We start from the raw sequence: 144,179 nt of genomic DNA on the forward strand, positions 1-144,179 counted from the left end.
AGTTATGACCTCATAAAGTGACAGTGGTCAGAATTGTAAAAATTGGCTCTGTCACTTAGGTGAAAACAGGCTTCGAGGTGAAGGGGTTAATTTAACCAAAATCAGGGAAAAAAAAAAAATATCAGACTTGATAAAGGCTCACTAGTGACACCTCTAGCACAACATTTTACCATTATGGTCGTCCCGAAACAGGAGGATATAAATTGGTAGTAAAATTCTGATGACAGATTACCTTTAAGAAAACACTTGTCGGTGTTTTGTTTTGGTTTGTTTTTTGGGGGGCGTGGGGTATGGTTGTGCACAAGAAGATCAAAAATGATAAAATTGCTAAAAAAAAGTAAATTCCGGCTGTGATTAAGTCAGCACAGCTGTATGTATGGGGCTACAGACAGGTCATGGTGCCCGAGCTCACCCGTCCTTTGCTGCAAGCATCAGTACTGGGCATGTTATGTCAGCATCAGACCCATACAATGAGGCAATGGAAGAAGGGGCCCTGGTTTGAGGGTTCATGTTTTCTTATATCTTATGTGGACTGCCGGGCTCAAGCGTCACTTACTAGGGATGGTGCAGGATGCACTATGGTAAGAAGACAGGCCGGCAGAGTGATGTGCAACATTCAGCTGGGAAACCTCAGATCCCAGCAATGATATGATGTGGATGTGACAGGTACCATCAAACTAAACATTATACAGCAAAAGTAAGTAGCCCCCTTTGCAGTGATGGAATTTCCTAATAGTAGTGGCCTCTTTCAGCAGGATAATGCCCGTACCACGCTGCAAAAACTTCATGTCACGTTGTGACGTCTTCAGTAAGGAAGGGGGGGCCTAAAACTGTCCCTGTAACTGGGACCCTAACTTTCCCTGTCCCGGAGGTACTCTTGAAGGTAGAAGTCTCCAACCTTACTATGCTCCTGTTAAACTCTGTTCTGTCTCCTCCTCCACTCTGGGACAGAAATGTAAGGTAAACAGGACACAAAGACCAAACAGGGATAACAGTTAGGCTAGGTTCAGATTGCGTTAGTGCAATCCGTTTAGCGCTAGCGGATTGCGCTAACGCAATGTCTTTTTCGGGGCCGCGTTTAGGGGTCGCGTTAACGTCCCCGCTCTCGCAGATCCCCGATCTGCGAGAGCGGGGAACGGACCTCTGGCGCGCCGCGAACGCTGCAAGCAGCGTCCGAGGCGCGCTACAAAAGACCGGCACATCGCTAGCGCGTGCCGAAAATGACACGCGCTAGCAATGCGCTTTAACATTGCCGGCAATGGGAGCGCTAACGGACGCGGTGCACGGCGTTAATTTCGCCGTGCAACGCTGTCCGTTAGCGCTCTCCCATTAACGCAATGGGAACCTAGCCTAAGCAACAGAAATACAAACACTCACCAAAGGTAAAGAGGCATATAGGGAAGAATAGGAATGTACCAACCAAATGGGAATAGGACAATGAGGAAAGCATACACCCAAAAACAGCATGCAACAATCTCCAGCAGCAACAACGATCTACAACTCAGCACAGAGTCTCCAAGGAGCTAGGAAGGAAAGATTTCACTGGCAATGCAGAGAAGGTCTGGCCAGGTTTAACAGGGAGAGGCAATGACCAGATCAGAAGCAGCTGAAAATGGAGCTTGCAAGTTTCTGACCAACATAGAAAAAGTTGTTAACCTCTTCAGCACCAAATTAATTTAACATGGGACACAAATACACAGGCTAAATGGAAGATCTGCGATTCACAATACGTAGTGATCTTCTAACCCTAAATCTCCCAGGAGGACTTGACAGGTACATGACAAAAGTTCAAAGTGATGACTTGGGCTCCCAACTTCCCGGATGTCAATCAGATTGGGTGTTTGGGACGTGCAGGAAAAAACGAGTCTGATCCATGGAGCCCGAACCTCACAACTTTAAGGGTAGGGGTAGTTGACATCAGATTAGCCACCTGCTGGAACACGTGCCCCGATCTCCAGATGTGACGTCACCTGCTCCGCTTGCTTCTCAATTCGACAGTGAACGGAGCAGAACGAACCCAATCTGCTGATAATATCTTGGTGCCAGATGCCAGCCATGTTTTTCTTACGTTATACAGCTATGTTTATTGACCTTTCGCCAAAAATCATGTTGTGCAAGTACTGCTCCTTTGTAAGAGAACACACATATATGAATGAATAAAAAATATACTTTATTTACAGGGTGGCACAAAACATTTCACAGTTCACTAGCAAAAATCTTCTTCCGGAGGTAGTTAATCCACGTTTCCTTTGTTCCAAGGTCCATTGAATTCCATTCAAAACTAGGGATCTGTAATAGAGAACTAACATGTAACTGCGGGAAGTCATCTATGGAAATTGTCTCAGAGAAAATTATATATATATATATATATATATATATATATATATAGTGCCTTGCTAAAGTATTCGGCCCCCTGGAACTTTTCAACCTTTTCCCACATATCATGCTTCAAACATGATTTGAAGCATATGTGGGAAAAGGTTGAAAAGGGGCCTGAATACTTTCGCAAGGCACTATATATATATATATATATATATATATATATATATATATATATATATATATATATATATATATATATATATATAAAAAACACACAGACTGACATAGGAGAAGATACTATTATACAGACATGAGGAACCCATCATGATATAATATCCTAAAACACAACTCGAATTGTAACCAACCTGAACTACATAGTACCCCAGGATCTCCAAATGTCTCTTCTTCATGGCATTTAAGCCTTTAATCTTGGAAGAGTTTCTGCAAAATGCCACTGGATTAAGAAAGTCAATGGCAACTCTATAAAGATGAAAGAAATAATATGTTAGAGTCCAACAAACAAAATCAAGAGGAATTGAATTCTACTCAAATTTTTCCAAAAAAACATCCATTTGCCCAAACCGCTATTTTTCTGAACCGGAAAAAGCCATTCATTTGTAAAAAAAAAAAAATTATACTGATTTTACTGCTCATCTCTCTAGCTCCTCTGTTCCTCAATGGAGAAACCGCCCTTTTCTCCTCCTCGATTAAGATAGGAGATGACAGTTGGTGCTTTTAAAATTCTATGGAGGGGGGGAGAGGAGCTAGCGGAACACAGACATTCTGCTATATCAGTCTCCATAGAACTTTGTGAGCACTAACTGTCATCTCCTATCTCAGTAACGGGAAAATCTGTATTCACGGAAAACAGATTTTACTTGGAAGTTGAGAATTTTGAGAATGAACGATCAGTTCAGGAGGAGAAAGAAGCAGATTTCTATGATGAGACATATTACAAAGTTTCTTATTTGCATGTCTTCTATGGATTTATGTAAGAAAACTTAAAATGAAGGCTATTTTTTAAGAGAATGAGGCTGCGTCGTGATCTAGCACCACATGTCTACACACAGAATCACCGACCTCTGGGCTCCTTGAGGTAGAGACTTGTTATCACACATCTGACTGTCCTGGCCCCACTGGACTTCGGCCACATTGGCGGACAGCTTGTTCTCCTCTATGTAGGCGGTAGGCTTTTTATTTTTGCTCAGGATGCACTCGAAGTCTATAGAAAGCAAGCATCAAATGTTAGGAGAATCACAGTCCAACACCTTCCAAAAACCCTCCCTGGGTCCACTCAGCGAGCTCCTTGTGTGTGCAGTGCTCAGGTCACATCAACAGCCAATTAGTGTCATCAACTTGACCAGAGCCGCTGAGCTCACTTATGGTCAACATAATGGCAACAGCGGCAGAGGCTCAATGCTGGACCTGGGGAGGGTGAGCCAGGCGCACTTTGTTTGTTTTTAAAACAAACTACAATCAATTGGACACTTGTTTTCAAAAGCCGGAAAAACACTTTAAGGGTATGTGCACACATCCGGAAAGTATGCAGAAATTTCCTGAGAAAATCCTGAGGTTTTCCGCAGGAATTCTGCACGCGTTTTTATCGCGTATTTTGCGCGGATTTTTCGCTTTTTTTCCGGAGGTTCCCAATGTAATAATATAGTGGGAAATCCGCTTAAAATCTGCAAAATTAATGAACATGCTGCGTATTTTTCCGCATGCGTTTTTCGCGGAAAAATACGCAACATGTGCACAAAAATTGTGGAAACCATTATAAATGATGGAATGCATATGTATGCGTTTTTTAAGCGTTTTGGTTGCGAAAAAACGTGCAAAAAATCTGCGAATAATCTGGAACGTGTGCACACAGCTTAAAAGGGTTTTTAAAAGTTATCCCCTTTCTATAAAACAGGAGGCAAGTTACTGATCTCTTGGGGGTGTCTGACCGCACTCAGCCATTTCAAGCAGTCCGGTAAAGAATAAAAGGAGTGGGCGACCCCTGCTCAATTACGATTCTGTGCAGAATATTGATTGACTGTATAGACTTTTGTTTTAATTTTTTTTATGGCAACAACCGTATGAAGAACTAAACAAATAAAGGAACTGCGGGCTTTTAGACAACGATCACCAGTGGGTCCTCCGCTAAGAAACGTGATATAATATGAAGTAGATGTGTGTGGAAGTCATCCTGTGATATCATATACTAAAATGCAACTCAAACTGTCCCCACCCTGAATTACATCCCCCCAGGATCTCCCATTGCCTCATATGTCAGTGTTTTGCTTGTGGCTGTGTTGCTTTTATTTGCACAAAAGTTATTAAACAGTCACAATATTTGATGAATTTTGACATATCTTTAAATTATAACATTTCTTTCCAGAGCAGAGCGGCGTTTGTGATTTCTTAGTGCAGCAAAATATATATTTTTTTACATTTCACAATCTTACCTACTGTGTAATAATATGGAGTAGTCACAAACATCTTGGCATAATTAACTCCCCCAAAGAGATCTCCGAGAAATAAGTGGATTTGATGGTATATGGATCTCTTACTGTTACCTTCTGAGCAAAAAAAGAAAACAAACAAAAAACAACTTTTTAATATTCTAAGGATTATTCCTTATTGCATATCCATAAATCGCACAATATACTTTTGCAGTGGAGAATATTAAAGGGATTGTTCACTTTCAGAAAAGTGGACCCCAAACACTCTAAAATAACAAACAGAGCAGGTACATGTCCTCCCCGGTTTCAGTGCCGGTTCCCTCTCGCTGCTCCGGTCTCAGTTTGGGCTGCAGAGATGACGTTATGTCCGACAGCCCAAATCACCGCTGTAGTCAATCACTAAGGCTGGTTTCACACTTGCGTTTTGATCTGTAGCGTTTTAAAAAAAAACGCGTGTGGTGAAAAAACGCATGTAAACGTGGCAAAACACCACGTTTTTTAGACGCATGCGTTTTTGCATGCAGAAAAAAAAACGTGGTGTTTTGCGGCATTTACATGCGTTTTTTCCTGCGTTTGCGTTTTTTAAACGCAGGCTGAGAAGTGTGTGACAGCTGCCAATCATCAAAATCAAATAGAAAACCCACTAAAAACAGAAATAGCTAGGGTTAGGGTTAGGATCCCTAGGGTTAGGGTTAGGATCCCTAGGGTTAGGATCCCTAGGGTTACTAGGGATCCTAACCTAAGGGTTAGGATCCCTAGTAACCCTAGAATTAGGGTTTTCTTGTTTTTTCTTGTGTTTAGGGTTAGGGTTTTCTTGTTTTTTCTTGTGTTTTTCTATAAAAACGCATGCGTTGTTAACGCAAGCAAACGCATGTGCTTAAAAACGCATGCGTAGACAGCAATGCATTTTTTTGCCGCGAATAAACGCATGCGTTTTTTGCGGGAAAAAAACGCAGCTAGAAATTACTGCAGGTTGCATTTCTGCAAATGAACGCACGCGTCAAAAAACGCATGCGTTGCCGAAAACGCGTCAAAACGCACGCTAAAAAACGCATGCATTTTTTTAATGTTAAGTACAGAAAAAAAAACGCATGCGTTTTTTAGCGCTAAAACGCTGCAGATCAAAACGCAAGTGTGAAACCAGCCTAAGCTCAACGAGGTAGGCGGCAGAGCCTCTGTGCTCAGTGATTGGCTGCAGTGGTGCTGAGCACTGTCAACGCAACATCACTGTTAAAACACTGAGACCAGAGCCTCAGCTGGGAGCCGGCACTGGAATTTGAGCGCTGATTTTTTTTTTTTTATCATGTGTCACTCAATTTTTTTTTTTTTTCTTAAGCATACAAAAACAAACTAACAACTAAATGAATAAAACGAGCCCCGCACCTCTATGCTTCATCTGTCGACAGTATTCTTCATGAAACCATGGGACTTGGTATTCCGGGCACTCGAGACAAACCGCCCGATTTAATTGCATCAGGCGCATTCGTATCTTGGCACTTTTGTCAGGCAGAAAAGCTAAAAAATAATATAATTAGTGAAGAAAGAGAAAATCTACAACACACAGAAATCAAAAGCGTTCCCAACATGTGATACTGAGCCTGCGCCGTACATAGCGGGTGCCAGCGGCGTTACACAGCCAGCACCCGCCTGTAACACTATGACTGGCGCTAGCCTCGATTGCCCACTGTACCCCACCCCCCAAGAGACCATGGGGTGGCCATGGGTTATTAGTGCAGTGGGGGTCTATTAAAGGCTATTATTGTCATCAGATTAGTACTCCTGTAAAGTTTTAGGCATCATAGGAGACTGAGATTTTTACTTTGTACTACTATCCAGTTTTAAAATACAAAAAAATCCCAAAATAAAAATTACATTACATTATATATATATATATATATATATATATATATAATTTTTTTTTTTCTTACATATGTGAACCCTTCTATATAAAAGGTTTTAAGTACCCCAAAATGGTGACAATCTTGTTTGACCTCCCAGAACCATGTATGACCTTGTCAACTGATCGTGCATCTTTATTTCAATGGAGTAAAGGATCAGGTTGGTTGATATCAAAGATCCTCATTTCCCAAACATTTGATAAAAAAAACAAGGCCTAATACATTGGTTCCAATAATGGAACAATGGGAAAAACAAAACAAAAAACTTCCAGATCTCAGAAAAAGTCACAAACTTAAAAATGTTCATGCACAAAAAGTTCTGATTTTCTTGTTGCCACTGAAATATAAAGAACCTAACCCCCACCATTGGTGAAAAAAAAGAAAAAGGAACTAAAACAAACAAGACAACTATAAACGTTCCAACTTGAAGAGTCACACTGCTGGGTTATTGTTTAAAAAAAAACAAACAACAACAATGGCAGAATTGCGTCTTTTTTTCACCATTTCACTGCTCTTGGAATTTTGTGTGTGCATTATACGGTTAACTGAATTCATTACAATTTGTCTTGTGCAAAAATAACAAATTAATATTGAAAATTGAAAGTAGAATGATAAAAAAAATAAACAGAAAATAAATAATAATTAAAAACAAAACAAAAAAAATTGCCCAGTTGTGTAAGGGTTAAATAAAAGCTTTATTAAATTTTATAGGGTATTAGGCTTTTTGTGCCGGGTCTCGCACCAGGATGGGTAATGCAGGTAAAGCTGCAAAGAAATATTCGATTTATATTAGCCGACCCTGATGACAGATGTTGGGGAAATGAGGATGGGGCATATTTGCAAAGTGATCCCTTACCCCATTAAAATAAAGATGCACGCTCAGAAGACACGAGCATACATGGTGCTGGGAGATCAGAGAAGACAAAGCCTCCCATATGTACGGCCAGCCTAAGTCCTAGGGGCAACATGAGCAATATAGAACCTAAATGGATAAAGGTGGAGCATTCGCTCACATGACACTTACTGTCCAGTTCGGAATCCAGTTTAGTTAGGAAACGAATATTGAAAATGGCTTTAATCAGATCTTCTGGGAAATACTGTGCAACAGCAAGAGTGAAGCCCACCAGAACCAAGAGATGAGGAGGGAAGGAGTCTGGAAGGTAAAATAACACAACCACTATCTTATACATTTTTTTTTTTTCATTCCTGATCTGATATTAGACGAAGCTGAAGTATTAAAGAGTTTTCATTTTTATTTCATAAATCAATAGCACTCATAAAAATAAGTCTTATCAGACAAATCGGCTTTTTTTTTCCTCTCCTCCTGGACTGATCTTTCACGCTCAGTTCATGAGTAAAATCTTCCATTACTGAGATAGGAGACAGCTGGTGCTCATAAAGTTCCATGGAGAAGTGTAACTGACGATTCAGAAGAACTTACAGCGGAAAGTCTGTGTCCGTCTCCACCTCCTCTCCATAGAATTTTATAAGCACCAACCTATCTCACAGTAATGGGAAAATCTGTCTATATAGAGAATGGAGATTGAAAGGAGGGGAAGTAGCACATTTCTCTCATAGAATATATTACAAAATCGCCAGTCACTCTTTAAGAATAAGGTATGTTAGCAGGAGGAGGAATCAGCCCGACCCCTCTGGGCAAATTCCATTCATTTTTACGGATCTGTTCACATCTGCACCGGCGGCTCGGCTACTGGTTACGGAGTCTTTAATGGAAAAGATACTGCTGTCAGAAACCAATGGGAAATGACAGCCGCCGCTGGGATCAGATGACACAGAGGTGAACGGAGCCTTATGGAATGTGTCTGTTTCCTAGGGCTTAAAATGCGTAAATGCGGCGATGTCACTCAGCTACAATACCTTCATTTTCTTTGTGAAAAAGGAAGAAATAGATTAGAAAATGGTAGAATTCTTGCGCAGAACATGTTTTTTTTTGTTTGTTTTTTTTTAAGGGGAAGCGGTGTAGAGCAATGACTGCTGTACGTGGCGGCCTGTATTCTGATGATAGGTTGGACAGCGGCAGGGAAAAGAAATAATCTGCAGCTCAGGATCATAATATGGGATGACGTAGCAACTTTATTCAAATTATTTTAGACAAGGTCCCAATCCATAAAGATAAGGAAATTATAACATTAGGGCTACATTTTTTAGATGAAAACGGGACAATTCTTTTTTTTTCTCTTTTCTTCACTTGCCCGTGTGACCACAGTCTATAATATGGGAAATTCATCACTGAAATTCTGATGTGATTATCTGCACAATAACCACAATGTACTAAAAATAATAAAAAAAAGTTGTGGGGTTTAGGTTTTCTAATCTGCAGCTTGTTAATGATAATGTGGAATTTTTTGCATATTTTCACTTTTTGCAACGCGGAGGCGGAAATCACAGTTAGAAAAATGTGTCTCTTTAATCTTCCAGGGCTGTGATTACTCCTGGGGTGAAGCGTGGCCAGATCTCCACTTATACTGAGAATACAATGAATACTTACTTAAATTAGCGAGAATATGCTGAATACACATTGTAAAGAATTCTTCTTCTCGCGGGGGATCATAGCCCAGATTGACAAAGGCAAATAAAACTCTGTTCAAGTCTGTGGGATGGATCTTAAAAAAACAAACAAAAAAATACATTATTAATCTGACAAATAGTCTTTACTAACACAGTGTGTACATGACATAGTCCAGTAAATGAGAGGGATTTCTGCAATCACAGCATTGATGATCTTTCCTAAGGATACCCCATCAGTGCAAATCACAGCTCAGGGGAGCACTACACCCATCAATCTGCTACTGCTGGGTCATCACTGATAGCTAATGATAAAGTGATCGCAGAGAAAATGGTCTGTTTGCCATTAATGTGCTGGATCAGATTTTCATCCATTTTTAATCTGTAAGTCCGTTGTTTTTTTGCTTTTTCCTCCATTGTGGCATTTTATTTTCTTGTATTTTTTTTTCACAGACCAATAGACTTGCATCAGAGAATTTGATCCATGATTCAGATCAAAAGTGGCCATATCTCAGTTTGTTTTTTTGCAGGCACTGCAAAAAAACAAAACATACATGTAAACAGCCCCATAGACTATAATAGGTACATGATCTGTGAGAAACACTGAGAACATGTATGAAAAAAACCAGACGTCTGAGACCTAAGGGCGCAGTCAGACGACCATATAAATTGGACTGTGATTGGACCACAATGCAAAGACTGTCCAGCGGTTCTACCGACCTGAGCATGATGGCTGTACAGGAAAACATGAAGCGGTCACGCTCAGGTCGGGAGAGCCGCCGGCCAGTCTGTGCATTGTGGTCCGATCACAGTCCAATTTATTCGGTCATCTGATTGTGTCCTAAGAGTACAAGTATTGACTGGTAGAACAGTAACACCAAATCCTTCATTTAAAGGAATTGTCTCATCTATAGTGGCCAAAAGTGCTTGTAAAAACAATTTACTTCTTACTTTAAAATCCTCTCCGTTTGCAATAATGGAAGGAGTTTTAATTCTATAGTTTACTGCTCATTGTTTAGGTTACCAGCCACTCCTGCAGCTTGTCAGAAGTGTCCAGTTTCCCAGACAAGCAGCATGCACATCTGCCTCTGCAGGCCATCTGGACCTTAGGAGCGCACCACTGTCCCCTTACCCCATTGCAAGCGAAAAATCGGGAGGCAGGGGAGATGGGTGCTACCAAAGATACATGATGAGAGAATCCCTTTAAGGATTTCCTGGAGGAATAACAGAGGAACAACAATGAAAAGATGCCCCAGAATAATTATTACATGGGGGTACTATAGTGTAACACACAGGACTGGTGCTCTTTAAGCCGCCCTTAGACAGCTGTCAGGTGCACGCACTGAATAGACCTTTGGCCACCAGATGTTTAGTTTGGGCCAGTGACTGGCCTTCCAATCTGAACCCACGGGGCTTCTACCTTTGTGACATTCTCCATGGTGACTTCTGCGATCTTGTCCAGAACCGGAGGACACAGAGTATTACAGTAACTAATAACCAGCGCCAGAAACGGTGCGTTCCTCCAGGTGACCTGGTGCAGCAGGCGCTGGCAGGTGAGCAGGATGTCGTCTATCAGCATATTCTGCAGCCACTGCCCGTTCATCACGTACGTCAGCTCATTCAACAGATGATCAATGTCGTCCATATTCTTCACTCTCTCCAGTCCGTATCGGCTCACTTTATGGAGGAGTTTCTCATACATCCCGGATTTATTCTGCCTGGACAGCTGGACGGGCTGTAACCACCGGATGACGCTGTTCGCGATGCTATTCAGGTCGCTGAGGTCACACTGGGGAATGACGTCGTCAATCTTTCTAAGGACGGCTTCATCCACTCTAGTAAGGGTCAGCAGCGACAGTGACCTGGTCATCATAACCACCATAGATGGGACATGAGACGTCTTCATAAAGCTACGGGAAGGGACATTTCAGGCACCAAAAACAAGTCACCATCTCAGAATCAAATCATTTATACATGTGACAAAGGGAACAAAAAGAAGCCACCAAAACCCTCAAAACACATTAATGTGGGCTTTATTTTTGTGGTTTCCCCAGGCAAAAGATAAAATAAAAGGTCCATAGAACAAAAATGTCACGTATTTATTAAAAACAAACAAAAAAAAAAACACTTTGTGATGAGTGTCACTCCAAAATTACTAATTAAAATAAGCCTTATAAAATAGTCCTTATACAACCCATATGTTTGTAGTAATAAACTATTATTGTTGAGCATATTTATGTTAAAATCCGGGTGTCCGTTGTTGGCACGGCCAAGATATTTTTTTGCCTCCTGTGTTGATTGACAGCGCTCGCTTGGGGAAAGCACACAATGTAGCAGCAGGAGCCAGCGCACGCGCTCACAGATCTCTCTCCTCTCTGCTGCGGCCATGCGATTTTCCTCCCTCTTCTTTCTTTAACGCTTCTTGCTCGCCACACTTCTGCATCTTTCCGTGGAGCGAGCAGCCACAGCAGAGGAGAGAGGTCAGTGAGCGCGGTCGGTGAGCGCGCACAGGCCTCTGCAGTTACACTGTGCGCATGCACGCTGGAGGACTCCCCAATGTCACCTTGACCAGTAGCGGACATACCATTGGTGCAACCAGTGCAGCCGCACAGGGGCCCGAGAGGTCCGGGGGCCACTGCTTTCCCCAAACCAGGTGGCATTGTGCATTATAAGGAGCTCTCCGGCTGCAGATGGTCCATATATTGTTCTTGCACAGGGGCCTCTGCTGTCTGTGTCCGCTCCTGGCCCTCACGGTATACCAGTCGTATGTTTGTATTCTTATTAGTGACCTTGTCTTACCCACATGGTAAACCCAGCGCCATTCTAATAGGGCCGTCCACATGTCCCTTTAACCCGATTACTCGCCACACATGCATGGAAATTGCACTTACGCAGTTAGACGTTTTTGTAGATCCGCAAACAGTTGATAGTTTTGGCAGGGCAGGCAAACCACGGCATCTGTGAGCTTACATAGATACAGGCGATGGTAATGATCCAGATTGTCCTGGATGGCGGAGCAGATCCTGAACAGAGAGAAAAACAAAAAGATCACACATCATCAAGCAACATAACGAGACTCCATCCACAGCCGTGCCACGTCCTCATCCAGAAGGGACGCTCCCACACAGTGTGCCGTGTGCAGGGCTGCCACTAGAAATTTCGGGGCCCCATACTGGCAACATTTTCGGGGCCCCATTAAGACTCCGCCCAGGCTCCACCCCAGCCCCGCCTCCAACCCTCGAACTGTCTACAGCACCACCGCTGACTCTTGGAAAAACTACACTTCTCACCAATCACACATTAACAGTTCCCATCACCAGATCACACACATAGCCAGCAGATTTTGTTTTGGCCAAAAGGTTTTTTTAATCTGCCACGATGACAAGGTAGAGTCTTTTGGCCGGGCCCTACTCTACTCTAACTTATTAAACATTTGTTAAAATATGCAATACAATTTAGGTATATTTTTATTTATTTTTCAATTTTTCAAATGACCAATAATTCCACATACAAGGGACAAATAACACAACACCATGACCAGACACCACATTATCACCATAGTGACCTATAATACTATCTACAAGGAATAAATACTGCCACACCATGTGCAGACCACATATTACCACCACAGTGACCGAACAATATCGCATACAAGGGACAAATACCAAAGCAGCATGTACAGACCACATATTACCACCACATGGTGACCAACTACATACAAGGAACAAATACCAACACAACATGACCAGACCACATATTACCACCACACGGTGACCGAATAATAGCACGTACAAGGAACAAATTTTCACCACAGCATGACCAGACCACATATTACCACCAAATAGTGACCAAATAATAGCACATACAAGGAACAAATACCGCCACACCATGGCCGGACAACATATTACCACCACATTGTGACTGAATAGTACAATACTGATCATTAATAAAAAAAAAAATACTATCACCATAAGTGCTATTATACATAGGAGATCTGTACTTAGTATGCAGTGTCTGTGTACAGGTAATACAGTGGTCACCGATGCCATTATACACAGGAGCTCTATATATAGTGTCAGTGTACAGGTAATACAGGGATCACCAGTGACCTTATACACAGGAGCTCTATATATAGTGTCAGTGTACATGTAATACAGGGATCACTAGTGACATTATACACAGGAGCTCTGTATACAGTGTTTAGTGTACAGATAATATAGTGATCACCAGTGACATTATACACAGGAGCTCTGTATACAGTATATGGTGTCAGTGTATAGGTAATACAGGGATCACTAGTGACATGATACACAGGAGCTCTGTATACAGTATATAGCGTATGGTGTCAGTGTACAGGTAACATACTGACTCACCAGTGATGTCTCTAGCTGAAGTCCTTCATCTTTGCGTTTCTTTTTAGTCCAGCGCAGACCGCCATCACTTCTTTCAGCCAGGACTCGTCTCTGCATAAAATAACAGTTATCTAGAGCACCGCTTTCAGAGCACATTCCCCACTTTTTTCCTTTCTTCTACACTACCCATCTGAATACAGACATTCACCCACCATTAATATATACTGTAATTGGTTATTATGCAACCCACCATTCCAAATATAAATTATAATACGCCACTGAGCCCCTTCTAGCTATACATAGCCACTTTCCCCATTTAATATATAAATTAATTAGCACCTGTACTCTTTCTCCCAATTTATTTCCAGTCACTTTATCCTCAACGATCCCACTATGCACCTCCCGCTCTAACCCTAACTCCGATTCATTATAGTTACATGCCCCTTCTGCCTCAATTCATTGTCATGTCTTCTCTCTCTCCCACCCTCTATTCATTATCAACTGCTCTTCCCCACCCTCAAAATTCATTATTTGCTCTCCCTACCTTCAATATACCATTGGCTCTCCCCACCCCCACCTACAAATCAATTGCTGTCCACCGTCCCTCACACTCACTTGATGTGCATGCAGTCCCCATCACCCTTACTTTATCATTTGCAGCCCCCTATCATTTCATCATGTGCAGTACCCCCTCAAACACAATTCATCATCTGCAGCCCCCTATCATTTCATCATGTGCAGTGCCCCGTCAACCACACTTCATCATTTGCAGCCCCCTATCATTTCATCATGCGCAGTGCCCCCTTAAACACACTTCATCATCTGCAGCCCCCTATCATTTCATCATGTGCAGATCCCCCTCAACCACACTTCATCATCTGCAGCCCCCTATCATTTCATCTTGCGCAGTGCCCCCTTAAACACACTTCATCATCTGAAGCCCCCTATCATTTCATCATGCGCAGTGCCCCCTCAAACACACTTCATCATCTGCAGCTCCCTATCATTTCATCATGCGCAGTGCCCCCTCAACCACACTTCATCATCTGCAGGCTCACTCTCACCCACCTCACCCATTTAAAAAAACAAAAATAAAAATGTTTTTTATACTTACCTCAGTCGTTCCCGTCCGTCTAGTGTTTCCAGCAGTGAAGCAGCAGCTAGAATGTATGGGCTGCTGAGAGGACCTGACAGGAGCCCCTACATTCTAGCACATTCACTACTGAGACTGCTAGAATCAGAGGCGTAGCTAGGGTTTCAACTTAGGGGGGCGCGAAACATCTGAGTGGGCCCTTAACCAGCTAACCCTGATTACAGCTACGGTTGAGCACTTATTGTGAATATAGGGGAACCTCAGAATATGACCCTACTGTTATTGAAAATAAATCTCTATACAAAAACGAACATTGATTTTACCGCCATATTGTGATAATATGCAACTTTGATGGTCACAATACTCCGAGTGCCCCTATAACAATGATGCTTAAGTGCCCACTTAACATTTAATAATGTCCCCTAAGTTCCCCCTTGTACTGCTCCATTATACAGTATGGTGAGCTTAAAGCTTCCATATACACTGTATAATGATTCTATAACTCCCCCATACACCGTATGGTGTTCCCACTTCTCCCCTATTTACACAGTATGATGTTCCCACTGCTCCCCTATAGATAATGAGCCCAATGCTCCCCTATACACAGTATAATGCTGACAGAACTCCACTATAGAAAGTAGAATGCCCCCCAGAGCTCCCCTATTATTATTATTATTATTATTATTTATTGTTATAGCGCCATTTATTCCATGGCGCTTTACAAGTGAGGAGGGGTATACGTAATAACAAGTACAATAATCTTGAACAATACAAGTCATAACTGGTACAGTAGGAGAGAGGACCCTGCCCGCGAAGGCTCACAATCTACAAGGGATGGGTGAGAATACAGTAGGTGAGGGTAGAGCTGGTCATGCAGCGGTTTGGTCGATCGGTGGTTACTGCAGGTTGTAGGCTTGTCGTATACAGTGTAATGGGCCAACAGCTCCCATATGCACAATATGCCTTCACAGTTTCCTATACACAGTATGATGGGCCGGCAGCTGCCGTCAAACAGTATGATGTCCCTCACAGTTCTCCTGTACACAGTATGATGGGCCCACAGCTTCCTTATACACAGTATGATGGGCCCACAGCTTCCTTATACACAGTATGATGGGCCCGCAGCTCCCGTATACACAGTATGATGGGCCCACAGCTCCCTTATATGTAGTATGATGGGCCCGCAGCTCCCATATATACAGTATGATGGGCCCGCAGCTCCCTTATACACAGTATGATGGGCCCACAGCTTCCTTATACACAGTATGATGGGCCTGCAGCTCCCGTATACACAGTATGATGGGCCCACAGCTCCCTTATATGTAGTATGATGGGCCCGCAGCTCCCATATATACAGTATGATGGGCCCGCAGCTCCCTTATACACAGTATGATGGGCCCACAGCTTCCTTATACACAGTATGATGGGCCCGCAGCTCCCGTATACACAGTATGATGGGCCCGCAGCTCCCTTATATGTAGTATGATGGGCCCGCAGCTCCCATATATACAGTATGATGGGCCCGCAGCTCCCTTATACACAGTATGATGGGCCCGCAGCTCCCGTATACACAGTATGATGGGCCCGCAGCTCCCGTATACACAGTATGATGGGCCCGCAGCTCCCGTATACACAGTGTGATTGGCCCGCAGCTCCCTTATACACAGTGTGATGGGCCCACAGCTCCCGTATACACATTATGATGGGCCCGCAGCTCCCGTATACATTGTATGATGGGCCCACAGCTCCCTTATACACAGTATGATGGACCCGCAGCTCCCGTATACACAGTATGATGGACCCGCAGCTCCCGTATACACAGTATGATGGGCCCGCAGCTCCCGTATACACAGTATGATGGACCCCAGCTCCCTTATACAGAGTATGATGGGCCCGCAGCTCCCGTATACACAGTATGATTGACCCCCAGCTCCCTTATACACAGTATGATGGGCCCACAGCTCCCTTATACATAGTATGATGGGCCCGCAGCTCCCGTATACATAGTATGATGGATTCACAGCTCCCGTATACACAGTATGATGGACCCCCAGCTCCCTTATACACAGTATGATAGGGCCGCAGCTCCTGTATACACAGTATGATGGGACCACAGCTCCCTTATACACAGTGTGATGGGCCTGCAGCTCCTCTATACACAGTATGATGGGACCACAGCTCCCTTATACACAGTATGATGGGCCCGCAGCTCCCTTAAACACAGTGTGATGGGCCCGCAGCTCTCTTATACACAGTATGATGAGCCCACAGCTCCCTTATACACAGTATGATGAGCCCACAGCTTCCTTATACACAGTATGATGGGCCCGCAGCTCCCTTATACACAGTATGATGAGCCCACAGCTCCCTTATACACAGTATGATGGACTCACAGCTCCCTTATACACAGTATGATGGACCTGCTGCAGCTCCCTTATACACAGTATGATGGACCTGCAGCTCCCGTATACACAGTATGATGGACATTTACTCATCCTCCGGCGTATTCAGTATTTTGTGGCACTGCTGCAGTGCCGCTGCTCAAACTTGTGAGCGCAGCTTCTGACAGGCCAGAAGTTAGAAGCTATGTCACAAGCGCTCAATGTAAGACTATGAGGCTATGTGCACTTTGTTGCGGATTTACTGCGGATTTCCTGTGTTTTTTGTGCAGATTTCACCTGCGTTTTACCACCTGCGGAATCCTATACAGGAGCAGGTGTAAAATGCTGCGGAATCTGCAAATAGAACTGACATGCTATGGAAAATACAATGCAGCGTTTCCGCACCATGTGCACTGTGGATTTGGTTTTCCATAGGTTTAAATGGTACTGTAAACCAGATGGAAAACTGCTGCAGATCCGCAGCGGCCAATCCGCACCGTGTGCACTTAGCCTGAGAGTGAGAAAGAGGCCAGAACGAGGCTCCCACAGACTCACACTCATTAGTGACCTCTGCGCTGCTCCATGAAACACTGGCGCCTCGGACAGGCCACAAACTGCAGGAGACGGAGCCGAGCGGAGACTAAAACAGATGAAGACGCCAGAAGGTGAGTATCAGACAGGGGGCAGGGGACGCGGATTTTCAGCACCTGGAAGTGGTGCTGTAAATGTGATGCAGCTCTTGGTTACTGTATGCGGGCTCCTTATACTAACACTCATAAAATATCCAGGTGGTACGTATCAAAGGCCCCCTACCCCCCATCTCCAGCCTCCCCGTACATATACTATCATAACATTATAATATTCAGCCCCCAGTGACCTGTCCCCCTCCCCCACAATACCCCGATCGTCTCACAACCACCCCTCAGTGCCCTGTCCCACCTCACCCACCTTCAGCCCCCACAACACCCCCATGGTCTCACATTCACCCCCCAGTGCCCTGTCTCCCCTCCCCCACAACACCCCCATGGTCTCACATTCACCCCCCAGTGCCCTGTCTCCCCTCCCCCACAATACCCCCATGGGCTCACATTCACCCCCAAGTACCCTGTCCCCCCTCACTCACTTTCAGCCCCCACAATACCCCAACGGTCTCATAGTGACATACCTGAATTTAATAAACCTAAAATGTCCCATCCCCAGCACTTACTGATAACGTTTGCACTGCAGGACCAGGAAGTGTCAGTGAAATGCAGAGTGTGGGCACTAGGACCCAGCGTGCCTGAGCCAATCCCAGCGTGCACAGAGTGAGGAAAACTGCAGCCAGGAAAAGCTTCATGATCAGGTCAGAGGGGGCGAAACCATTCATTGCAGGGGGAGACTGCAGCCAGCCACTGTGCTAGTAGCCAGCGTGCAGCTTGTCAGACGGGAGCAGACGTTATACTGCTCTGCTCCTATGTGTTCTGCCTCGTCATAGAAGTGGCCCTGCCCTGGCTCCCTGCGGGCCCCTGCATGTGACAGGGCCCGGGGCGATCCCCCCTACGCTACTGGCTAGAATGGATGGGCTGTAGTCAGGACCTGCAGGGAGCCCATACATTCTAGCTACAGCCGAGCAGGAGCTGCGCAGCCGACTAGGTAAGACGGCCTGCACAGCTCCAAGACGGCTCCCGGGCCCCAGCACCGACATGTGCGCCGCAGTGCATAGTATTTTAGTGCATGATGGGGCCCGATCAGTAGAACCACAACAGTGGGGCCCCAGATCTGCGGGCCCCTCTGTGTACTGCTGCTGACCGGGCCCCATACAGCAGTAATGGCTGTCATGCCCTGATGGCGGCCCTGCATATATGTCCCACAATGTGGGCTCCCCTATTACAGGCTCCTCCACTGTCTCTTGCTCCACACCGTCTTTTTCCCCCCATTCTTCCTCCCCTTCTGTCCTCCCATGTATCATGTCATCCTCTGAGCCTTCTCCTTGAACTTTCACTTTCACTCCGGTCTTTTCCTCTCCCTCGTCAGCCATCTTTCTCTGCTCCGTCCACCCAGGCAGGGCCGGACTGGGACTAAAATTCAGCCCTGGCATTTGAAGTCACACAGGCCCACTTGTCGCATGGTGACTGTATAATATCTTTGTACACTTGTAGGCTACAAGAAGTGAGGGGAGTGTAACACGACTATATAACATATAATTACAGCTGTATCCAGCATTACAGCTCAGTCCCCATAGAATGTAATACAGCACAGCCCCCATAGACTATAATACAGCACAGCCCCATAGAATGTAATGCTGCACAGCCCCCATAGAATGTAATACAGCACAGCCCCCATAGAATGTAATACAGCACAGCCCCCATAGAATGTAATACAGCACAGCCCCCATAGAATGTAATACAGCACAGCCCCCATAGAATGTAATGCAGCACAGCCCCCATAGAATGTAATGCAGCACAGCCCCCATAGAATGTAATGCAGCACAGCCCCCATAGAATGTAATACAGCACAGCCCCCATAGAATGTAATGCAGCACAGGCCCATGGAATGGAATGCAGCCAGGCCCATAGAATATAATGCAGCACAGGCCCATAGAATGTAATGCAGCCAGCCCCATAGAATATAATACAGCACAGGCCCATAGAATGGAATGCAGCCAGCCCCATAGAATATAATGCAGCACAGGCCCATAGAATGGAATGCAGCCAGCCCCATAGAATATAATGCAGCACAGGCCCATGGAATGGAATGCAGCCAGCCCCATAGAATGTAATGCAGGCAGCCCCCATAGAATGTAATGCAGGCAGGCAGCCCCCATAGATTGTAATGCAGGCAGGCAGCCCCCATAGAATGTAATGCAGGCAGGCAGCCCCCATAAAATGTAATGCAGGCAGCCCCCCTCCCCCCACAGCTCCACAATCCAGTCATCACTCATTGATAAAAAAAACCAAACACTCTACTCACCTCTCTCCTCTTGCCCCGCGCTGCTCCTGGCTCCGGCCTCAGCAGATGCAATCTGCCCGGCGCCCGGTCACACAGCAGGTGCGCGATGATATGACGTCATCGCGCACCCGCAGTGTCAGCGGCAGGCAGAGCGGGGAATGATGGGAGAGGGGGCGTCAGCAGACAGACGCTCTCTCCTCCATCATTGCATTCAACTGTACCGGTGTCTATGACGCCGGTATAGTTGAATGCGGGGCCGGGAGTGTGCCGCGACAGCGTGGGGAGTGTGCCGACAGCGGCACACTCGAGCGGCCCACTACTGCCACCGGCCCTTCTGGCATTTGCCAGAACTGCCCTATGGCCAGTCCGGCCCTGCACCCAGGCATATTTCTCCAACTTGGCAGCAACTTCCAGCCTCTTCGCATAGGAGGCATTTGCAGCATCTGCCCTTTCAGCCGCCTCCACGCTATCGGCGCCATCTTGGGTCCGGCTCGTTGCTCCTGCCTTGGCGTCGTGCTGCAGCTCCCCGCAGCACCGCACGTAACCGACCTCAGGTGTCCTCCCCCACCAGCACAAAACTTTACCTGCTCTCAGGAGGGACTTATAGCAGGATTAATAATGAAAGGTCACAGCGGAGGAGCTAAAGAAGCCGTCTGCTCACATCAGGTGCTAGGCCACGCACCCTTACCCATATATTTGGATGGGTGCACAAGGTCCGATTATCAGATGCACGCGGTGACTTTTCTCATGTCGAATTGGCACAAGAAAAAAAAAAATCACTGATCTGCACTGCCCCATAGTAGAACATTCGGCTGAGTGCTATCCAATAAAATACTGGCTAGCACTCGGCCATGTTATACGACAATGTGAGCGAGCCCTTAGAAGATGGCTATTTTCCAGACTTTCAGGCAAAGCCACAAAAGTTTTACATACGAATTTCTTCATGGGTTTGCAGCCGATTCTACCCTATGCAGAAATAATTGACACATTGTGGATTTAAAGATTATCTGTCACCAGGTTGGTTTTGTTACCGCATCTGAGAGCAGAATGATAATAGGGGCAGAGTACAGGAATTCAGTGATGTGTCACTTACTTTACTGGTTGCTACAGATCTAGCAGTGCTCTGAATGCTGAGCTCTGTATAACCCTGCCCACACTACTGAGTGGCAGCTTACTGTGCATAGGCAGAAAACTGCCAAACAGCGGTGGGGCGCAAGGATGAACTACATGGCATGTTAAAGAGGTTGTCCACTACTAGGACAACCCCTTCTTGATCTAAATGTTTGACCCTGATAAAATAAAAAAAACCTATACTCACTTTCCGTGCCGGCGTAATTCCAGCGGTGTCGGAACTCGTAGTCCCGGGCCCTCGTGCGGCTGTATGACACATGAAGCTAGTGCCCAGTACGCACTGGCGTCACTGCCTCTGCCTTCGTACAAATTGAACATAAAGAGGAAGTCTAAGATCAGCAGCAGCCCGGACTTCGTCATCATGTTCAATTCGACAGAAAGTGGGGACAGTGACGTCAGCGATGATTGGGCACCAGGCTCATGTGTCACAACAATCGCATGAGTGCAGGCACCGAGGGAATGGCGACAGCACAGAAGGCGAGTATAGGCTTTTTTTATTTTATAGGGGCCTAACACTTAGCTCAAGGAGTTATCCTAGTAGTGGACAACCCCTTTAAGGCCACGTGCACATGTTGCGGAAAGTGTTGCGGATTTTTCAGGACTGATTTTGGTAAATCCGCAGGTAAACCACACTGCGGATTACCGCGATTTTTTTGCTGATTTTGTGCGGATTCCACCTGCGGATTCCTATTATGGAGCAGGTGTAAACCACTGCGGAATCCGTGCAAAGAATTGACATTCTGCGGAATAAAAAACGCTGTGTTTCCGCGTGTTTTTTTCCGCAGCATGTGCACTGCGGATTTTGTTTTCCATAGGTTTACATGGTAATGTAAACCCATGGAAAACTGCTGCAAATCCGCAGCGGCCAATCCGCTGCCGATCCGCAGCAAATTCCGCAACGTGTGCACATAGCCTAAGTATTCCTCTAGTGATAATCTCTTACTGATAAAACTGATTTCCTAAGAGAAAAAAAAAACCAACAGTAAGCAACTCAGTAAGTGATACATGGAATCAGGGTCTCTGCCCCTACATTACACTGCTCTGAAATTAGGTAACAATAACCTGGTAACAGATTCCCTTTAAGAACTACATTGCATGTAAATTTCTAAAAAGCCATTTTTCTGCATCATGTGGATAAGATTTATTAAAACTAATTTGCTTTATCTTCCTTCTCAGAGTTCAACACCCAAAACACATCCATATGTGCCGTGCTATTATAAATGCTCTCAAGGCTCATACACGACATTCTGTATGACCGCACCATAGAAAACACTTCAGGCTACGATTAGTTCTAATTCTGAATTTAAAAAACACAAGCAGAAAATATTAATCTAGCTTTCAGATATTGTAACCTCAATAAGAATTGTACAAATGTAAAATGTATTGTTTATTGATTATTTATTAATCTGGCAGTGTAGGGTTGGGCAGGTATAAGGGCAGGAGAAGAGATGCATCCAGAGGTTCCACCAGTAGCTGCTGCAGTTTTTCAGTGAATCTGTTAATTATAAATTCACATAATTAAAATGATAATAATTATACAAATATTTAAGCAGTAAATTATAACAAATTTGCTGATCGTTGTGACCTCCCCAAAAGCTGAAATGACGAAGCATCGGTATAAGAAGAGCGCCATTACCTTTCATCCTCCTTTTTCTCGGCTAAAAGTGAGCGGTTTAGCTGTGACAGATGAGACTTGAGATCAGACAGCTCAGGATTTATCATGACTTTCTCCATATCATCTTCACTGGATACAAAGGCCGTGTGTAGAGTCCGGGATCTCTGTACGGAAGGCTTCCTGGTACTCTGAGGGCTGCAATGTAAGGAAACACATGGGTTCACTTGGAGCACTGCAATAATGAAACAGAACACAACATTTCTCCTGGGTTCAGTCTATTCTAGATACTGAAAATGCAAATAAAATAAAAAAAAACATTACATGTTAGACGTTTCCAGTCCTTTCTGATGAGTGGACAGACGAGCTTTTTCCCATGTGTCCGGATATGTGAAGTCTCTCAAATCTTCCTCAAAGAAATAGACATAAGAATCTTCTTGGAAAACTGTAAAGAAATAAGCAGCAATGGTGTATTAAATACTGATACGATATGCACATGCCCGGCAGCAGGCTCCCTTTAAACCTCAAATTATCATCATCTCAGTAAAGTCCCTGTCATGTTAATGACATCCATACCTTTGTTTTAGAAGCCCGCCGCACTTACCGTTCTCATGCATCTTTCTCTGCCCACCTGCGTCCTCCTGTCAGTGACTGACAAGTCATTTTTCTATATAACCCGGACCCCCAAATAAGATCTTGTGAAGGCACAATCATTCTCGGGAGGTGGCGCGTGAGTAGTAAGGTCCTGCTCACGTTGCTAGGGCCAGACTATTGATTTTTTGCAGATGCTGCCCCCAGGAATGACAGCGCCTGTACAAGTTCTTGGACGGGAGCGCACATCAGAGAAAAGTGCCGAGCCCCCCGTACTTGTGGCTCATCTGCATACAAATTAGCCAACAGATTTCTAGAACACAGAGGTGCAGACTTATAAAACAAAGGTACGGACATCATCAACATTACAGATACTTCACATTCAGGACACTAGTTTGAGGTCTAAAAAAATCTGCTGACAGCTTCCCTCTAAATGCAGCCTGTCAGGTCTAATATCCTAGTTAAAGGGGTTTTGAAAGATTGTAATATACAGCCCCGATCACGTTATTCAAATTCACCCATCACAGTCATGTATCAGGACACTCTGCAATCTGAAGAAGCGAAGCTCCGAAACTGGGACTCGTGTCTCAACTGACAGACGACCAGTATTATAAAAACACGTATCTACGTGGTCCAATAAGTAAGGCCCCCTTCACTTGTCCTTATATTTCCGGTACTGGAAAAAACAGTAAAGGAGCTATCCATGTGACACAAGTGTGGCATCCGTGTGACACGCACCGGCGCCTGGGAAAAGCAGTACAGTTTGCGCTGTTCCCAGGTGCTGGGTGCTTAAGGCAGCTCTCATCAGTATCACCTGGTTTCCCCGAGATCAGCGCGATCAGGCGACAATGATGAGAGCTGCCTTCAGCACCCAGTGCCTAGGAATGGCACGACCTGTACCGCTTTTTCCCAGGCGCCTCCGGTATGTGTCACACTGATAAGTGTCACACGGATTGCAGTCCAGCATACAAGTGACATGTGATTGGTCACATCCTGCATGATCCTTCTTTGTGGTCAAACATCTGCAGACCAAGGACAGTAAGCTGGTTTTCATATACATCATTAATAAAAGGAAATGGGGCTTAGGTCTCTCTCGGTCCATCTCTTCCTACCATATTAACCTTATATTTGCAAAAATCCATATAAAAAGAATCTAATTTAAAGAGATTATTGAATGTTTTACATAATGCAAAAAAAAAATCTCTTCTTATGTAGAACATAAGTTTACCTTTAGATTCAGGAATTAAAGACGGGTCCCAGGCTCTCAATTTGTGGTTGATGCAAAGAGCAATAATCTCATCCCATGGAATATCTTGCACCAATGGGTCGATGCCGGTACTGCATTCCTGTGCAAAACATTGTTTCTTTATGCGACCCAGGAGGAACTGAACTTCAGAGAACAACACAGGAAGATCTGTTGGTGACCGCGTGATGTGTGACACGTAGTCCTTAATCATGGAGCAAACTGGGACCCAAGGAGCTGCCAGGAAGAGATCACCGTAATATTTCAGATAAATTCAATTACACAAATGATTACAGAAGCAAAGCCAAGCTGCAAACGCTACATTAAATTAAAGCAACATTACATTAAATTAGCAAATGCTAAAAACGCTTGTTTGCTTCAACTCCAGCCACCCCATTTCTACAGATATACTATCTATATATCTACTTGCTCACCTCCATGTGGAGGCCTGTCCATCTGTGGAAGCTGGAAAGAAAGTACAGCCTTCTTTAGCCAGGAAAGATGGCTGGGACTGTTCCAGTCTGTAGGCGGCATTAGAGAGCTGCCACCAGGGGTTGTGAACTCCGTTACTGGCCAGGACAGTTCGGTGAGTTGCTCTGAAGAAACTGCCTCTGCTAGAAAGGCAATGGTACCATTGTACAAGTCAATGAGGGCAGCAGGATCTTGTGAGGGAAGTCCAGATTTCTTCCTTTCCATCTGATCGCGATAGAAGGTATTGCTGAAAGCACTGCATACGCCGTCCTCTATGTATTGTCGGAAAGGGAGGCTGCGGAGTTCCAAGGAGTGTGGCCAGTGGGTCAGCAAGAACTCTACAGCGGAGAAGACCTGAGAGAAGGAAATACAAAGCCAAGAAAATGGTCGATAGTTTAATACAGAATGGTTTTCAAGTTTGTAATTATTTTCTATAGCTTTACATAAAAATATTTTCACTCAAAGGGGTTGCCCAGGCCATTGTTAAGTCCTTCTCAGTCCCTGGCTTACTAGATGTAGGGATCCAAGTAAAAATCACGCAGCACAAAAGTTGTGTGATCATATACAGGGGAAGCCCAGGAGCACGTCTGCCTCACTGGGACTCACCCCTCCTTTATATAGAAAAAGAGTTTAGACATTTTACAGACATGCGTACAAGCGCTCATATTTCACATCCTTTTACAAAAACAGTCTATACTAGAGATAAGGTACAGCTTCTGGTATTTAGGTAAAAGGTTACAATATCAAGAAGGAATGCGTCCATAAAAGGAAATGTCAACTTTACTTAAGTTTCCTGATATAAGCCAGATGTCTCAGGAGAAAGACACAATGAATTCTTTCAGTCTGATCTCCACAATTCCCCCCTTTGACATATTCTTTTTTATTACCACAGGGCCAAAGACAAAGCCTTTATTTTTGGTATTACACATGCACACACTTATATTATTAATAAGAGAATCAAATCTAGTATTAATTCTTCTATCGCAAATTATTTTCTTCTTTAGCAGTATACTAAAATATAAAAACAAAAATTAGTACAGTAATATTAATTAGAATCACTAGAGGATAACATAAGAATAAAGAAAAAAAAAAAAAAAATTTATACTCTTGCATCTATTACACAAAGTTTATCTGTGCATACTGAGATACCCTTGAGCACAATCTGGAATAGTACATATATGACTACAATAATCATAACTATATGTATTATGCTCTGCATAATCCCAGCAACCCACCCACCGATTCCTCTGAACCAGTTGGCTGGGTTAAGAAAAGAAAAGGTATCTGACCACCAGTTATCCTTATTCTGGTCATTATCTTTGTCATACTGATCTCTGAGTCGTTGTACGTCCTTTAATTTAAATGTCATACTCATAGTACTATTCGGGTCTATATAATGACAGCAGGTGGGTCCGATGATTTGACACATACCCCCTTGTGAGGCAGTTAGATAATCCAATACCAGGGTATGTTGGTTGACGACTATTATAAGCTGATTCTGTACAGCTATACTAGTGTTTAGTATATCCAATATATCCCAGATCTGATCATCTAAATAATCCGTAGCTCTAACTAATTTATCCCACATTTGTGTAATCATAGGGTAAATAAAAATAGAACTGACAATTTTATTGGCTATACCCATTTGCACTATGTGTGGTCTCCCTGAAGGGCGGGGTGTGTTATCCGCAGCTCTTTTATATAACGTATGTTTGGGCACGGCTTGCATATTCACTTGTTTATTTGAAATTATGAAAGTAGCCGGGGTTAGGCGTCCTAATGTACAAGTACCCTTTATACCTACGGGAAGCCATTTATATGCTCCTTCTCCGCATATCCAAAATGTACCCTCAGGCAGATCCCACATTGCTGAGTGCTGTAATACCAATCTGTGAGCCAAATCCACAAAACTAGATACATTCTGAAGCATACACCAAGAGGGTTTTTGTCCCAAAGGGCTACAGTACCCGGCTGCGGGATTCCCACATACAGGCATTCCTTTGACATACTCATCGGATTCATTACAAATCAGGTTTCCTGGCTTACTTGTACAACTGTTTGCATCACCTTGGGGGAACAACTCAAAATGTTCCCATTTTCTATTATGTATGTATCTTTCCAATACTACAGGTTTGAAGGCATCAGAGGAAGGGACGGTTGTACTGAAACTGAGCTGTAGGTTTTCTGTGGGGACCTGTCCTAAATCAGTTAATCTAGTCTTATTTCTAGGTACCCATTTTCCTCCCCTGAGTGCTAAATATTGTAGATGTGTATTACTCCCTGAGAGATTACCCTGCCACCAAGGAAATTCTACCCATCCCACAATTGGTATGGCGATTGTAGTATTCCACAGCCTAGTATTACCAGTTTGGTTGTTGGCCAGGTTGTCTGAACAATTAGGCCAAGCGAATATTTCTTCTGCTGACACGGGAACTGCTAGAAAAGGTATACTTGTGGCTGATACTGGTGAATGGGTACAGATCCAACAATCTGCCAGGGGTTGTGTATTATTTAACAAGTCATGTACTAATTTTCTATGATGTTGTACGAATCTATTGTTCAAAGGGGCTAGAGAATTTAGTCTATCCCATGCCTCCGTTGAGATTATCATTATTAACATCGATATCATGAGTTTATACTGCTTTTTTTGCAATGGCTTGCATGTATCCATGATGCCTTTCCTTCAAGCTTGACTGATGTAGGTGTTGTCAACAGGACTTGGAAGGGTCCGTCAAACCTTGGTTCTAGAGCCTTTCTGGTGTGTCTTTTTACATAGACTTGATCACCTGGTTCCAACTTGTGACTTCCTTCAGTGTTGTCAGGATCTGGAAGGGAAGCAAAAACTTGTGCATGCACCTTAGTTAATTGTTTCTGAAGATTTTGCACATAAGAAGTCAATGACTCAATATTTAACACAAGTTGCTGTGGAAAATAACATCCTAAATTGGCAGTCCTGCCAAACAAAATTTCATATGGAGACAGTTTAGTCTTACCCCTTGGGGTATTGCGTATTGAGTAAAGGGCCAGTGGAAGGCATTCTGTCCAAGGCTTTCCTGTTTCAGCCATGGCTTTCTGTATTTTTAATTTTAAAGTTCCATTCATGCGTTCCACCTTACCAGAACTTTGAGGATGATACGGAGTGTGTAACTGACTTTCAACACCCAACATTTTCAGTACATTTTGAAATATTTCTCCAGTGAAATGAGTACCCCTATCTGACTCGATCACTTCAGGGAGACCGTAACGGGGCACCAGTTCGGCAACTAGCTTTACAGCAGTGTTTTTAGCTGAAGCCTTCCGAACTGGATAGGCCTCTGGCCACCCTGAGAACATGTCCACACACACCAACACATACTCATACCCATTACTTTTTGGCAGCTGGATAAAGTCTATTTGTAATCGCTGAAACGGATAGAGAGGTCGGACGTGGTGCTTCATAGGGGTCTTTGTTGTCTGTCCGGGATTATGTGCCAGGCATATAACGCATGCAGCACAATAGTCTCTTGCGTAGTTGCCAAAATCTGGAGCCAACCAGACTTGCTTTGCCAGTAGTGTCATTGCATTTGCAGACACATGAGTAGGGTGGTGTAGTCCACCAACTACAATCGGGTACCAGGCTCTAGGTAGACATATTAGTCCATCTTTCTTCCAAATTCCCGCTTGTTCTTCTGCCCCTTCCTTTTTCCACCTGTCCCTCTCCTCTTCTCCTGCATCTTCCTGTGCTTGTCTCAGTCTATCTTCAGTATTTTCTGTGAGGTTTACAGTATGAACCTGTTGTAAGGGTTTGACTGCTGCTGCTTTGGCTGCTTTGTCAGCCCTATCATTTCCCCTAGATTCCCTAGTGTCGAGTCTCACATGTGCAGCTACCTTAATTACTGCTACTTCTTTTGTTTCTTGTGCAGCCTCTAAGATCTGTTTGATCAAAGAAGCATGTTTTACAGGTTGTCCTGACGCTGTCATGTAACCTCTAGCTCTCCAGATTACTCCAAAGTCAAACACAATACCATGTGCATACCTAGAATCAGTGTATATATTAGCTGTCTGATTCTCAGCTATTTTTAGCGCTTCGATCAATGCTGTTAGTTCTGCTTCTTGTGCAGACTGTTTTGATGGAAGTGGTTCTGCTTTGAGAGTTTCAGATTCTGACATAACTGCATACCCTGTATGGAAGTTACCTGTGTCATCTGCAAACCTACTACCGTCTATAAACAGCTCTAAATCTGGGTTTTGAAGTGGTGTTTCGGATACATTGGGTAAGCCTGCCGCTTCTTGTAAAATGAGCTCTGTACAATCATGTGTGTCTGTAGGGAAAAAATTTGCATGTGGATCAGTGTCCTTATTCCCCCCTTCAGACTCGAGAGGTAGCAGTGTAGCTAAATTGAGAGTCTGAAGCCTAGCAAATGTGATAGTAGAGGGGAGCAGCAAAGAACACTGCAGCCGCAAATGTCTGGCCATGGAAATGTGTTTTGGTTGGACCTGGTTTAATATCCCATAAACATCATGTGTGGTTTGAACTGTGAGTGGATGCTCCAGGACAATTTCTGATGCTTTGTCCAACAATAGCGAGACAGCAACAACCACACGTACACAGGTTGGCGCTGCCCTAGCTACTGGATCTAACCTTGCTGAAAGATATGCAATTGGTCTTTGTTTCCCTGCATGCTTCTGGGTAAGAACTCCTGTAGCATGGGAATCAACTTCTGCAGCCATAAGCTGAAATGATTTGGTGTAGTCTGGTAGCCCTAACGCTGGAGCTGAAACAAGGGCATCTTTTAATTGTTGGAACGAAATCTGACCTTCTTTTGTCAACAAATAAGGTTCACTTTTTACACAGTCATACAGTGGTTGCATTAGTTGACTGGCATGTATAATCCATTGTCTACAATGAGACACTATTCCTAAAAATGCTCGTAGCTGTTTATGATTTCTAGGCTCATTCATCTGTCTTATTGCTTCAGTTCTTTGACGTGTAAGATGCTTTTTACCTTGAGAAATGCAATGACCTAGAAAGACCACTTTGGTCTGACAAACTTGTAGCTTTTGTCTATTCACTTTACACCCTTCTTTTTCTAGAAAACATAGTAAACTCACAGTGGACCTTTCTGCGGTTTCTAGTTCTGGGCAGCAAAGTAGTATGTCATCCACATACTGCAAAATTACTACCTGTGGTTCGGGTTCAAACCTCTGAAGGACTGTTTGTAGGGCATTTGAATAAAGAGTAGGGGAGTGTATCATTCCCTGTGGAAGGCGTGTCCACGCCAACTGTTTGCCCTTAAATGTAAATGCAAACAAATGCCAACTATCTTGGTGTAAAGGAACCGAGAAAAATGCATTTGAAAGATCTATTACAGTAAACACTTGAGAACTGGCTGGTATCTGTGATAGTAACGTATGAGGATTGGGTACAACTGGGGTGATTGGATCTAGAACTTTGTTTATCTCTCTTAGATCGTGCACCATACGATATTTGGGTGTAGAGCCTTTATCTAAAGTTCTCTTTTTGACTGGATACAGAGGGGTATTAGCAGGTGATTGGATTTCCACTAAAACTCCTTTTTCTCTGTAACCCTCTATCTGTTTTGTAATCGCTAGTTCCTGCTGGGCACTCACAGGGTATTGTCTGAGCTGTGGGAGAACAGTTCCTGGTTGCACAGATAGTTTTACAGGAGAGATATGCAATAATCCCACATCAGTGTCACCCTGTGCCCACAGTGTTTCTGGGACCATTGAGAGGTCTAGATCTGTGGTGTACTCTTTTTCTTCAGTATAATCCTCAAAAGCCTGAATTCTGACATATTGTTCTAATGATTCTGCATCATCAGGGATAGTCAGCATAACTGTGCCATCTTCCCTAAAATTGATGTTAGCTTCTAATTTCTTTAGTACATCAGTTCCTAACAGACATGTTGGGGCACCTCTGGCATACAAAAATCTGGATGCAAAACATTTAGGTCCTAATGAGACCTCTAAGGGCACAGTATATGGCAGTGTTCGAATTACCCCATCATAACCCTCAGCAAAAGTTGTTTGTTCTGAAATATCTTCCGGATTCGGAAGAAAATCTTGATTCAAAATTGAGGAAGTTGCACCTGTATCTATCAAAAATGGAATCTCTCTCCCCCCCACATTCACCTGTATCATAGGTCTTCTAGCTGGTAGGGAAGTTTGTAACACATCGAGTCAATCTGAATCTGGTATGGGACCATCTACGATAGTAGATTTCTGCTGGTTGTCCGTTTGGGGAGGGTTATTTCTGGGAACAAATTTGCCTGACTTTATATCTGCCAACTTCTTCCTGCACTCTCTTTGGAAATGACCTGGCTTTTTACAGTAGTGGCAAGGAAAATTGTGTCTCACTCTTCCTCCTGTATTAGCTTGTGCTATTCTAACAGGCTTACGATTCTCTCTCATATCCATGGCTATTCCTAAACATCGTTGTTTCACAATATTTGGTTGTTCAATTGTTCTCCAATCTGGAGTAGAGGATTTAAATTTTTCTCTGATTTTCGGATCTAGCCCCTCTATTAATTGTTTTGTAAAAAGTCTCCTTACTGAAGCATCAGTCAAATCCAATCCTTCATCCCTAAAGCTATTTTCTAGTTCTTGACTATATTCTTCAATACTTTGCCCAAATTTCTGCATAATCACACCTGTAGATCCCCTTTCCCTCTGTTTTCCTCTCATGAAAATTATTAATGCCTCTGTGAACTGGGTGCCTGATGCTTCTGTCTGTAAGGCACCCCCTTCTGCCACTGGTCTATTGGGCTGTAGGTGTGTCAATAATTCCTGAAAAAGTCCGGGGGACATTTTCATTCTACATAATTCTTCCCCGTCCGCCCAGACCCCAGCATGAGTCTGCATGATTTGTTGTATGTATTGTGCAAATCGGATAGGATATTGAGTGGGATCAGGCGCATTATGCAGGAGGGACATACCCTCGGCTGGAGACCATGGAAAATACTGTCGGGTCTGATGATATCTAGTTCCCATTACCCCGTCAGCACCAGGTTCCCTAAAGGGTCTTGGTACTACCCTAACAGGGGCAAGTACAGTGCCATATCTAGGTGTACCACAGGCTAGGCAATCATTTCTCCAATCTGGATTTTGTTGTCCACAGTGTGAACATTCCCATCCTCCTACCCCACCAAGATTGGGATACAAGGCTGGAAATTGTTTTCCTCCTTCTGCTCTTCCAGATGGTACAAATGATTGGGCTTTTGGATCTAGGTAAGGTGGTGGGATTATGTCACAACTTTTTCCCTTCCCCATGATCCATTTGGAAGTGTCTGGATCGTACTTCCAATTCTCCTCTTTAGCTGTTTTTGAGACCTTTATCATACAGTGTATGATTTCTTCCCACCCATTGTCTTTGATAATTCCACCTCGTTCTTTACTCAGTCTTTCCCATTCTGTACTGAACATAAGTGCTTCTGAAATTCCCAATTTTTCTCTTACCCTTCTAATCTGTCTTCTGACTGTCTTTCCACATCTTTCCTGTATGATATCTGCTGCTTCCACTTGTCCTAAGACAGTTTTGGTCTGTTTATTTCCCATTTTTCTTTTCAATATTAGCTATGACTACCCTAGGTGACGTTTGGACAACCACTTCCTCTGTTGGTGGCGTCTCGTTGCCTTCTCTCCTAGGGAGCTAAAATATTGAAGGGCTTGTCTGCTCCATTCTTCCTAACGTGCAGAACGTACTTAAGTGCTATTATGCACGCAAACAGACCCAGCAACACCATACAGATCACAAAACTTTCTGTCTCAGTTAGCATACTTGTCCCAGGCTCATGAAACCGCGTCCTGGGCTCATTCTATCATACCTTATCCAGAAATGAAGGAGGTTAAGCACTTAATGAGAGTCAAGCATGGGCGGAGGTCTCCCAGAAGGACGCTACCACATGACCCAGTTAGGCTGACTTCCGTGTATAAGGCTTATACCCCAACTATTTCGGCTTATTTTTCTACGCACTTTTGCTCTTCTTTCACAACATGTCACAACCTTCACACTGCTCACACACTGCCAGGGACTAGACTCATAAATCTATACAATATGGTAACCCGAGTTCTATAGGTATCTACTCACTACTAGACTAACCCAGCATGACACGGCTCGTAGAGATCTTTCGGATAATAAAGGGCAGATAAAAGAGAACTAATAATGTCTCTTACCTGGCCAGGTTTTTTAGTTCATTTGCCGTCCATTATCCCAGATCTCCGTTGTCCGTATCCGCAGGTGAATCTCGAGCAAATACTCTCGCCTCGGGTCCCCGTTCGGTGCGCCAAAGAAATGTTAAGTCCTTCTCAGTCCCTGGCTTACTAGATGTAGGGATCCAAGTAAAAATCACGCAGCACAAAAGTTGTGTGATCATATACAGGGGAAGCCCAGGAGCACGTCTGCCTCACTGGGACTCACCCCTCCTTTATATAGAAAAAGAGTTTAGACATTTTACAGACATGCGTACAAGCGCTCATATTTCACATCCTTTTACAAAAACAGTCTATACTAGAGATAAGGTACAGCTTCTGGTATTTAGGTAAAAGGTTACAATATCAAGAAGGAATGCGTCCATAAAAGGAAATGTCAACTTTACTTAAGTTTCCTGATATAAGCCAGATGTCTCAGGAGAAAGACACAATGAATTCTTTCAGTCTGATCTCCACACCATGTATGACTCTAGAGATGGAGTGTAACGCTCTTTTTCACACACCCGGCAATCATCACATACTGTAAATATAAAAGAGGGATTTTTGGTTCTTACCGTAAAATCTCTTTCTTGGAGCCTTCATTGGGGGACACAGGTAACCATGGTGTATGCTGCTGTCACTAGGAGGCTGACACTATGCAAATAAAGAAGAAGTAACTCCTCCCCGGCAGTATACACCCTCCGACAGGCACCAGGCAACTCAGTTGGTGCAAAAGCAGTAGTAGGAACAGGTAATATAAAACTCAACCTATGTACCAACCCACAATAACGGCACGTTAGCCAACACGGTACAACTTCAAGGGAGGGTGCTGTGTCCCCCAATGAAGGCTCCAAGAAAGAGATTTTACGGTAAGAACCAAAAATCCCTCTTTCTTTCTCGCTTCATTGGGGGACACAGGTAACCATGGGATGTCCAAAAGCAGTCCCTAGGGCGGGTATTCTGCAGAAAAAGAGGAGTCAGGTTGGCCGGTGAGAAACCGCCGCCTGCAGTATCCTCCTACCCAGGCTCGCGTCTGCGGAAGCCTGAGTATGCACCCCGTAGAATTTGACAAAGGTGTGCATGGAAGACCACGTAGCGGCCTTGCAAACCTGCGAGGCCGAAGCTTGGTGACAAACTGCCCAGGAAGCACCCACTGCCCGGGTAGAGTGAGCCTTCACCCCCGAAGGAGGCTGTTTGTCTTGGACGCGGTATGCCTCCAAAACCGCCGAACGGATCCAACGAGCAATCGTGGACTTGGAGGCAGGAAGACCCTTTCGACGCCCATCCGAGACGACGAACAGAGGATCGGCCTGACGAAAAGAGGCAGTTCTGGCGATGTAAATCCGGATAGCCCTGACCACATCCAGCTTGTGAAGAGATTTCTCCAATGGATGAACTGGGGAAGGGCAAAAGGACGGGAGGACAATGTCCTCGTTGATATGAAAAGATGAGACAACTTTCGGTAAGAAGGAAGGAACCGGACGAAGAACCACCTTGTCTTGATGCAGGACCAGAAAGGGAGAACGACAGGATAAAGCCGCCAGCTCTGAAACCCTTCTAATAGAGGTGATGGCGATCAAAAAGGCTACCTTCCAGGATAGAAGCGAGAAGGAAACATCCTGAAGCGGTTCAAAGGGCGGCCGCTGCAGGGCATCTAAGACGAGGTTGAGATCCCAAGGCTCAACAGGAGACCGGTAAGGGGGAGCTATATGAGCGACCCCCTGGATGAAGGTCCTCACCTGAGGCAGGGAAGCCAGGTCTCTTTGAAAAAGAATTGATAGAGCGGAGATCTGACCCTTCAAGGTGCTAATGGAAAGACCCGAATCTAGGCCTGTTTGAAGAAAACTGAGAAGGGAAGGAAGTGAAAAGGTCATAGGAAACAGATTGTTATCCTGACCCCACCGGAAAAAGGCCTTCCAACATCTGTGGTAGACACGCGATGAGGCCGGTTTTCTCGCTCTTATCATAGTCTGGATGACGCTATGAGAAAAACCCGCGTTCTTCAGGACCGCGGCCTCAACGGCCATACCGTTAAATTCAGAGACCGAGAATTCAGGTGGGAGAGAGGCCCCTGTGAAAGAAGGTCCGGAAGATCCGGAAGTCTCCACGGAACATCCGATAACATGTTTATCAGCTCTGCGTACCAGGCTCTGCGAGGCCAATCTGGAGCTACCAAGGGTACGGGGACCCCTTCCGACTTGATCTTCTTTACGACCCTTGGGATCAGAGGGAGAGGCGGGAACAGATAGGGCATCCGGAACTGGGCCCAAGAGATCACGAGAGCGTCGCATCCGACGGCCATCGGGTCCCGAGACCTGGCGACGTACTGGGGAACTTTGTGGTTTGCCCGGGAGGCCATCAAGTCGACGTCCGGAACGCCCCACCGCTGGCAAATCTGGCTGAAGATTGCTGGAAGAAGAGACCACTCGCCCGCCACGATGCCCTGGCGACTTAGAAAGTCGGCCTCCCAATTGTCCACCCCTGGGATGTGGACGGCTGACAGAGAGGGAACATGACCCTCCGTCCAGCGGAAAATTTTTGCTACTTCCGCCATGACTTGACTGCTGCAAGTCCCCCCTTGGTGATTTATGTATGCCACGGCCGTGGCATTGTCCGACTGAATGCGGACCGGCTTTCCCGAAAGGAGAGACTCCCAGCGGATGAGGGCTAGGAAGATGGCTCTGATTTCCAAGAGGCTCATCGAGAGGCACGCCTCCTGAGCAGTCCAGCGGCCCTGGGCTGTGAGGTAGAGAAAGACCGCTCCCCAACCTTGGAGACTGGCGTCGGTAGTAATCACCTGCCAGTGGGGAGGTAAAAATGACCTCCCGCGCAGAATGGAGGTGGACAGCGTCCACCAAGAGAGAGACTGTCTTGCCCTGGGGGAGAGGTGAAACGGACGGTCCAGGGAAAGCGGGTTCCTGTCCCAGGCAGACAGAAGAGCCAGCTGGAGGGGACGAGAGTGGAACTGAGCATAGGGGACCGCTTCCATAGAAGCGACCATTCTCCCCAGAACTCTCATGGCTAGACGAAGGGACAGAGGACTCGGACCCTTTAGCGCTCTGACACCCCGACTAAGAGAAAGAAACTTCTCCTTGGGAAGGAAGACCTGAGCCCGAAAGGTATCGAATTCCATGCCTAGGAACTCCAGCCGCTGGGTTGGAATCAAGGAAGACTTCTGGTAGTTGATCAACCAGCCTAGGCGAACTAAGGTGTCCAGAGTAAGATGGAGGCTCTGGCTGCAATCCCCCTGGGATGAGCCCTTGATCAATAGGTCGTCGAGGTATGGGATTACCAGAATCCCTTTTGAACGCAGGATGGCCATGACAGCTACCATGACCTTCGTAAAGACCCTGGGAGCAGATGCCAGCCCGAAGGGGAGGGCAGTGAACTGGTAATGATGCTCCCTGATCGCGAATCGGAGGAACCTCTGATGCTGCACGCAAATAGGAATGTGAAGGTACGCATCCCGAATGTCCACTGAGCACAGAAACTCTCCCGGCTCCATGGACGCGATCACCGAGCGCAGAGATTCCATTTTGAAGTGTTGAATCCAAAGGTGGCGGTTCAATCGTTTGAGATCCAGAATCGGACGGAGAGAGCTGTCCTTTTTTGGAACCACGAACAGGTTTGAATAAAACCCGGAAAACCGCTTGCGAAAAGGCACCGGCACTACGACTCCCGAGGCGAGGAGCGAATCGACGGCCTGGAGAAGCCCTAGGAGATGAGAGGGCTGTTTGGGAGGACGAGAGAGCATGAAACGTCTTCCTGGGGGCGAAGAAAACTCTATTTTGTAGCCTGACGTGACGATCTCCCTGACCCAGGCGTCGTCGACTACTGAAAGCCAAACCTCTGAGAATAGAAGGCGGCCTCCCACCCTGGAAGGAGTTCCAGGTGGGGGCGACCCGTCATTTATTAGAAAACCTGCGGCCCCGAGATCCCGATGGTTTTGCGGGGTGGCTCTTGGCTCTCCAGCGTGGCGGAGGCCTGAAAGAAGGTTTTCTTCGGTCCCCTTGTGAGGAGGAACGGTCCTGGACGGGGTTTCTCAAAGAGGCAAAAGACCGAAAGGGACGAAAGGACTGGGGACCCCTCCTGTTGAAGGGACGTTTAGGCTTGGACTGGCGTAAGGAGGTACTCTTACCGCCAGTAGCGTCCGAGATCATTTGATCTAGCTGCGAGCCGAAGAGTCTGGAGCCCTGGAAGGGCAGACCAGTGAGCGATTTCTTAGATGCGGGGTCAGCGTTCCACGCCTTTAACCAAAGAATCCGGCGAATGGCGACAATGTTGCCATTAGCCCTGGTAGAGCAGGCCGCTGCATCAAGGGAGGCATTCATCAGGTATTTTCCTGCCAGTGAAATCTGATCCGCTAATTCAGACAGTTCTTCAGCAGGAGCAGAGGCCGAAATGCCCCTGCGCAGGGTCTTGGCCCAGACTGATACAGCCTTGGCTACCCATGATGAGGCAAAAATAGGGCAAAGGGAGGCTCCGGAGGCCTCAAATGCTGATTTTGCTAGCGCCTCGATTTGTCTGTCCGAGGGGTCCTTAAGGGAAGCCGCGTCCGGAATAGACAGAACTGTCTGTGAGGATAGCCTGGACACAGGCGGGTCGACCTTGGGAGACTCAGACCACTTGGAGACCAGGTCGGAGTGAAAAGGGTATAACACATCAAGCAGTTTCCTGCCTGGGAAACGCTTGCCAGGGTTTTCCCAGTGAGTGGCGGTAGTGTTGTCAAACTCCTTGTGATTAGGGAAAACCCTAGAGGGACGTTTAATCCGTTTAAAAGCAACGGAGACGTCCTGAGAGCTTGCCTCATCCTCCTTAAGATCAAGCGTCTGAACGATAGCTGAAATAAGGCTATCCACCATGTCTTGTGTTCCGGAAGTCTGATCTGCATCCGAGTCAGATTCCGACTGAGAAGTTACATCAGACCCGAGGTCCGCCTGTGAGGAAGGGGAACGGGCAGATAGGGGAATCCCGATGTGGTCCGGTGAACTGGAGAAGGATCTAGATAAGGTCCGTTTTCTGTCTCTTTTGTCCTGTCTGCCTCTGTGAGGGTCTAGGACAGGTGCGGGCGAATCGCCGTGAGAGGCGTTCGTGGCACTGGTGGCATTAGAGAGAAGCGGGATGCGTTCAAGTGCCTGGACCAGGGACTGAGAAACCTTAGTCAGGTCGGACACAGATTGAGACATAGCAACAGCCCACTCCGGGGGAGGGGGGGTGCACTCATCCCGGGACCCTGAAGCTTCCAGGGGGGCTGACATGGTGGGAGGAACGCAGGACGGGCAGAAAGGAGATGGCTGACCTGAAACCCACTTTTTCTTACAGTGAGCGCAGGCGTAATGGATGGCCGTAGGGGCAAAGGCCGGTGTGGGGTCGGACATAGGTGGATATTACCTTGTCCCCAGAGAATACTGCCAGGTGGAGTAGGAGGTAGCGCTGAGCCTGGTGAAAGACAGCGGTAGCCGCAGGTGCCTGTGTTCCCCCGAGAAATCCTGTGTCCCACGCGATGAGCAGACGCTGAAACGCTGACAGGGAGCAGGAAGTAGGAGAAAAGAGCGCGGAGAAAGTGCGACGCTGTGGGCGTGCACAGGACCGAAGGGGGGAAAGAAAGGAACGCCCCCTGTAAAACTGAAAGCAATCCGGCCGCTATACCGTCGACCGCCACAAGAGGGCGCTCAAGCGGCAAGAAAGGGAAAAGCAGAGAGACGCTGCACATCCCGGCCGCACTAATTCCGGCCACCACCAGAGGGCGCTCAAGCGCTAAGAAAGGGAAAAACACCGTGAGGCAGAGAGAAATGGCGGGCGAATGAGCCTGCAAGTTTGAATAAGGAGGGGGAAAAGATGCCAGCCTTCCTGCTCCCATTCCTACGTGGTCTCAACGCCCGAATCTGCAGCCCACTTCCCTGTCAGATGCTCCCCTATGGTAAAAGGAGATCGCCGCTGGGCAGGGTATTGGTGGGGGTGGGGGGGGGATTTTGTTGATTGAAGATTCCCTACCTGCAGATGAGGAATCATCAGGATCCCTGGTAGATAGAGGGTCCTGGAAGTAGTCCTCCTTCCCGCGCCACGACTCTCCGGCGCAGAAGACGGCGTCGACCCCTGAATAGGGGGAGAGGGTCACTGGATGTGACCGCCGTCTTCCTCTCAGCCCGCTCCGAGGAGAGGGATGAGGAGGGGAAACGGGCAGGACTGGCCACCGAAGAAAAGGTCACCCTGAACACCCAAATGGGTGACAGGGGACAAAGTCCTGCCCAGCGGGTCCGAGAGGGTGCGATGTGGGTGATACCACACTGCTCTCTTGGTCGCTCAAAGTGGGGAAGACAGGGTGAGAAAACTGCACCCTGTTACCCTGAAGAAAGTATCTGAAAAAGAAAGGGGAAATGATTAAAAACAAACAACAAATCCCTGTAAAAGAAATGCGGATCTGGTGTTAGATCCAGGTCCGCCTCCTACAGACACTAAGCAAAAACTGAGTTGCCTGGTGCCTGTCGGAGGGTGTATACTGCCGGGGAGGAGTTACTTCTTCTTTATTTGCATAGTGTCAGCCTCCTAGTGACAGCAGCATACACCATGGTTACCTGTGTCCCCCAATGAAGCGAGAAAGAAAATATTGTTTTGTGCAGCTTTCGTTATTTTGAGGCGATCTGTAGTTTTTATTGGTATCATTTTGGGGCATATTTTATTTTTTAATGGAATAAAAACAAAAGTTTCTGGTGGATTTGAACCTGCAATCACAGGTACATTTTAGCAAAGCAACTGCTTAAAGAGGTTAAAAAATTTGGGCAAAGGCAACTAATATTTGAAAATAACAAAAATGAACATTTCTCACCCCCTAAAGAGCCGGTCACTCCAGGGCTGCCTCCACGTTACTGCAGCAATGACATTTTGTCAACAATGCGTGACCACTGCAGCCAATCATTAGCCTCAGTAGTTTTACGTAATCTACCAAGGCATGACCACTGAAGGCAATGATTTGGAGAAGGTCTGTGGCAGATGTAGAGACCTACAGTAGGCCCTGGAAACCAAGATAACCCAGTGGCACCATACTATTCTGTCAATATATGTCCGATAAGCTAAAATGTAAACGTATTGAAGCAGTTCTTTAATATTACAAATCTTACTTTGTTTGTTCCATGTAGGTCAGTCACAACATCATGTATGGAGAAAACTTTATAATCTGATATTAGTCCACATGACACCAAATCTGAAATATGAAGTTCTGAAATAAAACAAAAGACATGAAGATATGACTGTGATAAAAAAAAATGGCCTACAAGTCTCTATTTATGAACAATGAAGTAGCAAACCAGTTCCACATTACTCAGAATAAGCTGTCATGTGGGTACATTACAGTGTTTTAGCTTTATGTTCGGGCTCGCTTTAATTGTCAGTTGACTCTTAGCTAGTGAGGAGAGACTAGCAGCTATGTCTCCCATATACAGCACATAAAGACATGAGAGGTCCCTGTATTCCTTTTCTTTCTGACGCACACAGACATAGTAGCAGCTGTATGGAGGACCTATACTGCCGTATAGAGCAGCGTACAATTCTAGGTCTGGTGCAGTAATCACTTATCAATAAGTAGCAACACTGTCTGTCTGTGCCTCTCTCTTGTCAGTACTATTTTGACCAGGACAGATTTTAGCCATTTTTCAAACTGTATGATGAGTCCAGGAGAAGGAGGAGAAGTGACTCATCAGTGGAGAAAAAAAGGCATGCTTTATTTTATTTTTTTGCAAAGGTATTTAAGAAAAAAAGAAAGTTGCCCAAAAATATTCGCACAATCCTGGTCCAGTGATCATGTCAACAGTCCGTTGCTGCCAGACTAAAGAATCGTGAACTTTCTACTACCTGTTAGACCCCCCGGTGTCCCATCTGATTAGTAAACTGTTGTGGCGTTGTGTGTGGCAATGTAATGACGTTACAAAAGCCTGCTAATCCAAAAATGCGCCAGGAATGTCGCAGGAAGAAGATTTGCAGTGCTCTGGTCTGGCGGCTACAAACTACGCATGTGGCCACTATAACAGGATCCTGCAAATTTATTTGCTCAACTCTAATTACAAAAGTTTCTTAAAATTTGTCTATACTTTTGATATATGCAAAGCTTGCTGAAAGTGAGTATTCAAACTCATCAATATGATTCATACTAGTCTAGACCCACCTTTTTCTATAACTGTGTCTGGATCTGTGTAAGTTGAAGGTACCAGAACTGCAAGAGCCGGGGAAGGCTTAAAAGGTTTAGCTTGAAGTAGCTGCTTCAGCTGCAGTAGGGCTGCGATCCGATATACATCTGCATCTGACTGCACTGGTAACAGGAGGACAATACCACTTGTTCCCAGAAACTGGTTTTGAATTTCAACTTGCTCCAATTCATTCTCAGTCAGAGGGCCATGTACCGCCTTCAGAAGAAAAACATATCAAGATATGCACGTAATAAAATGTAGAGCCATGAAAAATTACTTGGGAAACTATGGTTTAACATTTCTTAAAAAGGTTTTCTGGAAAATAAAAGAAAGCTAGTAATAAAGAATGAGATTATTAATAAATTCCTATATACTGTACACATAATTAGCAAATCACACTTGGATTGTCATTATAGTATGGTACATTAAATTGACTTGCTTAGTTACACTGACAGAAACCTGTCCTACAATATAAATAGGACAGGTGACTGACCACGTGCTACACTGCCTCACTTGTGTAGGAAGATGTGTTCTCAGAGGATATTTGGATGTAATACTGAAGATACCAGGGGTGCTGGGGTAAGAAGAGGCTGCTCACACTGCTGGCCACCCTGTCTATCTGATCTAATACTGGAGATACCTGGAGTATTGAGGTAAGAAGAGGCTGCTCACACTGCTGTACACCCAGTCTATCTGATCTAATACTGGAGATACCAGGAGTACTGAGGTAAGAAGAGGCTGCTCACACTGCTGACCACCCTGTCTATCTGATCTAATACTGGAGATACCAGGAGTACTGAGGTAAGAAGAGGCTGCTCACACTGCTGACCACCCTGTCTATCTGATGTAATACTGAAGATACCAGGGGTGCTGGGGTAAGAAGAGGCTGCTCACACTGCTGTCCACCCTGTCTATCTGATGTAATACTGGAGATATCAAGAGTGCTGAGGTAAGAAGAGGCTGCTCACACTGCTGTCCACCCTGCCTATCAGATGTAATACTGGAGATACCAGGAGTACTGAGGTACGAAGAGGCTGCTCACACTGGTGTCCACTCTGTTTATCTGATCTAATACTGGAGATATCAGGAGTGCTGAGGTAAGAAGAAGCTGCTCACACTGCTGTCCTCCCTATTCATCTGATCTAATACTGGAGATACCAGGAGTGCTGGGGTAAGAAGAGGCTGCTCACACTGCTGTCCACCCTGTCTATCTGATCTAATACTGGAGATCCCAGGAGGGCTGAGGTAAGAAGAGGTTGCTCACACTGTCTATTTGATCTAATACAGGAGATATCAGGGGTGCTGAAGGAAGAAGAGGCTGCTCACACTGCTGTCCACCCTGTCTGTCTGATCTAATACTGGAGATCCCAGGAGGGCTGAGGTAAGAAGAGGTTGCTCACACTGTCTATTTGATCTAATACTGGAGATATCAGGGGTGCTGAAGGAAGAAGAGGCTGCTCACACTGCTGTCCACCCGGTCTGATCTAATACTGGAGATATAAGGGGTGCTGAAGGAAGAGGCTGCTAACACTGCTCTCTACCACCTTTCCATCCTATAATCAGTATTAGGGAAGAATATCCAATAAGAGCACATCTGCCTACATATAAAGGGAGGGGAAGAGCTTGGCAGATATTTTAATGTACTATAATTATTACCTCATGTCCCTAAACAACAAAGGTGGGACTTGCTAATTTAGGCTGATGTTTATGAATTTATTCATATATTTTTCTTAATATTCATGGAGAAACCCTTTAAGTAACAATTTAATTCATTGACCTAATTAATATTTTTTTTCAATTTCCTTGGCAAACGAGTAACTTTCCAATATACATCTGATGACCTCACCTTTACACAAAAATTTAGTCGAACTGGGCATCCTCCTTGAGACTCAAAGGAGCTGCACACTGCAAGTGTCTGAACTTTCTGCTTGTGTTCAACCTCAGGCCTGCCACCTGACCAACTGAACTTGGCCTTTAACCATTCTGACAGAGCACTGAAATACAGAGAATAAACTGTATTAATATGAGTGTTCCATCAGTTGTGTTATACAGCAAATAATAGCTATTTACGGTACTTACTTTGTAGGATCATCATGATCATTAATTTCAGGGAGGGCAAGAACAACTTTCCAAAAGATGCATTGCTTCCATGCAGGAAGGTGCTTAATAATCAGAGATGGAAGTTCCAGGGGTGTCCACGCAGCTTTACTGTATGGCAAGAACAGATGCCTTCGTATATCAAAAAAAAAGTATACAATTTAATAATTTCATAAAGAAGCTGTTTCCGCTGACTACAGAATAAGCTCTCACAGGTGAAGAATATGAAGATTTTGGGTACTCACCGTAAAACTCTCTCAGAGCCTTCATTCGAGGACACAAGAAGCCATGTGTGTATGCTGCTGCCATTAAAAAAAGTTAGTTCCTCCTCAGTAGCATACACCTACCAACCGGAGCCAAACCTATAAATTAGTGTGAAAGCAATAGGAGAACAAAATGGCCAACTTCAAAATGGCCGCCATGGCCACCACCCATCTTGAAAAGTTTTCCCCCTCTCATATACTAATGTGCCACAAACAGGAAGTTGATATCACCAACCATTCCCATTTTATTTAGGTGTATCCGTCCGTATACATGGCCTACCAAGGTGTGTCCATATAAGTGGCCCACCATGTATATATAATTAAAGAAAATTTGGCAGCACTTACAAAAAAAAAAACGGGTGCAATAAACCTGTAAAAGTGATGTTCAAACCTCCAAAGTAGAAAATCAGAAAAAAACAACAAAACAGGCAGCACTCCAAAAATCAAAATGAAAAACTGTGGCTTTACTGATCCATTAGCAGCATTTTTTTTTTTACAAACACCCCCTCCCCACTATCTTCCTGGGACTTAGGGGGGAGGATACCTGTCCTGAAGGCCCCAGCAATCATCTTCATAGCACGATGGGAAGACGATCATAAGGTGTCCCGAACACTGTTGGGCGGCTGGAGGGTACCTGGTACCGGAGGCTGTCTCCTGGGTAGGTGGGAGGTACCGGTACCGTCTTCCAGCCCTGCAGTCTGGCTCTGGGGGGAGCGTGAGCAGGGGGATGGAGGCAAGGACCAGTCCTCCTGTCCCTCTGTGGAGATGCCCTGAACACTCTTGATATGTTACGTGGATAGGGTCCAGCCGGATGGACCAGGGAGACAACCGCAGTGACACAATCCCACACTGTGCTCTCAGACTTTAGGGGGGAGATCAGAGTGACACAATTCCACTCTGTCGCCCGTAGTAGCCTAGAGGGCGGCTTCACAAGCTGTATCCGAAAGAAAAAGGGAAATCATTACCCTAAGGTAGAAACGGGGCTGAGTGCAGCGCCGTGTCTGTCACCTACTGACACTAGGCTGAGACTGATCGGCTCAGGTCGGTGGCTGTATCCTGCTGAGGAGGAGATAACATTTTTCATTGCCTAGTGTCAGCAGACACCCATGGTTTCCTGTGTCCCGCAATGAAGCGAGAGAGAAAATACTATTAATTACCTCACTTGTTCTCTGCATTTTTCACCAACAATGCTTAGAAATGCTGGATAGGGAGGAACACGTTGTGACCTCTCTACAGGAGCCATTACCTACAAGGTAACCGTTTCCAATGGCCAAAATATACCCTTTACACCCATTCTAGACAATTTTTGTAGTCAGCTATTTACAAAAAAAACTTTACTTTTATTAGTGACTTTAAAACAGTTATAAGAAATGTAATTAAAGGCGCAGTGCACACTATCCAGAGTTGTAGCACGGAGACATTTAGCATCTGCTTAACTCAAAACTTTGCTCCCCTGACATCTTTGGCCTGATCTAACAATCTCAAGGCGCTAGGGGCAGAGACACTGATTGCTACAGCTAGGATTGTATTACTTCATTCCCAACATCACCGAGAGGCAAGCACATCGCTGTCCCACCATATACCTTTGTTTTTGACAAGTTTCCTCTAAGCCAACTTGTGGGTCGCACTGTCACCAGCTATGTCAGAGCCCTGACTTGCCTTCTCTCCATGAGACTTGTTTGCACTTACAGAACTAATGGGATCTCATTTCATGCTGGCACGGTATTTTGCATCATACAGATTATATCATGCAGGATTATATTATATCAAGACAAAAAGTCCCACTTCAGTAAGTTAAGACAAGCCCCCGGAAGAAGCTGGGCGAAACACGCACGTCGGGGCGAGAGGTTTTCTATATCCCACCAGCGGCAATAACTGGATCCCTACGAAAACCTGGTAAATTATACCCCTTAACTCTTTAGATACTTTTGTGATTATTAACCTATGTTATCTCTGATGGATTGTATCCTTATAAATATTATATTAGGATGAGACACTGATATACACTATATAACGGATTTTCTTTGAAATGTTTATTATGGTGGCTTCATATCCTAATCTCCATAGAAAAAATATTTAATAAATTAGAACTGATAGCATCTGTTCAACTATGTAGTATTTTATGATAAATCTCATTTTGTGACATAGAAATCTGAATAATAGATTAACAGCGCCATCTAGCGTCTGTTATAAGTATTACATTCTATATCTGCACTTTATAAGCACAGGGCACTTTACCTGCTTCATTTAATCATGAAATGGATTTCAGATGGATTAGTGATGAAAATTGACATATCTGTATAGATGCTATTTAAATTGGGGGATGGATAGTATATAGATTAACCTCGGTTTTTCCAGTACCTATTTTCTGAATTTTAAAAATATTACTGTTTTTGTATGAATTAAATAAAAAAATTTGTTTTCATAAGATAATTTTCTGTGTTGTCACTTCTATTGTATGTTTTATTTTGTCCCCAATAGATGATATCTTAAGGGGTTTATAAAAAAAAAAAAAAGCTTAAGGATTATATTATGTACTATGAGTAGTGTTGAGCATTCCGATACTGCAAATATCGGGTATCGGCCGATATTCGCTGTATCGGAATTCCGATACCGAGTGCCGATATTTTTGCGATACCGGAATCAGAAGTTCCTATAGTGCAATTATGCACTATAATGCAGTGTGGGCGGTGCGTGGGCGGAGACTGCATGTCTTTGTGCGAGCGGGGTCTGTGCGAGCCTGCCGGGGGGTCTGTGCGCCCTGCCGGGGGGTCTGTGCGCCCTGCCGGGGTCTTTGTGTCTGTGCAGGCATCGTCCGATGAGACTACAAGTCCCATCGGACGATGCCTGCTACAATGGCAGTTATTGACACATTAGCCAATGATGGTACAGTAGTAGTCCCATCATCCGGCTTATGTGTTGAACTACATACTACATACTTGCTACATACATGCTACATACATGCTACATACATACTACATGCTACATACATACATACATACTACATACATGCTACATACATACATACATACTACATACATACATACTACATACACACTACATAATAATAATAATAATAATAATTTTATTTATATAGCGCCAACATATTCCGCAGCGCTTTACAACTTATAGAGGGGACTTATACAGACAATAGACATTACAGCATAACAGAAATCACAGTTCAAAACAGATACCAGTAGGAATGAGGGACCTGCTCGCAAGCTTACAATCTATGAGGAAAAGGGGAGACACGAGAGGTGGATGGTAACAATTGCTTTAGTTATTTGGACCAGCCATAGTGTAAGGCTCGGGTGTTCATGTAAAGCTGCATGAACCAGTTAACTGCCTAAGTATGTAACAGTACAGACACAGAGGCTATTAACTGCATAAAGTGTATGAGAACATGATGGAGGAACGTGATTATGTTGTTGTATTTTTATTAATAGGCCACACAGGGATAATTAGGTTAATGCATTGAGGCGGTAGGCCAATCTGAACAAATGAGTTTTTAGGGCACGCTTAAAACTATGGGGATTGGGGATTAATTGTATTAACCTAGGTAGTGCATTCCAAAGAATCGGCGCCGCACGTGTAAAGTCTTGGAGACGGGAGTGGGAGGTTCTGATTATTGAGGATGCTAACCTGAGGTCATTAGCAGAGCGGAGGGCACGGGTAGGTTGGTAGACTGAGACCAGAGAGGAGATGTAGGGTGGTGCTGAGCCATGGAGTGCTTTGTGGATGAGGGTAGTAGTTTTGTACTGGATTCTGGATTGGATGGGTAGCCAGTGTAATGACTGGCACAAGGTAGAGGCATCGGTGTAACGGTTGGCGAGGAATATGATCCTGGCAGCAGCATTCAGGACAGATTGGAGCGGGGAGAGTTTGGTAAGAGGGAGGCCGATTAGTAGAGAGTTACAATAGTCCAGACGGGAATGAATAAGAGAAACAGTAAGAGTTTTTGCAGAGTCGAAAGTAAGAAAAGGGCGAATTCTGGAAATGTTTTTGAGATGCAGATAAGAAGAGCGAGCCAGTGATCGGATGTGGGGGGTGAATGAAAGCTCGGAATCAAGGATGACTCCAAGGCAGCGGGCATGTTGCTTTGGAGTAATGGTGGAACCGCACACAGAGATGGCAATGTCGGGCAAAGGTAGGTTTGTACATACATACTACATACATACAGTTGTGGCCAAAAGTATTGACACCCCTGCAATTCTGTCAGATAATACTCAGTTTCTCTTCCTGAAAATGACTGCAAACACAAATTCTTTGTTATTATTATCTTCATTTAATTTGTCTTAAATGAAAAACACAAAAAGAATGGTCCTAAAGCCAAATTGGATATAGTTCCACACCAAACATAAAAAAGGGGGTGGACAAAAGTATTGGCACTGTTCGGAAAATCATGTGATGCTTCTCTAATTTGTGTAATTAACAGCACCTGTAACTTACCTGTGGCACCTAACAGGTGTTGGCAATAACTAAATCACACTTGCAGCCAGTTGACATGGATTAAAGTTGACTCAACCTCTGTCCTGTGTCCTTGTGTGCACCACATTGAGCATGGAGAAAAGAAAGAAGACCAAAGAACTGTCTGAGGACTTGAGAAACAAAATTGTGAGGAAGCATGAGCAATCTCAAGGCTACAAGTCCATCTCCAAATACCTGAATGTTCCTGTGTCTACCGTGCGCAGTGTCATCAAGAAGTTTAAAGCCCATGGCACTGTGGCTAACCTCCCTAGATGTGGACGTAAAAAAAAAATTGACAAGAGATTTCAATGCAAGTTTGTGCGGATGTTGGATAAAGAACCTCGACTAACATCCAAACAAGTTCAAGCTGCCCTGCAGTCCGAGGGTACAACAGTGTCAACCCGTACTATCCGTCGGTGTCTGAATGAAAAGGGACTGTATGGTAGGAGACCCAGGAAGACCCCACTTCTTACCCGAGACATAAAAAAGCCAGGCTGGAGTTTGCCAAAACTTACCTGAAAAAGCCTAAAATGTTTTGGAAGAATGTTCTCTGGTAAGATGAGACAAAAGTAGAGCTTTTTGTGCAAAGGCATCAACATATAGTTTACAGGAGAAAAAAAAGAGGCATTCAAAGAAAAGAACACGGTCCCTACAGTTAAACATGGCGGAGGTTCCCTGATGTTTTGGGGTTGCTTTGCTGCCTCTGGCACTGGACTGCTTGACCGTGTGCATGGCATTATGAAGTCTGAAGACTACCAACAAATTTTGCAGCATAATGTAGGGCCCAGTGTGAGAAAGCTGGGTCTCCCTCAGAGGTCATGGGTCTTCCAGCAGGACAATGACCCAAAACACACTTCAAAAAGCACTAGAAAATGGTTTAAGAGAAAGCACTGGAGACTTCTAAGGTGGCCAGCAATGAGTCCAGACCTGACTCCCATAGAACACCTGTGGAGAGATCTGAAAATGGCAGTTTGGAGAAGGCACCCTTCAAATATTAGGGACCTGGAGCAGTTTGCCAAAGAAGAATGGTCTAAAATTCCAGCAGAGCATTGTAAGAAACTCATTGATGGTTACCGGAAGCGGTTGGTCGCAGTTATTTTGGCTAAAGGTTGTGCAACCAAGTATTAGGCTGAGGGTGCCAATACTTTTGTCTGGCCCCTTTTTGGAGTTTTGTGTGAAATGATCAATGTTTTGCTTTTTGCTTCATTCTCTTTTGTGTTTTTTCATTTAAGACAAATTAAATGAAGGTAATAATACCAAAGAATTTGTGATTGCAATCATTTTCAGGAAGAAACTGAGTATTATCTGACAGAATTGCAGAGGTGTCAATACTTTTGGCCACAACTGTACTACATACATACAACATACACACTACATACATAATACATTCTACATACATACTACATACATTACATACATACACACATTACATACAATACATACATACTACATACATACAACATACAATACATACATACTACATACATACATCACATATACTACATACATACTACATACATACTACATACAATACATTCATACATTACATACAATAAATACATACAGACATACAGTACATTAAACATAGAGTACATACTTACCATTACTTGTCACTTTGTTCCCCGAAGCCAGTGTATCTGTAAAAAAGATTAAAATAACAAACAACCAATATACTCCCTGTCCGCAGAAATCCACGAGTGTCCCACGACAATCTCGGGTTGAGAACGGAAGCATCAGCTGATGCGACCGCTCTCCAGGGGCTCCAGGAACACAATGACGGGAGGAAGGTATGCTTCCGCCACTGTATTCCTCCGCCGCTGTAAAAATAAAATAGTCCCTAGTCTCACTTTATGCCATTGCTGTGTGAGAAATTTTCCCACGCAGCAATTGCCATAAAGTGAGACTTTGAACTCAGGTAACCTCATTGATGCACTGCAGGAGCCATTGTCTCCTGTCAGTGTGTCACTGAGGGTCCTATAGAGCAGTGACATCACCCGATGTCACTGTTCTATAGGGGAGATCGTCGTGGGACACTCGTTATTAATTGGACTACGGCGGACAGGTAGTATACGGTTTATTATTTTATGTTTTTTGCAGGCGCTGAAGTATGGTAAGTATGGTTACTTTTTCCTAATGTGTGTGTGTTTTATTAACCCTTTACTAGTATTGGATTAATAATGGATAGGCGTCTTATTGATGCCTCTCCGTTATTAACCAGGCTTAATGTCACCTTACAATAGCAAGGTGACATTAACCCTTTATTACCCCATATCCCACCTGTCAGGACTCTGAACATTTTTTACCTTTTGTGCATTACTGCCCTTTTCCAACATGGCGTCTTTAGTCTCATGTGCACTTGTCTTCCTGCTATAAAACTCCACTCCAGCCTTCAGTCTGTGCTAGATTATTCTGCTTTGCATCCAGCTCCTGATTACTCCCTGGCCTTGCACCTACACCTGTGAACCTGTGTTGGAGATCCTGCCACTCTGCTCTGAGTTCCTGCTGCATACACCAGTGTTCAGTAATCCTCCTTCATCTGCTGCTCGTGTTACTTCATCTGCATTTGCTGGACATGTAAGCTGTTGCTGCTTTGCAATAACCTGAGACTATTAACCAGGCCTCACTGGTTGAGCTAAGATATGATTTTAACTGCCTAATAGCATATCTATCTGTGTCTGGACTAAGTCAAGGATCTATTCGTGTCAAGTTTCCTCAAGTGTATCTGTGCTTCACAGACATTCTGTTTGTTTGCATCTACCTCTGAAGTTTCCTATTGACTGCTAAGCTGCGTTTATTATTTGCACCAAGTGTTGTGGACTTGAGTTTGGACTCTGCACCTGCTTGAATCACTGTGTGATAAGATAAACTTTACCACTTATAAAACGGTGTCCTGTTGTCTTGTTCCACACAAAGAGTCTCCTGAATTATCCCCTATAATTATTACAGGATAATCTAGCCATAAAAAAAAGAGACTGCAGGAACAATGACTGCAGAGAGCAGATTAGAGCAGGTGTTTTCCATAATTAGATCACTGGAGAAAGATGTGGAAGGTCTGCAAAAAAGTTTGGAAGCTTTGAACACAATCAAAAAGTGTTTGGACAAACTTTGCAGGACTTAAGCAATCGCATGGCAGCCCAGCAAAACAAACTTGCTGGCATAGAGTCCCAGTATGGACGGGCTTTTCAGGACATAAGCACGCAAATAGCTGCACAAGTGACTTTGCCCTCTGGGCAACCGCCACCAGCTAGCCCACCTAAGTTGCCCCCATTCAGATTTTATGGTGATCGCGACAAATTTCGTGGCTTTGTGAATCAATGTATGCTATATTTTGAAGTGCATGCTGACCGTTTTCCTACTGATAGATCCAAAGTGTTGTGTGTAATAATGCTACTGACCTCACGAGCGCTCGCCTGGGCGAATCCGATGATTGAGTCTCGTGACCCACGGTTAAATGACTTGGATGCTTTCTTGGCCGCTATGGCATTAATGTTTGATGACCCTAATCGCCGTGCATCCGCTGAATCTGCTTTGTTGTCTTTACCCCAAGCTAAACGTTCTGTTATTGAGTATGCCACTGAATTCAGGAGATTGGCAGTAGATACCAATTGGGACAGTTATGCACAATTGCCTATTTTTAAAAGGGGTCTGTCTAGTATTATAAAAATGAACTAGCTCGCTCAGAGTCACCACAAGAACTAGAGACATTTATACAGCATTGTGTGCGCATAGACATTCGCCTTACTGAGCGTAGGCAGGAGAAATTTGCTGCATATAACCGTATTTCTAACTTTTCCCTTCCTTCCAAAGAGCCTGCAGGTAAAACATCTCGGGAAGTGGAGGAGGTGCCCATGCAAATTGATTCCGTTCAGAGATGTGAGATCAATGAGAGCCGGGAGCATCGCCTTCGTGAAAGTCTATGTTTCTACTGCGGCCAGTCTGACCACTTCTTGATCAATTGCCCTAAGTGTCCTAGACGGCCTAACAAGGTGCTAGCAGCAATAGGGGAGTATGACAACTGTGATGATGAATCTGACATCTCTGAATGTAGCCTGCCTTTAAACGCTGTATTCCATTCACTTTCTATGACTTCACCCCCCAAGGAGCTGAAGGAAAAGAACTCTCACTGTTCTCTCCCTATTAAAATCCTGTGTTCAGGAAAGTGGATTTCCAGTTCAGCTATGATTGACTCTGGTGCAGGTGGCAATTTCATGGATATCGCATTTGCCAAGGAACATGGTATTAAAATTCAGCAAAGAGCCTCTCCAATTACCATGGAAACAGTGGATGGGTCACCTTTAATCTCTGGGCCTGTGGATCAGGAGACCGTACCCCTTGAAATTTTGTTGGAGCCTAATCATCAGGAGCAACTTTCTTACTTGCTAATTTCTTCTCCTCATTTTCCGGTGATTTTAGGCATTCCTTGGTTGCGTTCTCAGAACCCAATTATCAACTGGGAGACAAAGGAAATTATCTTTCCAACAAGGAGCAACTCAGCGTTAACAGAAGCTGTCCCTGAGTCCACGGCTACGGAACCACATGTACAGGTATCTTCTTTACCTCCAGCATATAAAGAGTTCTCTGACCTCTGTGACAAGAAGAATGCAGATCAACTTCCTCCACACAGGCATTATGACTGTTCCATTGAGTTGCTTCCTGGGGCAGATATTCCTTTTGGTCACGTATATCCTTTGGCGGCACCTGAGCTTCAAGCCTTAAAGGAGTATATTGATGAAAATCTGGCCAAAGGCTTCATACGTCCTTCTTCCTCACCAGTAGGGGCACCCATTTTTTTGTAAAGAAGAAGGATGGGAACCTGAGACCCTGTGTTGACTATCGGGAACTCAATAAGGTAACCGTACGAAACAGTTACCCTTTGCCTCTGATTCCCGAATTACTGGAAAGAGTCCGCCACGCTAAAGTGTTCTCTAAGCTGGATCTTCGTGGGGCTTATATTTTGGTGCGTATTCGTCCAGGGGATGAGTGGAAGACAGCATTCAGATGCCGGTATGGACACTTTGAATCTCTTGTGATGCCCTTCGGGCTTTGTAACGCCCCTGCAGCATTTCAACACCTTGTTAATGACATCTTCAGAGATTTGTTGGACCAGTTTGTGGTGATCTATTTGGACGATATACTAATCTTTTCTGACTCTCTACAGGAACATGAAGAACATGTCAAAACTGTTTTAAGACGTCTGAAAGAGAACCAACTGTATATCAAGCCGGAGAAATGCGAGTTCCATCGTTCTGAGATACAGTTCTTGGGTTATATCATCTCTCCCAAGGGGCTGAACATGGAATCTGGTAAGATTCAGGCTATCCTTGACTGGCCGGCACCCAAGAACGTTAAGGAGGTCCAACGTTTTATTGGCTTTGCAAATTTCTACAGACCCTTCATTCAAAATTTTTCTGATATTGTCCGTCCCATTACTTCCTTGACAAAGAAGGAAAAGCCCTTTAAGTGGTCATCACAGGCTCAAGAAGCTTTTGATCGGCTGAAGATCTGTTTCACATCAGCACCGCTGTTGATACACCCAGATCCAACACATCCTTTCATTGTGGAGGTGGATGCTTCTGATAATGCTTTGGGGGCTATTCTCTCCCAAAGAACTGGAGAGAAGGGTCTGCTACATCCTTGTGCTTTCTTTTCCCGTAGACTAACCTCAGCAGAGAAGAACTACGACATGGGAGACAAGGAATTGCTGGCTATTATTGCGGCTTTCAAAGAATGGAGGCATCATCTGCAAGGAGCTGCACAACAGATCATAGTGCTAACTGAGCATCGCAATCTAGAGTTCCTTAGATCCCCTAGATGTCTTTCTCCTCGTCAGGCTCGTTGGAACTTATTCTTAAATCAATTTAACTTTGTTATCTCGTACCGTCCAGGTTCTCGTAATGGGAAGGCTGATGCTTTATCCCGAATTCATGCTGCGGATTCCGTACCTGGAGCCCCGTCCAAGACCATTCTATCTGATGCAAATTTCATCGGAGTTATCCACGATCAGGACTTGTGGAAGGAGTGCAGGGAGGCCTATGAAGGTGATGTATTTCTGGCCAACCCACCTGTGGATATTAATCTTGTCTTTAAGGGTGGCATGTGGTTCAGAGATCGACGTATCTACGTCCCAGAGGTCGTCCGTCTGCAGATCCTCAAGTTGGTACATGACTCCAAGTTGGCTGGTCACAGGGGGTTACAGAAGACACGAGTTCCTGAGCCGATTCTTCTGGTGGCCAACTTGCCTGAAGGATACCAAGGACTATGTTCTCTCTTGCGAGGTATGTGCCCGTTACAAGACTCCTCATGTGGCACCTAGGGGTCTTCTACACCCATTACCTGTTCCATCCCGCCTTTGGGGGTCTATATCAATGGACTTTATTGTGGAGCTGCCTACATCGGGGGGCATGAATACAATCATGGTGGTAGTTGATCGCCTGACTAAAGCTGCTAATTTTGTTCCGTGCACCGGCCTTACCTCTGCTAAAGATACAGTGAACTTGGTTATACAGAATGTCTTTCGGTTGCATGGGGTGCCGGATGAGATCATCTCTGACCGTGGAGTACAGTTCACTTCAAGATTCTGGAAGGGGTTTTGCTCTGCACTCAATATTAATGTCTGTCTCTCTTCTGCTTACCATCCCCAGACAAATGGTCAGACTGAGGGTACCAACCAGACGCTGGAACAATATCTAAGATGCTATGTCAGCCATCTCCAGGATGATTGGTTGGAGTTGTTGCCGTTAGCCGAATTTTCATATAATAATTATCAGAGCGCCTCCACTAAATTTACACCTTTCTTTGCCAATCTGGGTTATCATCCGTGTATTTTACCTAGGTCTCCAATTAATTCTCTGGTTCCAGCAGTGGAGGAAAGGCTGACTGCGATGAGACAAAATCTGGAGGTTCTGAAGGAATCCCTGACCACGGCTCAAGAACGTTATAAGAGATCGGCTGATAGATTCCGTAAACCTGCACCCATGTTCAAGGTAGGAGATTCCGTGTGGTTAGCAACTAAGAATCTGAAGTTAAATGTTCCTTCACAAAAACTTGGACAGAAATTCATTGGCCCTTTCAAGTTCAACGGTTTTGTGAGCCCTGTGGCCTGCCGGCTGAAGCTACCTAGGACAATGAAGGTACACCCAGTTTTTCATGTATCTTTACTAAAGCCTGTATCTCCTAATACCTTCCAGGGACGTGTTGTGCCACCTCTGCAGCCTGTGGTGATTGATGGGCAAGAACAATTCGTGGTGGAGGAAATTATTGATTCCAGGATTCACAGGAATCGGCTCCAATATCTGATAAGATGGCAGGGATATCCCCCTGAGGAATACTCTTGGGAACCTGTGGAAAACATCAATGCCCAACAGAAGATTTCTCGTTTTCATCAGAGATTCCCTGAGAAACCAGGTCCAGGATCGTCCTGAGGCCGATTCTAAGGAGGGAGTAATGTCAGGACTCTGAACATTTTTTACCTTTTGTGCATTACTGCCCTTTTCCAACATGGCGTCTTTGGTCTCATGTGCACTTGTCTTCCTGCTATAAAACTCCACCCCAGCCTTCAGTCTGTGCTAGATTATTCTGCTTTGCATCCAGCTCCTGATTACTCCCTAGCCTTGCACCTGCTCCTGTGAACCTGTGTTGGAGATCCTGCCACTCTGCTCTGAGTTCCTGCTGCATACACCAGTGTTCAGTAATCCTCCTTCATCTGCTGCTCGTGTTACTTCCATCTGCATTTGCTGGACATGTAGGCTGTTCCTGCTCTGCAAAACCTGAGACTATTAACCAGGCCTCCCTGGTTGAGCTAAGATATGATTTGAACTGCCTAATAGCATATCTATCTGTGTCTGGACTAAGTCAAGGATCTATTCGTGTCAAGTTTCCTCAAGTATAACTGTGCTTCATAGACTGTGTGTTTGCATCTACCGCTGAAGTTTCCTATTGACTGCTAAGCTGCGTTAATTATTTGCACCAAGTGTTGTGGACTTGAGTTTCTCTCTGCACCTGCTTGAATCACCGTGTGATAATATAAACTTTACCACTTATAAAACTGTGCCCTGTTGTCTTGTTCCACGCAAAGAGTCTCCTGAATTATCCCCAATGATTATTACACCACCGCTACACGGGAGTGGGAAGAGAGGGGCTAAGTGCCGGAATTGGTGCATCTTACAGATCCGCCATCTCCGAGGCGACTGCGGAATGGTATTTGCAGCCGGGGGGGGGGGGGGTGCAATATCCATTGCCCCTCTCTAGGCTATGAATATCAGCCCGCAGCTGTCTGCGTAGCCTTTCTGGCTATAAAACATAGGGGGACCCCACATCATTTTTTTGGGGGGGTCCCCCTATTTTAATAGCCAGTAAAGGCTACGCAGACAGCTGCGGGCTGATATTCATAGCCTAGAGAGGGGCCATGGATATCGGCACCCCCCCAGCTACAAATACCAGTCCGCAGCCGCCCCGGAAATGGTGCATCTGTGAGATGCGCCAATTCCGGCACTTAGCCCCTCTCTTCCCACTCCCGTGTAGCGGTGGGATATGGGGTAATAAGGGGTTAATGTCACCTTGCTATTGTAATATGACATTAAGCCAGGTTAATAACGGAGAGGCATCAATAAGATGCCTATCCATTATTAATCCAATACTAGTAAAGGGTTAATAAAACACACACATTAGGAAAAATTAACCATACTTACCATACTTCAGCGCCTGCAAAAAAACGTAAAATAAACCGTATACTACCTGTCCGCCGTAGTCCAATTATTAACGAGTGTCCCACGACGATCTCCCCTATAGAACAGTGACATCGGGTGATGTCACCGCTCTACAGGACCCTCAGTGATACACTGACAGGAGACAATGGCTCCTGCAGTGCATCACTGAGGTTACTATAGTTCAAAGTCTTACTTTATGGCAATTGCTGCGTGGGACAATTTCTCACACAGCTGTTGTGAAGTTGGATTCTGGGCTCCCCCGGTGGCCACTGGTGGAATTGAACTTGTGTGCATCATCCCCTCTGTTCACCTGCTCCCATCAGGATGTGGGAGTCGCTATATAACCTTGCTCCTCTGTCAGTTTCATGCCGGTCAACATTGTAATCAGAAGCCTTCTGTGCATGTTCCTGCTACCAGACAACTCTCAGCTAAGTTGGACTTTTGTCCTTGTTTTGTTTTTGCATTTTGTTCCAGTTCACAGCTGCTGTTTCGTTACTGTGTCTGGAAAGCTCTTGTGAACGGAAATTGCCACTCTGGTGTTATGAGTTAATGCTAGAGTCTTAAAGGAATTTCTGGATGGTGTTTTGATAGGGTTTTCAGCTGACCATGAAAGTGCTCTTTCTGTCTTCCTGCTATCTAGTAAGCGGACCTCGATTTTGCTAAACCTATTTTCATACTACGTTTGTCATTTCATCTAAAATCACCGCCAATATATGTGGGGGCCTCTGTCTGCCTTTTGGGGAAATTTCTCTAGAGGTGAGCCAGGACTGTATTTTTTCCTCTGCCAGGATTAGTTAGTTCTCCGGCTGGCGCTGGGCATATAGGGATAAAACGTAGGCATGCTACCCGGCCACTTCTAGTTGTGCGGCAGGTTTAGTTCATGGTCAGAATAGTTTCCATCTTCCAAGAGCTAGTTCTCATATATGCTGGGCTATGTTCTCTCGCCATTGAGAATCATGACACACAGCAATGGCATAAAGTGAGACTAGGGACTTTTTATTTTTACAGCGGCGGAGGAATACAGTGGCGGAAGGATACCTTCCTGCCCATTGTGTTCCTGGAGCCTCTAGAGTGCAGTCGCACCCTCCGGGCGCCGCTCCGTCTTCCCGTCCTCTTGCTCTGACTGTTCAGGTCAGAGGGCGCGATGACGTACTAATCTGCGCGCCGCCCTCTGCCTGAACAGTCAGTGCGGAGAGACGCCGAGACGGGAAGCTGAGGAGCTGCGGGCAGCAAGAGAGGTGAGTATGTCATTTTTTTTATTGCAGCAGCAGCATTATATATTGCACAGCTTTATATGGAGCATCTATGGGGCAATAATGAACAGTATGGAGCATTATATATGGCGCAGTTTATGTGGCGCATCTATGGGGCAATAATGAAATGTATGGAGCATTATATGTGGCACAGTTTTAAATGGAGCATCTATGGGGCCATAATGAAATGTATGGAGCATTCTATATGGCACAGTTTTATATGGAGCATCTATGGGGCCATAATGAAATGTATGGAGCATTCTATATGGCACAGTTTTATATGGAGCATCTATGGGGCCATAATGAAATGTATGGAGCATTACATGTGGCACAGCTTTATATGGAGCATCTTATGGGGCAATAATGAACGGTATGGAGCATCTATTTTTATTTTTGAAATTCACCGGTAGCTGCTGCATTTCCTACCCTAGGCTTATACTCGAGTCAATAAGTTTTCCCAGTTTTTTGTGGCAAAATTAGGGGGGTAGGCTTATACTCGGGTCGGCTTATACTCGAGTATATACGGTATGTATGTTGTATGTATGTAGTATGTATGTAGCATGTATGTAGTATGTATCTATGTATCATGTATGTATGTAATGTATGTAGTATGTATGTAGTATGTATGTAGGTAGTATGTTGCATGTATGTAGTATGTATGTAGTATGTATGTAGTATGTATGTAGTATGTATGTAGCATGTATGTATGTATGTAGTATGTATGTAGAATGTATGTATGTAGTATGTATGTAGCATGTATTAAGTATTTTTTTTTTTTTTTACATTCAACGCATTAGCCGGATGATGGGACTACTACTGTCCCATCATTGGCTAATGTGTCAATCACTGTTATTGTAGAAGGCATTGTCTGATGGGACTTGTAGTCTTATCGGACGATGCCTATCAAATGAAGAGAGCATTAGGTGCACCGCCATATAATAATAAGGCAGATAATGGGTGCAAAGTCAGTAGTAAATACAAGAGACCAACAAGAAAAAGCCTACTGCCAAAATATGCACACCAATAATACTACATGAGGTATATAAAAATGCAAAGCTGATTTTATTAAACAATCCAACAACATCACAGACAATTAAAACATAATTAAAAAAATACACACCATCCATAATACACAGGAATAGAGATACAATAACCATATATGATAAGGTCCCCCACACAGAGTACCTCAACCCCACACTAATGGCTCATGGGAGAATAGAAATACATCAAAGGACGGATAACATATGATGTAATTGGTAACCACACGCCAACGGGCTGTGTGTAACATATATGAGACCGTTACCCAGGATATTAAATGCAAAACCAGCCAAAAACGGGGAAGGGGAGGGGGAAAAAGGATAAGGGGTTAATAATAACCCATAAGTAAAAGTACCTAACTAGATCTCAAAGCTATAAAGGGAGGAAACCCTCCATCGAAATACAACCTGGTATAATATAGCGATGCCCACGCGTATCGCCTGACAAGCAGGCTTCGTCACGGAAGATGTGCATTGGACGTCCAAACAGCTAAAAATAGCACGAGCCTAATAGCTCATAGAACACCGGTGTGCGGAAGTCGCCACACCGAAAATGGGAGGGGGAAGCCTCCTAGTGCTGGACAATAAAACCAGCATAGTGTTCCTAGTAAGAGCAGGAACATAGCAGAGCGCATGCGCAGACGCCGTGCGTCCAGCAGTGCTTCACACTGCAACAGCGGCTGCGCCAGATGGAGCGCAGGGAGACACTGCGCGCAGGCGCATAGAGCATACAGCATAATGGATGCACAAGAAAATAGGCGGCATAATTAGGGACAAAGAGTGCCCGTAATAAACCAGTCCAACCGCACCTGAGATGGAAGACGCCAGTGCAACTGGTCATTCCTAATGGATACAAGATCGGGGCAGAACGCATGTGCAAAACCGTGTATCTGGAAACTATGATACCGCAACAGCAGCTGCGCCAAATGAAGCGCATAGATCCACTGTATGCACATGCAAACACATCAAGTAGAGGTAATGAGTGGTGACCATTTACTAGAGTGTAAGGTGCCTCCGTATTAAACAGATGCAAAAGTTCAGAGCAAACAAGGACCGTATAAAAAGTACATGTACGCCCTTCCAAATCTCTTATGTGCAAAAAGATATAAATACATAGAAATGTCGCCCCCAACACACATATCTCAATGCAACATCCGCCACATACCCCCGGGGGCACTCATCCAAGCAGCCAATCCACCAATCTGCCCATAGAGAAACACACAAGGGCCACATGTCACCAATGAGAAATATGCACGATTGTACAGAAATTATTTTATTGTTAATATTAATATAATTATAATAACTATAAATATCACACCAATTTACTACTGACTTTGCACCCATTATCTGCCTTATTATTATATGGCGGTGCACCTAATGCTCTGTTCATTTGATATGTATGTCTTGCCTGCCTGTTGTGAACTCTATTTCCGGGCTCCCTCCTGTGGTCACAAACGGCATTGTGTGAGTCATGTCTTTCTGCAGGTTTGTGTTTTTCAGCTGTTTCGTTAGCTGTGGGTGTTTCCTACTTAGCTCTCCTGGAGACTCAGTTCCTTGCCTGCTATCGATGTATTCAGAGCTATTCTGATTCCTTCTGATTACCTTGCCATCAGTCTCATTCAAGAGAAGCTAAGTTTCTGTTTGCTTATTTTTTGATCATCTGTGTTCATTATGTTTCTTGTCCAGCTTGACAAAATGTGATTTCCTACCTTGCTGGTAGCTCTGGGGGGCTGAGATTCTCCCCTCACACCGTTAGTTGGTGCGGGGGTTCTTGAATACTCAGCGTGGATTTTTATTAGGGTTTTTTGCTGACCGCATAGTCCACTTTCTGTTTTCTGCTATCTAGCATTAGTAGGCCTCTTTTGCTGAATCTGATTTCATCTCTACGTATGTGCCTTCCCCTTACCTCACCGTTATTATTTGTTGGGGGCTTTCTATATCTTTGGGGTTAATTTCTCTAGAGGCAAGTGAGGTCTTATTTTCTCTCTAGGGTAGTCAGTTTCTCAGGCTGCGTCGAGCCGTCTAGGATTTCAGGCACGGTCACCGGCTACCTTTAGTGTGTTTGGATAGGATCAGATTTGCGGTCAGCCCAGTTACCACCTCCCTAGAGCTGGTTCTATGTTCTGTACTTAGCTGGAATAATTAGTGATCCTCCGCCACTAAGGACCATAACAGTATAGCAGGCCAAAAGAAGTGTTTAATGCATCGCAGAAGAGGGATTAAAAGAAGCCCTGAGTAAAATTTTTTTTTTCCTCCTCTTTCTTTGCTGCAGTTTGTCTAGCTTCTTTCATCCCCTTATACTCTGGGTGGTGTTGAGCTCAGCTACAGACATGGATATTCAGACTCTGACTTCTAGTGTAGATCGTCTTACTGCAAGGGTGCAAAGCATTCAGGATTTTGTTATTCATAACCCTATGTCTGAACCAAAAATACCTATTCCTGAGCTGTTTTTTGGAAATAGATCTAGGTTTCTGAATTTTAGGAATAATTGTAAATTGTTTCTATCTTTGAGACCTCGTTCCTCTGGTGATTCCGCTCAGCAAGTTAAAATTGTTATCTCCTTGTTACGGGGCGACCCTCAAGATTGGGCCTTCTCTCTGGCGCCAGGAGATCCTGCATTGTTGAATGTGGATGCGTTTTTCCTGGCGCTTGGATTGCTTTATGAGGAGCCTAATCTTGAAAGCCAGGCAGAAAAGGCATTGCTAGCTATCTCTCAAGGTCAGGATGAAGCTGAGGTGTATTGTCAAAAATTTCGGAAATGGTTGGTGCTTACTCAATGGAATGAGTGTGCTCTGGCCGCAAAATTCAGAGATGGTCTTTCTGAAGCCATTAAGAATGTTATGGTGGGGTTTCCCACTCCTACAAGTCTGAGTGATTCAATGGCCTTGGCCATTCAGATTGATCGGCGTTTGCGGGAGCGCAAATCTGCCCATCCTCTGGCGGTGTTGTCAGAACAGAGACCTGAGTCTACGCAATGTGACAGAATTCTGACCAGAATCGAGCGGCAAAATCATAGACGTCAGAATGGGTTGTGCTTTTACTGTGGTGATTCTACTCATGTTATATCAGCATGCTCTAAGCGCTTAAAAAAGGTCGCTAAACCTGTCACCATCGGTACTTTACAGCCTTAATTTATTTTGTCTGTTACTTTAATTTCTTCTTTGTCATCCTACTCGGTTATGGCTTTTGTGGATTCAGGTGCTGCCCTGAGTCTGATGGATTTGTCGTTTGCCAGGCGCTGTGGTTTTGTTCTGGAGCCTTTGGAATTTCCTATTCCTCTGAGAGGAATTGATGCTACGCCATTGGCTGAGAATAAGCCCCAGTATTGGACGCAAGTGACCATGTGCATGACTCCCGTACATCAGGAGGTGATTCGTTTTCTTGTGCTGCATAATTTGCATGATGTTGTCGTTTTGGGTCTGCCATGGCTACAGGCCCATAATCCAGTTTTAGATTGGACAGCTATGTCTGTGTCAAGTTGGGGCTGTCAGGGGATTCATGGCGATACTCCATTGTTGTCCATTGCTTCTTCTACTCCTTCTGAGATCCCTGAGTTTTTGTCGGACTACCAGGATGTATTTGATGAGCCCAGGTTCAGTGCCCTTCCTCCTCATAGGGACTGTGATTGTGCTATAAATTTGATTCCTGGTAGTAAGTTTCCTAAGGGACGACTTTTTAATTTGCCTGTACCAGAGCATGCCGTGATGCGGAGTTATATAAAGGAGTCTTTGGAGAAAGGACATATTCGCCCATCCTCGTCCCCTCTTGGTGCAGGATTTTTTTTGTGGCCAAGAAGGACGGGTCTTTGAGACCTTGTATAGATTATCGTCTCCTGAATAAAATCACGGTCAAATTTCAGTATCCTTTGCCATTATTGTCTGATTTGTTTGCTCGGCTAAGGGTGCCAGTTGGTTCACCAAGATAGATCTTCGTGGTGCGTATAACCTTGTGCGCATTAAGCAGGGAGACGAATGGAAAACAGCATTTAATATGCCCGAAGGCCATTTTGAGTACTTGGTGATGCCTTTTGGGCTCTCTAATGCTCCTTCTGTGTTTCAGTCCTTCATGCATGACATTTTACGAGAATATCTGGATAAATTTATGATTGTTTATCTGGATGACATTTTGTTTTTTTCTGATGATTGGGAGTCCCATGTGAAGCAGGTCAGGATGGTGTTTCAGGTCCTGCGTGCTAATGCTTTATTTGTGAAGGGCTCAAAATGCCTCTTTGGAGTACAGAAGGTTTCCTTTTTGGGTTTTATTTTTTCTCCGTCTACTGTGGAGATGGACCCAGTCAAGGTCCAGGCCATTCATGACTGGACTCAGCCCACGTCTGTTAAGAGTCTTCAGAAGTTCTTAGGTTTTGCTAATTTTTACCGTCGCTTCATCGCTAATTTTTCTGGCGTGGTTAAACCTTTGACGGATTTGACCAAGAAGGGTTCTGATGTGACTAATTGGTCTCCTGCGGCCGTGGAGGCCTTTCAGGAGCTGAAGCGCCGGTTTTCTTCAGCGCCAGTCTTGTGCCAGCCAGATGTCTCTCTTCCCTTCCAGGTCGAGGTTGATGCGTCTGAGATTGGAGCAGGGGCTGTTTTGTCGCAGAGAAGCTCTGATGGCTCTGTGATGAAGCCATGTGCTTTCTTTTCAAGAAAATTTTCGCCTGCCGAGCGGAATTATGATGTTGGTAATAGGGAGTTGTTGGCTATGAAGTGGGCATTTGAGGAGTGGCGACATTGGCTCGAGGGAGCTAAACATCATGTGGTGGTCTTGACTGATCACAAAAATCTGATTTATCTCAAGTCTGCTAAGCGTCTAAATCCTAGACAGGCTCGTTGGTCGTTGTTTTTCTCCCGTTTCAACTTCGTCATCTCATACTTGCCTGGTTCGAAGAACGTGAAGGCTGATGCGCTTTCTAGGAGTTTTGTGCCTGACTCTCCGGGAGTCTCAGAGCCGGCTGGTATCCTCAGAGAGGGAGTGATTTTGTCTGCCATTTCCCCAGATTTGCGACGAGTGCTGCAGAAATTTCAGGCGGATAGACCGGATCGTTGCCCACAAGAGAGACTGTTTGTCCCTGATAGATGGACCAGCAGAGTTATTTCCGAGGTTCATTCTTCGGTGTTGGCGGGGCATCCTGGGATTTTTGGTACCAGAGATTTGGTGGCTAGGTCCTTTTGGTGGCCTTCCTTGTCGCGGGATGTGCGTTCCTTTGTGCAGTCCTGTGGGATTTGTGCTCGGGCTAAGCCTTGCTGTTCTCGTACCAGCGGTTTGCTTTTGCCTTTGCCTGTCCCGAAGAGGCCTTGGACGCACATTTCCATGGATTTTATTTCGGATCTTCCAGTGTCTCAGAAAATGTCTGTCATCTGGGTGGTGTGTGATCGTTTTTCCAAAATGGTCCATTTGGTGCCCTTGCCTAAGTTGCCTTCCTCCTCCGATTTGGTTCCTTTGTTCTTTCAGAATGTGGTTCGTTTGCACGGCATCCCTGAGAATATTGTGTCTGACAGAGGATCCCAGTTTGTGTCCAGATTTTGGCGGATTTTTTGTGCTAAGATGGGCATTGATTTGTCTTTTTTGTCTGCCTTCCATCCGCAGACTAATGGCCAAACTGAGAGAACTAATCAGACGTTGGAAACTTATTTAAGATGTTTTGTTTCCGCTGATCAGGATGATTGGGTGACTTTTTTGCCGTTGGCCGAGTTTGCCCTTAATAATCGAGCTAGTTCTGCTACTTTGGTTTCGCCCTTTTTCTGCAATTCTGGTTTTCATCCTCGTTTTTCCTCGGGCCAGGTTGAGCCTTCTGACTGTCCTGGGGTGGATTCTGTGGTGGATAGGTTGCAGCAGATTTGGAACCATGTGGTGGACAATTTGAAATTGTCACAGGAGAAGGCTCAGCGCTTTGCCAACCGCCGCCGCGGTGAGGGTCCCCGACTTCGTGTTGGGGATTTGGTATGGTTGTCTTCTCGGTATGTTCCTATGAAGGTCTCCTCTCCTAAATTCAAGCCTCGCTTCATCGGTCCTTATAAGATTTTGGAAATCCTTAACCCGGTGTCTTTTCGTTTGGATCTTCCAGCATCGTTTGCTATTCATAATGTGTTCCATAGGTCTTTGTTGCGGCGGTACGTGGTGCCTGTGGTTCCTGCTGTTGAGCCTCCAGCTCCGGTGCTGGTCGAGGGAGAGTTGGAGTACGTGGTGGAGAAGATCTTGGATTCTCGTATCTCTAGACGGAGGCTTCAGTATTTGGTTAAGTGGAAGGGCTATGGTCAGGAGGATAATTCCTGGGTTGTCGCCTCTGATGTTCATGCGGCCGTTTTGGTTCATGCCTTCCACGCGGCTCATCCTGATCGCCCTGGGGGTCTTGGTGAGGTTTCGGTGACCCCTCCTCAAGGGGGGGGGGGGTACTGTTGTTAACTCTATTTCCGGGCTCCCTCCTGTGGTCACAAACGGCATTGTGTGAGTCATGTCTTTCTGCAGGTTTGTGACTTTCAGCTGTTTCGTTAGCTGTGGGTGTTTCCTATTTAGCTCTCCTGGAGACTCAGTTCCTTGCCTGCTATCGATGTATTCAGAGCTATTCTGTTTCCTTCTGATTACCTTGCCATCAGTCTCATTCAAGAGAAGCTAAGTTTCTGTTTGCTTATTTTTTGATCATCTGTGTTCATTATGTTTCTTGTCCAGCTTGCCAAAATGTGATTTCCTAGCTTGCTGGTAGCTCTGGGGGGCTGAGATTCTCCCCTCACACCGTTAGTTGGTGCGGGGGTTCTTGAATACTCAGCGTGGATTTTTTATTAGGGTTTTTTGCTGACCGCATAGTCCACTTTCTGTTTTCTGCTATCTAGCATTAGTGGGCCTCTTTTGCTGAATCTGATTTCATCTCTACGTATGTGCCTTCCCCTTACCTCACCCTTATTATTTGTTGGGGGCTTTCTATATCTTTGGGGTTAATTTCTCTAGAGGCAAGTGAGGTCTTATTTTCTCTCTAGGGTAGTCAGTTTCTCAGGCTGCGTCGACCCGTCTAGGATTTCAGGCACGGTCACCGGCTACCTTTAGTGTGTTTGGATAGGATCAGATTTGCGGTCAGCCCAGTTACCACCTCCCTAGAGCTGGTTCTATGTTCTGTACTTAGCTGGAATAATTAGTGATCCTCAGCCACTAAGGATCATAACACCTGCCTTTTGGTAGGTGTTTCCTTTTGGGTAGCACGCATTCTATTGTGAATTTTTGTATATATATGGGCTATACATATATTTATTGTAATTGTGTGCCCTTTCTATCTTTTTGTCCTTATAGACATTGGTGGTGATTGGTTGAGTTGCCTAGCCATGGACTGGGAGGCCCGGGAAGCCGCTTGGAGGGCTCATTCCAGTAACATCTTTTCAACAGGGGAACAGGTCTCACCAGACTCTGACTTTAACAAGCTCTCTTCAGAGCTATCAGCGGCACACCGAGCTGGCATAAGGCTCTGGTGGAATGTTCGCAGTCTGGAGGAGTATATCAAATTAAACATCGCTCCCCGGGGCCTTAGGGTCCCTATCTATCCTGCATGGGAGCCCTCCCCAGAGTTCCGGGCTACATGGGAACAGGGTTTACTAAAATGCTCTAGTACCATGAACATGCTCTTGGAGCATGACAGGCAGCTATTGGCTGACACTAAGGCAAAGATCAGGGATCTGGAAACTAGGTTGGTGGGCTTTGATGATACGAGACAGGTTCAACCGTTCAGAGCCAAGTTAAAGGAGGGTCTGGACAAGTATGACCATGACATTATGGCAAAAAAGAAAAATAAATTTCTTAGGGACCGTAACGATTTTGATACAAATGGGGCATTCAAATGGAGACAGCAGGGAAACGGAAGACGTGGGCCACAAGTCCAGAGAGTGGTGGACATGAAACGTGATACCTCTAGGAGGCCCGCGGGTACTTCAGAGAGCGATTTTTTATCGTCAGTGGAAAGCGAGCCCGACATCGGAATAGAAGGGGGCGGAAGCGTCGCATCCCTACCACCACGGTCCACCAGATATGGAGGACACAGACCCTCTACACAGAAGCCCCACAGGAACAATCGCAAGTAGGGGCATCTGGGCCCCCCGGGGACTCGGTTGCTGACAGCCAGGTATTTGCTGGGACACTACAGGTTATCAACCTGTCGGATCATACTCTGTCCCCCATTGAACTTTCTGTATTACAACGTGGCCTCACCTTCTCTCCTGTCCATACTTTGGATAAGTTTACCCTGGTAAAAGACTTATATTTGTTCTGTCGACGTCTCTTATTGCAGGTGTTACACAACAGACCCCGGGCGATGGAAGGTGTTGAACCAACTGACCAACAAGTTTTCCGTGACCTTTTGCAGCTTTTGCAGGAGAATAGCCCAGATGACGGTAAGAGTCCTTGTCCGTTTAAAAATAAATCTCGTGTGGCCCCGCCTTTTTCGCTGGTCCCTGCCATTAGGGTGTTTTTCGAACTTACTAAAAGGGACATTATGACTTTGCGTCCACGTATCCCTGTCCCTGGTAATCTGAGCAGGGAGGAGAGGCGTGCCCTTTTTGGTCTTAGGGACAACAATGCTTTTTTTGATCAAGGAAGCGGACAAGGGGGGCAATTTGGTATTGTGGCCACATTCACTCTACTTGGAGGAGGCACACCGTCAGCTTGGGAATATCCGGTTTTATAGGAGGCTTCCATCAGATCCTACGGCGGTGTTTGCCATCAAATTCAGACGACTCCAGGAAAGGGCAAGAGACCTGGGCATTATTAGCTCCCAGGAGTTCGACTTCATGTGGGTGGAATCGCCTATCACGGCTACATTCTACATGTTGCCGAAGGTCCACAAAGATCTACAGAGGCCGCCCTATTGTAGCCGGCATTGGTAGCCTCTGTGAGAAAGCCTGTATATATGTGGACCACTTTCTCCAGCCCCTGGTCAGAAACCTGCCCTCGTTTGTTCAGGACTCGTCGCACTTCATTCGGATCTGCCAGGAGGTGTCTTTGCCCGCGGATTCCTTATTGGTGACCTGCGACGTGGAGTCGCTTTATTCAAATATCAGCCATGAAGATGGAATCACAGCGACCCTGTATTTCCTTGACCAACTGGGGCACTCGGATAGGATGCACGACTCCTTAGTGGTTGATCTTCTGGAGTTTATTATGAAGCACAACTTCTTCCTATTTGATAGGACTTACTATCTTCAGATTTCGGGTGTGGCCATGGGGGCCAGGTGTGCCCCGGCCGTTGCCAACCTTTTTTTGGGTTGGTGGGAGGCTACCATGGTCTACACCCGGGAGGAATTTAAGAGGCATGTACGCCACTGGAGTCGTTACATCGACGACCTGTTCTTTGTGTGGACTGGTGGTAGAGAGGAGTGTCTTGGCTTCATTCATTCCTTGAATGTGAATTGTCATAATATACTGCTCACACACTCTATTTCTTCCACTACAGTTGCCTTCCTGGATCTTCAGCTGGTGGTTGGGGATGGCTCGCTATTTACCAGTCTGTACCGCAAGCCAACTGCAACAAATAGTCTTTTGGATTATAGAAGTTTCCTCCCCCAACACACTAAAAATGGAGTACCTATGGGACAATTCCTTAGGATAAGACGGAACTGCACCTCGGACGAAGATTTCCATCAGGAGGCCATCAAGTTGACGGATCGGTTTAGACAGAGACATTACCCACGCAGGAGTATCAGCACAGCTTATCAACGGGCTAGGACACATACACAGGAGTCGCTTCTGCTTCCCCAAAACAAGGTACGAGATGATAAGCCAAGGATCATCACCAATTATAATATTAATTGGTCACAAATTAGGGACATCCTTTGTAGGCACTGGGGTATCCTAACCACCGACTTATGTACTTCTCGGGTGGTGGGGGATCGGCCACTGCTTACAGCTAGAAGAGCCCCGAATTTTAGGGATCTTCTAACTAGGAACCATTACAAGCGTCCCACTGCTAAATTGCATCGGGGTATGGAACATCGTGGGTCCTTTGCCTGTGGCAATTGCAGTATATGCCCGTATATGTCCCCAATCGGGGATTTCTTTGTAAATCCAGGGGATGGCAGTAAACAGACTGCGATCCTTGTTATGGTTCTCAATGGCAAGAGAACATAGCCCAGCAAACAAAGAACTAGCTCTTGGAAGGATGGAAACTAAACTGACCATGAACTAAACCTGCCGCACAACTAACAGTAGCCGGGTAGCGTTGCCTACGTTTTATCCCTAGACGCCCAGCGCCAGCCAGAGGACTAGCTAATCCTGGCAGAGGAAAACATAGTCCTGGCTCACCTCTAGAGAAATTTCCCCGAAAGGCAGACAGAGGCCCCCCACATATATTGGCGGTGATTTTAGATGAAATGACAAACGTAGTATGAAAATAGGTTTAGCAAAATTGAGGTCCGCTTACTAGATAGCAGGAAGACAGAAAGGACACTTTCATGGTCAGCTGAAAACCCTATCAAAACACCATCCTGAAATTACTTTAAGACTCTAGTATTAACTCATAACATCAGAGTGGCAATTTCAGATCACAAGAGCTTTCCAGACACAGAAACGAAACTTCAGCTGTGAACTGGAACAAAATACAAAAACAAACGAGGACAAAAGTCCAACTTAGCTGGGAGTTGTCTAGCAGCAGGAACATGCACAGAAAGGCTTCTGATTACAATGTTGACCGGCAAGGAAGTGAATGAGGAGCAAGGCTAAATAGCGACTCCCACATCCTGATAGGAACAGGTGAACAGAAAGGATGATGCACACAAGTTCAGTTCCACCAGTGTCCACCGGGGGAGCCCAAAATCCAAATTCACAACAGTACCCCCCCCTCAAGGAGGGGGCACCGAACCCTCACCAGAACCACCAGGACGATCAGGATGAGCCCTATGAAAGGCACGGACCAGATCGGAGGCATGAACATCAGAGGCAGTCACCCAAGAATTATCCTCCTGACCGTATCCCTTCCATTTGACCAGATACTGGAGTTTCCGTCTGGAAACACGGGAGTCCAAGATCTTTTCCACAACGTACTCCAACTCGCCTTCAACTAACACCGGAGCAGGAGGCTCAACGGAAGGCACAACCGGTACCTCATACCTGCGCAATAATGACCGATGAAAAACATTATGAATAGAAAAAGATGCAGGGAGGTCCAAACGGAAGGACACAGGGTTAAGAATCTCCAATATCTTGTATGGGCCGATAAACCGAGGCTTAAACTTAGGAGAAGAAACCCTCATAGGGTCAAAACGAGAAGACAACCACACCAAGTCCCCAACACAAAGCCGAGGACCAACCCGACGCCGGCGGTTGGCAAAAAGTTGAGTCTTCTCCTGGGACAACTTCAAATTGTCCACTACCTGCCCCCAAATCCGATGCAACCTCTCCACCACAGCATCCACTCCAGGACAATCCGAAGATTCCACCTGACCAGAAGAAAAACGAGGATGAAACCCCGAATTACAGAAAAAAGGAGACACCAAGGTGGCAGAGCTGGCCCGATTATTGAGGGCAAACTCCGCTAAAGGCAAAAAAGCAACCCAATCATCCTGATCTGCGGACACAAAACACCTCAAATATGTCTCCAAGGTTTGATTCGTCCGCTCGGTCTGGCCATTAGTCTGAGGATGGAAAGCAGACGAGAAAGACAAATCTATGCCCATCCTAGCACAGAATGCTCGCCAAAATCTAGACACGAATTGGGTACCTCTGTCAGAAACGATATTCTCCGGAATACCATGCAAACGGACCACATTTTGAAAAAACAGAGGAACCAACTCGGAAGAAGAAGGCAACTTAGGCAGGGGAACCAAATGGACCATCTTAGAGAAACGGTCACACACCACCCAGATGACAGACATCTTCTGAGAAACAGGAAGATCCGAAATAAAATCCATCGAGATGTGCGTCCAAGGCCTCTTCGGGATAGGCAAGGGCAACAACAATCCACTAGCCCGAGAACAACAAGGCTTGGCCCGAGCACAAACGTCACAAGACTGCACAAAGCCTCGCACATCTCGTGACAGGGAAGGCCACCAGAAGGACCTTGCCACCAAATCCCTGGTACCAAAGATTCCAGGATGACCTGCCAACGCAGAAGAATGAACCTCAGAAATGACTTTACTGGTCCAATCCTCAGGAACAAACAGTCTACCAGGTGGGCAACGATCAGGTCTATCCGCCTGAAACTCCTGCAAGGCCCGCCGCAGGTCTGGAGAAACGGCAGACAATATCACTCCATCCTTAAGGATACCTGTAGGTTCAGAATTACCAGGGGAGTCAGGCTCAAAACTCCTAGACAGGGCATCCGCCTTAACATTCTTAGAACCCGGCAGGTAGGACACCACAAAATTAAACCGAGAGAAAAACAACGACCAGCGCGCCTGTCTAGGATTCAAGCGTCTGGCGGACTCAAGATAAATTAAATTTTTGTGGTCAGTCAATACCACCACCTGATGTCTAGCCCCCTCAAGCCAATGACGCCACTCCTCAAAAGCCCACTTCATGGCCAAAAGCTCCCGATTCCCAATATCATAATTCCGCTCGGCGGGCGAAAATTTACGTGAAAAAAAAGCACAAGGTCTCATCACGGAGCAATCGGAACTTCTCTGCGACAAAACCGCCCCGGCTCCGATTTCCGAAGCGTCGACCTCAACCTGAAAAGGAAGAGCAACATCAGGCTGACGCAACACAGGGGCGGAAGAAAAGCGACGCTTAAGCTCCCGAAAGGCCTCCACAGCAGCAGGGGACCAATCGGCAACATCAGCACCCTTCTTAGTCAAATCAGTCAATGGTTTAACAACCTCAGAAAAACCAGCAATAAATCGACGATAAAAGTTAGCAAAGCCCAAAAATTTCTGAAGACTCTTAAGAGAAGAGGGCTGCGTCCAATCACAAATTGCCTGAACCTTGACAGGATCCATCTCGATGGAAGAGGGGGAAAAAATATATCCCAAGAAGGAAATCTTTTGAACCCCAAAAACGCACTTAGAACCCTTCACACACAAGGAATTAGACCGCAAAACCTGAAAAACCCTCCTGACCTGCTGGACATGAGAGTCCCAGTCATCCGAAAAAATCAAAATATCATCCAGATACACAATCATAAATTTATCCAAATAATCACGGAAAATGTCATGCATAAAGGACTGAAAGACTGAAGGGGCATTTGAAAGACCAAAAGGCATCACCAAATACTCAAAGTGGCCCTCGGGCGTATTAAATGCGGTTTTCCACTCATCCCCCTGCTTAATTCGCACCAAATTATACGCCCCACGGAGATCTATCTTAGAGAACCACTTGGCCCCCTTTATGCGAGCAAACAAATCAGTCAACAGTGGCAACGGATATTGATATTTAACCGTGATTTTATTCAAAAGCCGATAATCAATACACGGCCTCAAAGAGCCATCTTTCTTAGCCACAAAGAAAAAACCGGCTCCTAAGGGAGATGACGAAGGCCGAATATGTCCCTTTTCCAAGGACTCCTTTATATATTCTCGCATAGCAGCATGTTCAGGCACAGACAGATTAAATAAACGCCCCTTAGGGTATTTACTACCCGGAATCAAATCTATGGCACAATCGCACTCCCGGTGCGGAGGTAGTGAACCAAGCTTAGGTTCTTCAAAAACGTCACAATAGTCAGACAAGAATTCAGGAATCTCAGAGGGAATAGATGATGAAATGGAAACCAAAGGTACGTCCCCATGCGTCCCCTTACATCCCCAGCTTAACACTGACATAGCTTTCCAGTCGAGGACTGGGTTATGAGACTGCAGCCATGGCAATCCCAGCACCAACACATCATGTAGGTTATACAGCACAAGAAAGCGAATAATCTCCTGATGATCCGGATTAATCCGCATAGTTACTTGTGTCCAGTATTGTGGCTTATTACTAGCCAATGGGGTGGAGTCAATCCCCTTCAGAGGTATAGGATTTTCAAGAGGCTCTAAATCATACCCACAGCGTTTGGCAAAGGACCAATCCATAAGACTCAAAGCGGCGCCAGAGTCGACATAGGCATCCGCAGTAATAGATGATAAAGAACAAATCAGGGTCACAGATAGAATAAACTTAGACTGTAAAGTGCCAATTGAAACAGACTTATCAAGCTTCTTAGTACGCTTAAAGCATGCTGATATAACATGAGTTGAATCACCGCAATAGAAGCACAACCCATTTTTTCGTCTAAAATTCTGCCATTCGTTTCTGGACAGAATTCTATCACATTGCATATTCCCTGGCGTCTTCTCAGTAGACACCGCCACATGGTGCACAGGTTTGCGCTCCCGCAGACGCCTATCGATCTGGATAGCCATTGTCATGGACTCATTCAGACCCGCAGGCACAGGGAACCCCACCATAACATCCTTAATGGCATCAGAGAGACCCTCTCTGAAATTCGCCGCCAGGGCGCACTCATTCCACTGAGTAAGCACAGCCCATTTACGGAATTTTTGGCAGTATATTTCAGCTTCGTCTTGCCCCTGAGATAGGGACATCAAGGCCTTTTCCGCCTGAAGCTCTAAATGAGGTTCCTCATAAAGCAACCCCAAGGCCAGAAAAAACGCATCCACATTGAGCAACGCAGGATCCCCTGGAGCCAATGCAAAAGCCCAATCTTGAGGGTCGCCCCGGAGCAAGGAAATCACAATCCTGACCTGCTGAGCAGGATCTCCAGCAGAGCGAGATTTCAGGGACAAAAACAACTTGCAATTATTTTTGAAATTTTGAAAGCATGATCTATTCCCCGAGAAAAATTCAGGCAAAGGAATTCTAGGTTCAGATATAGGAACATGAACAACAAAATCCTGTAAATTTTGAACTTTCGTGGTGAGATTATTCAAACCTGCAGCTAAACTCTGAATATCCATTTTAAACAGGTGAACACAGAGCCATTCCAGGATTAGAAGGAGAGAGAGAGAGAAAGGCTGCAATATAGGCAGACTTGCAAGAGATTCAATTATAAGCACACTCAGAACTGAAGGGAAAAAAAAAAAAAAAAAAAACCTTCAGCAGACTTCTCTTTTCTCTCCTTTCTCTGTCAATTACTTTAACCCTTTGTGGCCGGTCAAACTGTTATGGTTCTCAATGGCAAGAGAACATAGCCCAGCAAACAAAGAACTAGCTCTTGGAAGGATGGAAACTAAACTGACCATGAACTAAACCTGCCGCACAACTAACAGTAGCCGGGTAGCGTTGCCTACGTTTTATTCCTAGACGCCCAGCGCCAGCCGGAGGACTAGCTAATCCTGGCAGAGGAAAACATAGTCCTGGCTCACCTCTAGAGAAATTTCCCCGAAAGGCAGACAGAGGCCCCCCACATATATTGGCGGTGATTTTAGATGAAATGACAAACGTAGTATGAAAATAGGTTTAGCAAAATTGAGGTCCGCTTACTAGATAGCAGGAAGACAGAAAGGACACTTTCATGGTCAGCTGAAAACCCTATCAAAACACCATCCTGAAATTACTTTAAGACTCTAGTATTAACTCATAACATCAGAGTGGCAATTTCAGATCACAAGAGCTTTCCAGACACAGAAACGAAACTTCAGCTGTGAACTGGAACAAAATACAAAAACAAACGAGGACAAAAGTCCAACTTAGCTGGGAGTTGTCTAGCAGCAGGAACATGCACAGAAAGGCTTCTGATTACAATGTTGACCGGCAAGGAAGTGAATGAGGAGCAAGGCTAAATAGCGACTCCCACATCCTGATAGGAACAGGTGAACAGAAAGGATGATGCACACAAGTTCAGTTCCACCAGTGTCCACCGGGGGAGCCCAAAATCCAAATTCACAACAGATCCTACATCAACTGCAAAACGGCTTGTGTCATATATGCCCTTATTTGCCCTTGCCAACGTGTTTACGTTGGCCAGACCTCTCAGGAGCTGCGACGTAGAATACAAAAACATCTTTCTACCATTAATCTCGCGCGCTCCGATGTTGTCAAGGGCAGGGTACTCACACTCCAGTGGCTTCTCACTTTCTGACACAAGATGGTGGTCGGGCGCCTGGAACTAAGATTGTGGGCCTGGATAAGATTCTGATGTCCAATAGGGGAGGGGAGTCTAAGCAGCTGCTTTTACGCATGGAAGCTAAATGGATTTTTAATCTTGGCTCAATTACCCCTACAGGTCTCAATGAGGAACTATTATTCACAGGATTTCTGGGATAATCATCTTACTTTCCTCATTGATATGAAGATCATCATCTGGACCGTTGGAATTTCCCATTGATGTGAGGATCATCATTTGGACTGTTGGAATCTCCCTCTCTCCGATATTTTGTTGGATTTGAGAAATAGCCTATCAATATTGGTTTCATGGCCCTCGAGCTCTGGTCTTGTAGGGATGGGTACCCCCATTATAAACTTTGTTGGGTACCTTGTGGGATATCTAAGGATTTTTGTTATCTAGGTTCTATCATCATTTAATACATGGCGGACCTGGAAGCTTGTTCTTTATACATGCCGTCCTCTCCTTATGGCCTCTGGGTGGGTTTTTGGTTATAGGCTTTGCGTTGCTCTACACTGGCTCATTGGGGTTTCTTATGCCTGGCTCATTGGGAGTATTGCACAATAAATATTCTTTCTGCCCCTTTGGCTACCAGCTTCTCACTTCTTGAGGTCCTTACCGCCCACTCTGTCCTTCGCACTGTTACTATTTATTGCTTAGGGAAAGTAGCACAGGAACTATTGGATTTTAGGTGCGATATTTATAGTTATTATAATTATATTAATATTAACAATAAAATAATTTCTGTAGAAACGTGCATATTTCTCATTGGTGACATGTGGACCTTGTGTGTTTCTCTATGGGCAGATTGGTGGATTGGCTGCTTGGATGAGTGCCCCCGGGGGTATGTGGCGGATGTTGCATTGAGATATGTGTGTTGGGGGCGACATTTCTATGTATTTATATCTTTTTGCACATAAGAGATTTGGAAGGGCGTACAGGTACTTTTTATACGGTCCTTGTTTGCTCTAAACTTTTGCATCTGTTTAATACGGAGGCACCTTACACTCTAGTAAATGGTCACCACTCATTACCTCTACTTGATGTGTTTGCGTGTGCATACCATGGATCTATGCGCTTCATTTGGCGCAGCTGCTGTTGCGGTATCATAGTTTCCAGATACACGGTTTTGCACATGCGTTCTGCCCCGATCTTCTATCCATTAGGAATGACCAGTTGCACTGGCGTCTTCCATCTCAGGTGCAGTTGGACTGGTTTATTATGGGCACTCTTTGTCCCTAATTATGCCGCCTATTTTCTTGTGCATCCATTATGCCGTATGCTCTATGCGCCTGCGCACCGTGTCTCCGTGCGCTCCATCTGGCGCAGCCGCTGTTGCAGTGTGAAGCATTGCTGGACGCACGGCGTCTGCGCATGCGCTCTGCTATGTTCCTGCTCTTACTAGGAACACTATGCTGGTTTTATTGTCCAGCACTAGGTGGCTTCCCCCTCCCATTTCCGGTGTGGCGACTTCCGCACACCGGTGTTCTATGAGCTATTAGGCTCGTGCTATTTATAGCTGTTTGGACGTCCAATGCACATCTTCCCTGACGAAGCCTGCTTGTCAGGCGATACGCGTGGGCATCGCTATATTATACCAGGTTGTATTTCGATGGAGGGTTTCCTCCCTTTATAGCTTTGAGATCTAGTTAGGTACTTTTACTTATGGGTTATTATTAACCCCTTATCCTTTTTCCCCCCTCCCCTTCCCCGTTTTTGGCTGGTTTTGCATTTAATATCCTGGGTAACGGTCTCATATATGTTACACACAGCCCGTTGGCGTGTGGTTACCAATTACATCATGTTATCCGTCCTTTGATGTATTTCTATTCTCCCATGAGTCATTAGTGTGGGGTTGAGGTACTCTGTGTGGGGGACCTTATCATATATGGTTATTGTATCTATATTCCTGTGTATTATGGATGGTGTGTATTTTTTTAATTATGTTTTAATTGTCTGTGATGTTGTTGGATTGTTTAATAAAATCAGCTTTGCATTTTTATATACCTCATGTAGTATTATTGGTGTGCATATTTTGTCAGTAGGCTTTTTCTTGTTGTTCTCATCGGATGATGCCTGCACAGACACAAAGACCCCCGGCAGCCCACACAGACCCCTGAGAGGCCGCACAGACCCCCCGGCAGGCCGCACAGACCCCCGGCAAGTCCGCACAGACCCCCCCGGCAGGCCGCACAGACCCCCCCGGCAGGCCGCACAGACCCCCCCGGCAGGCCGCAGAGCCCCAGCAGCCCGCACAGAGCCCCCGGCAGGCCGCACAGACCCCCGGCAGCCCACACAGACCCCCGGCAGCCCGCACAGACCCCCCGGCAGCCCGCACAGACCCCCCGGCAGCCCGCACAGACCCCCCGGCAGGCCACACAGACCCCCCTGGCAGGCTGCACAGACCCCGCCCGCACACCCAGACACGCACAGTGTCCGCCCACGCACCGCCCACACACCGCCCACACTCTTCCCCCCTCCGGAACAGGATGTAGAAGGACAGAAAGGGCTTAGTATATTCCGATATTTGTGTCCCATTGACTTGTATTGGTATCGGGTATCGGTAATTTCCGATATTTTTGGGATATCGGCCGATCCAATCCAATATATCGCTATCGGAAGGTATCGCTCAACACTAACTATGAGATGAAGCATTGTTAATCAGTTCAGGACTGGGCCATTTGCTCCCGTTAATGTCCAGACACATTTTCTTTTTTTCTTTTTGTACATGTGCTTTTAACGGCTCTAAAAGGTTTGCTTTTTATGCAATACATGGAGCTTTGCTTAATTATGTTATTTTTATATTCCTTATTTGTTTTTCTTTTGTGGATATCGAAGGGAAAATATAAAGAAAAATAGGAAATACATGTCTAGTTTATTTATTTTTTTACAACCATAAAGGACCGCTACAAAATTTGAAAGTAAGTTTGCTTTTCCGAAGAGATTTTTTTTAGATATTGGACATCTTTCATTTTGACAGGAGTGAGCGAGCAAGCTAGAAACAGGATTTTTTTTCTTGTATATACTTACTCTTTTTATTACTTTTTTTTTTTCAGTTATTTCACACACCACACTCCACAAAAGGTCTTAACCTCCTTAACGCTTTGTGACATACTATGATATCATGGTGCGGAGTCTGCTCCACGCAAAGCAGATGCCGGCTAGATTACATGGCTGGCATAGGTCTTTGACAGCACTAACTTCTTAAATGCTGCTGTCAATCACTGAAAGCAGGTATTAAGTTCCCGAGCCATGCGTTTGTATGGACGCACATCAGTTCCCTTGCAGTCTAAGGGTCTGCTCACATGGACAGACTGATGGCATTAAACGACCACTATTTGGTAAAAATGTACCAATCAGTGGTCGTGTAATAGCCTGTTCACTCAGGCAGGCTGCGGCAAAAGATGAGCATTGAACACTGCGTAACACATCAAATTGCTTTGACCAAATTCTTAATTTTCTATGGAAATTTTTTTTTTTACGCATTAAGACACATTATTCACCCCAAAAATCGTATCTGAGCTAAGCCCACCGGCATCAGGGACTTATCTGCAGCATTCTGTAATGCTGTAGATAAGCCCCAAATGTATCCTGAAAGGTGAGAAATAATGGTTAGATTATACTCACCCAGGGGCGGTCCCACTGCGGTCTGGTCCGATGGGCGTCATGACCCGGGTCCAGGGCCTCCTATCTTCATTCGATGACGTCCTCTTTTTGTCTTCTTGCCGTGGCTCCGGCGCAGGCGTACTTTATCTGCCCAGTTGAGGGCAGAGCAAAGTACTGCAGTGCGCAGGCAGCGGGACAGGTCAGAAAGGCCCAGCACCTGCGCACTGCAGTACTTGCTCTGCCCTTAACAGGACAGACAAAGAACTCCTGCGCCGGAGCCGCTGCAAGAAGACAAGAAGAGGACGTCATTGAATGAAGATAGGAGGCGCAGGACCCGGATTGCGATGCCCATCGGACCGGACTGCAGCGGGACCGCCCCTGGGTGAGTATAATCTAACCTTTATTTCTCATCTTTCAGGTTACATCAGGGGCTTATCTACAGCATTACAGAATGTTGTAGGTAAGCCCCTGATGCTGGTGGGCTTAGCTCAGATACGATTTTTGGGGTGACAGGTTCTCTTTAAACACTTTCTCATCACATGGTGCACAATTATTTTAATTGAAATGACTGTTACCCTTAGTTTGTTGAAGTTATATACCAACCATTGTAGCTCTTGGAAATAGTGCTGGACCTTCATCTTGTGAAATAGCTGTTCCCTAACTTGTTGACACCTGGAGTGAAGAAGAAAATTCAATAGTTTTATAAAATGTAAAATAAAAGATATAAAATAAATGAAGCATCTGTATATACTGTAATCGAATGTGTAACTAGAAGGAGTTTTCTACAACTTCACTGATCATTATGCACAAAGTCTAATGGTTATGTCAAAATATGTGTGTGGGGGAAGCACTAAAAGACCAATGAGCCCACCTTGTAACGGAAACGTTTAATCTTCCAGCACGACCCAAGTTAACAATTCCTTGAGACAAACTCTGTACATCGCGGGTATCCGCACTGGGAAGTAAAGCTTTCAGTGTACCATCACGGCCCACAGACCCAGGTGCTGCTGGAAAAGCGCGCATTTGTCGTCTTAATCTGAAAACACAGGACGACATTACTAGTGAGATATTACAGGAAAAGTATGCAAATTAGCTTTGCAAATGAAAAAGACCCAACTAACCTCTGATTGTATTTGCTGCTACATTGCATCTCATAAAGGGTTTCTCCAGCTGTGTGGAATATCTCCTCATCCACAAATTGCCTAACATGCTGGTCACAGACAAGCTGAGAGCAGCGTAAAATGCGCTCGTTGTGATCCAGTTGCACGGCTTTCCTGAAGCAAAGAAAATATAGTCAAAAAGGGAAGAACCTTTAGATTGACCGATCCTGCTGATAATGGTTAGTGTGGCTAATAATAATAGTAACAATAATAAATATGTGTATAGGGCCTTAAATGGGTTGTCTAAAAAATCTTCCAGAGGGCATCACTCCTACTTTGATGGGAGCAGCACGCTCCTGAAGATTGATCGTTTGGACCAGCGACATGGTCACGCTGATGGTTTGATTTTTGCCGTCGTCCAGGCTGTAATTAGAGGCAGCTTTGCCTCTGCAGCGTAGAAGTGCAGGGGGACAGAGCCTGGTTAGATCCACAGATCTCAACAGCTTCAGAGATCATCTTGCAAGCTGTAAAGCATAGAGCCAGCTTGTGCCACACACTCCTTGCCTAGATAACCAGGCAATCTAAAACGGCAAGGTGGCAGGAACCTATGTAACCAGCTGTACACTATAAAATTAAATTAAAAATCCACTTGTTTTTCAGAAGGACTGATTTTTTTAAATGATGGGTAAACTGCAGAGTTGCTTGTTTTTTTACAAGCAATTATACCCATCTAGGAGCATAAGACAACCTCTTTAACCCCTTCGCGACCTTTGACGCCACGTAGGCGTCATGAAAGTCGGTGCCAATCCGACCCATGACGCCTATGTGGCGTCATGGAATGATCGCGTCCCTGCAGATCGGGTGAAAGGGTTAACTCCTATTTCACCCGGTCTGCAGGGAGAGGGGGAGTTGTACTTCAGCCCAGGGGAAGTGGCTTTGCCCCCACGTAGCTACGATCGCTCTGATTGGCTGTTGAAAGTGCAACAGCCAATCAGAGCAATTTGCAATATTTCACCTATGAAAATGGTGAAATATTGCAATCCAGCCATGGCCGATGCTGCAATAGCATCTGCCATGGCTGGAAATCATGTCCTGCCCCCCCCCCCCGATCTCCTCCCCAGTCCTCCGTTCTGTCCGGTACCCCCCTCCGTCCCCCTGTCCGCTCCCCCGTGCTCCTGTCCGCTCCCCCCGTCCTCCGATCCACCCCCCCCCGTGCTCCGATCCACCCCCCCACCACCCCCTCATACTTACCGAGCCTCCCGAAGTCGGTCCGTCTTCTCCCTGGGCACCGCCATCTTACACCCCCCCCATGCTGCGGAAAATACAGCGCGGAAATGCTGCGCTGTATTTTCCGCAGCATGTCAATTCTTTTTGCGGATTGCGCAGCGTTTTACAGCTGTTCCTCAATAGGAATCCGCAGGTGAAATCCGCATAAAAGACACTGGAAATCCGCGGTAAATCCGCAGGTAAATCTCAGTGACTTTTACCTGCGGATTTTTCAAAAATGGTGCGGAAAAATCTCACACGAATCCGCAAAGTGGGCACATAGCCTTAGGGTTAGGGTTGCAATTAGAGTTAGGGTTGGAATTAGGGCTAGGGTTGGAAATAGGATTAAGAATAGGCTTGTGGTTAGGGTTAGGGGTGTGTTGGGGTTAAAGTTGTGGTTAGGGTTGGGATTAGGGTTGGGATTAGGGTTAGGGGTGTGTTGGGGTTGGGTTGTGATTAGGGTTATGGCTAGAGTTGGGATTAGGGTTAGGGGTGTGTTGGGGTTAGGGTTGGGATTAGGGTTAGGGGTGTGTTGGGGTTCGTGTTGGAGTTAGAATTGAGGGGTTTCCACTGTTTAGGCACATCAGGGGTCTCCAAACGCAACGTGGCGCCACCATTGATTCCAGACAATCTTGCGTTCAAAAAGTCAAATGGTGCTCCCTCCCTTCCAAGCCCCGACGTGTGCCCAAACAGTGGTTTACCCCCACATATGGGGTATCAGTGTACTCAGGAGAAACTGGGCAACAACTATTGGGGTCCAATTTCTCCCGTTACCCTTGCGAAAATAAAAAATTGCTTGCTAAAACATCATTTTGGAGGAAAGAAAAATGATTTTTTATTTTCACGGCTCTGCGTTGTAAACTTCTGTGAAACACTTTGGGGTTCAAAGTGCTCACCACATATCTAGATAAGTTCCTTGGGGGGGTCTAGTTTCCAAAATGGGGTCACTTGTGGGGGGTTTCTACTGTTTAGGCACATAAGGGGCTCTGCAAATGGAATGTGACGCACGCAGACCACTCCATCAAAGCCTGCATTTCAAAATGTCACTACCTTCCTTCCGAGCCCCGACTTGTGTCATGATTCCCAATGGCAGGGAAACAGGGAAAAACGGACTAGCTCTAGGAAGATGGTATCTTAGGTAACCGTGATGCTGAACCTAACACGCAACTAAAAGTAGCCAGGGGGTGTTCCTACGTTGTTCCTAGACACCTCGTGCCAGCCGGAGATCTAGCTACCCCTAGTAGAGGAATACACAGACCTGGCTTGCCTCCAGGGAAACCCCAAAAGTTATAGTAGCCCCCCACATATAATATCGGTTAGGTAAGAGGAAAATACAAACGTAGTATGAATATAGATTCAGCAAAGTGAAGCCCTCTAACTAGATAGCGGAAGATACGAAAGAGGACTTCACGGTTACCTCAAAACGCTAAACAGCCATCCAGAAATTACCTTAGCTCCGTTATCAACTCATGACACCGGAGTAGTAATTTCAGATCACTAGAGCTTCCAGCAGCACAAGAAATATAAATGCATGCTGGACAAAACAAATAACAAAATGCCAAAGATTCAACTTAGCTGAATTGCAGACTTGGAGCAGGTAGCAAGCAACAGAGGAGGTCTAGTAACATTGATTGCCGGCACTAGAATGACTGAGCAGCCAGCCTAAGTAGGAAACTCCCAATTGCCTGATGGAAACAGGTGCACTGGTGTCATGTTCTCAATGGCAAGAGAACATAGCATCAGCATATATAGGAACTAGCTCTTGGAAGATGGGAACTGAACTGACCATGAACTAATCTACCGCACAACTAGAAGTGGCCGGGTAGCATTCCTACTTATTATCCCTAGATGCCCAGCGCCAGCCGGAGGACTAAATAATGCTAGCAGAGGAAAATATTAGTTCTAGCTCACCTCTAGAGAAATACCCCGAAAGGAGACAGAGGCCCCCCACATGTATTGGCGGTGATTAAAGATGAAATAACAAACGCAGCATGAAAATAGGTTTAGCAAATTTGAGGTCCACTTACTAGATAGCAGAAGACAGAAAGGACACTTTCATGGTCAGCTGAAAACCCTATCAAAACACCATCCAGAAATTACTTTAAAACTCTGGCATTAACTCATAATACCAGAGTGGCAATTCCTGATCACAAGAGCTTTCCAGACACAGTAACGAAACAACAGCTGTGAACTGGAACAAAAATGCAAAAACAAACATGGACAAAAGTCCAACTTATCTAGTTGTTGTCTAGGAGCAGGAACAAGCACAGAGAAGCTTCTGATAACATTGTTGACCGGCAAGCAACTAACAGAGAAGCAAGGTTATATAGCGACTCCCACATCTTGATGGGAACAGGTGAACAGAGAAGATGATGACACAAGTTCAATTCCACCAGTAGCCACCGGGGGAGCCCAGAATCCAAATTCACAACAGTACCCCCCCCTCAAGGAGGGGGCACCGAACCCTCACCAGAACTACCAGGGCGATCAGGATGGGCCCTATGAAAGGCACGAACCAAATCGGAGGCATGAACATCAGATGCAGTCACCCAAGAATTATCCTCCTGGCCGTATCCCTTCCACTTGACCAGATACTGGAGTCTCCGTCTGGAAACACGGGAGTCCAAGATTTTCTCCACAACGTACTCCAACTCACCCTCAACCAACACCGGAGCAGGAGGCTCAACGGAAGGCACAACCGGTACCTCATACCTGCGCAATAATGACCGATGAAAAACGTTATGAATAGAAAAGGATGCAGGGAGGTCCAAACGGAAGGAAACAGGGTTAAGAATCTCCAATATCTTATACGGGCCGATGAACCGAGGCTTAAACTTAGGAGAAGAGACCCTCATAGGGACAAAACGAGAAGACAACCACACCAAATCCCCAACACAAAGCCGAGGACCAACACGACGGCGGCGGTTGGCAAAAAGCTGAGTCTTCTCCTGGGACAACTTCAAATTGTCCACCACCTGCCCCCAGATCTGATGCAATCTCTCCACCACAGCATCTACTCCAGGACAATCCGAAGATTCCACCTGACCGGAGGAAAATCGAGGATGAAACCCCGAATTACAGAAAAACGGGGACACCAAGGTGGCAGAGCTGGCCCGATTATTGAGGGCGAACTCCGCCAATGGCAAAAAAGCAACCCAATCATCCTGGTCAGCAGACACAAAACACCTCAGATATGTCTCCAGGGTCTGATTAGTCCGCTCGGTCTGGCCATTAGTCTGAGGATGGAAAGCAGACGAAAAAGATAAATCTATGCCCATCCTAGCACAGAATGCCCGCCAAAATCTAGACACAAATTGGGTTCCTCTGTCAGAAACGATATTCTCAGGAATACCATGCAAACGAACAACATTTTGAAAAAACAGAGGAACCAACTCGGAAGAAGAAGGCAACTTGGGCAGGGGAACCAAATGGACCATCTTAGAGAAACGGTCACACACCACCCAGATGACAGACATCTTCTGAGAAACAGGCAGATCTGAAATAAAATCCATCGAGATGTGCGTCCAAGGCCTCTTAGGAATAGGCAAGGGCAACAATAATCCACTTGCCCGAGAACAACAAGGCTTGGCCCGAGCACAAACGTCACAAGACTGCACAAAGCCTCGCACATCTCGTGACAGGGAAGGCCACCAGAAGGACCTTGCCACCAAATCCCTGGTACCAAAAATTCCAGGATGACCTGCCAACGCAGAAGAATGAACCTCAGAGATGACTCTACTGGTCCAATCATCAGGAACAAACAGTCTATCAGGTGGGCAACGATCCGGTCTATCCGCCTGAAACTCCTGCAAGGCCCGCCGCAGGTCTGGAGAAACGGCTGACAATATCACTCCATCCTTAAGGATACCTGTGGGCTCAGAGTTACCAGGTGAGTCAGGCTCAAAACTCCTAGAAAGGGCATCCGCCTTAATATTCTTAGAACCCGGTAGGTATGACACCACAAAATTAAACCGAGAGAAAAATAATGACCAGCGCGCCTGTCTAGGATTCAGGCGCCTGGCGGTCTCAAGATAAATCAAATTTTTGTGGTCAGTCAATACCACCACCTGATGTCTGGCCCCCTCAAGCCAGTGGCGCCACTCCTCAAAAGCCCACTTCATGGCCAAAAGCTCCCGATTCCCAACATCATAATTCCGCTCAGCGGGCGAAAATTTACGGGAAAAGAAGGCACAAGGCCTCATCACGGAGCAGTCGGAACTTTTCTGCGACAACACTGCCCCAGCTCCGATCTCAGAAGCGTCGACCTCAACCTGAAAAGGAAGAGCAACATCAGGCTGACGCAACACAGGGGCAGAAGAAAAACGGCGCTTAAGCTCCCGAAAGGCCTCCACAGCATCAGGGGACCAATCAGCAACATCAGCACCCTGCTTAGTCAAATCGGTCAATGGCTTAACAACATCCGAAAAACCAGCAATAAATCGACGATAAAAGTTAGCAAAGCCCAAAAATTTCTGAAGACTCTTAAGAGAAGAGGGCTGCGTCCAATCACAAATAGCTTGAACCTTGACAGGATCCATCTCAATGGAAGAGGGAGAAAAAATATATCCCAAAAAGGAAATCCTCTGAACCCCAAAAACGCACTTAGAACCCTTCACACACAAAGAATTAGACCGCAAAACCTGAAAAACCCTCCTGACTTGCTGGACATGAGAGTCCCAGTCATCCGAAAAAATCAGAATATCATCCAGGTACACAATCATAAATTTATCCAAATAATCGCGGAAAATGTCATGCATAAAGGACTGGAAGACTGAAGGGGCATTTGAAAGACCAAAAGGCATCACCAAATACTCAAAGTGGCCCTCGGGCGTATTAAATGCGGTTTTCCACTCATCCCCCTGCCTGATTCGCACCAAATTATACGCCCCACGGAGATCAATCTTAGAGAACCACTTGGCCCCCTTTATGCGAGCAAACAAATCAGTCAGCAACGGCAATGGGTATTGATATTTAACCGTGATTTTATTGAAAAGCCGATAATCAATACATGGTCTCAAAGAGCCGTCTTTTTTTGACACAAAGAAAAAACCGGCTCCTAAGGGAGATGACGATGGACGAATATGTCCCTTTTCCAAGGACTCCTTTATATATTCTCGCATAGCAGCATGTTCAGGCACAGACAGATTAAATAAACGACCCTTTGGGTATTTACTACCCGGGATTAAATCTATGGCACAATCGCACTCTCGGTGCGGAGGTAGCGAACCAAGCTTGGGTTCTTCAAAGACGTCACGATAGTCACACAGGAACTCAGGAATTTCAGAGGGAATAGATGATGAAATGGAAACCAAAGGTACGTCCCCATGAGTCCCCTTACATCCCCAGCTCAACACAGACAAAGCTCTCCAGTCGAGGACTGGGTTGTGAGATTGCAGCCATGGCAATCCTAGCACCAAAACATCATGTAGATTATACAGCACCAGAAAGCGAATAATCTCCTGGTGATCCGGATTAATACGCATAGTTACTTGTGTCCAGTATTGTGGTTTATTATTAGCCAATGGGGTGGAGTCAATCCCCTTCAGAGGAATAGGAGTCTCCAAAGGCTCTAAATCATACCCACAGCGTTTGGCAAAGGACCAATCCATAAGACTCAAAGCGGCGCCAGAGTCGATATAGGCGTCCGTGGTAATGGATGACAAAGAGCAAATCAGGGTCACAGATAGAATAAACTTAGACTGTAAAGTGCCAATGGAAACAGATTTATCAAGCTTTTTAGTGCGCTTAGAGCATGCTGATATAACATGAGTAGAATCACCACAATAGAAACACAACCCATTTTTCCGTCTAAAATTCTGCCGCTCGCTTCTGGACAGAATTCTATCACACTGCATACTTTCTGGCGTCTTCTCAGTGGACACCGCCAGATGGTGCACTGGTTTGCGCTCCCGCAGACGCCTATCGATCTGAATAGCCATTGTCATGGACTCATTCAGACCCGCAGGCACAGGGAACCCCACCATAACATCCTTAATGGCATCAGAGAGACCCTCTCTGAAAGTCGCCGCCAGGGCGCACTCATTCCACTGAGTAAGCACAGACCATTTACGGAATCTTTGGCAGTAAATTTCAGCTTCATCTTGCCCCTGAGATAGGGACATCAAAGTTTTTTCTGCCTGAAGCTCCAAATGAGGTTCCTCATAAAGCAACCCCAAGGCCAGAAAAAACGCATCCACATTGAGCAACGCAGGATCCCCTGGTGTCAATGAAAAAGCCCAGTCTTGAGGGTCGCCCCGGAGCAAGGAAATCACAATCCTGACCTGCTGTGCAGGGTCTCCGGCAGAGCGAGACTTCAGGGACAAAAATAATTTGCAATTATTTCTAAAATTCTGAAAACCAGATCTATTCCCCGAGAAAAATTCCGGCAAAGGAATTCTCGGCTCAGACACAGGTGCATGAACAACAAAATCTTGCAAATTTTGTACCTTCGTGGCGAGATTATTCAAACCTGCAGTTACACTCTGAAGATCCATTACAAACAGGTGAACACAGAGCCATTCAAAGATTAGAAGGAGAGAAAGAAAAAAAAAAGGCTGCAGCATAGACAGACTGGCAAGAGGTCCAATTAAGAGCACACTCAAAACTAGAGGGAAAAAGAAAAAAAAAAATCTCAGCAGACTTCTTATTTCTCTCCTTTCTCAGCCAAGGATTTTAACCCTTTAGTGGGCCGGTCAAACTGTCATGTTCTCAATGGCAAGAGAACATAGCATCAGCATATATAGGAACTAGCTCTTGGAAGATGGGAACTGAACTGACCATGAACTAATCTACCGCACAACTAGAAGTGGCCGGGTAGCATTCCTACTTATTATCCCTAGATGCCCAGCGCCAGCCGGAGGACTAAATAATGCTAGCAGAGGAAAATATTAGTCCTAGCTCACCTCTAGAGAAATACCCCGAAAGGAGACAGAGGCCCCCCACATGTATTGGCGGTGATTAAAGATGAAATAACAAACGCAGCATGAAAATAGGTTTAGCAAATTTGAGGTCCACTTACTAGATAGCAGAAGACAGAAAGGACACTTTCATGGTCAGCTGAAAACCCTATCAAAACACCATCCAGAAATTACTTTAAAACTCTGGCATTAACTCATAATACCAGAGTGGCAATTCCTGATCACAAGAGCTTTCCAGACACAGTAACGAAACAACAGCTGTGAACTGGAACAAAAATGCAAAAACAAACATGGACAAAAGTCCAACTTATCTAGTTGTTGTCTAGGAGCAGGAACAAGCACAGAGAAGCTTCTGATAACATTGTTGACCGGCAAGCAACTAACAGAGAAGCAAGGTTATATAGCGACTCCCACATCTTGATGGGAACAGGTGAACAGAGAAGATGATGACACAAGTTCAATTCCACCAGTAGCCACCGGGGGAGCCCAGAATCCAAATTCACAACACACTGGGAACCCAAGACAAAAGTCAGCCAGTACCACCAGTAGCCACCAGAGGGAGCCCAAAAACAGAATTCACAACAGTACCCCCCCCATAAGGAGGGGGCACCGAACCCTCATGAGAACCACCAGGGCGATCTGGGTGCGCCCTATGAAAGGCGCGAACCAAATCAGAGGCATGAACATCAGAGGCAGTCACCCAAGAATTATCCTCCTGACCGTATCCCTTCCATTTAACTAAATATTGCAGTCTCCGTCTGGAAATGCGAGAGTCCAAAATCTTCTCCACAACATACTCCAATTCACCCTCCACCAGCACAGGAGCAGGAGGCTCAACAGAAGGAACAACCGGCACCTCATACCTCCGCAATAACGACCGATGGAAGACATTATGAATGGTGAAAGATGCTGGTAGGTCCAAACGAAAAGATACAGGATTAAGAATCTCCAAAATCTTATAAGGACCTATAAATCGAGGTTTAAACTTAGGAGAAGAGACCTTCATAGGGACAAAACGAGAAGTCCCCAACACGGAGACGATGACCCTCACGACGATGACGATTAGCAAACTGCTGAGTCTTCTCTTGAGACAACTTCAAATTGTCCACCACATGACTCCAAATCTGGTGCAGTCTATCCACCACAGTGTCCACTCCAGGACAATCCGAAGATTCCACCTGGCCAGATGAAAAACGAGGGTGAAACCCTGAATTGCAAAAGAAAGGAGAAACCAGAGTGGCAGAATTGGCCCGATTATTGAGGGCAAACTCGGCCAATGGCAAAAAGGCGACCCAATCATCCTGATCAGCAGACACAAAACACCTTAAATAAGTCTCCAAGGTCTGATTAGTTCGCTCCGTCTGGCCATTAGTCTGAGGATGGAACGCAGACGAAAAAGACAAATCAATGCCCATCCTGGCACAGAACGCTCGCCAGAACCTAGACACAAATTGAGATCCCCTGTCAGAAACGATGTTTTCCGGGATACCATGTAAACGAACCACATTCTGAAAAAATAAAGGAACCAACTCCGATGAAGAAGGCAATTTGGGCAAGGGTACCAAATGGACCATCTTAGAAAAACGGTCACACACCACCCAAATGACGGACATCTTCTGAGAAACCGGGAGATCCGAGATAAAGTCCATAGAGATGTGCGTCCACGGCCTCTTTGGAATAGGCAAGGACAACAATAATCCACTAGCCCGAGAACAGCAAGGCTTGGCCCGAGCACAAACATCACAAGACTGTACGAAGGTACGCACATCCCGAGACAGGGAAGGCCACCAGAAGGACGTGGCCACCAAATCTCTGGTACCAAAAATTCCAGGGTGGCCTGCCAACACAGAAGAATGAACCTCTGAGATGACTCTACTGGTCCACTCATCTGGAACAAACAATCTCCCAGACGGACAACGATCAGGCCTATCAGTCTGAAACTCCTGCAACGCACGTCGCAAGTCTGGGGAGACAGCAGACAAAATCACTCCATCCTTAAGGATACCAGTAGGCAAAGAATCGCCAGAGGAGTCAGGCTCAAAACTCCTAGAAAGAGCATCTGCCTTCACATTTTTCGAGCCCGGCAAGTATGAAACCACAAAATTAAACCGGGAGAAAAATAACGACCAGCGCGCCTGTCTGGGATTCAGACGCCTGACAGACTCAAGGTAAATCAGATTCTTGTGATCAGTCAAGACCACCACCTGATGTCTAGCACCCTCAAGCCAATGACACCACTCCTCAAATGCCCACTTCATAGCCAAGAGCTCCCGATTACCGACATCATAATTTCGCTCTGCGGGCGAAAACTTTAGAGAGAAAAATGCACATGGTCTCATCACTGAGCAATCGGGACTTCTCTGTGACAAAACCGCCCCTGCTCCAATCTCGGAAGCATCAACCTCAACCTGAAAAGGGAGCGAAACATCAGGCTGGCGCAACACAGGGGCAGAAGCAAAGCGGCGCTTAAGCTCCCGAAAGGCCTCCACAGCCGCAGAGGACCAATTGGCAACATCAGCACCCTTCTTAGTCAAATCAGTCAAAGGTTTAGCAATACTTGAAAACCCAGTTATAAATCGACGATAGAAATTAGCAAAGCCCAAGAACTTCTGAAGACTCTTCAGGGAAGTAGGCTGCGTCCAATCACAAATAGCCCGAACCTTAACAGGATCCATCTCAACAGAAGAAGGGGAAAAAATATACCCCAAAAAGGAGATCTTCTGAACCCCAAAGATACACTTTGAACCCTTTACAAACAAAGAATTGGATCGCAAAACCTGAAAAACCTTCCTAACCTGTTGAACATGCGACTCCCAGTCATCCGAAAAAATCAAAATATCATCCAAATACACAATCATAAATTTATCCAGATATTTACGGAAAATATCGTGCATAAAGGACTGAAAGACTGAAGGGGCATTAGAAAGACCAAAAGGCATCACCAAATACTCAAAATGGCCCTCGGGCTTATTAAATGCAGTTTTCCACTCATCTCCCTGCTTAATCCGCACCAAATTATATGCACCCCGAAAATCAACCTTAGAGAACCACTTTGCCCCTTTAATACGAGCAAACAAATCAGTCAATAAAGGCAAAGGATACTGGTATTTGACTGTAATCTTATTCAACAGGCGATAATCAATGCAGGGCCTCAGGGAGCCATCCTTTTTACCCACGAAAAAAAAACCTGCTCCTAAAGGGGATGAGGATGGACGGATATGTCCCTTTTCCAAGGACTCCTTAATATACTCTCGCATAGCAGCATGCTCAGGCACAGACAGATTGAACAAACGACCCTTGGGGAACTTGCTGCCAGGAATCAAATCTATAGCACAATCACAATCCCTATGGGGGGGAAGAGAACTAAATTTAGGCTCCTCAAAAACATCAGAAAAATCAGACAAAAATGCTGGAATTTCAGAGGGAGTAGATGAAGCAATAGAAACCAAAGGTGCTTCCCCATGAGCCCCCCGACATCCCCAGCTTAATACAGACATTGTTTTCCAGTCAAGGACCGGATTATGAGTTTGCAACCATGGCAATCCAAGCACTAAGACATCATGCAAGTTATGCAACACAAGGAAGCGAATCACCTCCTGATGGTCAGGAGTACTACACATAGTCACTTGTGTCCAGAATTGTGGTTTATTCCTAGCCAAAGGTGTGGAATCGATACCCTTCAGAGGGATAGGAACTTCCAATGGCTCTAGGCTAAACCCACAGCGTCTGGCAAAGGACCAATCCATAAGACTCAAGGAAGCGCCAGAATCCACATAGGCATCCACAGTAATAGATGATAATGAACAGATCAAAGTTACAGACAAAATAAACTTAGACTGTAAGGTGCCAATTGCAAAAGACTTATCAGCCTTTTTTGTACGTTTAGAGCATGCTGATATAACATGAGCAGAATCACCGCAGTAGAAGCACAACCCATTTTTACGCCTATAATTCTGCCGTTCACTTCTGGACAGAATTCTATCACATTGCATAATCTCCAGTGCCTGCTCAGAAGACACCGCCAAATGGTGCACAGGTTTGCGCTCCCGTAAACGCCGATCAATCTGAATAGCCATAGTCATGGATTTGTTCAGACCTGTGGGCGTAGGAAACCCCACCATGACATCTTTAACGGCGTCAGAGAGACCTTCTCTGAAATTCGCCGCCAGGGCGCACTCATTCCACTGAGTAAGCACTGACCATTTTCGAAATTTTTGACAATATATTTCAGCTTCATCATGCCCTTGAGAGAGGGCCATCAAGGCCTTTTCAGCCTGAATCTCCAAATTAGGTTCCTCATAGAGCAACCCCAGTGCCAGAAAAAACGCATCCACATTGAGCAACGCAGGATCCCCTGGTGCCAATGCAAATGCCCAATTCTGGGGGTCACCCCGCAACAAGGAAATAACAATTTTAACCTGTTGAGCGGGGTCTCCAGCGGAGCGAGATCTCAGAGATAGATACAATTTACAATTGTGCTTAAAATTCAAAAAATGAGATCTATCTCCAGAAAAGAACTCAGGTATAGGAATCTTGGGTTCAGACATAGGAGCATGTATAACATAGTCTTGGATATTTTGAACCTTAGAAGCAAGAGTATTCAGGTTTGAAGCTAAACTCTGGATATCCATTTCTCAGCAACTGAGTTCTGAGCCATTCAGGGGTTAAGAGGAGAGAAAAAAAAAACAAAAAAAACAGCAGATTGCAATTTTGGCTAGACAGAGCCTCAGAGCAAAAAAAAAAAAAAAAGGTGCCAGAAACTTCTTTTTTCTCTCTTTCTTCAGCCAATACTTTTAATACATTTCGGCCGGCAATACTGTCATGATTCCCAATGGCAGGGAAACAGGGAAAAACGGACTAGCTCTAGGAAGATGGTATCTTAGGTAACCGTGATGCTGAACCTAACACGCAACTAAAAGTAGCCAGGGGGTGTTCCTACGTTGTTCCTAGACACCTCGCGCCAGCCGGAGATCTAGCTACCCCTAGTAGAGGAATACACAGACCTGGCTTGCCTCCAGGGAAACCCCAAAAGTTATAGTAGCCCCCCACATATAATATCGGTTAGGTAAGAGGAAAATACAAACGTAGTATGAATATAGATTCAGCAAAGTGAGGCCCTCTAACTAGATAGCGGAAGATACGAAAGAGGACTTCACGGTTACCTCAAAACGCTAAACAGCCATCCAGAAATTACCTTAGCTCCGTTATCAACTCATGACACCGGAGTAGTAATTTCAGATCACTAGAGCTTCCAGCAGCACAAGAAATATAAATGCATGCTGGACAAAACAAATAACAAAATGCCAAAGATTCAACTTAGCTCAATTGCAGACTTGGAGCAGGTAGCAAGCAACAGAGGAGGTCTAGTAACATTGATTGCCAGCACTAGAATGACTGAGCAGCCAGCCTAAGTAGGAAACTCCCAATTGCCTGATGGAAACAGGTGCACTGGGAACCCAAGACAAAAGTCAGCCAGTACCACCAGTAGCCACCAGAGGGAGCCCAAAAACAGAATTCACAACAGACTTGTGCCCAAACAGTGGTTTACCCCCACATATGGGGTATCAGTGTACTCAGGACAAACTGGGCAACAACTATTGGGGTCCAATTTCTCCTGTTACCCTTGTGAAAATAAAAAATTGCTTGCTAAAACATCATTTTTGAGAAAAGAAAAATGATTTTTTATTTTCACGGCTCTGCGTTGTAAACTTCTGTGAAGCACTTGGGGGTTCAAAGTGCTCACCACACATCCAGATTAGTTCCTTGGGAGGTCTAGTTTCCAAAATGGGGTCACTTGTGGGGGAGCTCCAATGTTTAGGCACACAGGGGCTCTCCAAACGCGACATGGTGTCCGCTAATGATTGGAGCTAATCTTCCATTCAAAAAGCCAAATGGCATGCCTTCCCTTCCGAGCCCTGCCGTGCGCCCAAACAGTGGTTTACCCCCACATATGGGGTATCATCGTACTCAGGACAAATTGGACAACAAATTTTAGGATCCATTTCATCCTGTTGCCCATGTGAAAATGAAAAAATTGAGGCTAAAATAATTTTTTGGTGAAAAAAAAGTACTTTTTCATTTTTACGGATCAATTTGTGAAGCACCTGGGGGTTTAAAGTGCTCACTATGCTTCTAGATAAGTTCCTTGGGGGGTCTAGTTTCCAAAATGGGGTCACTTGTGGAGGAGCTCCAATGTTTAGGCACACGGGGGCTCTCCAAACGCGACATGGTGTCCGCAAAAGATTGGAGCCAATTTTTCATTCAAAAAGTCAAATGGCGCTCCTTCCCTTCCAAGCCCTGCCGTGCACCCAAACAGTGGTTTACTCCCACATATGAGGTATCAGCGTACTCAGGACAAATTGTACAACAAGGTCCGTGGTCCAGTTTCTCCTTTTACCCTTGGGAAAATAAAAAAATTGTTGCTAAAAGATCATTTTTGTGACTAAAAAGTTAAATGTTCATTTTTTACTTCCATGTTGCTTCTGCTGCTGTGAAACACCTGAAGGGTTAATAAACTTCTTGAATGTGGTTTTGAGCACCTTGAGGGGTGCAGTTTTTAGAATGGTGTCACTTTTGGGTATTTTCAGCCATATAGAACCCTCAAACTGACTTCAAATGTGAGGTGGTCCCTAAAAAAAATGGTTTTGTAAATTTTGTTGTAAAAATGAGAAATCACTGGTCAAATTTTAACTCTTATAACTTCCTAGCAAAAAAAAAAATTTGTTTCCAAAATTGTGCTGATGTAAAGTAGACATGTGGGAAACGTTATTTATTAACTATTTTGTGTCACATAACTCTCTGGTTTAACAGAATAAAAATTCAAAATGTGAAAATTGCAAAATTTTCGCCAAATTTCCGTTTTTTTTTCACAAATAAACTCAGAAATTATCGACCTAAATTTACCACTAACATGAAGCCCAATATGTCACGAAAAAACAATCTCAGAATCGCTAGGATCCGTTGAAGCGTTCCTGAGTTATTACATCATAAAGGGACACTGGTCAGAATTGCTTTCAATTTCAACTTCCGTACCTTTTTCCACCTCCTCCTCTAATTCCCAGACTCATCAAGAATATCAAGGCAGAAGGAGGTTGTCACTCTAGAGGCTCCAGACTGGCCCAGAAGAGCATGATACGCAGGCTTAGTCAACCTACTCAAATATGTACCCTAGAAACTCCTGGACCAACCAGCCCTACTCTCGCAAGGTTCCATCATCCACCATAATTCTTGGTCTCAATTTAATAGAATGGCTGTTGAAGCTGCAGTCCTGAGAGAGGCAGGCTTCTCATCTCAGGTCACACAGACCATGGATTAAGGTGAAGAAACCCTCGTCCTCACGCATTTATCATCAGACCTAGAAGGCCTTCTTTCACTGGTGTGAAGACAGCCACACAGCTCCCATTGTCTTTTTCCCTTCCATCCATCCTGGAGTTGTTACAATCAGGGCTAGAGTACAGTTTGTATCTTAGCACCTTAAAGGGTCAGGTCTATACTCTTTCAAATGTTTCAACGGTATTTTGCCTCTCGTCCCCATGTCAAGATCTTCCTTCAGGAAGTTTCTCGCCTAGCGTCACCGTATCGTCCTCTTGTGGATGAGTGGCACCTTAAGCAAGTTTTGAACGTTCTTCGGGGACCCTCCTACAAACACATTCAGGCAATTGCGTCTTCCCTTCTCTACGGGAAAGTTGAATTCTTTGTTGCGATCACTTCCATGAGAGGGTCTCAGAATTAGCAGCTCTTTCCCTGCAGCTCTCCTTTCCTCATCCTCCACAAGGACAAGACGGTACTGCGACCAGTTCCTTCATTTCTTCCAATTGTAGTCTCTCTGTTCCATATCAACAAGGATATTGTCCTTATTCAATCTGCCCGTCCTTTGGAAAGGTCTTTCCACAAGCTGGACCTACTTAGAGCCATACGCTTCTACCTCTCAAGGACAGCATCCTTCCGACGTTCGACTGCCTTGTTTGTCATTCCTGGGAGTTGTCGTACAGTACTCCCTGCCTCCAAATCTGCTATTGTCTGCTGGATCTGTTGGGCTATACTGGAGGCTTATCGAGTTAAAGATAGACGACCACCACCGGGAATGAGAGGTCACTCCACCCATGCGATGGGGACTTCCTAGGCCGTTCGCCACCAAGTCTCTGCAAGCCAGATTTGCAAATCCGCTATCTGGTAATCCATTCATACATTCGCAAAATTCTACAGGGTACATACCTACGCCTCGGCTGATGCTGGTCTAGGTAGAAATTTGTGCAAGCGGCGGTAGTCCGTCGCTTGACCTGGTTTGAGCACGATATTCTGTTCTGTTCCCTCCCTTCGGACTGCTTTAGGACATCCCATGGTTACCTGTGTCCCCAATGAAGCAATAAAGAAGGATTTAATGTACTCACCATAAAATCTCTTTCTTGGAGCCTTCATTGGGGGACACAGCACCCTTCTTGGTTTGTGCCTACGTTGGGCCTGTGTATAGTTTTTTGTTGTTGCTTCTCCAACTGCTTTTTCCCTAACTGACCAGCTTTAGGCCAGCTGGTGGGTGTACCCTGATGATGAGGAGCTAATTTTTTTTGCTGTTGAGCGTCAGCCTCCTAGCACCTAGCAACAGCAGCATACACCCACGATTACCTGTGTCCTCAATGAAGGCTTCAAGAAAAAAAAAACAAAAAAAACTTTATACCTGGCAATACACTACTAATTAACCCCTTCACCCCCAAGGGTGGTTTGCACGTTAATGACCGGGCCAATTTTTACAATTCTGACCACTGTCCCTTTATGAGGTTATAACTCTGGAACGCTTCAACGGATCTTGGTGATTCTGACATTGTTTTCTCGTGACATATTGTACTTCATGATAGTGGTAAAATTTCTTCGATATAACTTGCGTTTATTTGTGGAAAAAACGAATATTTGGCGAAAATTTTGAAAATTTCACAATTTTCCAACTTTGAATTTTTATGCCCTTAAATCACAGACATATGTCATGCAAAATACTTAATAAGTAACATTTCCCACATGTCTACTTTACATCAGCACAATTTTGGAACCAAAATTTTTTTTTGTGACGGAGTTATAAGGGTTAAAAGTTGATCAGCAATTTCTCATTTTTACAACACCATTTTTTTTAGGGACCACATCTCATTTGAAGTCATTTTGAGGGGTCTATATGATCGAAAATACCCAAGTTTGACACCATTCTAAAAACTGCACCCCTCAAGGTACTCAAAACCACTTTCAAGAAGTTTATTAACCCTTCAGGTGTTTCACAGGAATTTTTGGAATGTTTAAATAAAAATAAACATTTAACTTTTTTTCACACAAAATTTATTTCAGCTCCAATTTGTTTTATTTTACTAAGGGTAACAGGAGAAAATAGACCCCAAAATTTGTTGTACAATTTGTCCTGAGTACGCTGATACCCCATATGTGGGGGTAAACCACTGTTTGGGCGCATGGCAGAGCTCGGAAGGAAAGGAGCGCCATTTGACTTTTCAATGCAAAATTGACTGGAATTGAGATGGGACGCCATGTTGCGTTTGGAGAGCCCCCGATGTGCCTAAACATTGAAACCCCCCACAAGTGAGACCATTTTGGAAAGTAGACCCCTTAAGGAACTTATCTAGATGTGTGTTGAGCACTTTGACCCAACAAGTGCTTCACAGAAGTTTATAATGCAGAGCCGTAAAAATAAAAAATCATATTTTTTCACAAAAATGATCTTTTCGCCCCCATTTTTTTATTTCCCCAAGGGTAAGAGAAGAAATTAGACCACAAAAGTTGTTGTGCAATTTGTCCTGAGTACGACGATACCCCATATGTGGGGGTAAACCACTGTTTGGGCGCATAGCAGAGCTCGGAATGGAAGGAGCGCTATTTTACTTTTCAATGTAAAATTGACTGGAATTAAGATGGGATGCCATGTTGCGTTTGGAGAGCCCCTGATGTGCCTAAACATTAAAAACCCCCACAAGTGACACCATTTTGGAAAGTAGACCCCCTAAGGAACTTATCTAGATGTGTTTTGAGAGCTTTGAACCCTCAAGTGTTTCACTACAGTTTATAACGCAGAGCCGTGAAAATAAAAATTCTTTTTTTTTTTTTCACAAAAATGATTTTTTAGCCCCCAGTTTTGTATTTTCACAAGGGTATTAGGATAAATTGGACCCCAAACGTTGTTGTCCAATTTGTCCTGAGTACGCCGATACCCCATATGTGGGGGGGAACCACTGTTTGGGCGCATGACAGAGCTCGGAAGGGAAGGAGCGCCATTTGGAATGCAGACTTAAATAGATTGGTCTGCAGGCGTCACATTGCATTTGCAGAGCCCCTGATGTACCCAAACAGTACAAACCCCCCACAAGTGACCCCATATCGGAAATTAGACCCCCCAAGGAACTTATCTAGATGTGTTGTGAGAATTTTGAACCCCCAAGTGTTGGGGTAAACCCCTGTTTGGGCACATGGGAGAGCTTTGAAGGGAAGGAGCACTGTTTTCCTTTTTCAACGCAGAATTGGCTGGAATTCAGATCGGATGCCATGTCCCCCTGATGTGCCTAAACAGTGGAAACCCCCCAATTATAACTGAAACCCTAATCCAAACACACCCCTTACCCTAATCCCAACAGTAACCCTAACCACTCCTCTAACCCAGACACACCCAACCCTATTCCCAACCGTAAATGTAATCCAAACCCTAACCCTATCTTTAGCCCCAAACCTAACTGTAGCCCCAACCCTAGCCCTAACCCTAGCAATAACCCTAGCCCTATCACTAGCCCTAACACTAGCCGTAACACTAGCCCTAACCCTAGCCCTAACCCTAGCCCCAACCCTAACCCTAGCCCCAACCCTAGCCCTAAACCTAGCCCTAACCCTAGCCCCAACCCTAGCCCTAACCCTAGCCCTAACCCTAGCCCCAACCCTAGCCCTAACCCTAGCCCTAACCCTTGCCCTAACCCTTGCCCTAACCCTTGCCCTAACTCAAGCCCTAACCCTAACGGGAAAATGGAAATAAATACATTTTTAATTTTTTTATTTTTCCATAACTAAGGGGGTGATGAAGGGGGGTTTGATTTACTTTTATAGCGGGTTTTTTAGCGGATTTTTATGATTGGCAGCCGTCACACACTGAAAGACGCTTTTCATTGCCAAAAATATTTTTTGCATTACCACATTTTGAGAGCTGTAATTTTTCCATATTTGAGTCCACAGAGTCATGTGAGATCTTGTTTTTTGCGGGATGAGTTGACGTTTTTATTGGTAACATTTTCGGACACGTGACATTTTTTGATCGCTCTTTATTCCGATTTTTGTGAGGCAGAGTGACCAAAAACCAGCTATTCATGAATTTCTTTTGGGGAAGGCGTTTATACCGTTCCGCGTTTGGTAAAATTTATAAAGCAGTTTTATTCGTCGGGTCAGTACGATTAAAGTGATATCTCATTTATATCATTTTTTTTATGTTTTGGCGCTTTTATACGATAAAAACTATTTTATAGAAAAAATAATTATTTTGGTATCGCTTTATTTTCAGGACTATAACTTTTTTATTTTTTTGCTGATGATGCTGTGTGGCGGCTCGTTTTTTGCGGGACAAGATGACGTTTTCAGCGGTACCATGGTTATTTATATCAGTCTTTTTGATCGCGTGTTATTCCACTTTTTGTTCGGCGGTATGATAATAAAGCGTTGTTTTTTGCCTAGTTTTCTTTTTTTTCCTTACGGTGTTTACTGAAGGGGTTAACTAGTGGGGCAGTTTTATAGGTTGGGTCGTTACGGAAGCGGCGATACTAAATATGTGTACTTTTATTGTTTTTTTATTTTATTTAGCTAAAGAAATGTATTTATGGGAATAATATTTTTTTTTCTTTATTTAGGATATTTTTTTTACACACATGTGGGGAATTTTTTTTTTACTTTTTTACTTTGTCCCAGGGGGGACATTACAGATCATTGATCTGACAGTGTGCACAGCACTCTGTCAGATCGACGATCTGCTGTGCAGGGCTGCAGGCTTACCAGCGCCTGCTCTGAGCAGGCACTCGGTAAGCCACCTCCCTCCCTGCAGGACCCGGATGCCGCGGCCATCTTGGATCCGGGACCTGCGGCGAGGAGGGAGGTAGGAGACCCTCGAAGCAACGCGATCACATCGCGTTGCTCCGGGGGTCTCAGGGAAGCCCGCAGGGAGCCCCCTCCCTGCGCGATGCTTCCCTATACCGCCGGTACACCGCGATCAAACATGATGCCGGGGGTTAATGTGCCGGGGGCGGTCAGTGACCGCTCCTGGCACATAGTGCCGGATGTCAGCTGCGATATGCAGCCGACACCCGGCCGCGATCGGCCGCGCTCCCCCCGTGAGCGCGGCCGATCGCGTATGACGTACTATCCCGTCGGTAGTCATACGGGCCCACCCCACCTCGACGGGATAGTACGTCAGATGTCAGGAAGGGGTTAAAATCTGTTTAGGATGCCTACAGCAGAGGTGCGTGTATGCAGCAGAGCTGTGAGTGTGTAATCATACAGCAGAGTGGTTTGTGTATTTCTAGGGCGCTTTTTATAATAAGGCATGTCCTATCAAATCAACCACAATAAAAGTTACATTCTTATTGATCATATTTTGTCAGTCATTCAGACATTTAACCATTTTATATTCTATTTAGAATGTATTTCAAGAATTTATTCAACTAAATACATTTGCTAATTTTCCTTTACTTGTAACCCTTAGATATCCTATAAAGCATTAAAGAGAAAATAAAGTTACCGTATACCTAAGTGCATTTGAGATGTATTCTGACACACTTTGGATGACAGGAGCACTCAATTCTTTCAAAACATCCTCCAAAATCTCTTCTAGGACATGAGCCACATCCTGCACAAAACATCAAAACACAATGCTACAAACGTCTGTTATATTACCTATACACATTAGCCAAAGTTGATGAAAATGTATTATTACAACCAAAATTCATTGGTTGCAAGTGCATGGAGTTTCACCCGGATGGACCGATGTCTGCAATTAGTGGTTATGAGTAGTGTTGAGCGATATCGTCCGATACTTGAAAGTATCGGTATCGGAAAGTATCGGCCGATACCGGCAAAGTATCGGATCCAATCCGATACCGATACCAATACAAGTCAATGGGACTCAAGTATCGGACGGTATCCCTGATGGTTCCCAGGGTCTGAAGGAGAGGAAACTCTCCTTCAGGCCCTGGGATCCATATTAATGTGTAAAAGAAAGAATTAAAATAAAAAATATTGCTATACTCACCTCTCCGACGCAGCCTGGACCTCACCGAGGGATCGGCAGCGTTGTTTGCTTAAAATTCGCGCGTTTACTTCCTTACGTGAAGTCCCGGCTTGTGATTGGTCGCGTGCCGCCCATGTGGCCGCGACGCGACCAATCACAGCAAGCCGTGACGTAATTTCAGGTCCTTCAGGATTTCAAAATTACGTTCTGGCTTGTGATTGGTCGCGTCGCGGCCACATGGGCGACGCGACCAATCACAAGCCGTGACGTCACGGGAGGCTGGACACGCGCGCATTTTAAAATCTCGGTATCGGTATCGGAATTCCGATACCCGCAAGTATCGGCCGATACCCGATACTTGCGGTATCGGAATGCTCAACACTAGTTATGAGAGACCCAAAAAATCTCAGGTTTGTGTGAACTTGGCTTTAAATGTATGTTTGAAGCAAGCAGATTTCTTCTGAAAACAGAGCTGCCTATGAAAGACCAAATTTTTTGTCTGGTCTGCAATGCTACAAATGTGACATTGTTTTAAACACCAGTATAGGATGGCATTTATCTTTTTTAGTACCTCATCGCTGAATTTTGGCTTGGGAGGAGATGGAGGTGGCTCAGGTGGCAAGATGGGCTGAAGCACTGCCTGAGCAGGCACAGAACTAGGCTCCTTAGCATCAGGCAATGGAAGTATAGTAGTAGGTTTAATTTCTTCAAGAGCAAGTTGTTCTGTTGATACAGAAAAAAAGTTAAAGAAAATCTAAACTAAAATCTACAGATCAAGGAAAATCTAGATGTAATAACACATATAAATAATCTAATGGTATAGGCCCTGCCACTAGAAGGCCATTACTAGGTATAAAAAAAAAAAAAAGTGCTGGCTCTGCATGATGGGCTATACACTCTCCTCAGACACTAGGAAGCTTATTTTTGTTCAAAAAGCATTAGGAGAGGAAAGCATCAAAGAAATCTAGCAACCAGGAACCAACATGGCCTGAACCCAGGAAAGAGGACAATTCCCATGGGTAACTAAAATTGACAATGGAAAAATAGAAACAAAAATAAATTGTGTGGGATTTGTGTCCTCCAATGTTTTTAAAGGGGATATCTGGGACTTTAAATAAAACAAAAAAAAACATGTGTTTGCTAACAGAACAACTACCTGTCTGTTGTACCTTGCACCGGTCATTGCCAGAGATTCAGATACTCCCTGTCAACAGAGCAGCAGCTTCTCTTCCTGTAGATAGGGCGGGACTAGTTGTGTCCTGCAGATTCACAGCCGGCTTCCCCCAATAGGCATAGAAGTCTGCTGTCAATCAGCACGACACCACTAATCCCGACCCCTGTGAACAGGAAGAGAAGCTGCTGCTCTGTTGACAGGGAGTATCTGAATCTCTGTCAGAAGCGATCAATTATTGCAAAACAATGGGGAGACAAAAAGCGCAATAGGGTCTTATCCACGTTACATAGAGGAGAATATACACCAAATTTGCTCACCTGGTTAGGATGAGATTAGAGCATGTAGATAGCGGCTGCTGCAGATCCACAGGTCTTCACCGACCAGAGAAATTAATGTCTTCAAAAGGAGATTTGTAGTTAAATTTGCGCGCTGCCGCTAAGATGAATTTCAGGAGAGTATAGTTGATTCACAGTGGTTTTATTCAACGCGTTTCAGGGGTCTCATGCCCCCTTCATCAGGAAATACCACACAGAATATACAGGCATCACAGGTATAAATAGTTTTGCTAGGTTAAAAAAATGAGCTCCACCAGGTCAGATGACTCAGTGTCAAAGTTCAATGATAACACACCATTAACAATTCAAACGATTAGAGAGGTATATACAATGACAAAATACAATGACTTCTTTTATGTTTCTAGACAATAGTTCCAAATTTGCAACATTAAGGAGGAAATTAAAAAAAAAAAAAAAAAAAAATCTCTACTTAAATGGACAAGAACCTGTAAGAAAAAGAGCTACTCCAGTTCAGAAGCGAATGCCTTACAGATAGACTACCGTGTGGAATCAACAAGTTGTTATTTTCTTATCATGAATCCATTGGAATCTTTACATTAAATGTGGAATAAAATCATGTTTTATTATTTTCCATTAAAAAATATAAATATATATATGAAAATTAATTTGTCGTGGTTTGGGGTGATCTAAAATTACGAAAATTATAATTAGTGAGTTTAAAATTGCGTCATGTACATAAGAGTAACAATTTAAGCAGCAAACCAGCGCTCGAAGTGAGCGCAGAAACAAAATGAAAGTGACACTTCACCTGTCCATTGGTCCTTGGACGGTGTCAGATTTCTCCAGTTTTGTGCAAAAAGCATTAGGAAGAACTTAACATGAATAACATAACCATGCCTATAAGAAGGCCACTATGTACAAGCTCAAAGAAAATTTTACGGTGAGTACACAAAAATCTCCTTTACTCTGTCGCCTCAATGGGGGACACAGGACCATGGGACTTCCCAAAGCAGTCCCTGGGTGGGAAGCAATGAATGAATATTGTGCAGACAGGCCCCTAAACTTGGGGCACCGCCGCCTGCAGAACCCGTCTACCCAGGCTCGCGTCCGCTGAGAACTCGGTAAGAACTCTGTAGTGTTTAGTAAACTTGAGTAGGCTAATCCAAGTGGCCACCTTACACACTTGTTGTGCCGAAGCCTGGTGCCGAATGGTCCAGGAGGCCCCTACCGCCTGTGCAGAGTGTGCCGTAATACCAGCTGGAAGAGAATTCTTAAGGCGGTAGGCATCTTGTATGGTGGATTTGATCCACCTGGCAAAAGTAGCTTTGGAAGCTGGCAGACCCTTGCAGCCGCCTTATAAGGAAAAGAGAATCAGACTTCCGGAAGGGGGAAGTCCTAGACACATATATACGCAATGCCCTGACAAGGTCAAGCGTATGCAGAGCCTTCTCCACTCTATGATCCGGGACGGGACAAAGGGAAGGCAGAGAAATTTCCTCATTGAGGTGGAAGTTGGACACAACCTTCGGAAGGAAGGATGGGACCGTACGGAGGACTACCTTGTCCTGGTGAAAAGCCAGAAAAGGCAGTCTGCAGGAGAGTGCTGTCCGTTCAGACACCCTGCGTAGCGAGGTGATTGCCACCAGGAAAACCACCTTCTGGGATAAAAGGCGGAGCGGGACCTCCTTAAGGGGTTCAAAGGGTGGTTCCTGCAATGCTGTCAGGACCAGGTTGAGGTCCCACGTTTCTAGTGGTCGTCTGTAGAGGGGAAACAATCGGGAAACCCCCTGAAGGAATGTCCTTACTTGCGGCTTGGTAGCAATGCGCCTTTGAAAAAGCACTGAGAGGGCTGACACCTGGCTCTTAAGCGAGCCCAGGGACAGCCTGGCCTCAAGACCCGATTGGAGAAAACCAAGCAGTTTGGGGAGGGAATAAGGGAATGGGGTCTGGCCACGAGATTTGCACCAGGTAAAAAAAGCTTTCCAGGTATGGTAATAAATCTTGGCAGAGGCTGGCTTCCGTGACCTGATCATGGTCCTATTGACGTCCGGCGAGAACCCTGCTTGGGTTAGAACCCAGGTTTCAAGGGCCACGCCATCAAATTGAGGGCCCCTGAGTTCTGGTGGTAGAACGAGCCATCTGATAGAAGGTCCAGGCTGTCGGGGAGGCGCCAGGGGGCATCTGCTGTAAGTTGTACGATGTCGGCGTACCATTTACATCTGGGCCAGTCCAGCGCGATTAGGATGGTTGGAACTCCCTCTTGCTTGATCTTCCTCACCACTCTGGATATCAGGGGGAGAGGTGGAAAAATGTACAGAAACTGGAACTGCGTCCAGTCCTGAACCAGAGCGTCTGCTCCGAGCGACCGTGGATCGTGTGTTCTGGCCATGAAGTTGGAGACCTTGGCATTGAAATGGGATGCCACTAGGTCCACATCCGGGGTCCCCCAGCCATGGCAGATCTGGCAAAAAATTTCAGGATGGAGAGACCACTGTCCTGAGTCTATTCCTTGTTGGCTGAGGAAGTCTGCATCCCAGTTGTCCACACCCGGAATGTGGACCGCCGAGAGAACCGACCCTGTGTCCTCCGCCCAGTGGAGGATGTGTGACACTTCTCGCATCGCCTGGGTACTGCGGGTCCCCCCCTTGGTGATTCACATATGCCACAGCCGTGGCATTGTCCGACTGTATTCTGATGTGAGAGGCTGCCAGTAAGTGATGGAAGGCCCTCAATGCCAGGAGGATGGCACGAATTTCCAGGATGTTGATGGGCATGGTCGCTTCCATTGGGGACCACTTGCCCTGTGGTGTAGGTGCACCGCACCCCAACCCGTCAGGCTCGCATCGGTGGTCAGAACCTACCATTGACCTGTGAGAAAGGATTTCCCCTTTGCTAGCAAGGTTGGCTTGAGCCACCAGTGCAGGGACCTCCTGGTTGACAACGTTAGCCGGAACTCCCTGTCGAGAGAGAAAGAGTTCTTGCCCCAGGACTTCTGGATGACTAGTTGGAGAGGACTGAGGTGGAACTGGGCAAATGGGACCGCTTCTATTGCTGCCCCCATCCTGCCGAGGACTCTCATGGCAAACCGGAGAGATCAAGGGGGTTTGCAGAGGAGGGTGCGAGCACTTGACCCCTGGAGGTATTGAATAGCATTCCCAGGAAGGTCAGAGACTGACTCAGGGTTGGTGATCACTTCTGTAGGTTGACTAACCAGCCCATGCGACTCAGAGTGTCGATTGTGATTGAGACGCCGAGCTCGCAGTCCTTGAAGGTGGGAGCCTTGATGAGTAGATCGTCCAGGTATGGAACGACTACTATGCCTCTGGAATGCAGAATGTCCATGGTGGCTTCCATGACCTTGGTAAACACTCTGGGAGCCGTGGCTAGTCAGAACGAGAGAGCCACGAACTGGTAGTGGTCCTGGTCGATTGCGAACCTGAGAAATCTCTGATGGGCGGGTGCAATAGGCATATGCAGGTATGCGTTTTGTATGTCTATGGAGGCGAGATAGTCTCCCTTCTCTATGGATGCAATGATGGACCGAAGGGACTCCATGTGGAAGTGACGGACCCGTACATATTTGTTGAGCTGTTTTAGGTCCAGTATGGGCCGTACTCTGCCTCCTTTCTTCTGAACTACGAATAGATTGGAGTAGAAACCTCGGAAGCGCTCGGCCGTGGGGACCGGTACGATGACTCCTGCTTGAAAAAGCGAAGAGACCGCTTGGTGGAAGGCACGAGCCTTGGCTGGTGGTTTTGGGGGGACAGAGGAAGAATCGGTCCGGTGGGTTGGAGGTGAACTATCTTGTATCTGGAAGATACTAGTTCCCTGACCCACCTGTCTTCTGTAATAGGCAGCCAGACTTGATGAAAGAGCAAAAGTCGGCCGCCTACGAGTGTGGTGTCTTCCGGAGTCTGTGAGTCATGATGAGGATAAATTCTGAGATTTTCCTCCTCTGGGCTTAGGCTGGCCTGCTTTTGCCTGCCAGGTCTTATCCGACCTTTGCGTCGATCGTGAGTTGTCCCTGCGTGGGGAACGGTTACGATTTTGTGCTGGATGTGAGACGGACCAGCCCGAGGAATTCCGAAAGGATCGGAATCGAGTTTGGTTACGCTTCTTGCAAGTGCGTTTAGGTTTCAGTAGGGGAAGAGAGGTACTCTTACCCCCAGTGGCGTTGGATATCATCGTGTCCAACTGTTCACCGAAAAGTCGCCCACCGAGGTAGGGGAGGTGCGTGAGGGACTTCTTTGAGGCTGCGTCCGCTTTCCAATCCCGCAGCCAGAGGATACGCCGAATTGTGATGGCGTTTGATGCTATCCCCGCTACACCCCTTGCTGAATCCAGAGCTGCATGAAGCATGTAATCTGCTACAACTGCTATTTGAACCGCTTGGTCCGACAGCTCAGGAGCGGATGCTTGGAGACGAGCTTGTACATTTTTTGGCCTTGGCAGCCCAAACTGAAGTGAACGCGGGAGCCAGGGATGCCCCTGCAGCCTCGAATATTGAGCGAGCCATGCGTTCTACCTGCCGGTCTGCTGCGTCCCAGAGGGTTGAGCTATCTGGCAGTGAAAGGAGGGTCTGTGCTGCTAGTCTAGAGACTGGGGGGTCCACTTTGTGTGGATCTGTCCATTCCTTGGTGTCCTTCTGTGGGAAAGGGTACCTTGCCTCCAGATATTTGCGATTAGCGAATTTTTTCTCAGGCTGTGGGAGCTGCTTTTTAAGGATTGTCTTAAACTCTGGGTGGTTAGAGAAAACCTTAGGTGGCTTCAGAGGTCCTTCAAAGGAAATCTTATGTTCTGGGGCCTCTGGTGGCGGATCAGAAATGTCCAGCACCCGATGGATGGAAGAAATTATGTCCTCAACTAGCGCTGTATTGCTAGGAGGGATTGGGATCAGGGACCCCTCAGTTTCTCTGTCTTAGTCAGAGTCGCAGATGCCTTCCGAATCATGTGTATCACTGAGGCGTCCCCTGCTGGGTGAGCTGGGGCGGAGGCCTTCTCTGGTCGGGGATTGCGGAGATCTGCATGTCTGCCCCTGGAAGGGGACGGTCTGGATGACCTGGAACTACGGTGTCTCTCCCTAGAAGGGGATGACCGTGTGCTATGGGATGACGCAGATGGACTTGACCTATGGGTCCGCTTAAGTCCTGACGTAGACGTGGATGTGCCAGGGTCGTTCTGTTCCCGAGTCAAGCTCTCCCTTTGCTGGTTAGCGGTCACAGCCGAGGCATGACTCTGTAGAGCCTCAAGCAATGTGGAGTTTAGGTTATCTATAGACTGTGTCATGGATTGCGACATCTGAGTGACCCATTCCGGCGTGGCATTAGGCACCGAAGCATTGGCAGGGGCTTCTTGGGGCTTTGACACAGTAGTCTAGATGCAGTCCTGGCAGTGCGGGTATGTGCTGCCACTGGGGAGAGCGGTCCTGCAGGCTGTGCAGAATGCATAATAGCAGTCCTGCCTGGTTCTCTTGGACCTTGAGCTTGTCATAGTGCACAGAGTGCAGAAGGGCTCGCTATGCAGAGGACCCTACAGGGGTGCAGAGGAACCTGTAGGGGGGTCTCATAGGAATATGGATTCACAGCCGAGTAAAAAACACAGCTGTGATCTTACTCCACCAGTTTGCCCATAGGTCCAGCGCCGAAGATCCACAGTCCTGTGCCCCCTGGAGACTGGATGGCCTGGTCATGCTGACCGGGAGATGCAGGGTTAATTCTTGTCCTGCAGCAGAAATGGCCGCCGAGAAGAAGAGGAAGGGGGAGAAGGGGGTGGAGAGCTGAAAAAGGGCGGCAGAGCTGTGTAAAAAACGCACCCTTTCTGTCTCGATCCGCCACCTCTATGACACTGTAAAATGTCAGATTTGTCATCCGGGGGGCGGAGAGGAGACGGCGGCTTCAGCTAGGCCAAAGCCGTGGCCTAAATTAGATGCCTGATGCCCAGAAAGGCTCCAGGCCGGCGCGGAGGTAGGATCTGAACCGGACCCCCCCCCGGATTTAAATGCAGGATAGCGATGGGGCTATAAGCGGAAGGGGGGCCTGGTGGGGGGAGTCCCCCTGAGGCACTATAGAGGTGGTGCTGCCGCAGAGACAGGGGCGCAGGAAGCCCTGTGTCTCTATTGTGCCATGCCTGCCTGCACTCCCCCCGGCCCCGACAGGAGCCCGCAGCTGGGCTGGGGTCCCTGCCTGGATGCAGCCGCAGTGTGCTGGCCCATTGCTGGGAGCTGCAGAGTGCTGCCTGTACAGGCCCTACCTGAGGCGTCTCAACCTAGTGCCCCCAGAGGGGGATTAGGGAGGGTACTGCTGTCACCATCAGGGGCCTTTATCCTCGCCTCGATCTCAACCCAGAAAATAAAAGGAATTGGGGATGGAGGGGGGGGGGGGGCTTGACTTCGAACCAGCACCCGAGGGACTGGGGAAGGAGCGACATGGGGATAGCCATATCGACTTCAACCGGGCACCCCTTAATAGGGGGCCGAGGAAGGAGCCCCACTTTTCTTCATCTGTAATCCCGTCAGAAAAAACAGAGTAAAAAAAATTTTAGGTGTGCCTGCTATGCGACACTAAGCAAAAACTGGAGGAGGCTGACGCCGTCCAGGGGTGTATACTGCAGAGGAGGAGCCATGGTTAATCTTTTTCAGATTTTGCATAGTGTCGCCTCCTAGTGGACAGCAGCAAAACACCCATGGTCCTGTGTCCCCCAATGAGGCGACAGAGTAATATGGGGTCCTGGGAAGCCAAGTTCAGGCACACTAGAAGATGTCAAGGAGAGACAGTGAACCAGGTCAGAATACTAGGCTTGATGAGGCTATTCCTGAGCACTATGGATAAGCGGAATTAAATATGCATTGGCCAGCTGGAGAACAAGAATTGGGGTTTTAAGGAGAAGACGGAGGAGACAGAACTCTCCACAACGGATGACCAGTGCGTTCACAATGAAGAAAAGGATGTCCAGAGAACTGGCAGAGAAGCAGGGATAGAGCCAGGACAAGAAGAGACTTGAGTCAGGAGTCTTCTTACAAAAAGAGAAGTGGTGTAATGTCTCCAGATAGGACCAGTCCCCCTGGATCAAGAGATTCTCAGATGAAACAATATACGCTCAGCTGTGAAGTGTGAAAACAAAGTGTGTGAAGGAACAGATGATTGGCCTCGGGGAGTCCAAAACATCCAACACCGCGGAGACACCATCACGTGTTTCTCAATGCAGTGATCCAGAACACTGCCCCCATCCCTTATGGGAAATATGCAAATGCATGTAGGATAGCTGCGGAGACACCATCACGTGTTTCTCAACGCAAGCAGTGAATAGCCAGACCTTTCCCCGGGAAGGAACAACCACGGGAAGGGCAGCATCCAGTAAAGGAAAACATCCAATACAGGAAAACCACCTACTGCGTTGAGAAACACGTGATGGTGTCTCCGCGATGTTGGATGTTTTGGTCTCCCCGAGGCCAATCATCTGTTCCTTCACAGCCTTTTACTAGGCACTGCTCCTAATAGCCAGATTCCTACTCCACACTGATGAGAGGCAAACACCCCGAAACAGCTGTCTGTGGATGGATACCATGCTTGGCATAGGTGGTTTTCCTGTATTGGATGTTTTCCTTTACTGGATGCTGCCCTTCCTGTGGTTGTTCCTTCCCGGGGAAAGGTCTGGCTATTCACTGCTTGCGTTGAGAAACAGGTGATGGTGTCTCCGCAGCTATCCTACGTGTGAAAACAAAGAACTTAGAGCCGTCTCCTTTTTGATAACCTCCAAGGCTACCAACATAAAAGAGGCTGTAGCATGCCTAAAGGGTGTGTAGTCGACGGGAGGTATGTACCACATAAGTGCCTTGTTGCTGTAATGTAGCCCGGAGTATTTCTTTGTTGTATATAAGCATGTATATATGTGTGATCCAGGACCTGTGGTGATGTCAGACCACATGGCTAATCATGTGGTGGGTTACTGGGTGTGGTTAGCTTTATATAAGACAGGCTAATGCTTAACACAGGGGATATGTGTGGAGGTGCTAGCCTCCAGAGGGTGTTAAGCCTCCAGGTCTGAGCCTGAAGGAATGGACAGTTGTTTTTTCCCTTTTGCCTGAGCTAAAGGCTATTTGTTTTTCTGTTTATGCTAAACTGGTTTATGAAGCAATAAACCTTTGAACTTTTGTTGGAACCTGCCTCCTAAGTGTCAGCCGTTGCAGCTGAGTGAGTGAAACCCCTACAATTGGTGGTAGACGTGCGGGCAGCGTTCCCAGTGGAGACGTAAGTCTATTTTTGAATGTCCTGGGTCAATTCGGCTGTAAGCCAGCAAGCATTGCTGGGGAAAATGGAGGACCTGCTGAAACACTTGGTCCAGTTGCAATCACAGCAGGAGCAACGGCAGCAAGAGACCAACAGGCTGTTGATGCAGCAGATACAACAGAGCCAGCAGGAGCAACGGCAGCAGATGCAGCTTCTGGCAACCGCTATCCAGGGCAAGACGAGCGCCCCAACCCCAGGTTTGGCTGATGACACCCACGTCCGGAAGACGGCAAGACACGCATTACAGAAAATGACTCCCGGGGATGATGTTGAGGCCTTCCTGACGGTGTTTGAGAGTGTCGCTGAGAGGGAAAAACTTCCACCAGAGCAGTGGGCAGAGGTGTTGGCGCCTTACCTGACGGGGGAACCTCAGAAGGCATACTATGATTTGACCTTGCAGGATGCCAAGGAGTATGAAATTGAAAGCCGAGGTTCTCGCTCGTTTGGGGGTGACACTGACTGTTAGGGCACAGCGAGTTCACTGCTGGGCCTATCACTGGGACAAACCGCCTCGCTCCCAAATGTTTGACCTGTTACACCTGGTCCAGAAATGGCTGCAGCCAGAGTCCTCTACGCCTGCACAGATGGTAGAACGGGTGATGATGGATCGGTTTGTGCATTCCCTCCCGAGGTCCATACAGACTTGAGTTGCCCAGGGTGATCCCCAGAATGCCGACGAACTGATCAGACTGGTCGAGAGATACCAAGGGTTGGAAGGCTCCTCTGGGAGGCAGCCCATGCCCTACTGGGGGTCCCATAAAGCTGCTGAGTCCCAAAAGGGGTGGCGCGTCCAAGGTCACAAAGGGCGGGGGAGGTGGTGCCCAAGGTCCCTACGGGTGATATTATTTGTTGGAAGTGCCACGGGCCAGGACATATAGCTGCCCGTTGTTCCCAGACCACTGAGCAGATGGACTGCAGCATGGGACGCCGTTGTTCATACTATGCGTATCCAGCCTGCAGTGTTAACTCTCTGCCCAACGAGGGACCTCAAGCATGTCCCGTAAAGGTGAACGGTCAAGCAGTAACGGCACTGTTAGACTCAGGGAGCCTAGTGACCCTGGTGAGGGCCACTTTTCCTCTCCACCTGCTCCTGGGAAAGAAGGTCGGAGTGCGGTGCATACATGGTGATGCAAAGGACTACCCTTTGGCCAGGGTGGACATTGAAACGGCATGTGGCACTGAGTCCCACATAGTCGGCGTCGTGCAGGACTTGTTGCACCCTATAATTATTGGCCGGCATTTCTGTTTGTTTTGGGATTTGTGGGGAAAAGGTTCTGAGCTCCCTAGCAAGAGTAGGGAACCAATGAACCCTGGAAGGGTGTCGCCACACCCAGAGACAGACAGGTTTCCTTTTTGTGTTCTGGTTGGGGATGAGGAGGAAGTGTCCCCTGCATCTGATATTATGGAGTTAGAGGTAACCGGTGAAAATTTTGGGACTGCCCAACATAGGGACCCCACTCTGAGGGAAGCCTTTAATAATGTCACAGTTATTGATGGGGTGGTACAGGAGCCGGGGGCAGACACAAGATTTCCCCATTTTCTGATGAGTGGGGAGTTGTTGTACCGGGTCACGAAAATAAGGGAGGAGTTGGTAGAGCAGTTGGTAGTGCTGGGTCCATATAGACGGAAGGTGTTGGACATGGCCCATTCACACATCTTGGGTGGACACCTAGGGGTGGAAAAAACGCAGGAACGGGTTGTGCAGAGGCTCTATTGGCCTGGGTGTCCCCGGGAAATAGTGAACTATTGCAGGTCCTGCCCTACATGTCAGCTAACTGCTCCCACTCCTCATTTCCGGAACCCCCTTGTGCCACTGCCCATTATTGAGGTGCCGTTCGAGAGAATTGCCATGGACTTGGTTGGTCCCTTAGTTAAATCAGCCCGGGGCCATCAGTATATATTAGTCATCCTGGACTATGCCACACGCTATCCTGAGGCAATTCCCTTGAGAAATTCTTCCTCGAAGAGTATAGCCCGCGAGTTGGTCCATGTCTTTTCCCGGACAGGTCTGCCGAAGGAGATCCTGACTGACCAGGGGACACCTTTCATGGGCAAGGTGATGAGGGAGTTATGCAAAGCCCTGAAAATCTCCCAGTTGAGGACCTCGGTGTACCATCCCCAGTCAGATGGCCTTGTTGAGAGATTTAACAAGACACTGAAGAGCATGCTGAGAAAAGCTATAGAGAAAGACGGTAGAGACTGGGATTGTCTCTTACCTTATCTGATGTTTTCCATTCGTGAAGTTCCACAGGCCTCCACAGGGTTCTCACCGTTTGAGCTTCTATATGGCCGACATCCGCGAGGACTCCTGGATATAGCCAAGGAAACCTGGGAAGCCGAAGTCACGCCCCACAGAAGCGTCATTGAGCATGTGGCCCTGATGCAGCAGAGGACTGCAAAGGTGATGCCTATCGTGAAAGAACACCTCCTCCAGGCACAAGAAGCTCAGGCCAGAGTCTACAACCGGTCTGCAAGAGTGAGGCAGTTCAATCCGGGAGACCGAGTTCTTGTGTTAGTTCCGACGGTGGAGAGCAAGTTCTTGGCCAAATGGCAAGGGCCATATGAGGTTGTCGAGAAACTTGGTGAAGTAAATTATAAAATTCATCAACCAGGAAGACGGAAACCATTTCAAGTATAACAAAAGAGAAAAAAAAAATGTGACAAAACCAGCTCACCTACTAGGCATTTGTTGTGGGGAAGCCCGGATAACGTGCAGTCTTCACGTGAGGCAATGGAACAAATAGAGGAGAAAATCCAGCTTCCAAAAATATCAAAATTTATTGAAGATAAAATCCAAGATCCAAAAACATGGTTCACAGGAGAAGAAATGGCAGCATGCTACATGTTTCGAACAATAAGTTCTTTTTCATAGCTGCTATGAAAAAGAACTTATTGTTCGAAACATGTAGCATGCTGCCATTTCTTCTCCTGTGAACCATGTTTTTGGATCTTGGATTTTATCTTCAATAAATTTTGATATTTTTGGAAGCTGGATTTTCTCCTCTATTTGTTCCATTTCAAGTATACCATGTCAACCTCATCAAACCGTGGCAAGATAGAGAGCCGACAGTAACTCCATCGTTGTTAAGCAACCCAGAAGGTGAGGTTGGAGCGGTTACTATAGCGGAGACGCTATCGAAGACCCAGAAACAGCAGTGCCGGGAGTTACTCCAGAAAAACAGGGACCTGTTTTCAGAGTTGCCAGGACACACGAAGGTCATAGAGCACGAGGTCCTAACAGAGCCAAATGTGCGGGTGAACGTGAAGCCCTATCGTATTCCTGATGCTCGTCGAGAAGTTATCTCCAAAGAAGTGGAGCGTATGTTGAAGCTTGGAGTCATTGAGGAATCCAAGAGCGGTTGGTCGAGCCCAATTGTCCTGGTCCCAAAACCTGATGGAGAGTGGAGGTTTTGCAACGACTATCGGAAGTTGAATGAGGTCTCCAAGTTTAACGCTCATCCCATGCCCCGCGTTGATGAGCTCATCGAAAGGCTTGGGCACGCCACATATATATCCACCTTGGATTTAACAAAGGGGTATTGGCAGATCCCCATGGCACAGGAAGCCAAGGAGAAGACGGCCTTTTCGACACCTGATGGATGCTGTTATGATCCCAATGGCAGAGGATCTCAGAGGTTTCAGCAAAGTCTGCAAACACAAAAACCAGCTCATAGGGAAGTGGTAACTAGGCTGACCGTATACCTGATCCTAGCACAAACAACTAGCAGTAGCCGGGGAACGTACCTACGTTGATTCTAGACGTCTCGCGCCAGCCGGAGAACTAACTAACCCTTTCAGGGAAAATAAGACCTCTCTTGCCTCAAGAGAAAAGACCCCAAAGTTATAATACAAGCCCCCAACAAATAATAACGGTGAGGTAAGAAGAAAAGACAAACGTAAGAATGAACTAGATTTCAGCAAAGAGAGGCCCACTGACTAATAGCAGAAGATAGTAAGATGACTTATACAGTCAGCAAAAAACCCTACAAAATATCCACGCTGAATATCCAAGAACCCCCGAACCGACTAACGGTGGGGGGGGGGGAGAATATCAGCCCCCTAGAGCTTCCAGCAATATCAGGAATCACATTTTGTACAAGCTGGACAAAAATTAGAACAATGCCAATAAACAAAAATAAGAAAGCAGGACTTAGCTTATCTTGCAAAGAACCAGGACCAGTAGACAGGAGCAAACAGAAATGAACTGATTACAACGATGCCAGGCACTGGACTGAGAATCCAGGAAGTTTAAATAGCAACACCCCAGGCCTAACGAACCAGGTGAGTACCAACCTGGGGAAAGACAATCCAAGTGCCATACCACTAGTGACCACAAGAGGGAGCCAAGAAGTATAGTTCACAACAGGATGCATCCAGTATGTCCGGATGCCGTTTGGCCTACAGGGAGCTCCGGCGACCTTCCAGAGGGCTATGGATAGAGTCCTTGCACCTCATAAGGCCTACGCTGCTGCGTACCTAGATGATATCGTCATCTTTAGCCCGGACTGGGAGAGTCATCTTGAGAAAGTCCAAGCGGTGTTTGCTGCTCTAAGAGAGGCGGGGTTTACAATAAACCCGAAGAAGTGTGCCTTAGGTAAGGAAGAGGCTAAATACCTAGGCTATATAGTGGGTCGTGGAGAAATAAAGCCCCAAATCAGGAAAGTAGAGGCAATCCAAACATGGCCGAAACCACTCTCCAAAAAGCAAGTTAAAGCCTTTCTGGGAATCGTGGGATATTACAGGAGGTTCATCCCGAACTTCGCCACAGTGGCTGCGCCTCTGACTGATCTGCTAAAGGGGACAAAATCGGTGATGGTTAAATGGTCCGAAGAGACAGAGTCAGCCTTCCAAGAGTTGAAAGTGGCTCTATGTAAGCAGCCCGTTCTGATGGCTCCGGACTTCAATAAAGAATTTATTCTTCAGACAGATGCCTCAGCTGTTGGGGTAGGAGCAGTCCTTTCCCAAGAGCTACATGGGGAGGAGCATCCTGTTCTCTATCTGAGTAGAAAGCTGTCCTCATCTGAGAAGAACTACTCAGTCGTGGAAAAAGAGTGTTTGGCCATAAAGTGGGCGGTGGACACGTTACGGTACTATCTGCTGGGTCGTAAATTCAGACTGATATCTGACCATGCCCCACTAAGATGGATGAGGGAAACAAAGGGTAGAAATGCTAGGGTCACCCGTTGGTTCTTAGCCCTGCAGGACTTCAGTTTCCATGTGGAACATAGGGCCGGAAAGCTGCATGGTAATGCGGATGCCCTATCAAGAATCCCTTGTTTATTGGGGAAAAGTGCCAAGCCCCACAGCTTTAGGCAGAGGGGGGAGGTATGTAGCATGCCTAAAGGGTGTGTAGTCGACGGGAGGTATGTACCACATAAGTGCCTTGTTGCTGTAATGTAGCCCGGAGTATTTCTTTGTTGTATATAACCATGTATATATGTGTGATCCAGGACCTGTGGTGATGTCAGACCACATGGCTAATCATGTGGTGGGTTACTGGGTGTGGTTAGCTTTATATAACAAAATTTCAAGATGTGTGAACGGCACTAAGCTGTGGTGCACAATTTGAAATGGAAGTACGCTGGATCCTCAACGGGCTCATATAGCGGGCGTTCCTGCAGTAATGACCGGGGGTGCTCAACATGGAAGAAAATCAGCAATGTCCAAGAGGTGAACAGAAAGAGATGTGGCACTCACCCAGATAGACTGCTCAGTCAATATCCTTTATTCGTCATGCGGTAAAACACATACCATTTGGAGAGGCGGCTGGGGTCGGGTAATGGTGCGCACCATTACCCGACCCCAGCCGCCTCTCCAAATGGTATGTGTTTTACCGCATGACGAATAAAGGATATTGACTGAGCAGTCTATCTGGGTGAGTGCCACATCTCTTTCTTTTCACCTCTTGGACATAGCTTTATATAAGACAGGCTAATGCTTAACACAGGGGATATGTGTGGAGGTGCTAGCCTCCAGAGGGTGTTAAGCCTCCAGGTCTGAGCCTGAAGGAATGGACAGTTGTTTTTTCCCTTTTGCCTGAGTTAAAGGCTATTTGCTTTTCTGTTTATGCTTGTAACGGGGTCTTCAGTGCTGTAGTACCTCTTTCAGTACCACCCCGTGGGTCAGGAGGTCCACTCTGCTTTGGCTAGAGTCTGAATGAAGGATGCTGGCAGGAATTTCTTGATTACATGAGAGCATATAAAAGCTGACTGCTTCTGCACGTGTTTCCAGTCTAAGAACACACTTTATTCACAGAACACAGAATATAACACACAGTTACAGGGGCGGGTCAATAGAAAAACAGCCCAGACATTCATTACAATAGCTGCAGGGGGTCGGAGCCTGCCAATATTTACTGTGGGAATTACAGAGGTGAAGGTGGGGGAGGTCAGAAGGAAAATATCTTGTCCAGGGGCACAGCCTGTGGACTGATGCATTTCACATGGAAACCACTATATATACATACACTGCATAACATATTCTTGGTGCTGGGGGGTTCTGTAACACGGCTCCCCTTTTCAGCGACGCGATCGGCATACACAGTCTGATCCTTAACGGATCGGTTTGGGGATGACCGAAGTTTATGGGGTTGGTACGAGTTCCGTTTGTCGACTTAGTCCATCGGCGTTACCATTTTGTTTGCCGGGTCTGTAGTGGATGGTGAAGTCCAGAGGTTGTAGGGCTAAACTCCACCGCAGTAATCTGGCGTTGTCTCCGGAGACCCGATTAAGCCAGACTAGGGGATTATGGTCCGTTAGGAGGGAAAGCTGTCGTCCATACAAATATGGTTGTAACTTTTTGAGTGCCCATACTACCGCCAGGCACTCCTTCTCGATGGCCGCATAGCTCACTTCACGGGGCAGTAGTTTCCGACTCAGGTAAGCTACCGGGTGTTCTTGGCCGTCCGGCCCGACTTGGCTCAGTACTGCCCCCAATCCAAATATAGAAGCGTCTGTGTGCACAAGGAAACCTTTAGTTGGATCGGGTGCGGCCAATACAGGGGTATTGGTGAGGGCGTCCTTTAGCTGGCGGAAGGCTTCCTCACACTCTGAGGTCCAGGTTATCTGGCGGGGTTGGTTCTTACGGGTCAGATCAGTGAGGGGCTTGGCTACGCTGCTGTAATTGGGAACGAATTTCCTGTAATACCCCGCTGTCCCTAGAAACGCCATGACCTGGGTTTTAGTGCGTGGGGTGGGCCATTTGGCTATGGCCTCAATCTTGGCTGGTTCTGGTCTCTGTTTCCCACTTCCCACCCAATGCCCTAAATACTGAACCTCTGCTTTGCCCATGTGACACTTGTTTGGGTTCAGGGTGATTCCGGCCTTGTGGATCCTGTCTAATACTGTCTCTAGGTGATTTAAATGCTCTTCCCATGTCATGCTGTAGATGGCGATGTCATCCAGGTAGGCACACGCATAGTCCTGGAGACCATCCAGAAGCCGGTCAGCCAGCCTCTGGAAGGTCGCCGGGGCAGTCTTCATCCCGAATGGCATAACGCGAAACTGGAATAAGCCAAACGGTGTGACAAATGCCGACTTGGGAATAGCATCAGGACTAAGGGGAATCTGCCAGTAGCCTTTGCATAGATCGATGGTGGTCAAATACTTTGCCCCTGCCATGCAGCTTGGAACTTGTTCTGTCTAGTGGGCTCTAACACCAGGACCTTCTGCCCTATTTCCAAGGTGCGCTCTCTGGCCCTCCGATCGTACCATACGCGCTGGCGCCGCTGGGCCACTTCCATGTTCCCACGTACAGCCTGGGTCAGCTCCTGTAGGCGGTCCCGGAATTCCAGCACATAGGGTACAATAGGTACCCCTTCTATGATGCCCTCCCCTTCCCAGTGTTTTAGCACTAAATCTAGGGGTCCCCTTACCCGTCTCCCGTATACTAGTTTGAAGGGGGAGAACCCCATGGATTCTTGGGGCACCTCTCGATAGGCAAACAGGAGGTGAGGCAAGAATTTCTCCCAGTCCCTGTAGGTCCTGGTAAAAGTCCCAATGAGTTGTTTTAACGTCCCGTTAAAGCGTTCACACAACCCATTGGTTTGCGGGTGGTACGGGGCGCTTTTAATGGACTTTACGCCGCACAGCTTCCACAGTTGATTGGTCACCTCTGCTGTAAACTGGGTACCCTGGTCCGAGATAATCTCCCGGGGAAATCCAACCCGTGAGAAAACCTGGAGCAGGGCAGCCGCCACCGTCTCTGCCAGTATGTTAGGTAACGCAACCGCCTCTGGATACCGTATGGCATAATCTACCACTGTCAATATATACCTTTTCCCTGACGGACTGGGTTTGGCTAACGGCCCTATCAGATCGACCGCTACTCGGCTAAATGGTTCCTCCACAATGGGGAGGGGGCGTAATTTGGCCTTGCATCGATCTCCCCTCTTGCCAATGGGCTGGCAACTGTCACAGGTCTGGCAGTATTGACGAACATCATAGGTTACCCCCGGCCAAAAGAAGTTTTGTGTCAGACGGGAAACCACTGGGTAAATCTCACATGGAGAAGGACTTGGGGATCCTAGTTAATGATAAACTTACCTGGAGCAGCCAGTGCCAGGCAGCAGCTGCCAAGGCAAACAGGATCATGGGGTGCATTAAAAGAGGTCTGGATACACATGATGAGAGCATTATACTGCCTCTGTACAAATCCCTAGTTAGACCGCACATGGAGTACTGTGTCCAGTTTTGGGCACCGGTGCTCAGGAAGGATATAATGGAACTAGAGAGAGTACAACGGAGGGCAACAAAATTAATAAAGGGGATGGGAGAACTACAATACCCAGATAAATTAGCGAAATTAGGATTATTTAGTCTAGAAAAAAGACGACTAAGGGGCGATCTAATAACCATGTATAAGTATATAAGGGGACAATACAAATATCTCGCTGAGGATCTGTTTATACCAAGGAAGGTGACGGGCACAAGGGGGCATTCTTTGCGTCTGGAGGAGAGAAGGTTTTTCCACCAACATAGAAGAGGATTCTTTACTGTTAGGGCAGTGAGAATCTGGAATTGCTTGCCTGAGGAGGTGGTGATGGCGAACTCAGTCGAGGGGTTCAAGAGAGGCCTGGATGTCTTCCTGGAGCAGAACAATATTGTATTATACAATTATTAGGTTCTGTAGAAGGACGTGGATCTGGGGATTTATTATGATGGAATATAGGCTGAACTGGATGGACAAATGTCTTTTTTCGGCCTTACTAACTATGTTACTATGTTACTATGTAGACGATGCCTGGTGTGACTGACGCCGAAGTGCCCAGCCAAGGGTATGTCATGAGAGATTCGCAGTAACTCCTGCCTATACTTCTTGGGAACTACCAGCTGTCGTTTTATAGTGGGGCTCGTCCCTGTGTGGTGCTGCTCTGTCATCCGGTAGAGGAGTCCCTGCTTCCATAATAACTGTTCCCCTTCCAGTACCCCTCTCCCCTCCTGTGCCTTCCCGCGATATCCCTCCAATGAAGGATCCTCAATTAACTCCCTCTTAAATTCCTCTGGGGTGGCCCAAGAAATATGTCTGGCTATGGGAATACGTGTAGGACTGGGGTGTCTTACCTGGGCCTCCTCTGAGTGTGATTCTGCCTCCGCAGCTCGAGCTTGTCTCCGGGTGGTCACAGGATATGTCTCAGCCAGAGGGGCAACCGAGAAGGCAGACAACATGGGCCCCAAGTCATTTCCCAGCAAAACGTCTGCAGGTAAATCCTCCATCAAGCCGACCTCAACAAGGCCATCCCCAACTCCCCAGTTCAGGTGAATCCTGGCAGTGGGTAGTCGATGTATGGCTCCCCCGGCTACACGGACTGCCACTGTCCGGTCCGTCTTCTCTTGGTCCCGGACGAGATGAGGCTTCACAAGGGTCAAAGTTGCTCCGGAATCTCTTAGTCCCTGCATACGTTTCCCATTAACCCACACGACCTGTCGATGCTGTTGTCGATTATCTGCCCGGGCTGCCTGCACGGGGTCTACTTCATGCAGCACTTCCTCTATCTCTTCCACCCCTTGCTTAGTTGTAGCCCCCAATGCTGGGTCAGCTTTGCCTTGTTAGCAGTGTACAGCGGCCCGGCTGAAGGTAGCTGTTCCCGCCTTTGGCCACTGGGTACGCAGAGACCGGTTGGGACATTGTCTTTGCAGGTGGCCCAGCTGATGGCAGGTGTGGCATCGCGGCTCAGGGGGACTGTGGTAGGTCGGGCTTTGAGCTGGTCTCTCAACAATCTTCTGTGGTTTGGGGGCTTCCAGACCCATGGGAGGACCCCTAGTGACCATCTTTGATCCTGACAACTGAGGTCTCCTGGCGTCATGATGTTCATCGGCCAGACGAGCGGCTTCCTCAAGAGTCATTGGCCGCCTGTCCCGAAGCCATTCCTGTGTCTCGGGGGTTAGTCCATTAAAGAATTGTTCTAACAAGAAGAGCTGGAGGACGTCCTCCTTAGTGGTTGCTTGGCTCCCTTGTACCCACTGTAGCAGTGACCGCCGTAATTTACAGGCCCATTCAGCGTGGGTATCGGTTACTCGTTTTATAAGTCCGCGGAACTTTTGGCGGTATGCCTCTGGCGTCAGCGCATACCGAGCCAAGATCACTTCTTTGATGCGCTCATAGTCCATACAGTCCTCATCAGGTACCGTGCGATAGGCGTCCGCTGCCCGGCCTGTCAGCTTGCTGGCCAGAATCTGCACCCGTTCCTCCGGCTTCACTTGATGCAGGGCACACTGCCGCTCAAAGTCCTGCAGAAAGCCATCAATGTCTTCCTCTGCCTCCCCCAACTGTCGGAAGGCATTATACTGGATCTTTTTGTGGCTTACTGTTGAAGGTACCTGAGCGGAGGCCAGAGCTCCCCCTGCTCGCTGACTCTCCTCTCTCCGCTCTGCCATCTCCATCTTGGCCAGCTCCACTTTGGTCCGCTCTGCCATCGCCATCTTGGTTAGCTCTATCCTGTTCCGCTCGGCCATCTCTTCCTTCAGATCAGTACGCACATCAGCCATCACCTCTCGTATGAGCTCTACTGCAGGGTTTGGGCCATAGAACGCCAGTCTGTTCTTTACCTCCCTCTGGAATTCAGTCTCCTCCACGTTCACATTGGGGGGCGCTGCACTGTTGTGTTCCATGATGGCTGCTATCAAATCCGCTTTTGTTTTGTTGCTGGCGATTAACCCTCTGGCTTCCACCAGATCTTTTAATGTAGTCCTCTTTAATTTCTGGTAGTTGTCTTCCATTCATTCCTTTCCTCCTGTAGAAGGGGTATCACATCCCGCTGTCTGCCACCAGTGTAACGGGGTCTTCAGTGCTGTAGTACCTCTTTCAGTACCACCCCATGGGTCAGGAGGTCCACTCTGCTTTGGCTAGAGTCTGAATGAAGGACGCTGGCAGGAATTTCTTGATTACATGAGAGCATATAAAAGCTGACTGCTTCCTCACGTGTTTCCAGTCTAAAGGCCCCGTCTCACATAACGACGCTTCAGCGATCCCGACAACGATACGACCTGTCCGGGATCGTTGCTGCATCGCTGTGAGGTCGCTGGTGAGATGTCAAACAGTGCGATCTTCACAACGCTGCTGCGGCGACCTGTAGCGACCTGTACAACGATGTCGTTCGTCGTTGTGACCCAGTCACATGGCTGCTATTATAACGATACAGACCTCGATGAGGGACGTCTTGTGTGACGTTGTAGTCACACAGGCGTGCCTTTGAGTTGTCTGTACCGCCCCCATTCAGTTACGATTGGTGGTCGCTACTGCGTTCTGATTGGTCGGCGGCCTTGCCATATGAGGCGACACGATAGCTCTTCCGTCGTTTGTTCCTGAGCGCATGGTGGATTGCAGATCGTTGTAGAGTTCTCCGGCCTGCACTCTTCCGTCCTTTGTTCCTGGGCGCGTGGTGGATTGCAGATCGTTGTAGAGTTCTCCAGCCTGCGACTTCTATTCGTTTGTATTCTTCAACGGTTCTTCGGATATCTATTATTTGTGCACGGTAAGTATCATTTGAGGTCTCAAATGCGTTTCCATTTCCTTTCCATTCCCTATGGTACACTGGGTACCTATTAATCTGCTATCTTTGTTCTGGAAGGAGGGAGGGAGGCCTTTGTTGGTATGTGTGTACATATACTTTTCCACATGGAGCCATTTTAGGTAGTCTTGTGGGTACAGAGTGACCGCAGACAGGGTTACAAGGCCTTATTTTTTAAATAATAGATTTGGCTCTATGCCGGTTCCATTTGCATGGCAGGGGTACACAGGCAGCATTGGTGTGGTCAGTGGAGGACTATTGGAAGGAGGGACTGCAGACTGGCAGATATTATTAGCAGTCCAGGCACATTGTTCTCTATTTTACATTCACAGTAGTGTGGCTCATACAATAACTCTTTTAAAAATGTTGTTAAAAATTTTCCATATATGCTCACTGTATGCTATTCTTTCTTTCAGATGTCTTTCAATACCGAGGAGTTTGTACGGGAACTAATTGATATGTATCGATTCCTGCCCTGCCTTTGGCAGATTAAATCTGCTGACTACAGCAACCGGAATAAGAAGAGGGAGGCATTTGCACAACTGGTTGCTCTATTTAAGCGGCATGACCCCAGCGAGAAGGTGGATGAGAGTGTTGTCCGCAAAAAAATCCAGGGTCTACGCACAGTTTATAAAAAGGAGCTCAACAAGGTGGTGAAGTCCAAGAAGTCTGGTGCCGCCACAGACGAGGTTTATGTGCCATCATTATGGTACTTTGACTTGCTTGGCTTCACCCGTGACCAGGAGCTCCCGCGCAGAATGGCATCTTCAATGCGGCAGACCACGGATGTAGACCCTGTGATCCCAACTGACACCCCTGTTGGAGATGTAAGTACCTTCTTTGCTTGCTTCCATGTAAAAAGCTTTTAAACTGTGTCTCTCATGCCATAGTAGAGTAGAAATTAGTACCGTATTTTCCGGCGTATAAGACGACTTTTTAACCCCTGAAAATCTTCTTAAAAGTCGGGGGTCGTCTTATACGCCGGGAATCGTCTTGTACGCCGGTGTATATGGTGGGTGGGGAGGGGGAGTGGTCCTGATGACGACGAGGGGGCGTCTCACAGGAATGTGAGTATCCCCCATTACCTTATCGTAGCGCTGCAGCGTGGGGGTCTCTGTGCTGGGAGCGGCGGCTGCTGTGCTGTGGTGCGGCGGCTCCTCTTCTGTGTGGGGCCTCTGTGCTGTGGGGTGGCGGCGGCGGCGGCGTATCTTTATCCAGTTGGGGCTCCTCCGGCATCTCCTTAAGCCCTGGAGGCCCCGCCGGCAACTCCATCGGTGCAATGTGGTGGCCTCTGCGCATGCTCAGATTCAGATCTCGTCCCGAAATCTCGGGCATGAGATCTGAATCTGAGCAGCGGCCATTTTCCCGGAGGCCACCACATTGCACCGATGGAGTTGCCGGCGGGGCCTCCAGGGCTTAAGGAGATGCCGGAGGAGCCCCAACTGCATAAAGATACGCCGCCGCCTCCGCCGCCACCCCACAGCACAGAGGCCCCACACAGAAGAGGAGCCGCCGCACCACAGCACAGCAGCCGCCGCAGGGCTGCCACTAGAAATTTCGGGGCCCCATACTGGCAACATTTTCGGGGCCCCCTTAAGACTCCGCCCAGGCTCCACCCCAGCCCCGCCTCCAAACCTCAAACTGTCTACAGCACCACCGCTGACTCTTGGAAAAACTACACTTCTCACCAATCACACATTAACAGTTCCCATCACCAGATCACACACATAGCCAGCAGATTTTGTTTTGGCCAAAAGGTTTTTTTAATCTGCCACGATGACAAGGTAGACTCTTTTGGCCGGGCCCTACTCTACTCTAACTTATTAAACATTTGTTAAAATATGCAATACAATTTAGGTATATTTTTATTTATTTTTCAATTTTTCAAATGACCAATAATTCCACATACAAGGGACAAATAACACAACACCATGACCAGACACCACATTATCACCACATAGTGACCTATAATACTATCTACAAGGAATAAATACTGCCACACCATGTGCAGACCACATATTACCACCACAGTGACCGAACAATATCGCATACAAGGGACAAATACCACAGCAGCATGTACAGACCACATATTACCACCACATGGTGACCAACTACATACAAGGAACAAATACCAACACAACATGACCAGACCACATATTACCACCACACGGTGACCGAATAATAGCACGTACAAGGAACAAATGCCACCACACCATGACCAGACCACATATTAACACCACATAGTGACCAAATAATAGCACATACAAGGAACAAATACCACCACACCATGGCCGGACAACATATTACCACCACATTGTGACTGAATAGTACAATACTGATCATTAATAAAAAAAAAAAATACTATCACCATAAGTGCTATTATACATAGATCTGTACTTAGTATGCAGTGTCTGTGTACAGGTAATACAGTGGTCACCGATGCCATTATACACAGGAGCTCTATATATAGTGTCAGTGTACAGGTAATACAGGGATCACCAGTGGCATTATACACAGGAGCTCTATATATAGCGTCAGTGTGCATGTAATACAGTGATCACTAGTGACATTATACACAGGAGCTCTGTATATAGTGTTTAGTGTACAGATAATATAGTGATCACCAGTGACATTATACACAGGAGCTCTGTATACAGTATACAGTGTATGGTGTCAGTGTATAGGTAATACAGGGATCACTAGTGACATGATACACAGGAGCTCTGTATACAGTATATAGTGTATGGTGTCAGTGTACAGTGTTATGACCCCAATGGCGAGGGTCTCAGAGGAACGTGGAAGTATGCAAGATACAAAAATCCAGCTCATAGGGCAGTGGTAACTGGGTTGACCATATATCTACTCCTAACGCCAACACTAGCAGTAGCCGGGGATCATTCCTACGTTGATTCTAGATGACACGCGCCAGCCGGAGAATCTAACTACCCCTAGTAGAAGAAAACAAAGACCTCTCTTGCCTCCAGAGAAAGGGACCCCAAAGCAGGATAGAAGCCCCCCACAAATAATAACGGTGAGGTAAGAGGAAATGACAAACACAGAAATGAACCAGGTATAGCACAGAGAGGCCCGCTTACTAATAGCAGAATAAAGAAAGGTAACTTATATGGTCAACAAAAACCCTAACAAAATCCACACTGGAAATTCAAGAACCCCCGAACCGTCTAACGGTCCGGGGGGAGAACACCAGCCCCCTAGAGCTTCCAGCAAAGATCAGGAAATAGATTTGGAACAAGCTGGACAAAAATACAAAACAAAACAAATAGCAAAAAGCAAATAGCTGACTTAGCTGATATAACCGGAACCAGGATCAGTAGACAAGAGCACAGCAGATTAGCTCTGATAACTACGTTGCCAGGCATTGAACTGAAGGTCCAGGGAGCTTATATAGCAACACCCCTAACTGACGACCCAGGTGCGGAAAAAAGGAATGACAGAAAAACCAGAGTCAAAAAACTAGTAACCACTAGAGGGAGCCAAAAAGCAAATTCACAACAGTACCCCCCCCTTAGTGAGGGGTCACCGAACCCTCACCACGACCACCAGGGCGATCAGGATGAGCGGCATGAAAGGCACGAACTAAATCGGCCGCATGAACATCAGAGGCGACCACCCAGGAATTATCCTCCTGACCATAGCCCTTCCACTTGACCAGGTACTGAAGCCTCCGCCTGGAGAGGCGCGAATCCAAGATCTTCTCCACCACGTACTCCAACTCGCCCTCAACCAACACCGGAGCAGGCGGCTCAGCAGAAGGAACTACAGGCACAACGTACCGCCGCAACAAGGACCTATGAAATACATTGTGAATAGCAAACGACACAGGAAGATCCAGACGAAAAGACACAGGATTAAGGATTTCCAATATCTTGTAAGGACCAATGAAGCGAGGTTTAAATTTGGGAGAGGAGACCTTCATAGGAATAAAGCGAGAAGAAAGCCACACCAAATCCCCAACGCGTAGTCGGGGACCCACACCGCGGCGGCGGTTGGCAAAGCGCTGAGCCCTCTCCTGTGACAACTTCAAGTTGTCCACCACATGATTCCAGATCTGCTGCAACCTATCCACCACAGAATCCACCCCAGGACAGTCAGAAGGCTCCACATGACCCGAAGAAAAGCGAGGGTGGAAACCAGAGTTGCAGAAAAAAGGCGAAACCAAGGTGGCGGAACTAGCCCGATTATTAAGGGCAAACTCAGCCAACGGCAAGAATGTCACCCAATCGTCCTGATCAGCAGAGACAAAGCACCTCAAATAAGCCTCCAAAGTCTGGTTGGTTCGCTCCGTCTGTCCATTAGTCTGAGGATGGAAAGCAGATGAAAACGACAAATCAATGCCCATCCTATTACAAAAGGATCGCCAGAACCTAGAAACGAACTGGGATCCTCTGTCTGACACAATATTCTCAGGGATGCCGTGCAAACGAACCACGTTCTGGAAAAACACAGGAACCAGATCGGAAGAGGAAGGCAGCTTAGGCAAAGGAACCAAATGGACCATCTTGGAGAAGCGATCACATATCACCCAGATGACAGACATGCCCTGAGACACCGGAAGATCAGAAATGAAATCCATGGAGATATGTGTCCAAGGTCTCTTCGGGACAGGCAAGGGCAAGAGCAACCCGCTGGCACGAGAACAGCAAGGTTTAGCTCGAGCACAAGTACCACAGGACTGCACAAATGACCGCACATCCCTTGACAAGGAAGGCCACCAAAAGGACCTGGCCACCAGATCTCTGGTGCCAAAAATTCCCGGGTGACCTGCCAACACTGAGGAATGAACCTCGGAAATGACTCTGCTGGTCCATTTATCCGGGACAAACAGTCTGTCAGGTGGACAAGACTCAGGCCTATCAGCCTGAAATCTCTGCAACACACGTCGCAGATCTGGAGAAATAGCTGACAAGATAACTCCATCCTTAAGGATACCAACAGGATCAGCGACTCCAGGAGCATCAGGCACAAAGCTCCTAGAAAGAGCATCGGCCTTCACATTCTTTGAACCAGGTAAATACGAGACAACAAAATCAAAGCGGGAGAAAAACAATGACCAGCGGGCCTGTCTCGGATTAAGGCGTTTAGCAGACTCGAGATACATCAGATTTTTGTGATCAGTCAAGACCACCACACGATGCTTAGCACCCTCGAGCCAATGACGCCACTCCTCAAATGCCCATTTCATGGCCAACAACTCCCGATTGCCCACATCATAATTTCGCTCGGCAGGCGAAAATTTCCTAGAGAAAAAGGCACAAGGTTTCATAACAGAGCAACCAGGGCCTCTCTGCGACAAAACGGCCCCTGCTCCAATCTCTGAAGCATCCACCTCAACCTGAAAGGGAAGTGAGATATCGGGCTGGCACAAAACAGGCGCCGAAGTAAACCGGCGTTTTAACTCCTGGAAAGCCTCCACGGCAGCAGGAGCCCAGTTAGCTACATCGGAGCCCTTCTTGGTCATATCCGTCAAAGGTTTCACAATGCTAGAAAAATTTGCGATAAAACGACGGTAGAAGTTAGCGAAACCCAAGAACTTCTGAAGACTCTTAACTGACGAGGGCTGAGTCCAATCAAGAATAGCTCGGACCTTGACTGGGTCCATCTCCACAGCAGAAGGGGAAAAAATGAACCCCAAAAAGGGAACCTTCTGTACACCAAAGAGACACTTTGAGCCCTTGACAAACAAAGAATTTTCACGCAAAATTTTAAAGACCAACCTGACCTGCTCCACATGCGAGTCCCAATTATCAGAAAAAACCAAAATATCATCCAGATAAACTATCAAAAATTTATCCAGATACTTCCGGAAAATGTCATGCATAAAGGACTGAAAAACTGAAGGCGCATTGGAGAGCCCAAAAGGCATCACCAAGTACTCAAAATGACCTTCGGGCGTATTGAATGCGGTTTTCCATTCATCACCTTGCTTAATGCGCACAAGGTTGTACGCACCACGAAGGTCTATCTTGGTGAACCACTTGGCACCTTTAATCCGGGCAAACAAGTCAGACAACAGCGGCAAAGGATACTGAAATTTGACAGTGATCTTATTTAAAAGCCGATAATCAATACAAGGCCTCAAAGATCCGTCCTTTTTAGCCACAAAAAAGAATCCTGCCCCAAGAGGGGAAGAAGAAGGACGAATATGTCCTTTCTCCAGAGACTCCTTGATATACGAACGCATAGCGGTATGTTCAGGTACCGACAGATTAAACAGTCTTCCCTTAGGAAATTTACTGCCTGGGATCAAATCTATAGCACAGTCACAGTCCCTATGAGGAGGCAATGCACTGGACCTGGACTCGCTAAAGACATCCTGATAATCAGACAAATACTCCGGAACTTCCGAAGGCGTAGAAGAAGCAATAGACACAGGTAGGGAATCCCCATGAATACCACGACAGCCCCAACTTGACACTGACATAGCCTTCCAGTCCAGGACGGGATTATGGGTCTGTAACCATGGCAGCCCTAAAACAACCAAATCATGCATTTTATGTAAAACAAGAAAACGTATCACCTCGCGGTGTTCAGGAGTCATGCACATGGTAACCTGTGTCCAATACTGCGGTTTATTTGCTGCCAATGGCGTAGCATCAATACCCCTAAGAGGAATAGGATTTTCTAATGGTTCAAGAATAAAACCACAGTGCTTAGCAAATGACAGATCCATAAGACTCAGGGCAGCACCTGAATCGACAAACGCCATGACAGGATAAGATGACAGTGAGCAAATCAAAGTTACAGACAGAATAAATTTAGGTTGCAAATTACCAACGGTGACCGGACTAACAACCTTAGCTATACGTTTAGAGCATGCTGAGATAACATGTGTAGAATCACCACAGTAGTAACACAAGCCATTCCGGCGTCTATGAATTTTCCGCTCATTTCTAGACAGGATTCTATCACATTGCATTAAATCAGGTGTCTGTTCAGACAACACCATGAGGGATTTTGCGGTTTTTCTATCACATTGCACCGAATTAGGTGTCTGTTCAGACAACACCATGAGGGAATTTGCGGTTTTGCGCTCCCGCAACCGCCGGTCAATTTGAATAGCCAGTGCCATAGTATCATTCAGACCTGTGGGAATGGGAAAACCCACCATAACATTCTTAATGGCATCAGAAAGGCCATTTCTAAAATTAGCGGCCAGTGCACACTCGTTCCAATGTGTCAGCACGGACCATTTCCGAAATTTTTGGCAGTACACTTCAGCCTCGTCCTGCCCCTGAGACATAGCCAGCAAGGCCTTTTCTGCCTGAATCTCAAGATTGGGTTCCTCATAAAGTAAACCGAGCGCCAGAAAAAACGCATCAATATCGGCCAATGCCGGATCTCCAGGCGCCAGCGAAAAAGCCCAATCTTGAGGGTCGCCCCGTAAGAACGAAATAACAATTTTTACTTGCTGAGCGGAGTCTCCAGATGAACAGGGTCTCAGGGACAAAAACAATTTGCAATTATTCATGAAATTCCTAAACTTAAACCTGTCTCCGGAAAACAGTTCAGGAATCGGTATCTTAGGTTCTGACCTAGGACTTCTGATAACATAGTCTTGTAAGCCCTGCACACGAGTAGCCAGCTGGTCCACACTTGTAATCAAGGTCTGGACATTCATGTCTGCAGCAAGCTTAAGCCACTCTGAGGTGAAGGGGAGGAAGAAAAAAAAAAATGAGAGAGGGAAAAAAAAAACTCAGAATCTTCTTTCTTGTAATCCCTCTTTTGCAATGCATTACACATATAATATGGGCCTGGCAAACTGTTATGACCCCAATGGCGAGGGTCTCAGAGGAACGTGGAAGTATGCAAGATACAAAAATCCAGCTCATAGGGCAGTGGTAACTGGGTTGACCATATATCTACTCCTAACGCCAACACTAGCAGTAGCCGGGGATCATTCCTACGTTGATTCTAGATGACACGCGCCAGCCGGAGAATCTAACTACCCCTAGTAGAAGAAAACAAAGACCTCTCTTGCCTCCAGAGAAAGGGACCCCAAAGCAGGATAGAAGCCCCCCACAAATAATAACGGTGAGGTAAGAGGAAATGACAAACACAGAAATGAACCAGGTATAGCACAGAGAGGCCCGCTTACTAATAGCAGAATAAAGAAAGGTAACTTATATGGTCAACAAAAACCCTAACAAAATCCACACTGGAAATTCAAGAACCCCCGAACCGTCTAACGGTCCGGGGGGAGAACACCAGCCCCCTAGAGCTTCCAGCAAAGATCAGGAAATAGATTTGGAACAAGCTGGACAAAAATACAAAACAAAACAAATAGCAAAAAGCAAATAGCTGACTTAGCTGATATAACCGGAACCAGGATCAGTAGACAAGAGCACAGCAGATTAGCTCTGATAACTACGTTGCCAGGCATTGAACTGAAGGTCCAGGGAGCTTATATAGCAACACCCCTAACTGACGACCCAGGTGCGGAAAAAAGGAATGACAGAAAAACCAGAGTCAAAAAACTAGTAACCACTAGAGGGAGCCAAAAAGCAAATTCACAACAGTACAGGTAACATACTGACTCACCAGTGATGTCTCTAGCTGAAGTCCTTCATCTTTGCGTTTCTTTTTAATCCAGCGCATCCCCCATTACCTTATCGTAGCGCTGCAGCGTGGGGGTCTCTGTGCTGGGAGCGGCGGCTGCTGTGCTGTGGTGCGGCGGCTCCTCTTCTGTGTGGGGCCTCTGTGCTGTGGGGTGGCGGCGGCGGCGGCGTATCTTTATCCAGTTGGGGCTCCTCCGGCATCTCCTTAAGCCCTGGAGGCCCCGCCGGCAACTCCATCGGTGCAATGTGGTGGCCTCTGCGCATGCTCAGATTCAGATCTCGTCCCGAAATCTCGGGCATGAGATCTGAATCTGAGCAGCGGCCATTTTCCCGGAGGCCACCACATTGCACCGATGGAGTTGCCGGCGGGGCCTCCAGGGCTTAAGGAGATGCCGGAGGAGCCCCAACTGCATAAAGATACGCCGCCGCCTCCGCCGCCACCCCACAGCACAGAGGCCCCACACAGAAGAGGAGCCGCCGCACCACAGCACAGCAGCCGCCGCAGGGCTGCCACTAGAAATTTCGGGGCCCCATACTGGCAACATTTTCGGGGCCCCCTTAAGACTCCGCCCAGGCTCCACCCCAGCCCCGCCTCCAAACCTCAAACTGTCTACAGCACCACCGCTGACTCTTGGAAAAACTACACTTCTCACCAATCACACATTAACAGTTCCCATCACCAGATCACACACATAGCCAGCAGATTTTGTTTTGGCCAAAAGGTTTTTTTAATCTGCCACGATGACAAGGTAGACTCTTTTGGCCGGGCCCTACTCTACTCTAACTTATTAAACATTTGTTAAAATATGCAATACAATTTAGGTATATTTTTATTTATTTTTCAATTTTTCAAATGACCAATAATTCCACATACAAGGGACAAATAACACAACACCATGACCAGACACCACATTATCACCACATAGTGACCTATAATACTATCTACAAGGAATAAATACTGCCACACCATGTGCAGACCACATATTACCACCACAGTGACCGAACAATATCGCATACAAGGGACAAATACCACAGCAGCATGTACAGACCACATATTACCACCACATGGTGACCAACTACATACAAGGAACAAATACCAACACAACATGACCAGACCACATATTACCACCACACGGTGACCGAATAATAGCACGTACAAGGAACAAATGCCACCACACCATGACCAGACCACATATTAACACCACATAGTGACCAAATAATAGCACATACAAGGAACAAATACCACCACACCATGGCCGGACAACATATTACCACCACATTGTGACTGAATAGTACAATACTGATCATTAATAAAAAAAAAAAATACTATCACCATAAGTGCTATTATACATAGATCTGTACTTAGTATGCAGTGTCTGTGTACAGGTAATACAGTGGTCACCGATGCCATTATACACAGGAGCTCTATATATAGTGTCAGTGTACAGGTAATACAGGGATCACCAGTGGCATTATACACAGGAGCTCTATATATAGCGTCAGTGTGCATGTAATACAGTGATCACTAGTGACATTATACACAGGAGCTCTGTATATAGTGTTTAGTGTACAGATAATATAGTGATCACCAGTGACATTATACACAGGAGCTCTGTATACAGTATACAGTGTATGGTGTCAGTGTATAGGTAATACAGGGATCACTAGTGACATGATACACAGGAGCTCTGTATACAGTATATAGTGTATGGTGTCAGTGTACAGGTAACATACTGACTCACCAGTGATGTCTCTAGCTGAAGTCCTTCATCTTTGCGTTTCTTTTTAATCCAGCGCAGACCGCCATCACTTCTTTCAGCCAGGACTCGTCTCTGCATAAAATAACACAGTTATCTAGAGCACCGCTTCCAGAGCACATTCCCCACTTTTTTCCTTTCTTCTACACTACACATCTGAATACAGAAATTCACCCACCATTAATATATACTGTAATTGGTTATTATGCAACCCACCATTCCAAATATAAATTATAATACGCCACTGAGCCCCTTCTAGCTATACATAGCCACTTTCCCCATTTAATATATAAATTAATTAGCACCTGTACTCTTTCTCCCAATTTATTTCCAGTCACTTTATCCTCAACGATCCCACTATGCGCCTCCCGCTCTAACCCTAACTCCGATTCATTATAGTTACATGCCCCTTCTGCCTCAATTCATTGTCATGTCTTCTCTCTCTCCCACCCTCTATTCATTATCAACTGCTCTTCCCCACCCTCAAAATTCATTATTTGCTCTCCCTACCTTCAATATACCATTGGCTCTCCCCACCCCCACCTACAATTCAATTGCTGTCCACCGTCCCTCACACTCACTTGATGTGCATGCAGTCCCCATCACCCCCACTTCATCATTTGCAGTTCACCTTACTTCATCATTTAGTCCCCTATCCCCCTTCACTTCATCTGCAGTCCCCCTTGCTTTATCATTTGCAGCCCCCTATCATTTCATCATGTGCAGTACCCCCTCAAACACACTTCATCATCTGCAGCCCCCTATCATTTCGTCATGCGCAGTGCCCCCTCAAACACACTTCATCATCTGCAGCCCCCTATCATTTCATCATGCGCAGTGCCCCCTTAAACACACTTCATCATCTGCAGCCCCCTATCATTTCGTCATGCGCAGTGCCCCCTCAAACACACTTCATCATCTGCAGCCCCCTATCATTTCATCATGCGCAGTGCCCCCTCAAACACACTTCATCATCTGCAGCCCCCTATCATTTCATCATGCGCAGTGCCCCCTCAAACACACTTCATCATCTGCAGCCCCCTATCATTTCATCATGCACAGTGCCCCCTCAAATACACTTCATCATCTGCAGTCTCACTCTCACCCACCTCACCCATTTAAAAAAACAAAAATAAAAATGTTTTTTATACTTACCTCAGTCGTTCCGGGGCGTCTAGTGTTTCCAGCAGTGAAGCAGCAGCTAGAATGTATGGGCTGCTGAGAGGACCTGACAGGAGCCCCTACATTCTAGCACATTCACTACTGAGACTGCTAGAATCAGAGGTGTAGCTAGGGTTTCAACTTAGGGGGGGGGGGGTGAAACATCTGAGTGGGCCCCTAACCAGCTAGTTGTGAATATAGGGGAACCTCAGAATATGACCCTACTGTTATTGAAAATAAATCTCTATACAAAAACGAACATTGACTTTACCGCCATATTGTGACCATATGCAACTTTGATGGTCACAATACTCCGAGTGCCCCTATAACAATGATTCTTAAGTGCCCACTTAACATTTAATAATGTCCCCTAAGTTCCCTCATGTACTGCTCCATTATACACAGTATGGTGAGCTTAAAGCTTCCCTATACACCGTCTAAGGCCCCCACAGCTCCCCTATACACCGTATGATGATTCTATAACTCCCCGATACACTGTATGATGTTCTCACTGCTCCCCTCTACACAGTATGATGTTCCCACTTCTCCCCTATTTACACAGTATGATGTTCCCACTGCTCCCCTATAGATAACGAGCCCAATGCTCCCCTATACACAATATAATGCTGACAGAACTCCACTATAGAAAGTATAATGCCCCCCAGAGCTCCCCTATATACAGTGTAATGGGCCAACAGCTCCCATATGCACAATATGCCTTCACAGTTTCCTATACCCAGTATGATGGGCCGGCAGCTCCCGTCAAACAGTATGATGCCCCTCACAGTTCCCCTGTACACAGTATGATGGGCACACAGCTTCCTTATACACAGTATGATGGGCCCGCAGCTCCCTTATACACAGTATGATGGGCCCGCAGCTCCCTTATACACAGTATGATGGGCCCGCAGCTCCCTTACAAACAGTATGCTGGGCCCACAGCTTCCTTATACACAGTATGCTGGGCCCACAGCTTCCTTATACACAGTATGATGGGCCCGCAGCTCCCTTATACACAGTATGATGGGCCCGCAGCTCCCTTATACACAGTATGATGGGCCCGCAGCTCCCTTATATATAGTATGATGGGCCCGCAGCTCCCATATATACAGTATGATGGGCCCGCAGCTCCCTTATACACAGTGTGATGGGCCCATAGCTCCCTTATACATAGTATGATTGGCCCGCAGCTCCCTTATACACAGTATGATGGGCCCACAGCTCCCGTATACACAGTATGATTGGCCCGCAGCTCCCTTATACACAGTGTGATGGGCCGACAGCTCCCGTCTACACAGTATGATGGGCCCGCAGCTCCCGTATACATAGTATGATAGGCCCGCAGCTCCCTTATACACAGTATGATGGACCCCAGCTCCTTTATACAGAGTATGATGGGCCCGCAGCTCCCGTATACACAGTATGATGGACCCCCAGCTCCCTTATACACAGTATGATGTGCCCACAGCTTCCTTATACACAGTATGATGGGCCCGCAGCTCCCGTATACACAGTATGATGGATTCACAGCTCCCGTATACACAGTATGATGGACCCCCAGCTCCCTTATACACAGTATGATGGGCCCGCAGCTCCTGTATACACAGTATGATGGGCCTGCAGCTCCCGTATACACAGTATGATGGACTTACCGCTCCCGTATACACAGTATGATGGACTTACAGCTCCCGTATACACAGTATGATGGACCCGCAGCTCCCGTATACACAGTATGATGGACCCGCAGCTCCCTTATACACAGTATGATGTGTGCACAGCTACCTTATACACAGTATGATGGACCCGCAGCTCCCGTATACACAGTATGATGGACATTTACTCATCCTCCGGCGTATTCAGTATTTTGGGGCACTGCTGCAGTGCCGCTGCTCAAACTTGTGAGCGTAGCTTCTGACAGGCCAGAAGTTAGAAGCTATGTCAAAAGCGCTCAATGTAAGACTATGAGGCTATGTGCACTTTGTTGCGGATTTACTGCGGATTTCCTGTGTTTTTTGTGCAGATTTCACCTGCGTTTTACCACCTGCGGAATCCTATACAGGAGCAGGTGTAAAATGCTGCGGAATCTGCAAATAGAATTGACATGCTACGGAAAATACAATGCAGCGTTTCCGCACCATGTGCACTGTGGATTTGGTTTTCCATAGGTTTAAATGGTACTGTAAACCAGATGGAAAACTGCTGCAGATCCGCAGCGGCCAATCCGCACCGTGTGCACATAGCCTGAGAGTGAGAACGAGGCCAGAACGAGGCTCCCACAGACTCACACTGATTAGTGACCTCTGCGCTGCTCCATGAAACACTGGAGCCTCGGACAGGTCACAAACTGCAGGAGACGGAGCCAAGCAGAGACTAAGGCTACGTTCACATTTGCGTTTGGCGCCGCAGCGTCCCCGCATGCGTCATGCGCCCCTATATTTAACATGGGGGCGCATGGACATGCGTTGCACTTGCGTTTTTTGACGCATGCGTCGCTGTGGTGCATGCGTCACGGCGCAGAGGACGCAGCAGGTTGCAGTTTTTTCTGCGCCCAAAACCATGCAAAAGTGGACACATGCGTCACAAAACGCTGCGTTGTGCATGCGTTCACATTTGCGTTGTGCGTTGCGTCACCGACGCTGCACCGCACAACGCAAATGTGAACAGATGAAGGTGAGTATCAGACAGGGGGCAGGGGACGAGGATTTTCCGCACCTGGAAGTGGTGCTGTAAATGTGATGCAGCTCTTATTTACTGTATGGGGGCTCCTTATACTAACACTCATAAAATACCCAGGTGGTACATATCAAAGGCCCCCTACCCCCATCTCCAGCCTCCCCGTACATATACTATCATAACTGTTGTGAATTTGGTTTTTGGGCTCCCCCGGTGGTCACTGGTGGTACTGGACTTGTGTGTTTCACTTTCTCTGTTCACCTGTTTCCATCAGGATATGGGAGTATCCTATTTAGCCTTGCTGCTCAGTCATTCTAGTGCCAGCTATCAATGTAACCAGAGCCTTTCTGTTGCATGTTCCTGCTCCTAGTCTTCTGATCAGCTAAGTTGGACTCTTAGTCCTAAGTTTGTTTTGCATTTTTGTTCCAGTTCACAGTTATGTTATTTTTCTGTAGCTGGAAGCTCTTTCGGGCTGAAATTACCACTCCGGTGTCATGAGTTGACACATGAGTCTTAAAGTAATTTCAGGATGGTATTTTAAAAAGGGTTTTCAGCTGACCGTGAAGTCCCCTTTTGTATTTTCCTACTATCTAGTAAGCGGACCTCGCTTTGCTGAACCTACCTTCATACTACGTATGTCTTTTCCTCTGAATTCACCGTCAATATATGTGGGGGGCTTCTGTCTCCTTTTTGGGGAATTTCTCTAGAGGTAAGCCAGGTCTGTTTTTCCTCTATTAGGGTTAGTTAGTCCTCCGGCTGGCGCTGGGCGTCTAGGGATAAAACGTAGGCACGCCACCCGGCCACTATTAGTTGTGTGGTAGGTTTAGCTCACGGTCAGCTCGAGATTCCATCACCCAAGAGCTAGTCCTTATTTATGTTTTTCTGACGTTCTCTTGCCATTGGGAACCATGACAGTATAGCCGGCCTAGTGTTAAAACTGTTGGCAGAAGAAAGGAGAGAAAAAGAAGTCTGCAGATTTTTTTTTTTTTTTTTTCTGAGTTTGCTCTATAGTTGACTCAGTGGCATTTCTGCTCTAATTGCAGCCTTTGTCTCTCTCTCTTTCTAATCCTTGAATGGCTCTGATCTCACCTGATTAAAATGGATCCTCAGAGTTTGGCTACAGGTTTGAATAATCTTGCTACGAAGGTTCAACATTTACAGGATTTTGTTATTCATGCTCCTATATCTGAACCTAGAATTCCTTTACCAGAGTTTTTCTCCGGGGATAGATCTCGTTTTCTGAATTTCAAATATAATTGTAAATTGTTTCTTTCTCTGAGATCTCGCTCCGCTGGAGATCCCGCACAGCAGGTTAGGATTGTAATTTCCTTGCTGCGGGGTGACCCTCAAAATTGGGCATTTGCATTGGCACCAGGGGATCCTGCATTGCTCAATGTGGATGCGTTCTTTCTGGCTTTGGGGTTGCTTTATGAGGAACCTAATTTAGAGATTCAGGCTGAAAAAGCCTTGATGGCCCTATCTCAAGGGCAAGATGAAGCTGAAATATACTGCCAAAAATTTCGTAAATGGTCTGTGCTTACTCAGTGGAATGAGTGCGCCCTGGCGGCGAATTTCAGAGAGGGTCTCTCTGATGCCATTAAAGATGTTATGGTGGGGTTCCCTGCGCCTACAGGTCTGAATGAGTCCATGACAATGGCTATTCAGATTGATCGGCGTTTGCGGGAGCGCAAACCTGTGCACCATTTGGCGGTGTCTTCTGAGAAGGCGCCAGAGAATATGCAATGTGATAGAATTCTGTCCAGAAGCGAACGGCAGAATTTTAGGCGAAAAAATGGGTTGTGCTTCTATTGTGGTGATTCAACTCATGTTATATCAGCATGCTCTAAACGTACAAAAAAGGTTGATAAGTCTATTTCAATTGGCACTTTACAGTCTAAGTTTATTCTGTCTGTGACCTTGATTTGTTCATTATCGTCAATTACCGCGGACGCCTATGTCGACTCTGGCGCCGCTTTGAGTCTTATGGATTGGTCCTTTGCCAGGCGTTGTGGGTTTGATCTAGAGCCTCTGGAAGTTCCTATACCTCTGAAGGGTATTGACTCTACGCCATTGGCTAGTAATAAACCACAATACTGGACACAAGTGACTATGCGTATGAATCCAGACCATCAGGAGATGATTCGCTTCCTTGTGTTGTACAATCTACATGATGTTTTGGTGCTCGGATTGCCATGGTTACAATCCCATAACCCAGTCCTTAACTGGAAAGCAATGTCTGTGTTAAGCTGGGGATGTCAGGGGGCTCATGGGGACGTACCTTTGGTTTCCATTTCGTCATCTATTCCCTCTGAGATTCCGGAATTTTTATCTGATTATCGTGATGTTTTTGAGGAGCCTAAGCTTGGTTCACTACCTCCTCACAGAGATTGCGATTGTACCATAGATCTGATTCCGGGCAGTAAATTTCCAAAGGGTCGTTTATTTAATTTATCTGTACCTGAACATGCTGCTATGCGAGAATATATTAAGGAGTCCCTGGAAAAGGGACATATTCGTCCTTCTTCATCTCCCTTAGGAGCCGGTTTTTTCTTTGTATCTAAAAAAGATGGCTCTTTGAGGCCGTGTATTGATTATCGACTCTTGAATAAAATTACAGTCAAATATCAGTATCCCCTGCCACTGCTGACTGATTTGTTTGCTCGAATAAAGGGGGCTAAGTGGTTCTCTAAGATTGATCTCCGTGGGGCGTATAATTTGGTGCGAATTAAGCAGGGGGATGAGTGGAAAACCGCATTTAATACGCCCGAGGGCCACTTTGAGTATTTGGTGATGCCTTTTGGTCTTTCAAATGCCCCTTCAGTCTTTCAGTCCTTTATGCATGACATTTTCCGTGAATATTTGGATAAATTTATGATTGTGTATCTGGATGATATTTTGATTTTTTCGGATGACTGGGACTCTCATGTCCAACAGGTCAGGAGGGTTTTTCAGGTTTTGCGGGCTAATTTCTTGTGTGTGAAGGGTTCTAAGTGTATTTTTGGGGTTCAAAAGATTTCTTTTTTGGGGTACATTTTTTCCCCCTCTTCCATTGAGATGGATCCTGTCAAGGTTCGGGCTATTTGTGACTGGACGCAGCCTACTTCTCTTAAGAGTCTTCAGAAATTCTTGGGCTTTGCTAATTTTTATCGTCGATTTATAACTGTTTTTTCTGGCGTTGCTAAACCTCTGACGGATTTGACTAAGAAGGGTGCTGATGTTGCCAATTGGTCCCCTGCTGCTGTGGAGGCCTTTCGGGAGCTTAAGCGCCGCTTTTCTTCCGCCCCTGTGTTGCGTCAGCCTGATGTTACTCTTCCTTTTCAGGTTGAGGTCGATGCTTCCGAAATCGGAGCTGGGGCGGTCTTGTCGCAGAAAAGTTCCGACTGCTCCGTGATGAGACCTTGTGCGTTCTTTTCTCGAAAATTTTCGCCCGCCGAGCGAAATTATGATATTGGTAATCGGGAGCTTTTGGCTATGAAGTGGGCTTTTGAGGAGTGGCGTCATTGGCTTGAGGGGGCTAGACATCAGGTGGTGGTATTGACCGATCACAAGAATTTGATTTATCTTGAGTCTGCCAGGCGCCTGAATCCTAGACAGGCGCGCTGGTCGTTGTTTTTCTCTCGGTTTAATTTTGTGGTCTCATACCTACCAGGTTCTAAAAATGTGAAGGCCGATGCCCTTTCTAGGAGTTTTGAGCCTGATTCCCCTGGTGATTCTGAACCTACAGGTATCCTTAAGGATGGAGTGATATTATCTGCTGTTTCCCCAGACCTGCTACGGGCTTTGCAGGAGTTTCAGGCGGATAGACCTGATCGTTGCCCGCCTGGTAGACTGTTTGTTCCTGATGATTGGACCAGTAGAGTCATCTCGGAGGTTCATTCTTCTGCGTTGGCAGGTCATCCTGGAATCTTTGGTACCAGGGATTTGGTGGCTAGGTCCTTCTGGTGGCCTTCCCTGTCTCGAGATGTACGAGATTTTGTGCAGTCTTGTGATGTTTGTGCTCGGGCCAAGCCTTGTTGTTCTCGGGCTAGTGGATTGTTGTTATCCTTGCCTATTCCGAAGAGGCCTTCGACTCACATCTCTATGGATTTTATTTCTGATCTCCCTGTTTCTCAGAAAATGTCTGTCATCTGGGTGGTGTGTGACCGTTTTTCTAAGATGGTTCATTTGGTACCCTTGCCTAAGTTGCCTTCCTCATCCGAGTTGGTTCCTCTGTTTTTTCAAAATGTGGTTCGCTTGCATGGTATTCCGGAGAATATCGTTTCTGACAGGGGGACCCAGTTCGTGTCTAGATTTTGGCGGGCGTTCTGTGCTAGGATGGGCATTGATTTGTCTTTTCCGTCTGCGTTCCATCCTCAGACTAATGGCCAGACCGAGCGAACTAATCAGACCTTGGAGACTTATTTGAGGTGTTTTGTGTCTGCGGATCAGGATGACTGGGTTGCCTTTTTGCCATTGGCGGAGTTTGCCCTCAATAATCGGGCTAGTTCTGCCACTTTGGTTTCTCCTTTCTTTTGCAATTCGGGGTTTCATCCTCGTTTTTCTTCCGGTCAGGTGGAGTCTTCGGATTGTCCTGGAGTGGATACTGTGGTGGATAGGTTGCATCGGATTTGGGGACAGGTGGTGGACAATTTGAAGTTGTCCCAGGAGAAGACTCAGCGTTTTGCCAACCGCCGTCGTCGTGTTGGTCCTCGTCTTCGTGTTGGGGACTTGGTGTGGTTCTCTTCTCGTTTTGTCCCTATGAGGGTTTCTTCTCCTAAGCTTAAGCCTCGGTTCATCGGCCCGTATAAGATTTTGGAGATTCTTAACCCTGTGTCCTTTCGATTGGACCTCCCTGCATCTTTTTCTATCCACAATGTCTTCCATCGGTCATTATTGCGCAGGTATGAGGTACCGGTTGTGCCTTCCGTTGAGCCTCCTGCTCCGGTGTTGGTTGAGGGTGAATTGGAGTACGTTGTGGAGAAGATCTTGGACTCCCGTGTTTCCAGACGGAAACTTCAGTATCTGGTCAAGTGGAAGGGCTACGGTCAGGAGGATAATTCTTGGGTGATAGCCTCTGATGTTCATGCCTCTGATTTGGTCCGTGCCTTTCATAGGGCTCATCCTGATCGCCCTGGTGGTTCTCGTGAGGGTTCGGTGCCCCCTCCTTGAGGGGGGGGGTACTGTTGTGAATTTGGTTTTTGGGCTCCCCCGGTGGTCACTGGTGGTACTGGACTTGTGTGTTTCACTTTCTCTGTTCACCTGTTTCCATCAGGATATGGGAGTATCCTATTTAGCCTTGCTGCTCAGTCATTCTAGTGCCGGCTATCAATGTAACCAGAGCCTTTCTGTTGCATGTTCCTGCTCCTAGTCTTCTGATCAGCTAAGTTGGACTCTTAGTCCTAAGTTTGTTTTGCATTTTTGTTCCAGTTCACAGTTATGTTATTTTTCTGTAGCTGGAAGCTCTTTCGGGCTGAAATTACCACTCCGGTGTTATGAGTTGACACATGAGTCTTAAAGTAATTTCAGGATGGTATTTTAAAAAGGGTTTTCAGCTGACCGTGAAGTCCCCTTTTGTATTTTCCTACTATCTAGTAAGCGGACCTCGCTTTGCTGAACCTACCTTCATACTACGTATGTCTTTTCCTCTGAATTCACCGTCAATATATGTGGGGGGCTTCTGTCTCCTTTTTGGGAAATTTCTCTAGAGGTAAGCCAGGTCTGTTTTTCCTCTATTAGGGTTAGTTAGTCCTCCGGCTGGCGCTGGGCGTCTAGGGATAAAACGTAGGCACGCCACCCGGCCACTATTAGTTGTGTGGTAGGTTTAGCTCACGGTCAGCTCGAGATTCCATCACCCAAGAGCTAGTCCTTATTTATGTTTTTCTGACGTTCTCTTGCCATTGGGAACCATGACACATAACATAACATTATAATATTCAGCCCCCAGTGACCTGTCCCCCACAATACCCCCATCGTCTCACATCCACCCCTCAGTGCCCTGTCCCACCTCACCCACCTTCAGCCCCCACAACACCCCCATGGTCTCACATTCACCCCCCAGTGCACTGTCTCCCCTCCCCCACAACACCCCCAATGGTCTTACATTCACCCCCCAGTACCCTGTCCCCCCTCACCCACTTTCAGCCCCCACAATACCCCAAGGGTCTCACAGTGACATACCTGAATTTAATAAACCTAAAATGTCCCATCCCCAGCACTCACTGATGAAGTTTGCACTGCAGGACCAGGAAGTGTCAGTGTAATGTATGGTGTGTGCACTAGGACCCAGCGTGCCTGAGCCAATCCCAGCCCTGCACAGAGTGAAGAAAACTGCAGCCAGGAAAAGCTTCATGATCAAGTCAGAGGGGCGAAACCATTCACTGCAGGAGGGAGACTGCAGCCGTCACTGTGCTAGCCTAGTAGCCAGCGTGCAGCTTGTCAGACTGGAGCAGACATTATACTGCTCTGCTCCTATGTGGTGTGTTCTGCCTCGTCACTGATGTGGCCCTGCCCTGGCTCCCGGTGGGCCCCTTCATGTGACAGGGCCCGGGGCGATGGCCCCCTCTGCCCCCCCCCCCACACTACTGGCTAGAATGGATGGGCTGTAGTCAGGACCTGCAGGGAGCCCATACATTCTAGCTACAGCCGAGCAGGAGCTGCGCAGCCGACTAAGTAAGACGGCCGTGCACAGCTCCAAGACGGCTCCCGGGCCCCAGCGCCGACATGTGCGCCGCAGTGCACAGTATTTTAGTGCACGATGGGGCCCGATCAGTAGAAGCACAACAGTGGGGCCCCGGATCTGCGGGCCCCTCTGTGCACTGCTGCTGACCGGGCCCCATACAGCAGTAATGCCTGTAATGCCCTGATGGCGGCCCTGAGCCGCCGCTCCCAGCACTGAGACCCCCACGCTGCAGCGCTACGATAAGGTAATGGGGGATACTCACTTTCCTGT

At 46.3% G+C, this 144,179-nt stretch overlaps 2 protein-coding genes across 2 annotated transcripts; both read right to left on the reverse strand.

Annotated features, from left to right (window-relative positions):
* Window positions 1-2,149: 2,149 nt before the first annotated feature.
* LOC143789274 (FAST kinase domain-containing protein 1, mitochondrial-like) lies at window positions 2,150-18,308 on the reverse strand. The gene is made up of 10 exons (XM_077278978.1): window positions 18,224-18,308; window positions 12,082-12,213; window positions 10,611-11,100; window positions 9,174-9,288; window positions 7,689-7,817; window positions 6,150-6,281; window positions 4,770-4,883; window positions 3,403-3,544; window positions 2,688-2,802; window positions 2,150-2,289 (listed from the first exon to the last, which is right to left on the reverse strand). Exons 3-10 carry the CDS (start codon window positions 11,094-11,096, stop codon window positions 2,197-2,199), a joined length of 1,326 nt encoding a protein of 441 aa, XP_077135093.1. The 5' UTR covers window positions 11,097-11,100; window positions 12,082-12,213; window positions 18,224-18,308; the 3' UTR covers window positions 2,150-2,196.
* Window positions 18,309-22,476: 4,168 nt separating this feature from the next.
* Window positions 22,477-108,481, reverse strand: LOC143789273 (germinal-center associated nuclear protein-like). Its single transcript, XM_077278977.1, has 15 exons — window positions 108,406-108,481; window positions 101,894-102,045; window positions 100,841-100,941; window positions 79,918-80,070; window positions 79,668-79,832; window positions 79,400-79,468; window positions 43,439-43,567; window positions 43,206-43,353; window positions 41,338-41,575; window positions 40,298-40,395; window positions 24,956-25,346; window positions 24,507-24,758; window positions 23,012-23,132; window positions 22,712-22,885; window positions 22,477-22,570 (listed from the first exon to the last, which is right to left on the reverse strand). Exons 1-15 carry the CDS (start codon window positions 108,479-108,481, stop codon window positions 22,477-22,479), a joined length of 2,361 nt encoding a protein of 786 aa, XP_077135092.1.
* Between the last annotated feature and the right edge of the window lie 35,698 nt (window positions 108,482-144,179).

Source organism: Ranitomeya variabilis, unplaced genomic scaffold (genome assembly GCF_051348905.1).
Source record: "Ranitomeya variabilis isolate aRanVar5 unplaced genomic scaffold, aRanVar5.hap1 Scaffold_147, whole genome shotgun sequence".
Taxonomy (NCBI): Eukaryota; Metazoa; Chordata; class Amphibia; order Anura; family Dendrobatidae; genus Ranitomeya; species Ranitomeya variabilis.

Bases quoted from the DNA above. Each gene is read 5' to 3' on its own strand.
- LOC143789274 (XM_077278978.1), bottom strand. From the start codon at position 11,096: ATGAAGACGTCTCATGTCCCATCTATGGTGGTTATGATGACCAGGTCA. The intron at 6,282-7,688 runs GTAAGTGTCATG...ATTATTTTTTAG, and splicing joins ACTGGATTCCGAACTGGACA to CTTTTCTGCCTGACAAAAGT. The intron at 3,545-4,769 runs GTAAGATTGTGA...TGCTTTCTATAG, and splicing joins TCCATATTATTACACAGTAG to ACTTCGAGTGCATCCTGAGC.
- LOC143789273 (XM_077278977.1), bottom strand. From the start codon at position 108,481: ATGACCAGGCCATCCAGTCTCCAGGGGGCACAGGACTGTGGATCTTCG. The intron at 100,942-101,893 runs GTACTAAAAAAG...TGTTTTGTGCAG, and splicing joins AGCCAAAATTCAGCGATGAG to GATGTGGCTCATGTCCTAGA. The intron at 41,576-43,205 runs GTGAGGTCATCA...TTTCTTCTGAAG, and splicing joins GACTAAATTTTTGTGTAAAG to GCGGTACATGGCCCTCTGAC.